This window comes from Cydia amplana, chromosome 20 (assembly GCF_948474715.1).
Source record: "Cydia amplana chromosome 20, ilCydAmpl1.1, whole genome shotgun sequence".
NCBI classification, from domain to species: domain Eukaryota; kingdom Metazoa; phylum Arthropoda; class Insecta; order Lepidoptera; family Tortricidae; genus Cydia; species Cydia amplana.
In genome coordinates this window covers 845302-967197 of record NC_086088.1, presented here as the reverse complement: position 1 = coordinate 967197, position 121896 = coordinate 845302, and the positions used below count along the sequence as shown (strand labels likewise).

The window sequence follows — 121896 nt, the reverse complement described above, 5'->3', positions numbered from 1 at the left end:
TTAGGTAATTCAAAATCACTCTATATTTATATATCGGCGACGGATGGTCCCGATGGCGGTGGGCGCGTGGGGGTAGTACCTAGATGTATTACTTCACAGCCAAAATAGTAGGTATGCTACCTACGCATGAAATAAACATTCGGACTCATTAACCATACTAGTGCCTACTATTATTTGAGTACTAAATAATAAAAATAACTAATCACTATTCCAAAATTATTTGAATCAAAATAAAAGATCACGTGAAACCGTTCAAATCTTTATTTTACAAAAGTAAGCTTCTAATGGCACATAAGAAATCAAAATAACACTTGGAATAAAACACTTAGCTAAACGGTTAAACAACGTGAGAATCTATAAGCTTTCAGAATAATCCTTCAGGTGTAAGCCTTCAGGAACGTAGCGAATTAGGCACGAGCTTGGCTAACGTCCGATCTCTAGCGCGGTCCGATCAAGAAGCAGGAAGCCAGTTCCAGCGGCGGAGCCAACCGCTCCCGCCTCCAATTCAAGTTGGTAAACCTGCCTGACCAGTCTACCAACATAACGACAAAAATGCCTGCTCGTGCCTACGTTCACTCAAGATACCCCTCTTGACGTTCCAAAGCCTTCTACCTGTCATCTTAGTTCATCAATACGCCAATAGATGGTGGCGTTACTCTCTACGCAACTTTATGATTCCGTTACAAGCAAATAATATGTAGCCAAACATTGCTAATGGATTTTATACAGGCGTCTAACTATGAACTGTAATGCTGCAATACGTCTTTCTGGTGTCTCGCTCCGACACGGCCGTCCTGCGTTACACACGTCCTCGTGTGTGGGTGTATGCATTTGATACTGAAACAAAACATACAGCACAGTATCTCATCGCTCGGTCATTCCTGACCAACAATTTGGGTCTCACTCAAATTACTATTAAAATCAAACTTTGTTTTCAATCAAACCAGAAAAAATAATTGTTCTAGATTACTTTAACAATCCTCAATTCTCTAGTCAAAAATAGTCCATCGAGCAACGACTAAATAAAATAATCATCAGTAATTATCGCCGCTATCTAACGGATACACTCCAATAATCATCGCCTCCATCTGGCGGATACTCTCAAATTTATGTGAAAACAGAACAATCCCAAACATCAAATCACAAATCACAACAGCTCTAATTCATTGCTCGACAGTATCACTACTATTGTCGTCAATATCAATTTACGGGGAAATTATCTGGCAAAAAAAAAAAAAAAAAAAAAAAAATTGGTCTTATGTGATCTAAATTTTTGTAAGACATCGTAAAATAAATAACATTCTGAATTGATAGTTCCAATTTTACTCATATGAACACAGTACATAAACGGAAATTCATTTTTAACAAAACGACACCAGTCCTTCGGTGCATTGCCAGTCCTTCGGCAGATACCAGACCCTCGTCAGAAGTAACCATCTCAGCTGCGTAAGTGCTACTCCTCGCAAAGAGCATTCTGCACATAAAAAGCAGACCACGTGCACCTCTTACATGCTCCGGCACTTCTGATGCGGTCACTAAACAATACCCAGTCCATCGGGCATACTTTCAGTCCATCGAAAGCAAAACAGTATTGCCCAGTCCATCAGGCGTGCCTTCAGTCCATCGAAAGCAAAACAGTAGTTCCCAGTCCATCGGGCGTAATTTCAGTCCTACGAAAGTACAAGCTTTCAGTCCGTCGAAAGCAAAACAATGTTAACAGTGAATTCCAAAAAAGAAAATAAGAACAAGTCTTTAAATCATGTTACTCAGAACCATTGGTACTATCAGCGTCAACTGATCAACTGAAACTGAACATTACTGATCAAAATCACTAAAGATAGCTTTCTTCTTTAGCTTTAACAACAGAAACTCGCTCAAGACTTCTATGCAGAAGTAAAACATCTCAAAATAATCCCAACGAAATGGGAACTGCTCACCAGCTTAATAAAGTATGATGCACGCGACCAAGTCAAAGGTGATGGTCGTGAGGTCCAACCCAAGCACGGAGGCTGATCCTTTCCGCTTGCCGTTGCCGTTGCTGCGGCAGATTGCGAGAGACACGATGTGGTTCAACATAGCTGGCTGTTACTGAAATCATCATTTGCACGGTATCAGGTTTATCATGTATGCAGGCTAAACTCAACAGATTTATGAAATGCAAGGTAGCAGACACAAAAAAAAACATGTTTCCAATGTATACGGGACTTCAAAAATCTCAGAATAAAATTTAAACTTCAATGAGTGCGTTTTATTTAATTCCATGAACAAACAAACACGTGTTCCAAAAATAAGTAACACGGTAAAATGGGCCAATACGAAAAGTGACAGCTTATTAGTTACGTTCGACTGTTATGCTTCGCCATTACACTCAAAATAAAATTCACTAATAAACAATTAGAACGAAACCTGTCCTTTTATTTCCAAATCTCCAGCACAGAAGATACTGCACAGCCGCCTCTGTATCACGGGCGCAATGGCGTCCGCAAGCTCGCTCGGCTCCGGCTGCAGGACACTGTAACATTAATTTTCATATGCGTAGCTCATGTTTCCATAGTATACACGATTTGTGATCTATCACGGCATTACGAGCAATAATTTGTCGCAATTTTATTAATTACTAAACATTACAGGGTAAAGATTACATAATGCTTGCATTGGCAAATCAGCAGGATCAATTTCTAACGGTGCATTGTATTTTTATGAAAAAAAATATTTTTTGAGGGTAGATGCACAAGTGAGCGATGAAATTATATCACGTAGTGACAGCCAATATTTGATTTTAATTAACAATATGGTTTTCACATCAAAATAACTTAAGATCACTTAGATTTAAATGGATTTTAAAAATTAATTGTATTTTCATGAAAAATCGATTATTGAGGGTATATTCACAAGTGAGCGATGAAATGATATCACGTCGTGATAGCTAATACTTGGTTTTAATTAACAGTATGGATTTCAAATCAAAATAACTCAAGATCGCTTCAATTTAAATGGATTACAAAAATTAATTATAAAGAAACGTGGCGATACCAGAGATGACGTCACGTTACGACCACTGTTCGACAGCCCCAATCATAATTCACAATGATTCACACCAAATAACATAATGAACTGCACTCACCTTTCAATGAAGGTTAGACACGTGAGCTTACCATTTACCACGTGTCCAGATTATGGAATGTAGGTCACCAGAAATGCACCACGCTCCCAGGTGGCTGTGTAAGCAATACATGAAACTCCGCATCCATCCCACTTGCTGATATCGGCGACAGATGGTCCCGATGGCGGTGGGCGCGTGGGGGTAGTACCTAGATGTATTACTTCACAGCCAAAATAGTAGGTATGCTACCTACGCATGAAATAAACATTCGGACTCATTAACCATACTAGTGCCTACTATTATTTGAGTACTAAGTCAAACTACACCGGCTCCAACCCTACACCTCTGACCCGAGAAGATTTAACCCGGCAACAAACTCGGCGGGACACATCTTTTCAAAACAACACATAGTTTCTTTATTTTACAAAAGTAAGCTTCTAATGGCACATAAGAAATCAAAATAACACTTGGAATAAAACACTTAGCTAAACGGTTAAACAACGTGAGAATCTATAAGCTTTCAGAATAATCCTTCAGGTGTAAGCCTTCAGGAACGTAGCGAATTAGGCACGAGCTTGGCTAACGTCCGATCTCTAGCGCGGTCCGATCAAGAAGCAGGAAGCCAGTTCCAGCGGCGGAGCCAACCGCTCCCGCCTCCAATTCAAGTTGGTAAACCTGCCTGACCAGTCTACCAACATAACGACAAAAATGCCTGCTCGTGCCTACGTTCACTCAAGATACCCCTCTTGACGTTCCAAAGCCTTCTACCTGTCATCTTAGTTCATCAATACGCCAATAGATGGTGGCGTTACTCTCTACGCAACTTTATGATTCCGTTACAAGCAAATAATATGTAGCCAAACATTGCTAATGGATTTTATACAGGCGTCTAACTATGAACTGTAATGCTGCAATACGTCTTTCTGGTGTCTCGCTCCGACATATATATATTTATACTGTTTTTATTGGGTGCATTACATTTTTTATAATTACTTTTTATATATTATAGTTTGATATATCGTTATTTCGAATAACGTAATGAATGGCATACTACCGTAATAGCTAATTAACGGTACACATAATGTTATTATTGGTATAATGGTCATAAGGTATATTTACACTTCGTCTAATATACATTTCCATAATTATTACATACTCTAAAGCATATTATTTGTTATAACAAGTGATATCGCATAATTATTTGTGTGGCATAATAGTTGCATGACATAAATGGGTTAGGTTAGGTTGGAACTGCGACTCCGCACAAACGAATAACTAATAAGTAGGTACCTAGCAAAAGGAGGGTTAGTTTAGGTTAGAACTTTGACCCTTCGTAGAATGAAATACCTAGCAAAAAAGTGGTTTTTAGGTTAGGTTGGAACTGCGACTCGACACAAACGAATAACTATCTAGCAAAAGGAGGGTTAGGTTAGGTTAGAACTTTGACCCTCCGTAGAATGAAATACCTAGCAAAAAAAGTGGTTTAGGTTAGGTTTGAACTGCGGCCCCCGCAGTATCGAAAACCATGAGAAAATTGGTTAGGTTAGGTTAGAACTGCGACCCCCCTAGAATAAAATATGTAGCAAAAGAAGTAATATGTAATTTTTTTATGTTATTGTTATTATTAAATGAAATATGACAAAAAAATTATACAATATATGTATTTATACTTGATAAAATTGTATAAAGTATTACGTTATACAACAATATAATATAACAAATGTCATTATAGCAGATGTGTATATATTATTTAAAAATTATATTACAATAGGCATTATATCAATGACAGGTTAGATGAAATCACAATATAACAAAGGAAATGTATAATAAAAATTACATTATAACATATAATAATATATCAAATGGCGTTATAACAAACGTATGATAGTTTTTTTATAATTATATTAAGCATTACACACCCGTTTTTATTAGTATTTAACTCTAACATAATTTTGGTGGTAACTACTGGGAATTATTTTTACCAGTGGTAAAAGGTGGGAAAAAAATTCCGAGTAGTTACCACTGGTAACAACTTGGTGGTAACTAGTGGGAATAATCCCGCGCGAACTCGTATACGATTTTAGTTACATTGCGGACCATTGAGGTTACATCAATTCAACCGACCGATCAAATGACGCATTGTAATAAAACTGGCATGCGAGTTCTCTCACCGTCTAAATGAGCCCTTATTTAAAATTAAAATTAGAATCTTAACTTACTTTACTTCCTTTCTTGATTGTAACCTTAACTCTACCTATAAACAATTATTAAAAACACACATAATTATATCTACAGTTAAAGTCTCCCCAGAAATTATACAATAGGTTTTGGATTTTGAAACTTACCTCGTTTGTCAACTGTAAATAACAAAAAATAAAATATCATGGTGACTGAAATTGCTTGTGGGCAAACAAAAACATAGGTAATAACAAGTTATATTTTTGTATTCTACAACCGATTTTTGTAAGCCCATATTTATTATATTTATATTGGTTCATTAACTTACCGTCAATATCTTTTATTTTCACTTTATGATTGCGTTCCAAAACTGAAAAATAATAATCCGTAGCAAAAACAGAACTGATTTTGATGAGTCCCATCAAGATACAGGCTCAGCCTAGTTTGGGGCTTAGACTCGTTTTGGACCATAGATGGAAGATTTGGAATACTTTTTAAAGTGGGTATACCAATTAAATTACATTATTACATGCAAATAAACTTAACTAAAGAAAACATATTAATCACATAATCATAATTGCGCGTATTACAAATTCATAATTATTTATTAAAATCTATTCATAATTTTATGTCAAAAAGTCATGCATATATACAATACTTTCTATTCACCAATTACTTACAAGCTAATTTAAAAAGTGTCACCAAGAAATCTTGATGATGATAATATATTATATTGATGGTGACGATATCTTACCTTTGACGACTGGTCTGGCCTGGTGGGTAGTGACCCTGCCTGTGAAGCCGCGGTCCTAGGTTCGAATCCCGGTAAGGGCATTTATTTGTGTGATGAGCACAGATATTTGTTCCTGAGTCATGGTTGTTTTCTATGTATTTAAGTATTTGTATATTATATATATCGTTGTCTGAGTACCCACAACACAAGCTTTCTTGAGCTTACCGTGGGGCTTAGTCAATTCGTGTAAAAAATGTCCTATAATATTTATTTATTTACCATTGATGACAGGTTTGATGTGGTTGAGCATTCCATCCCGTGGGTACTTTGATGACAGGATTCTTATGTATTGTTTTAAGTCTCTCGTCCATTCGGGCACTGAAAATACAAGTCTCGTATAGTCGTTAGCTTTCAAACTGGGCCCGCGCAACTACAGGTACAGTCACCAGCAATAATATTGTCTTCGAATGCCGCAAAAATATGTGACACGATCTTAAGGTTCTACAAATACGTAGATAGATAGATAAACCATTTATTAGCTTGCCACAATACACACATTGACAGAAAGAACAGAAACAATAACAATATCAAACTAAAACTAAAATCAGGAACAAGATGTATCAAGAAATATGCTGTGTGCATTGCAGCAAAACAAAAGGGTTCTGGCTCAGTAATACGCTCCACTCTTACGGGTGAAGCACTGATAATTCTGCTAGAACGTAAGATTGTGTCAGATATTTTTGCGGCCTTCGTTGTGTAATATATTAATGAAGTAAACCTCTACTTTCTTTCTTTGATTGGTTGGTTCTGGGTTGCTTCATGATTAATATTTTTTTTAAATAATAAAAATCTTACCCTTTTTTGATTTAGCGCTGTGCTGCCTCTGGTACTTTTCTGGATTTTCTGTAATTTGTTTAGGTTAAAATATTGATAATTTATTCTTACTTTATTTCAGGAATGTCGGTACATTTTAGAGCAGGTAAGTAGTTTTTTTTTAACACATGTTTCACAGATAAATTTTGACAAGTTTTTAGTTAGGTATGTTCCTTTACTATTTGTTAAAACATGTATACTTAGTATTGTGTGTGTCATTAAATATTAATTAGCTACCATCAGTTGTTCTTTTTTTTATATTTTAACTCACCATCCAAATTATCACCTGAAAAGAAACAGCATTTATAACAAAAAAAAGGATTTCAAAGGCTTATAGCCATTGACATAGATATCTAGGGACTGGCTTTACGGGCAATAATAATGAGGCATGACAGGGGCCAGTACAGCGGTGTGAAATCGCCACAACGCGATTGGTTGATGAGTTCGCATCACGCGCGCGATTGGTTGACGAGTTCGCATTACGCGCGCTATTGGTCGCAACTAGTCGCGTTAGACTGCACGATTGGCTGGAATTCGTGGGTAGCACCGCTGAACTAGTACGATGTTTAGTGCCCCATTAGCCCGTCCTTAGATATATGCTTATATCGTCTATAAAATAACAAGTTAATTTCTCCATTATTACAATAGATGTTTAAAAATGTCTCCATTACCTTCTCGTGCTAGAGAAATGGTTTGTTCTCCTTCTCCACTAGAATCGTCATCTGCAAAAGTAGAACAATAGTTATTTGTTTCACAAGGGCGCAAAGTTGTTGTTTAACCGCTCGTGCTAATATTGATACCCGAGCAAGCGAAAGATTCCAAAATTGAACTACGAGCGTAGCTAGTGGTTCGAAAAATGGAATCTTGAGCGTTGCGAGGGTTTCAAAGCACGAGGGTTAAACAAAATTTGCCCCCGAGTGAAACACAAAATTTTTCATTTTTACCCAATCTGCTTTTTATCGATTTCCCATACAAACTTCCACCCCGCTTTTCACCCCCTTAAAGGGTGATTTCTGGGATAAAAACTACCCTATGTCCTTCCCCGGGACTCAAACTATCTCCATACCAAATTACAACTAAATCGGTTCAGCGGTTTAAGCGTGAAGAGGTAACAGACAGACAGACAGCCTATCCTAATCCATACTAATATTATAAATGCGAAAGTGTGTCTGGCTGTCTGGCTGTCTGTCTGTCTGTTACCTCTTCACGCTTAAACCGCTGAACCGTTTTAGTTGAAATTTGGTATAGAAATATGAGTCCCGGGGAAGGATATAGGGTAGTTTTTATACCAGAAGTCATCCTTTAAGGGGGTGAAAAGGGGGGTGGAAGTTTATACGGGGAATCGATAAAAAGCAGATTGGATCAAAAATAAGCTACCCAGATTACCTACTAACACCACGCGGACGAAGTCGCGGGCAAAAGCTAGTCATAATATATTGACTTAGGTAGTTACCTTTGATGACTCCAGTTTGCAAATAAGTAAGCGCTTCTTCAGTTTCCTGCGATTCTTCAAACAAAATATAAGTTATCTTTATCTTATCTTTAAGGTTAATATTTATTTCATCAATTTTTGAGTTCAAGACAGGAGCGTTAATACACACGTCATATTTTTTAATAAATGATTCCCATTTCAAATGCCATGCAGAGTTGGCATGGTTCGACTCTAGACGGGCCATTTTATTTAAAGTGGTCCCCTACACTTTTTTTTAATTTGTGAATTTCTATGTTATTTCTACTCAGAATCACGAGTTCTTTCTGTCCTAATAGGAGAAAAACGTGTCACAAGGTTTTTTTCCCATTCCGTTACCATTTTTCATAGACTTTAATCTTAATTGTTACTAACCATTATGGGCCATTGTTGTCTTTTAAATAAATAAATTGAATTGTATAGCGGTCACGGAATGGAAAGATCGAAAAATGTATGGAAATTATGGGACACTTTATTTCTCCTATTAGGATCAAAAGAGCTCACATGATTCTGAGTAGAAATAACATAAAAAATCCCAATTTTGAAAAAAAAGTCTAGGGGACAACTTTAAATAAAAAAGCCCAGATACGATATGTGAAAGTTCTTGAAGTTTAACATTAAATAAGTAGGTACACACTTTTTTCTGGCGAACTGTTTGGCATAACAGTACGCATGATCGGAAGTCCGTCATCATCGTCGGATGCTAATAAAAAAAAGAGTATCAAACATCTAGTCAATATTACAATCATCATCACTTATATGTAATTTGTATATGTAAATCTTGAGCGTTGCGAGGGTTCAAAGCACGAGGGTTAAACAAAATTTGCCCCCGAGTGAAACACAAAATTTTTCACCACACCAACCCGAAGCAAATATTAAATGTAAAATATCAAACAAAATCAAACCAAATCAAATCCAAATGAATGTTATTGAATATTTATCATCCAAAATAATCATTTAAAAGTCAATTCTACCTACCAGAAAAATAAGAAAATAACTCAAAATTTGCATTTGATTACTTTGCCTCAAATGTGAATAAAATGCAACTTTGCTATCAGTTTTTGAAGTGCAAAGTAAGCCTTTACGAGCTGGTGTGGTGAAAAATTATTTGATTAGCGAGTGTCACAAAGAACGGGTTTACGGTAAAAAATACTTCAAACGTGATTTTTTTTTGCGTAATGGTACGGAACCCTTTGTGCGCGAGTCCGACTCGCACTTGGTCGGATTTTTTTTAATTTATAAAACTTGGAAATTGACTTACCCTCCGACGAGGATCCTTGCCTTTCGCGCAAATAAGCGGCATCTGAGAAAGCGATCTTAGTAATCTTATAAAATCTAAGTGTAAGGCCTGAGTGGACGCTCGAAGCGGAGCGTTCGGCGGGGCATGCAGCGTGGCGTCGGGCTCACAAGTAATCTGAGCAGCGTGCACTAAGGCCGCTCCTATCACGCTTGCATTTGTTTAACATGCACGCCGCACGCCCCGCCCCGCTGCACGCCCACTCAGGCCTAGTAGTTTATACTTGAAGAAATTTCAGCCTAACAATCTAGTGAGGAAATAGATTGATTTAGTTACAGGTATAGTTTATAGGAAGGTTTATTTTTGGATTCAATTATTTTGGTTTTTACTTAACCTAAAAACACCTACATAAATATAAACACTTACTTTTTACGGGGTTTTCGTTCGCTAAAAATACCAATGGTTTAGGTTTTTAAATGAAGAATTTATTAAAGTCAGACAATTATAACAAAATCAAAATTATGAGTAGGTACATAGGTACAATACCATTAGGTAAGTAAGTACATTTTTTTATATACTTACTTATTTTGACTTGTATGTAGGTACAAAGTTCACTTACTTTTTCGTTTTTCTTTCGGTTGTAGGCGTACATTTATGTCAACATCCATTTCTGTAAAAAATAAGTTTTTTTTTTCAGATAATATAAAGTTTGGCCCAGGACTGTCTCATTTCAAACATGGACTGAGAGAATCATACTGTCTCTATCTTACACCAGTACTAGCACCCAAAAAAAAGGAATGAGTATAATTTTCCTGGTTCTTACTGATTGACAAGAATTTAGGCATTTATATAGCGGTTATGTGGTAAAGTAAACGCATATATAGTAAATTTGGACACAGAATGATCCCTTATTTTATTGTCGGATTACTGGATGTACCGGTCCATAGAAGTGCCTGATGAAGGATGACTCACGCTAGACCAGGCCGGGCCCGGGCCGGGGCTTCCGGCGCTTCGTTTTCTATAGAAAGCACCACGTGATCACCGATCAGCCGTCATAGAAAATGACATATCGGACGCTTCGGCTCGGGCCCGGCCCGGTCTAGCGTGAGTCACAGACAAGACATCCTCTAGACTGAGCATAGTAACGCTACCCCCTCTGCCACTTATACGGTAGTTTTACTCCATCTTCGAGTCAATCCCGTACCGTGATTGGTCCGTGTCTTTGAACGGACCAATCACGACACGGGATTCGCTCACCTCGTCCCCCCGCACCCCCGTATTTTTGGCAGCATCGGTTTCATGAAACAATTGCTCTAAACTGCTCTAGAGGATTCCTAGTCTATGGCGTGAGTCAACCTTTATTGAGATTTCACTGTACCGCTTAACGATCCATATGTACGATTCCGTTTCAAGTATTGCTTACTTTCGAGCAATTCGTCTACTAGCCCTCCACGCAATGCTGTTGGTCGCTCGGCAATGGCAGGGTTGGAATCTGTAAATTAGTTTTTTTTTTTTAATTAAGTACATACCTAGTGGCTTTTTAGGATTCCATGCCCAAAGGGTAAAAACGGAACCCTATTACTAAGACTCCACCATCTGTCTGTCTGTCACCAGGCTGTATCTCATGTTCATGAACCGTGATAGATAGTTGAAATTTTAAATAAATATTTAAGTGGGGCTCCCATTCAACAAACATGATTTTATTTGCCGTTTTTTGCGAAATAGTACGGAACCTTCCGTGCGCGAGTCTGACTCGCATTAGGCCATTTTTTTTATTATTACCTATCAGAGTTAGGAGAATTTGTTGTTCGCTCCTAACATCTCTTAAGTTATCGAAAGTTGTATCTACCTATAGAGACATTAGAGACGGGGTCGTCCACTAACCTCTTACAAATTTTTGGAAAAATGCTTTTTAATTTTCGTAAGAAGAATAAGGTAAAAAAAGTACTGGTGCTCGACGCGGTTCCAGTACATGTCATCTTGAAACTTAAGTCATTGTCAATAGAGACGACAGCAGGGTGTCATCTATTGGGTATTAGCATGTCGAGCACTAGTACGTTTACCTTATTACTCACCCATAATACCTGTTAACTCACTCATCCCCCCTCGCAAAATGGGACGACCATCGGACTTTATATCTGTAAAATAAGTTTTTGGCAAAAATTTCATTTTTGGTACAAGCTTTTATCGCTGATTGTACTTTTCTTACGACGGACAACTAATAGGTACTCATCGAGACAATTCTAATTGTTTTGCTCGACTTGGCGGGGGCACTGCCGTGCCCCCAGAAAAAACCCCTAGCACAATTAGGTTGCGTTGTTTCATCACAGAGTTCCTATGGCCACCTCCTGTCTCCATCATCAGATCAGCTCGATGGTACCATAATATTGCATTGTCACCCGACCTACATGATGTATACCTATGCAAAATTTCAGCTCAATCGGAAACCGGGATGTGGATCAAATTTAACTTGCAAGATTTGATTACAGACAGACAACGGGACATGACAGGTGAAACTAAATAAAAGCTTGTAATAAGTATTTTGCCAGACTATAAATACAAAATACCCGATAACCAACAGTAATAATAATTTCCATTAGTACTTTCGAGCCATTCATCTAGCCCTCTACGCAAAGCTGGGACCTTACCATGATATTCTTATTGCGATTCTGTTTAAGACGTAAACTGTATAGTATAGCTATATATACGAGGGGCGTTCAAAATATTCTCGGTATTGATATCTTACGACCTCTTCTAAAATTTCTTTCGTTACTGACCGCTAAGGTTTATTCATTGACATTAAAAAAAAGTATAATTCGAACCGAGATAGTCTTTTGTTTTTCTGCAATTGCTGAACAAACATGAACATCCTGTGCGAATTGACAATGTTAACTAAATTAGAACATCGATGCGTGATAAAATTCTTGACAAAACAGGGTAAAAATCAAAAAACCATAAAAGAGGAAATGGATTGTGTTTACCGTGAGTCTGCTCCTTCTTTATCTACCATTCAAAAGTGGTCAAGCGAGTTTAAACGCGGAAGGGAGAGTATTGAAGATGACCCTAGACCTGGCCGGCCTGTAGTAGCTACTTCACAAGAAAATATTGATAAAGTGGAAAAACTTATATTGGAAGATGGTCGAGTGAAGGTAAAATCTATAGCACAAGTAACCAATCTCTCTATTGGTACCGTACATGATATTATACATGACCATCTTAATATGTCAAAAGTAAGTGCAAGATGGGTTCCGCGAATGCTGACTCGGCTTCAAAAAGACATGCGTGTAGCTTGTTGTTCCGATTTTATTGACCTGTGCGGTGAAAATCCTGATGAGGTGCTGCAAAGAATAGTTACTGGAGATGAAACCTGGGTTCATCATTATGACCCAGAGAGTAAACAAGAGTCCATGCAGTGGCACATTAAGGGTTCAGCTCATCCCAAGAAGTTGAAGGTCATCCCTTCAGCTGGCAAGGTCATGGCCACGATATTTTGGGATTGTGAAGGAGTATTACTAATCGATTATAAAGAAAAAGGTGTAAATATCACAGGACAGTACTACGCTAACATTCTACGTCAATTAAAGGATGTAATTAAAGAAAAGAGGCGAGGAAAGTTAACCAAAGGTATTCTGTTTCTGCATGACAACGCCCCCGTCCATACTGCTCATATTGCCAAGGCAGCTATTGTTGAACGTGGGTTTAAAACTGTTACTCACCCACCGTATAGTCCGGACTTAGCCCCCAGCGACTTCTTTTTGCTCCCCAATCTTAAAAAGGATCTGCGTGGAAATAAATTTTCTGACGATGAAGCATTGAAGGCGGCAGTGGAGGAGCATTTTTACACGAAAGATAAAAAATATTTTTACGAGGGATTAAAAAAAATAATTGATCGATCTTTTAAGTGTATGAACATAGGGGGGGAGTATATTGAAAAATAAAAATATCAAACTTTTCGTACTTGTTTGTTTTCATTCTCATACCGAGAATATTTTGAATACCCCTCGTACATACGTCATTATCCAGAAACGAAAAATGGGAACTACGTTTGTATGGAGACGGAGTCGGCCACTGTACTCTTAATAATTTTTGTAAAAATGCTTTCGTAACAAGAATATCGAGAAAAGGATGGTACGGCCGTGCCTCTTTGTTTTGCTCGACTTGGCGGGGGCACTGACTCACCCATTATACCTGTTATGTCATTCATCCCCCCTCGCAAAATGGGACGACCTCCGGACTTTTTATCTGTAAAACAAGTATTTTGCCAGACTATAAATACAAAATACCCGATAACCAACACTAATATCATTTCCATTAGTGCTTACTTTTAAGCCATTCATCTAGCCCTCCATGCAAAGCTGGGGGGCTTTACCATTGTCTTATTGCGATTCTGTTTAGGACCTAAACTGAATCGAATTATCAAAAAATCTAAAAAAGTTGATGGGGCATTGGCATAGCTATGGTTAACATACCTACGTCAAATTGTGTAAAAATATTTTCCATAATGTCATTATCCAGAGGGGAAAATGGGGACTACGTTTGTATGGAGAGGGGGTCCTCTTACTAATTTTTGAAAAAAATGCTTTTTAATTTTCGTAACAATCTTTGTCTTACTACTAGCACCCAAAAGAAAAAATGAGTACCTACCTATAGTTTTTTTGTTCCTATTTAATGGCAAATAGGTTTGGCCAACTATACCTGTTAAGTCACTCATCCTCCCTCGCAAAATTGGACGAGCATCGGACTTTATATCTGTAAAATAAGCATTTTGCCAGACTATAAATACAAAATACCCGATAACCAACACTAATAATCATTTCCATTAGTGCTTACTTACTGGGACCTTACCATGATGGACCTAAACTGAATCGCTAAAGGACGGAGCTATGCGAGTTATATAGCTCCGTCCTTTAGCGATTCAGTTTAGGTCCTAAACATAATCGCAATAAGGACATAACATGGTAAGGCCCCTGGTCTGGAATCTGTATTTTTTTATTACATAGCGGTTTTTTGATTATTCATATTATTATCAGAGTTGTTGTTCGCTTCTAACTTTTCTATTAAGTCAAAAAAGTTATCAAAAAATCAAAAAAAGTTGATGGGGTAAGGCATAGGTAATCTAATCTATCTATCTATCTAATACCTTTAAACGAGCAATTCTTGTTTATTTATTTATTTATATATATATTTCGGCGATCTCGGAAACGGCTCTAACGATTTTGATGAAATTTGCTATATGGGGGTTTTCGGGGGCGAAAAATCGATCTAGCTAGGTCTTATCTCTGGGAAAACGCGCATTTTCGAGTTTTTATATGTTTTCCGAGCGAAGCTCGGTCACCCAGATATTATTAATTATACCTACTTACGTCAAATTGTGTAAAAAATATTTTCCATAATGTCATTATCCAGAAAGGAAAATGGGCACTACATTGTATGGGGTCTACCACTATCCTCTTAACAATTTTTAGAAAAATGAATATCAATTTTTGCAAAAAGTATATTACTTACCCATACTACTTATACCTGTTAAGTCACTCATCCCCCCTCGCAAAATGGGACGACCATCGGAATTTATATCTGTAAAAAAATCATTACCTATTTATTTAAAAAAATAATTATCGAGACAAGTTTTTACCACCGACTGTATACCTACTTTAAATTTTAACAGTCATGCACTAATTACTCATTGAGACGATTTTAACAAACCCAAACTTAATGAGGTTGCGTTGTTTTATCACCTACTTCCTATGGCCACCTTCGGTCTCCACCATCAGATCACGTCATCATAATATTTTATCTATGTATAAAGTGATATATGTGTAATTATATATATATATAGCACATTTGTTGAATATCAGAGAAATTTAAACTTTCAGGATATGACCCACACAAAATCAATAATTAACAGTAATACGCAAAGTTTTATAATCTTGTAAAAAGCTTACCTGACCGGAAACTTTCAAAATCGTTTATTCTTCGTAATGCTTTAATTTCAATAAGGATTACGAATATCTGGAAATAATTTAGGTAACTATAAAACAACGAAAATAGTTACATTATAATTGTTCGCGAGCATGACGCCATCTAGCGGGCATCCCAAGAAGAGGCGGAGTTCCAAGCACGGCCGCGCGGGGGCGCGGCGACAGCCTCTACCACTTTTACCATCTTACACGGCAAGGCACACAAGCCGCTCTCGCGATTTTTGCCAATTTTTATATAAAGTCGCCATACATTACAGTTGTAATTCTTTATTTAATTTAATTAAAAAATAAAAACAATTCTGTAAAATCAAAATAAGAAGAAGTCATTGAAGAGCCCCGTCTGCTGTTCCTGAGACCACCTAAAATCGCTAACCTCCCAAACATTGGTCCTTCGAGCCGGATGCTATCAACCAGCGCCAGGATCAGCAAGAAACGGTCAGGTCATCCATTCTTCACCTTCTTCCCTTCAATCGGCATTGTGCTAATACCGTGTCTATTTTGTAACCTTCCAGTGTCGAGCACGTGTCGCATGGTGCGCACGGCCGCCATTACGTGCCAACAACGAGTTTCGGGAATAAACTGTAAGTGCTTTACATTCTCTCACACACACCATGGCTACTCCTAAAACATCAGTGACTCCGATTTCTTTAACTGTTGATTTAAACGATGCGCGTGTCTTGACGCAAAGACGAGGCACACTCAAGGGTAAACTCACGTTGTTCGCTAAATATGTCGCTACGCTTAATAAGGCTAATTTAACGAATATACAAAAAGTCGAGTTACAATTACGCATAAATAATGCCGCGAGTTATTATCAAGATTTCGATGTCGTTCAAACTAGGATCGAGGAGTTAGCAGTGTCGAGTGACCTCCTTAAACATTTAGAATACCGCGAAGAGTTCGAGGGGCAATATTATCAGACAGTGGCCGCAGCGTCCGAATTAGCTGACGTTGGCAACAGTCCCGCTGTTGCTAACGGCAGCGCCGCTGCCCCTGCCAGCGCAGATTCCGTAGGCTATAAGGTTAAATTACCTACAATAGCACTCCCCACCTTCGACGGTTCGTACGAGCATTGGTTAGGTTTTAGGGACACGTATACTTCTCTGATACACGATTCTAAGGACCTGGGTGCCATACAAAAGTTTCATTACCTACGCGCAGCCTTAACCGGCACCGCTTTGCAAGTAATTAAGTCCTTGGAATTTTCAGCAGAGAACTATACGACCGCGTGGGAGCTTCTCGAAAACCGTTTCAACAATCATAGGTTACTAACACACAATTACGTAAAGTCACTTTTCAACACGCAATCAATAAACAAAGAATCGGCTACACAGATTAGAAAGCTGATTGACTCTGTGTTACGTTCCCTTCGTGCCCTGAAGACCCTAGGAGAACCTACGGACTCCTGGGACACGTTAGTCATCTATTTAATAGTCACAAAATTAGACGCGGCTACGGAACGCGAGTGGGAAGAACACAAGGGCTCAGTCAACTCTAATCGGCAGGATTCTACCTCTCGTATTAAGCTAACTGATTTGATTACTTTTTTACAAAACCGTGCAGATATGTTGGAATCTATTGCGGCAAATCATTCCAAAATTACGCACTCAAATTCGCATGACAACAAAAAGTCATCAAATCAGTCGCAATCACACAATGTACACGCAACGCATAGTTATGCTTCTAGCTCCACGGTTTCACAGTCACACACAAACAAATCCAGTTCCAAACGCACTTCGCCTCGCAATTGTCAAATGTGCAACGCTAATCATCCGCTTTATTCGTGTAATAGTTTCCTAGATTTAACTGTACCCGACAGAGTTAAATTGATTGAGGATAAGAAACTATGTCACAATTGTCTTCGCGTTGGTCACACAGTTGACAACTGTTTTTTTGGCCCGTGTAGGATCTGCCAGAAGAAACATAATAGCTTGATTCATAGCCTGAGTAGTGACAGTGACGGTGCATCAGCTTCGGCTGGCAGTGTAAACAACAAGCCACCGGCGAGCGCCGTCCCCGCCACCTCGACTCATCACACTGTTACACTTAATTCGCACACACTCTCACGGCCGTTAACACCGGTTTTGTTATCTACTGTAATAGCAGATGTTGCCGATAGCAACAATAAATTACATAGGGCTAGAGTTTTTCTCGATAATGGCTCAGAACACAGTTATGTCACGCAATCTTTCATAGATAAATTAAATACGCCTTTGGTACAGTCCACTTACAATATTTCAGGGTTAAGTAAACAAGTCACGCAAACCACACACTCGTGTCAGCTTAACATACAGTCTATTAAAGGTGACTACCATGCACGCATCAATTGCATGGTACTCCCAGTCTTAACGGAACCGCTGCCGTCAGCAGCATTAAGCGCGCATTCCATTCGCATTCCAGATAATATTCAACTCTCGGACCCTAACTATTTCAAATCGTCAGATATTGATATATTGTTAGGCGGTGATTATTTCTGGGGCTTGTTAAATAAGGATCGATTTCCTCTCGCAGAAGGGCCTTATTTACAAGATACTAAATTTGGTTGGATCGTCGTGGGTCCGATCAATAATAAACGCATTAAAACAAATAAGACTACTTGTCATTTCACGCAAACTTTAGACACACAATTAAGACAGTTTTGGGAGCTCGAGGAGGTGCCTAAGATAGGAGACGGACTGACTGACGACGAACGCGCCTGTGAACAGCTGTTCGCTTCGACTACGCAACGCGATAAAGATGGTCGTTTTTTAGTACGTTTACCCCTAAAGGAATCAGCTGATGCGCTCGGCGATACCTACGATGTAGCTAGGAGTAGGTTCTTATCATTAGAACGCAAACTCGAGCGGCTCCCGGACTACAAAAAGATGTACTGCGATTTTATGCGTGAGTACATTGAACTAGGGCACATGTCACTTATACACACATACACAAAGCCTTACTGCTTTCTTGTACACCACGCTGTATTAAAGGACAGTCTCACTACACGCTTAAGGGTCGTTTTCAATGGATCAATGCCCACTAGTTCAGGGAAATCCCTGAAGGATTTGCAGTTAGTCGGGCCGACCATACAAAACGATATTTTTTCAATATTGTTACGTTTTCGTGAGCACAGATACGTCGCGTGCGCAGACGTGGCAAAAATGTACAGGCAAGTCCTTATTCAATCCGACCAACGAAACCTTCAACTAATTTTGTGGCGAGAGAACCCTTCGCAGCCGCTAAATGTTTACCAACTTAATACGGTAACTTTCGGTACCTCTTCTGGGGCCTTTTTGGCCATCCGCTGTCTCAATCAGCTGGCAAAGGAATGTGCTGACGAAGAGGTCTCTCGCACCATATTAGAAGACTGTTACGTGGATGACCTAGTTACAGGAAATAATGATAAACACGCTTTAATTGACATCTGTGAAAAGGTCACCGACGTACTGCAGTCAGGTTGTTTCCCACTCCGAAAATGGGTGTTTAACTTTGACGTTTCGCAATTTTCCTCGTCAAAAATCACATCACGCGAATTGTGTTTAGGCGATAATTGTCAAAGTAAAACACTCTGCTTAGGATGGACTAACAACACTGACGAATTTCATTACACGGCAAAAATACAACAGGATAATAATAACGAACCGATAACAAAGCGCAAAATATTATCCGTAATTTCACAAATGTATGACCCTCTCGGGCTACTTTCGCCGGCCATAATTATTGCCAAAATATTACTGCAAAAACTATGGCTTTGCCGCTTAGATTGGGACTCGGAAGTACCTGAGGATGTCGCATCAGCCTGGCGTAGATACATACTCACACATACACAACACATACATAGCCTCCGCATTCCTCGTTATGTAATGAATGCGTCTGCGCATTGCACACAGTTGCACTTTTTTTGTGATGCTAGTCAAGCGGCCTATGGGGCCTGTGCATATGTGCGTACGCTTTCGGGAGATAACAACGAGGTAATTACAGTGCATCTGTTGTGTTCGAAGAGTAAGGTCGCTCCTTTGAAATCCGTCAGTATCGCGAAACTTGAGTTGCTAGGCGCGCTGTTAGCTGCTAGGTTGTACTCAAAAGTAATCAAATCGCTTAAAGTGAAGTTCGATTCTGTGTATTTTTGGTGTGATAGCACAATCGTTCTTGGGTGGGTCCGAATGTCACCCCACACCCTTAAAACCTTTGTTCAAAACAGAGTGTCGGAGATAAACGAGTTAACCGGGAGCGCGCAGTGGTTGCATGTAAGTAGCAAGAATAACGCAGCTGATTTAGTTAGCCGCGGCCTTGAACTTGACGCGCTTATCAATAATTCGTTCTGGTTCAATGGACCGCCCTTCTTGCATGAACCAGAATCTGACTGGTTACCTAGTACTTTATCGCGCACTTCCGAAATAATACCGGCCGATTTACCTGAAATAAAAACAAACACAATTAGTATGACAAGCCAAATTAACACCGATGTATTCGAATTCGACAGGTTTTCGTCTTTTAACCGCTTACGGCGCGCGGGTGCTTATGTTTTACGATTCATAAACAACACACGCATTAAAAACAAGACAAATCGTAAAACTGGCCCGCTGACTGTTGACGAATTGAATGCATCGATGCAACATCTGGCGCGTCTTTCGCAAATGAAATCTTTTCCTGTTGAATATGATAAGATGATAAATAACTTACCTGTTAAACACACGCGCGGGATTAATAAATTAAATGTCTTCCTAGACACAGATAAAATGATAAGGGTCGGTGGTCGTATTAGTAATGCGACTAGTTTTTCATACGACAAAAAACATCCGATTTTGCTTTGTTCGAAACATCGTTTCACACAGCTTTTGTTTCAGAGTGAACACATACGATTACTGCATGCGCCTCCTAGTCTCCTGCTTGCTACTATCAAAGACTGCTGGTGGCCTCTCGGAGGCACTAATTTAGCCAAGCGAGTGGTACGCACCTGTGTAACCTGCATCCGCATGAAGGCGAAAACCTTTGCACCTATTATGGGTAACTTACCTTCACTACGTTTGGAACCCGGGTTCGCCTTTATGAGCTGCGGGGTAGACTACGCGGGGCCAGTATATGTACTTAACCGTAGGGGTAGGGGAGCTAAGCCTCAAAAGGCATACATCTGTCTGATAGTTTGCTTCACGACGCGCGCGGTTTATCTAGATTTGGTCACAAGTCTTAGTACTGAAGGATACCTACTCGCACTTAAACGCTTTATTTCGCGCCGTGGTAAGCCTAACGTCATATATTCGGACAATGGCCGTTGCTTTGTAGGGGCAATGAAAGAACTTTCGTCGTTCCTACAAGATAACGCGAGTAATATCATTGAGTGTGCCGCTAATGATAACATTAATTTGCATTTTAACCCCCCTTACGCTCCACATATGTCAGGTTTGTGTGAGAGAGCTGTACAGTCTTGCAAATATCACTTGAAGCGCGTTGTTGGCAACGCGAATTTAACTTTTGAGGAATTTAGCACGGTTTTGGCACAGTCCGAAGCCCTCCTAAATTCCAGACCCATGCATCCTCTTTCCACAGACCCAAACGACCTTTCCGCATTAACTCCAGCTCATTTCCTTATTGGCCGACCGCTGACAGCGCCGCCCTGCAAGGACTTGACGGCAGAGACGGGCCGGCTCCCACGCTACGAGATGCTGGAGAAAATGCGACAACACTTTTGGCAGCGGTGGTCGAAACAATATATTTCTGAGCTGCAGACCAGAACGAAGTGGCAGACGCACGGCCAGGATATCGTTCACAACTCCTTAGTTCTGGTCAAAGAAGATAATCTACCACCCCTCAGATGGCGTTTGGGACGGGTGGTAGCTCTGTTCACAGGCCACGACGGAGTTTCCCGCGTCGCTGACGTAAAAACAGCGAGCGGGGTCATACGTAGGGCTTTCACCAAGCTTTGCCCTCTCTTGATGCCGGCAGAGAGTGAAGCTGCGCCAGCCCCATCCACATCACCACAACCACATTGAAAGCGGGTGCTTTCAAGGCCGGGGGCATGTTCGCGAGCATGACGCCATCTAGCGGGCATCCCAAGAAGAGGCGGAGTTCCAAGCACGGCCGCGCGGGGGCGCGGCGACAGCCTCTACCACTTTTACCATCTTACACGGCAAGGCACACAAGCCGCTCTCGCGATTTTTGCCAATTTTTATATAAAGTCGCCATACATTACAGTTGTAATTCTTTATTCAATTTAATTAAAAAATAAAAACAATTCTGTAAAATCAAAATAAGAAGAAGTCATTGAAGAGCCCCGTCTGCTGTTCCTGAGACCACCTAAAATCGCTAACCTCCCAAACAATAATAGTTACATTAAATACCTACATTAGGGTGATTTCGTAAACGGAATAAATCAGAAAGCCGTAAATTTCTACTTAACACTAACCACTCCGATCTTTTGCGTCACTTGCCAACACGCCATGTAACTAAATGTCGTTCGCTCCAGTCGCTAGCTGTAGGTGTAGGTATGTGTTATGATCAATTCAAAATATGTACCTATCTCATAACGATTTGTTTATCGAGTGTCTTGGCTCAAATTATATAACTATATTTTTTGCTGCTTTCATAAATTATTCCACGGGTTTGAGATTTCCCTCGTTTATAGAAAAAAGTAATTCAACTTCAAAGGACAAAACATTACCTCTACTTATACTTTCATAAAATTTTAGGGTAAATTGAAGAATAGTTAACTTACTGTAACAAAACACAGGCACACACTCATCATTATAATTATATTTTTTCGACGAATGATTTTACCTAAATTACGATCAAACTGACATGACTACAATCCCTGAATTTAGTGCTCCTAGAGAAACGTTGTTTTAACATTGCTTATCTAAGAAAGTCATAAAAGTTAATTTCTTTACGCTTATTTTAGTTCCAATTATTGTAGTTATAAAATACAAATGTACGAAAGGTATTCAGGATGGTGTGTTCCCATTTGTTCCCGCTCCACGTGACCGCTGCCATACTCGACGGGACAAATGGGAATAATTTACATGAATGCACCTATTCCCATCTGTGCCCGGCGGGGACTAATGGGAATACTGATGTATTCCCATTAGTCCCCGCCGGGCACTAATGGCGCTAATAATAATGGGGCTAATAATAGATGGCGGGTGGACTTAAGCTAATTTAATACCACATTACTCGTACTTGTATTAGTCATATTTGACAACATGTTTCTTGCTTATTTGTTCAGTCACCTGCAATAATATGTTACACAATGAATGCCGCAAAAATATGTGACACGATCTTATTTGTAGAGCCATAAGAGCGTGTCACATATTTTAGCGGCCTTCGAAGAGTAACATATTATTACAGGTGACTGTACCTACCTGTATTTTCTATAATTATAAACAATGGCTAGGTCAGTGGCTAGGTATATTATAATTGTTGTTAAACAAAAAACAAATTATAAGTGACATCTTTTAATCGTAACTCAATACATACTTATAGATACGTAACTAAATTAACAATAAAAAATATGCTTTGCATTATAAAACACTATTTACAACAATACATAAATCAGGCAGAACTAGTGCCTACGCCAATTCTCGGGATTAGTTGCCAAGCGGACGCCAGGCTCCTATGAGCCGTGGCAAAATGCCGGGATAACGCGAGGAAGATGATGATATATAAATCAGGCAGAAAAAATCATGCAGGTGAAAGCAATGGTACATAATACCTAATAATACATATAATTTCATTAAAACTAAATATAGCAGTGAAGTTTAAATGTTGGTTGTGTTCACAGACAATCCAACCTCTAGACATAGCATAGTCGCGCTACCCCCTCTGTCACACATACGGTAGCGTTACTCCATCTTCGAGTCAATCCCGTGCCGTGATTGGTTCGTGTCTTTGAACGGACCAATCACGGCACGGGATTCGCTCACCTCGTCCCCCCGCACCCCCGTATTTTTGGCAGCATCGGTTTCATGAAAGAATTGGCCTAAGCTCAGTCTAGAGGTTGGATTGTCAGTGGTTGTGTTATACCGATTATATACCTAAAGGTAAACAACATAACGGAATTGCTGTATTCTATCTAACCTAATAAACACCTACTTCGTTAAAAGTTAAACATCGGTTTTAGATTCTGGTTTCGGTATATAATTCCTTTCTCTCCGAAACTACTGGGTCTAAAATTTTGAACAATAAACACAAAATTGTTAGGAAAACCTATTAGAAATGTGCAGTCAAGCGTGAATCGGACTTCTTGGAAAGCGAGTCCGACTCGCACTTGACCGTTTTTTAAATTCTAGTTTTTGTTTAACTTTCCATTTTAAATGCAATCATTTTTCAAGCCTAACACATCGTAAAGCTAATGTATAACTATAGTCAGTGTTGTTCGGGAGTGACAGTGAGCGCCAACCGCGCTCTCCCTCTTACGACGTCTACCTTGAGCAGGCCGCTGCTGTTTTCCAAGATGGCGTATACGTCGGTTGCCGTTTGCACGGGCTTACCATTAATATTGGTCACTATATCGCCTGGTTGAAGACCGCCACTGAAAATGAATCACTACATAGTATAAAACAAAGTCGCTACCCGCTGTCTGTCTGTCTGTATGTATGCTTAGATCTTTAAAATTACACAACGTTTTTTTTTAATAGATAGAGGTGATTCAGGAGGAAGTTTTATGTATAATTTGTTAACCCGTGCGAAGCCGGGGCGGGTCGCTAGTTATTTATAAATATCAATTTGTCCATGAGTATATTATTATATAGGATTTTCAAGGAATGGTTTAAAACTTTTAGTCTACGGGGGTAATTGGTACTTACTTGTAAGCAGGCGATCCAATGATGACTTTCCACACCAGGATACCATGGTCTATGTCTGTGGGCATCTGTGAAACATTGTTCAAAATATATACAGTGTACAGTATTGGATATATATATATATATATATATCCAATACGGGCGAATATTTAAACGGTGGTTAGCATAGGACCTAAAAAGTATATTGAGATAGATTTTACTTAGAAATGCATTGAAAATTTCAACCATACAAAATAATTCGGCCCGCAATGTAATACACCACACAAGTTACGGGATACGAGCTTTTTAAAGTAACTGTCAACGCTTGTTGGCAGTTACTATAAAAAGCTCGTATCTAGTAATGTCATGTCATCTTCTGTTTCTTAATGTTTGCAGTACATTGCTGCTCGGTACATGTGGAAAAAATTAATCACGGGGTCATAATTAAGTGTAACTTAAAAAAACATTTTAATTAATGATAAGACGGGTAAATTCTATATCTGGTTTAATTTATTGCCCGTATTAGACTTACACACTGTATACTTCTTTCTGTTATTTTTAATATGTGTTTTTAGGGTTCCGTACCCAAAGGGTAAAAACGGGACCCTATTACTAAGACTCCGCTGTCCGTCCGTCCGTCCGTCTGTCACCAGGCTGTATCTCACGAACCGTGATAGCTAGACAGTTGAAATTTTCACAGATGATGTATTTCTGTTGCCGCTATAACAACAAATACTAAAAACAGAATAAAATAAAGATTTAAGTGGGGCTCCCATACAACAAACGTGATTTTTGACCGAAGTTAAGCAACGTCGGGCGGGGTCAGTAGTTGGATGGGTGACCGTTTTTTTGCTTGTTTTGCTCTATTTTTTGTTGATGGTACGGAACCCTCCGTGCGCGAGTCCGACTCGCACTTGGCCGGTTTTTTTACAATAAAGAGTTTACTACTACTACTACTATTAAAGTGTTGAAAGAGAAGTCCAGGCAACATTTTTTTGACAAATTCACTAGGTACCCAATCATCCTACTTTAGTACTAAACTCATGGACAAATTTACAGGAACTCAAAAAAAAGGTTTGATTACTGGATTACAGCACCTAAAGTAACTTATAAATTAGTAATTAAACTTTTTTTTGCGTTCCTCTAAATTTGTCCATGAAATTATGCCATATTGGTCGTAGACATTGGAAAAAATGAACTGTGATTCTAGTATTTGGGCCATTTTATTTAAATTTGTCCCTTACACTTTTTTTTTTAACTTATGTATTTCTATTTCTACTCAGAATCACGAGCTCTTTCTAGGCTAATAGGAGAAAAAAAAGTCGCAAGGTTTTTATTTCCATTCCGTTACCATTTTTCATGGACTTTGTATGGCGGTCACGGAATGGAAATATCGAAAAATTTACCTATGGAAATTTTGAGACACTTTTTCTCCTATCAGGATCGAAAGAGCTCATGATTCTGAGTAGAAATAACATTTAAAAAAACCGGCCAAGTGCGAGTCGGACTCGCGCACGGAGGGTTCCGCACCATCAACAAAAATTAGAGCAAAACAAGCAAAAAACGGTCACCCATCCAAGTACTGACCCCGCCCGACGTTGCTTAACTTCGGTCAAAAATCACGTTTGTTGTATGGGAGCCCCACTTAAATCTTTATTTTATTCTGTTTTAGTATTTGTTGTTATAGCGGCAACAGAAATACATCATCTGTGAAAATTTCAACTGTCTAGCTATCACGGTTCGTGAGATACAGCCTGGTGACAAACTGACGGACGGACGGACGGACGGACGGACGGCGGAGTCTTAGTAATAGGGTCCCGTTTTTACCCTTTGGGTACGGAACCCTAAAAACGGCCGTTTTAACTTTGGACGCATAGATAAACGATTATTTAGCAGTGGCGCTAGTGTGCACGTTGATGGGCTCTTTAGCAAAGGTGACATGACATACCTCTGGATTCCTCATCCTAAGTTCCATGAGTATGTTGGGTGTTAAAGACAGCATCGTGATACCGAGGTACCGCCGGGACACTTGCGGGGACTTTGTTGTCCCTGAAAAAGGGGAAAATGGAACCTTAACCTGTCGAATCCCACGATATGACGTCACCATAAGCGTTCTGGCTCATATATGAGCCGTGGGAGCTGACAGATTAACGTAAGTTAAGTAACGGCAATCGCTTTCGTAAAAACTAGTGCCTATGCCAATCCCTGGGATTAGTTGCCAAGCGGACCCCAGGCTCCCATGAGCCGTGGCAAAAATGCCGGGACAACGCGAGGAAGACGATGATGGAACCTTAACGTAAGTTTCACAATAGGGGATATTACTGCAATGTTCTGCCGCCAGAGTGCAGCACTAGCACATATTGTAAACCATAGAGTATCTATACATAGGTTTAAGATCATTTATTCTCATAAGAATTTTACAATTCACTTGACGAGATAAATACAGAACAGTATACTAAATTTCGTTTAGAGCGCACACATACATAAATACTTAATTTAACTTAGTACTTTTTGAGAAGTTTTCACTATGACATTGATGGATCAAGGCGGTTCATTTACATAGAGCTATCGCAAAACGCGAAATAGTATTTTATGCAACCGTTGTTTAAAAGAGGTCAAAAAAGGCGAGTGGCGTGAGTAACAATTTGAGGCGAAGCCGAAAATTGTTAATAAAGACGCCACGAGTATTTTTTGACTCAGTTAAACAACGTTGCATACAATACTTTTTGCGTACATACAAAAATTTGTAAATTTAACAAATATTTTTTATTCAACAAAAATAATACTTTAAACAAGTGGAATCATATAGGACATATATGTAGTTAAACAAACCAAAAGTATACAGCTAAGATACGCGACCCGGCCACCGCGCCCCGCGCCCCACGGCCGGTTGGTCAGCGACACCTTCTTGTAACTCATGAGGCCCTGGTACTTGCTCTTAGTTAAATTACAATTTTGGACAGTTTTTTTCTCGATTTTGGCCACAGTAGCCTATGGAGACTAACAAGCAACGCTAATCGGTGTTCGTAGTCTATGGATCTTGCTATATTACGGGTGTCACATGCGCGTTTCTGACTTCTGAAGCAATTTAATTGTTTCTACTATAGAACCTAATGAATATTTTGTAAATTGGCAGCAATGCACTTAGTACTCATCTGTCAGAGATGACAATTAAAATTAGGTTGGCAACAATGTATTTCATACAATATTTTTAAGTGGTGATTACACGAAGTATTGTAAAAGTACCAAAAAGATACTGCGTGTATGCACAAATACGTTTTTGGGGAATAGACTAAAGACGTCTTGACAGCTATAACATAGGGGTTTAAAGGTGTGTGTACGACCTTTTAAATGACAAATAAAGGTACGGGAGTAGAAAAAACAACATTTCGTTATTCTGCTTGTCTATCGCTCGAATATGCAAGAGTGATAGAGAGGCAGATAACGAAATTTCGATTTTTGTGTTTCGCTCAGTATGTGCTAGTTGCGTTCTCTACGCAGGCCGCGTAGCTAACATGCCAATCGCTAACGATCCGTGGCGATCGAAACGCAACTGTCACTGTCGCACTAAATCAATTTTAAACTAGCAGATACGTCTGCGAGCGATATTCCAAATTTTATATTAAAGGAAAAAATGGAAAAAGTTACGCTTCCGGCAGGACTTGAACCCTTGATGTCGCTATACACCACTCCAAAGGCGTGTACGCATAAGGGAAGGAATGGAAAGATTTGCGAGGTCCTGGTAGGCTTCCGTAGCTCAACTGGTTAAGAGCAACACACGGATTGTGGAGGATACGGGTTCAAGTCCTGCCGGAAGCGTAACTTTTTCCATTTTTTCCTTTAATATAAAATTTGGAATATCGCTCGCAGGCGTATCTGCTAGTTAAAAATTGATTTAGTATGGGTTAGCACATTGTTACTGGTGAATTCTCAATACAACTTGAGACTCCAGTGCCGTTTAAAGATGTAGTTGTCTTACGGTAGATGTCGCTATACGCCACCCCAAAGGCGTGTATGCATAAGGGAAGGAATAGAAAGATTTGCGAGGTCCTGGTAGGCTTCCGTAGCTCAATTGGTTAAGAGCAACACACGGATTGTGGAGGATGCGGGTTCAAGTCCTGCCGGAAGCGTAACTGTCGCACTAATATGAAAGAGTGATAGACTAGAGACACAAAGCGTTTCGTTGCCGAAGCGATAGCGATTGTAACTTTGGCTAGGCCGGCAGAGCTTTACGTAATTTGATATTACGTATATTAGTAATATCTGGTAATATCCAATGAAGAGAAATTTTATATGAATTTGATTTGAAATAGATTGTGCTATAAATTAAGGCGGTAATGTTTGTAACTTTTGTATGATAGCTGATTTGGTCATGTAAAAATAGTGGTATTTAAATAAAACTTACGTTTCTGCAGGAACTCTTTTACATAATCAATGGGTATGGCGAACGAGATGCCCGAAGTGACTTTCATACTGTTGATCCCGATCGCCTCTCCGTCTAGGTTTACTAGAGGACCTCCGCTATTGCCAAACGTTATAGGCGCGTCGGTTTGTATGTACACCATGTCTTTGCCTGAAACAATTAAATGTAATGAGAGCAATGATATTATATAACCATAGATAGGTTATACTCATACTTGAGGAGCACAAAAAATACTTCCATATTTATTTCTGTGCCTACAAAGAAATCTGTTATTTTTGATTAATTTTCTCATTCCATCAATCTTTCTCACACTCGTTGTTAAACATAAGGTCGTCTCTTTCTCTTTCGGTGTGCGGGAGCTCGTTAGCACGTGCACATTTCTCGCTTGTCCAGCCACGACTAAAGGCAACTTGTCCAATTTGTCACAAGTTAAGCGCTTCAATTTTGGAACGCCTATAACCTATCTTAAGTTATAAATCATTGAATGAGAGAAATCAAATAGGTAAAAAAATATGGGGTCTCTATTGTTTCCCATAAAGTTTCAAGCCATAATGTATTGTTTGTCCGCATTTTTGTTAGTCATAATTAGGTTTTTCTCAGAAACCCGTAACAGTTCAGAATTGCCATAAAACAAACCTAACCTAACCTATCTATAGAATAACCTTAGGAAATTCCTGAAAAGTTAACGGTTTCAGAATTATGACTAATGATAATCTGACAATCGTTATATTATGACTTTCAATTATTATGTCAAACAATGGAATCCGAAAAATATGTTATGTAATCACTATTCCTCTAACTTAAATGTAATTTTAATACTTAATAAAATGGTACTTTGAATTGGACACCGTTGAAAGTGTGGATATGTCACCGTTCTTCGATAAAAATGCTACTGATAAGTCTTTGAAATGTCCGACGCTGATTGACCAAAGGATCCACAATTATAACTCTTTAAACCTAGAACAGAACTACAAAGACCGGGCGAAGTGGAAAAGACTGAGCAGGAAAGCGGACCCTGGCGCTAGGCCGGGAAAACGCTAGGCTGAATAAGAACCTAGAACAGAATCATTTTCTTTTTGAAGTGAAAACTTCTTTAGCGGCGCTGGGCACTTTTTGAGGTGGGGAAAAAATTATAAACTCGAGACAGCGTAAGGCGATCACGTGACCGTAAGGGGCGTAAGGCGATCACGTGACCGTAAGCCCCGTAAGGTGGCCACTCATAATTTAAATGGCATTTAAATCAATAAAGAAAAACTCAATGTTATTTGACATTTATGTTGCGGACTCCTTTTCAAGACTCTTTACCTATGTTCAAATAATTTGACGTTGTCATGGCAGTATGTAAATAAACATGTCAATGAAAAAGTGTGATCTTATTTGAGAATGATAATAATATATAATAAATAAATAGAATACCTCCGTATGTATCGTGTTACCGGCCGTCGGTAACATAGTGAGGTGAGTTTTCACTTCTATCGGCACTCCCGGAGTGCAACCGTTGTTGCTTGTTACCTAGAACTCGGTACAAGTATCATAATACCAACCTCGTAGGCCAAGCTCCGCGCTCCCTCTCTGGGTAGAGCTGACAACACCAGCAGTCACTGTGTTGCTGAGAGCCAAAGGACTGCCCATTGCCACTACCTGAAACCACAAAAAACTTTAATAGTTGAGCACAAATTATATAATAGTGTTAGAGGCTTAAGTATAAAAGTTATATATAAATAAAGACTGGGAATACATTGAAAAGTGGAAAAATTACTGTCTTGGGTGAGACTTGAAATCACGGCCTCTGGATCGATACTCCGGCGCTCTGCCATCTGAGCCACCAAGATCTCATCCATAGCTAGCAAATCTTTCCACCATATGGGTCAAGGGGACCTAAGTGACATCTACCGTAAGAGCGTTACACTTCTTCAACGGCTACCGAGGTTCCAAGTCATATTGGAAATTCACCAGTTTTTTGCTGGATATGGATGAGGTCTTGGTGGCTCAGATGGCAGAGCGCTGGAGTATCGATCCAGAGGCCGTGAGATCAAGTCTCACCCAAGACAGTAATTTTTCCACTTTTAAATTTATTCTAAGCTTAATAGCATCGTTCGCAGACGTTTCTGCTTGTTAAAATTTAAAATAGTCTGAGAAATTTCATATAACGCCGCGAAAATCGTTGTTGTCTCAACACAACAACGATTTCAACAGATAACATAGGCCACATTTCAACCCTTTTGATAACCATGCCTATTCCATAGAATGGGCCTTTAAAAACCTGTGTGGATTTTAATAGTATTATATAAGAATATGTAGTAGTCAGATAACAATTTTTAAAACATCTCATACATAATGATAGAGTCTGTGCAGAATACAGAGTCACGGAATATATGAGAACATTCTTAGACTCTTTATCTTTCCGCACAGACTACAACTTTTTACGCAATAACAATATTACATCTAAAGTATCTCTACATAGAGCACGCAGTACAAACCCACTCGCCAGGCTTGAGGTCCGAGGAGGTCCCCAGCTTCATTATGGGCAGCCCCCGCACCGGGATCCGGAGTGTGGCCAGGTCCGACTTCAGGTCTACGTCCTCAACTACACCTATGTGGACGGAGCCATCCTGAAAGAGGATACATACCAGTATTCATGGGATTTCAGTAACTTTTAGAAAATAAGAAATATAATAGGAACAATTTTACTAAGTATCAAATTGTCAGGTGACAAGCAAAACTCACTAATGACCACCACAAGTTCATAGCCATAAGTGAACCATATTAGTACTAAAAGAAGGTTGATTTTTATTTAAATATTTTTACTTGTTTAAATATTTTTTGGTAATTAGTGAGTTTTGCTTATCACCTGATGAAATATAGATTTGGTATGTGACAAAATGTGAAAATGATATATAGAAAAAGACTACCTAGATACCACATCATGAAGTGTTAAGATGAGTGCCAAGTCGCCTTAACCTTTAAAAGTTACCTACACCACTTAAATTACATTCTGAATAATTTTATACTGGACCCAACAGAAATATTATGCAGTGACGCTCCCATACTAAATTAGTATGGTAGCATCTATGTGTAATGATTGCAGGCTGTCTTGTAATTGTAGTGAGCTGGTGAGCATTATGAAAAACCTATCAAAAATACATAAAATACTTACATAAAGTTAAGTATGGTATTTGTGAGTTATATTTTTGGTAAGTTCAATTAGTCAATTGAAGCAACTAACAATCTGCTTTCCTACAGTTTGAATAATGCCTATCTAAAGTTGCTCAATTTAGAATGTTTCATACTAGTTGCATCATCAAATCAACGTAAAACAACACTTACCGACAACTTTACTCGCACACTCGCATTCGGCTTATTCACCACCACATGAGCGTTCGTTAATATCAGTCCATCCTCCTTCACTATAAACCCAGAACCATTTGACAACGTTATAGGCTCCCCAGAGAACAAGTCCATACGCCGACTGTCTTTTATCTCTATATAGACCACGGACGGCGCCGAAACAGCCACCACATCAGAAATAAAGTTAAACTTGTCTCTTCTCCCTTGCAAACCGTTACTTGAGACCGTAGCGGCCGAAATTCGCTCCTTTAAAGACACATAACCTACAACGCCCGCTGCTACCGCCAAAACACCACTGAAATACCTATTTCTACTATCATCTTGCTTATTGTATTGTGAGAATTGCATTACGCGACATAAGCATCGATAACTAGCGTTGGTTAGTGGTTTTATTGAAAAATATTTGGAAAACAATCTCCGTGAAATCATTGTTGTGCAGTGAGTTGTCAAACTTGACGTTTGGCGTTTGGTTGCAACTGACGTTTCTAGTGCTTGCGTGAACAAAAAATGGTTATTTATAATACGGCAACGGTTATGAAACGGTTAAATCTAAAGAAACGTGTCGTTATCCTCTTGTCTATAAATATAGAGTCTGTGCGGAAATAGAAGAGTGGATAGATTAAACTAGAGCCTGTTCGGAAAGAGAAGAGTCGTCGAAATAGATAAAACGTTTGTAGGCACGGTAGTGTCTTTCCACTACAAGTTTAAATATTTATGTTTTTACTGTTTGCAATTTATTTTAGATATGAATAGGATAGGTTTGACGCTCATAACACTATGTTATCAGATTTATCGGGTGTTAAGAAATTAATTTAAATAAGTTCTAGGTTAACGCGGTGAATAAATAAGAAATTATGGATAAAATTATTTACTCGTATTAAAATTTCTTCTATTTACATTTTTAATCACTTATTGCTACTAAAACGATTGTATTCTAAAGATATGTTTTAGGAACTATTCTAACTTTTTATATTTATATTTAGGTATACATATTAGGTGTACGTTACAGTTTAGAAATATTTATCAAAATATCCAAACACTACGGCAACTATAACTGATCTATGGATTCATTTTATATGGGTATAAAAATGTATTTATATTTTTTTACAGATTCTTATTCTTAATTCAATCAGATCATATTACATACACGTTAATAACTTTTCTAAAGATCTTAACCAAATTTTAACAAACAAACATGTAGGTAGGTATTTATAACAGGTAAGTTATAAATAAAAAACTAAAAAAACAAGAACAATACTTATTAAATTATTGTCAAGCAATGAAAATGAAGCGGATATTGGTCCGAAAATGTATTTACCTCGATGTAACAACTTTGGACAACTATAATAAATTAAATCTCGTTTGATTAAAAGAGCGTGTGATACTTAAAAGCTATCACTACCCCATGATAACTAAACATGTAATTCATTTTACTCATTGACACACTAAAACACTATAATAGAAGATTGTTTGGAATATATAGAGCTGCTTAGACCCCATTTCATAAAGCTATACATTTTTCATGTCTAAACCTGCAAGGAGCACAGTTGTCCAAGATGTGCATAAAATAATATTTTATTTTTACATCGTCGTTTATATTCTCTTAGCAGTCAGTATTATACAAAGGCTTTTATGTACATACCTTGACAAATATATTACCCTTGCCTCTACTGCAAATATCTCTACACTCTTCACCTGACAGCCACTACGGCAGATATAAAACTAACTCCAATTCATCCAATCCCGACACCCGCAGTTCCCACTAGTCCCATTCATCTTCCCGTTCCCATTCATCTGGTGTTCGGGCGTGTACGTGTAGAAGATCTCACAGAAAGCCGCGTCGTCTCGAGGCAGCTCGTAGTCGAGCTGCTTTGCTGCAAGCCAGGCGGCGCCCATTGCGCTTGAGACGCGGAGTCTGACGAGCTCTAGCTCGGGTTTTACCTGAAAAATTAGGTTAAATGATGATTCGATTTAATGTTTTTTAAGCAACGAAACACATAAAACGAAATACCTCGACAATAAATAATTTGCGGGCAATATCAAAATATCAGATTCAAAAAACACATTTATTTTTGGAGCGTACGTACCCTGATGACCTGGCCATAAGCCGTTATTAAAACCCCCGTTTTAATCACGGCTCGTATTATTACCGCGCGCTGGTATTAATAGTATTATCCTTCACAATTTTTATATATTACAAGGAAACCTTACTAATTCCCATAAGGTCATGATTTTGTAAGAAACATTTTTTCTAACTTCCTTATTGTATTGTTATAATATAACAGAGAAAATTCTTATATCAGTCAGTGATAATAAAACAAATTGGGACTTAAAAACACATACCCTCCTAATATTAAGCTCTTTCAGCGCACCAGGCTTCAACAACTCCCAGCTGTTCCACACAGAGCCAACGCATACGACTCGCACATGCCTCGCATTCGTCTTGGGGGCAAGTGCGGCCACGTGCGCTGCGAGCGCGCTGCCGGCTTCAGCAAACAGGTGCCGGGAGAGAGCGTCGCCGCGGAGGGCGAGATGGGACAGTTTTAAAGTTAGACCTGAAAAATCAGAGGTATTTACGATTTAGCAGAAAATTGTGGCTATAAGAAGCGCGATAAAAAAACAAGGGGAACTTTGCTTTTATGTCATCCGTCCGTCTCACTCTTCCTTGTAACGTCACTTCTTAAAATGCTCAGAGCATCCTGCTATTACATGTTACTGGCGAAACAAAAGAAGTTCTTGTAGAATATACGTACTTTTCTGAGAGAAAATTATCGGAGCCATAATATATGTATTTATTAACTACCTTATCTATTTAATATAATTCACTAGATATTTAATAAAAAGGCGATGCAACAAAGCAAAAATGTATGTTCATAGACCAAAAAAATTTTCAAAAGAAATTATCAGAAATGAAACATGAAAATCGACACAACCTCAGGTAAACTCACCAGCGAACTTGGACTTGTCAAAATCCTTATAAGCATGCGGCAGTAGGTCCACTCTGTTCTCTGTCCCAAAGTGTTCCTTGATGACCTCCCAGACAGCGTGTATGGGATGCGGTGAGGGACGCAATCCGTCATCTTCGTCAAAGATGGTCTTTACAGCACGATGAGCTATCCAGTAAGCTAAGAAACGCGAAAATAAATTAGAATAGTTGCTTAGTTTTATTTAATCTTTAAATAATTAAATAAGTTGCTTAGTAAAGTTACAATAAGGTCAATACGGGTAAGTTTCGCTCCGGGACAAGTATAACTGGCTTTCATACCGGCTACTTGTTACTTGCCTGGCAAATGTATGAACTAAACACCGATCAATGTGTAAACAGGCCCCCTATTGACCTTATTAGAAAGGATGTACATAACTAGAAAGTAAGATTCTGCTTATTTGGCAACCTGGTATTTGTGTATAGAGTCAATTGAACTCTGCATGATATTTGCAATGATAAAGTGTGTCAATGGCATCATTAATGCCAAATTTCTATGAAAATATGACGTTTTTTATGATACTTCCTTATTTTGTTCTGTTCAAATCGTAAAGTTAGCTTAGACGAACTCTACTCGTATTAATTTAAGGTTTCGGCTAAACTTTCAACCTAAATTACCAAAGAATTACCTATTGAGTAGGTATAGTAGAAATAAAAAATTCAAAAAATATTTCAGCTAAAGTAGATGACGCTATTTATTCTACGTCATATATTAACCGCATAATGTACGATATTTTACAACGCCATCTAAATTATCTCTCAAATTAGAAACATGAATTTAGCTTAATCTTTCCACATAATAAATAATATTATACATAAAAGATTCATCACTAAAGGCCATTAATTGTACCTTTTTTGATGTGGAATAAAGTTTAGATAAATAAATTAACCTCCTCCTTCATCTCCTAAGAGAAAACCCCAGCCGCCGCAACCATACTGTTGTTTTCCATTGTACAACAACGCGTTTGATCCCGTGCCTGCAATAGAAAAAATACATTTATATTATGTAGGTACTTTATAATATTAGTCATCGTCAATGCATGTAAAAATTTTATTTTATTTAGAAGACCAACAGCTTTAACAAACTATATAGACTTATAACTAGGATACAATCATGAAGCCAATAACAGGTCTGACGGATTTGCTTAGGTACTAGGTTACAGTAGGTATTACAAAATTGTGTGTGCGTCGACACTGTGTGTGTGTGTGTGTGTGTGTGTGTGTGTGTGTGGGTGTGTGTGTGTGTGTGTGTGTGTGTGTGTGTGTGTATGTGTGTGTGTGTGTATGCGTGCGTGTGTGTGAGTTCACTCCTTCACTTGATTGTTAATATTGTTATTAATTTTTATCGCAATCGCAGCTTTAAACGATTTTTAGGGTTCCGTAGCCAAATGGCAAAAAACGGAACCCTTATAGATTCGTCATGTCTGTCTGTCTGTCCGTCTGTCCGTCTGTCCGTCCGTATGTCACAGCCACTTTTCTCCGAAACTATAAGAACTATACTGTTGAAACTTGGTAAGTAGATGTATTCTGTGAACCGCATTAAGATTTTCACACAAAAATAGAAAAAAAACAATAAATTTTTGGGGTTCCCCATACTTCGAACTGAAACTCAAAAATTTTTTTTTCATCAAACCCATACGTGTGGGGTATCTATGGATAGGTATTCAAAAATGATATTGAGGTTTCTAATATCATTTTTTTCTAAACTGAATAGTTTGCGCGAGAGACACTTCCAAAGTGGTAAAATGTGTGTCCCCCCCCCCTGTAACTTCTAAAATAAGAGAATGATAAAACTAAAAAAAATATATGATGTACATTACCATGTAAACTTCCACCGAAAATTGGTTTGAACGAGATCTAGTAAGTAGTTTTTTTTTATACGTCATAAATCGCCTAAATACGGAACCCTTCATGGGCGAGTCCGACTCGCACTTGGCCGCTTTTATTTATTATTGTGCACAAATGGATCGATATCGCAAAACTGATTGTTGTACGTTTTTGAAATTCTATATAATACTGAATTATCTACGTAACAATAAATATGCCAAACGGTCTTGCACAAACATATCGATAAACATTTTACCTATAGGTACGTAATTTGTTGTCGGGTCAAAACCAGAAACTGAAATGAAAAGTTGCATTTTCAACACTAAAAATTATAATCCGTATTAATAGTAGTTATAGTTTTATTTCATGAGTAACTATCGCGGTAATCGAAGACAATACTAAAAAGTAAAAATAAAAAAGCAGGTGTGTCAGTTAACGCCTCTACCAACTAACTTTAAATTTGTCAGTCAGTAAGGAGTTAAGGACCAGGAAAATTATACTCATCCCTTTCTTTTGGGTGCTAGTACTAGTGTAAGACAAAGATAGTATGATTCTATGTTTGAAATGAGACAGTCCTTTGACAAACTATGTTATTACTCGTACCTACTTTCTATGCGCGAAAACAAAGCATAAATTCACTGATTACGAGATAGCTTTGAAGTCCGTAATGAAAAACCGTCAGATAACAGCTGCAATAAGTGCTAATAATATAGATGGGGTTGTTGACCTATAAACAAGTAGAACGTTGTTTTTACAAGGTTTTTTTACTGAATAAAAAAATGATTTATCATATCAAAACTTGCCAAGATAATTGTAATTTTGATTTGTCAAAATAAAGATTCACGAAGGCAATGGGAGACTTTTAATAGGTATCTTGGTGGTTAGAGTTTAAAATAAAACTTTAAAATGCAGTCATTTTAGTAAAGCATAATTTTTTTTACTAAAGCTTACAGAGAAAATATACCTATGATTGGTGAAAAAAAATATTATGAGATAGGGTAAATGTGTACCTAAATATACATTTAAACATTTTTTTTTAATAAATACCTACTTACATTAGTTTTATATCCTGTAGTGAAAATACCAGTACCTACCACAATCCAGCTTTCATAAATTTACAGTTGTAAATAATAAACTTCTAAAATACTCGTAGTTACTAATGATGTAATGATTTAAAATGTGCTGAAACTGCAACTTTCCTCTAACATCGAAATTCGTTCCCTCTCACACCTATGAAGTGTAAAAGAGACAGCCTCATACACGTCATAACATCCCGCTTATCAGTTGAACCTGCCTCTTGTTACATGATACTTGGCCTACATTGTTGTGTCAGAGGTTATCCAGAGACCTTCGGTTGCCCTAATTTCAGGCTGTTGACCAATATCCTGAATTACGGCGTACTAGAAGAGAAAAGGCGTAACTCCATAAATAAGAACGTTCAAAATTTCATTGAATATTTGAACAAAAAGGCAAATTAAAGTCGTATTGGAATTTAAAAGGTCAACCATATATATTTATTTATTACCTGTATGAGTACCGACCTAAAAAAATATCGGGTTGCACACAGGGAGTGCCGGCAGAAGTGAAAACTCAATCACTATTGCAAAATGTCTGCAGCACTATGTATAATTGAGGTTAACGCCATCTAGCGTTATTTCGTCGCATTACTTGAATCCGCTAAGCACATCACTGTTAGTACTCGATTTATATTAATACCAGTTAGAGTGAAGCTCACTAGATGGCATTTAAATCAATAAAGAAAAGCTCAATGAGATTGAAGTAAGTTTTTCGATCAGGTCACGTGTCCGTCTTACGTCTCACGGTCACGTGACACCTGTTACGAGTTTAACATTTTTTCCCCATTACAAAAAGTGCACAGCGCCGCTAAAGAAGTTTTCACTTCAAAAATTACAAAATAAATCGTTAATTAAACTTCAAACTTCACTTCAAACTTCAAACATTTTATTGCCACAAAAAAAACTTACTAGCTAATACATATGTACTTAATAATTAATCGAGATGGCTAATTAATGTTCTTTATTTCTTTATTTTTGTAATGAGGTCCACACCATGTTATCAGAAGCAAAGTCTGTGTTTTGTTTTTATTTACATAAACAGATAACACAACAAAATAGGCCAATATGGCAAAAATTCACAATTAAGCAACATACTAGAAACCATCATGCATTTTCAAAACAAGGCGGCGAAGTAAACAGTTCTATTTCAATACTGTTTGCTCGCCAAGCCATACATTTGTCGTTGGAGAAATAGGGTTGGTATTCACTGTATTCAGGGTGAATTGACGTCATTATGGTTAAGCTTTAACTTTAGCTCTAGTGTAGGTGAAAACAATCGTAAGTAGGCAGGAAATACGGCGAAACTTATTTGTAATAAGTACGTTTTGATTTGACCGTAAAAGTATTGTAGGTAGTGTTACAGCCAAGTTTTTTGGTTGGTACAGGTAAGAATTATGCGGGTTTTGTTAGGTGCTATTGATTATTATCATACTGTGGATTCGTAAAATTAAAAGGTTTGTACTTTATATATTTCTATAATGTCGTTTTATTCTACTTCTTCGCGCTGAAACTACTGAACTGTTATCATCTTAAAATTTTAAGCCTTCTTTACTTTTTGAAATTATTCCCGTTAGAAGGAGAGAGCGGAAACGACACGAAATTCACATACTTAAATTTCGTGTATAAATACAAATAAAATATTAATATTACTCACCAGCTATAAGCACCATGCCTCCATTAGGAGCGCCAGTGAACAGCGAGCCAGCTGTGTCTGAAGCCACATGGACTCTTCTAGCACATGTTGGGTCTTTCTGTCTCACTCGCTCTGCTAGTTCCTTGTTGCTGCTTTCCTGTTCGCACCCTGAGAGGGTAAGGCCCTGGGGACAAATGTGTCAACATTCAAAATAAGGTCAGGCCTATGCATAGGCCTGACTAACTGGATCCATCATACGATGCAGTTATCTAGAAAATTTTAATAAAATTTTGTATGTAGTTAGGTATATAGGTAGCAACGAGATAAAGCAAGTTCCTGTTTTTGATATCGCTTAACAGAAAGGAAAGAGATGGATGCTTTATTCTACCATTATCGTGTTGATGGATGACTTATCATGTTTTTTTTTCGTAATTATTTACAAACTTTACACTGCTTTCGTGTAATATAATAGTATAATACTAATATTAGGCAAAGTTAAGTCTAAAGTCTATTTATTGAACATTATCTTTTATAGTAAAATTGTATCTACGTATGTTTGTGTAGGTACGTAATTACAACTGTGAAATGTGACAAGTACTGCATAATGATTATAAAGGTTGTCTGGAAGAGATCGCTTTTTAGCGATAAGACTGCCTGTTGTTGACCCTCTTCTTTTCTGTATTCTTTGTATTGCTTTCTGTAATGACGTGTGCAATGAAGAGTATTTGTATTGTATTGTATTATAATAATATTTAAATAAAAAACTAGGTGTGTATTTGCATGGATACAAAAAACAGATGGTATAGCATATCAGAAATTAGAAAATTAATGACCTTGATCCTACGTTACCTAATGTAGATAGAACAATAGTTGTTTTATTATTGCCAATTGTCTTATTACAACATAATTTACAATTATAAATACGTACTTCTATTTACAGTTCTCTTCTACGCATATATTATGTACGAGTATATCCGTAAACAGCTCAGTCAATTGCTATCTATTGGGGTCATTGGGGATAGCCATTGACACCACTAGAGGACACGGGACACTGAAGGTCGGTTTCATTAAAGTTTAAAATCGTCTGACGTCATTTATTGGGTATATGGTGGCTAATTTAGATCATTGAAGACAAGTGGGTTGACAATCTCTGTTTTTGAATAATTTTACGGTTTAGACTCACTTGTTTTAATGTTAGTATGTCTCGCAGTTTAAATTCGAATCTCTGTTTTACTTTGTTAACAGTCTATTATATGTAATTGGATCGTGAGAGCTCCCTTGTATTGCTTAGTGTGCGAATAAGTAACATAATCATAATGTGTAACAAAATCGTTTGCGTTACGTTGATTTAGAGTTTTAACAACAGTAAGTAAGTAAAGTAAGTAAATACACTTTATTGCACCACAAAGAAAAATACAACAACAGATTTACAGTGTAAATAAAGATAGCAACAGGCGGTCTTATCGCTGTAAGCGATCTTTTCCAGACAACCTTGCAACAGTATTGCAAATCATTATATAATACGGGAATTTTAACCTAATGTTGGTCATTTTTCTGTTATTTGATAATACAAAAAAAAAGTTTGTTCACAAATCTAGCTTACAACTAATTACATAAGTACCTATATTCTTTTGCCAAACCACAGAGTAGTTTGTTGGCAGACGAAGGCTCCTGTAAGTTTATGTACTTAAGCTAGTTAGTTTATATGTAACTTAAACTTATCTACAACCCTTTACCACATGCGCAGCCCTATATGGCAGTTACCTATATTATAATGTTCAACTCTATTGATAGCTATTAAAGTTTATACTAATCGATATATGTAGTATTACGGTATCGCTTTCAGTACAAATCAACGAAGGCCAGATAACCTTACAGCTATTGATTTGACCCCTATGTTTGGTTTGGGAGAAACCGTCGATTTCGTGTTCTTCTAAATCATGTAAAACTTTAAAAAACGTGATTATTTGAACTAGTATGAATGTAATTATACTTTCAAATTGGCTAGGGTACCAAAATCTATTACATATTAACCAGATGTCACTAAAGATCTGATTAATAACCATTAGATCAGTTTTCAGTAATATCTATACTATCATATAAAGATAACATGCACGAAACTAAATTTCGATCGAAAAACAAAATCTAATTTAAGACATTGAAAAGGCCATTAACTTTAATTAGCACAGAGTGCAAATGTTTGAGTTATTTAGTGTTAGAGGTTTCATATCTGTAGGATAGTACCCTACTTACTGTAATCCTGGCCGACGGCATATGACATATCAAAATGTGATTGACGTGCTTGTTATCTTTCTATTCTTGTTCTTGTTTTTACTCTTGTGCTGAATATACTCTGCTTACATATTTTATAATAATATGTGTTTAAATTAACCCATACATCAGGTTAATATAGCTTTGTCTGAAGCTGCTAAAGAGGCGGTATACGTCCGTGCGATTCTTGCTGAGTTGACAGGTCGTAGTAATACTGTTACTTTGTATAGTGATAACCAGTCTGCTGCTAAGCTGGCTACTAATCGAGTTTTCCACAAACGATCTAAACATGTGGACGTTAGATATCACTATATTCGTGAGACTATTGAGAATAACGTCATAGAGTTGTCTTATATGCCTACTGAGCAGATGACTGCTGATATACTTACGAAGGCATTGCCATATTGTAAACACGAGTCTTTTGTTCAGGACTTGATGGAAGTCGTCCAAAATTAAGAGGGCGTGTTAGAGGTTTCATATCTGTAGGATAGTAACCTACTTACTGTAATCCTGGCCGACGGCATATGACATATCAAAATGTGATTGACGTGCTTGTTATCTTTCTATTGTTGTTCTTGTTTTTACTCTTGTGCTGAATATACTCTGCTTACATATTTTATAATAATATGTGTTTAAATTAACCCATACATCATTGAGTTCATAGCCTCTTCCCCAATAAACATATACAATTGGTTATTCATACCACGCTCTAAGAAAAAAATTAAACGCGTCGCGTGACTTATCACGTATACAGTTTTACATATACGTAATTTATTAAAACAACGCGCTTTCTCAGCTACCAGAGATTAAGAATAATTAATAAGAATAAGAATAATTTATTGACTATAGAAAAACAATCTTACAAACACATGCACACAGGTGGATCCTAAACTAGGCTATGCCGGTGACTTGGGCTCCTAGAATGTAGTTGACATTAGGAAATATTACGCCGACCTATTTTATTTACATCACTGAGACTTAGTTTATACAGAAAAGTTAAAGTTAAACCTGATTTTAACCTAAGTCGTATTATAACTTAGTTTAACTTACCAAGGAATCTAAAGGTTTGTCCAGCGGGAACCCAGCATCTTCCTTAGCAGCGTGTATCATGTCTATGATCCTTTTGGCACATTCTTCTACACCAAGTTGCCAATGATTCGTACCGGGGCCTTTAGATGTGCCAACTACTTTGCCTGTTTCGTCGCAGATGACCAGGTTCGAATGTGTTGCGCCTCTGAGAAATTGACCAATTATAAATTGTTAATTGTGGTTTTTCGAATTTCAGTAGACAATTTACTTATAAGGGATTTATTATGCTATCATAACAATATAGTGTTTATTTATATGAGCCTAGAGTGTCCCACTGCTGGGCAAAGGCCTCCCTCCTCCCTTTCCACGTATCCCGGTCTTGACCCGTCTCCCACCAGTTCCTGTCAAAGGCATCAAGGTCATCTCGCCATCGCCGTCGAGGTTTGCCGCGGCCCCGGGTTATATAGTGTTTAAGAATTATAATTGAAAGGGACTTCCCTGTTTTGCCAATTATCGCAAGATAAACAATGAATGTATTCGAATAAAATCCAGTTTGAAATTGCAACTGATAATGTTATAATTGAATCGGCTATCATCGTTATCGCTAATGTAATGAAGGGTATTGGTATTAGAGTGCTGAACTAGCATAATATTATGTAAATAATATTTACGTTTCTATTTTTACGAAAGGCTGTCAGACTGATAAGAATTGCAATTTCACTCCAACAAACACGTGCATCAATCAGTACTATCAGTAGGCACTACGCATATTGATTAAGAGATAAGACTACTTTCGATATGATACGAAGAGATCCTGAACTTGGCCTTTTGAAGACGGTTTTATTCGTATGTAGGTATGTTAAATTGACCGAAATAAGTTCAAGCGAAGTTCATAGTCAATTAGTCGTACTTCATAGATACGTGTAGTTTTTCCATACACTAGCATTTTTGGGCATTTAATAGGAGAAAAAAAGGGTCCCAAAATTTCCATACATTTTTCGATCTTTCCATTGCGCGACCGCCATACAAACTCTATGAAAAATGGTGTCGTAAAAACCTTAGGACACTTTTTTTCTCCTATAAGGATAGAAAGAGCTCGTGATTCTGAGTAGAAATAACATAAAAAATCCCAAATTTGAAAAAAAAAAAGTGTAGGGGGCAACAAAAAAACGCCCTTTTATGCAATTTTCGTACTTAAAAATAACTTAAATTATAATTTATTTAGGCCACACTGAAGACCACGTTCATCTGCGTTAATTTTAACAAACGAAAAAAAGGAAAGTGCTTGTAAAGTAGTTATTGGAAATTGTTTCAAATCTTGCTTGCATTGTGAGTTAAAAGAGCTAGTACAACGCATGTTAAACAATGACAAGATATTAAAACGACAAACAGTGCTTCTATTGTATATTATATAACCCAGCAGTTAATCACAGCTTTCGATACGCAATTAGTTACCCATATTTGACTTGGAGCGAAAACAGGTTTACGTACTAAAGCGGTTTATATTAACCAGACCTAGAAAATATCACCAGCACTTGTGGTTGCCTATAACTAGGGTTTGCACGACGGATCCAAAATGTATGGGAAGATCCGCGGATCCGGATCCAGATCCGGATAATTTCATACATTTAGGATCCGGATTGCAAACTCTACCTATAACGGACTAAAGCTAATCAGAGGCTAATCATGATTTAGTTTTGTACCAATCCATCATAGTAGTATGTAGTAGTAAAAACTTTATTGGACAAAAATAAACATAAAACAGGAAAAAACAGATCACTTTGTACAAGGGCGACCTTACCCATACATTATGATGTTTAAATTGTAATTATGTAATACTTTTAGAGTGTGTTCGGAAAGAGAAGAGTCGTGGAATGTATTGTATCCCATACATTCCACGACTCTTCTCTTTCCGCACAGACTCTATTTGTATGTTTTACTGATAATGATAACGATTTTACTACATTAAATTTAATTGTATTTTTGTTTAACTTTGTTTTAATTATTTTAGAACTTGGCTGTTACACTTCGCGTCCTAAGTAATCCCCAAGTTATCATATCAATTGTTTCTGCCAAGTTAGCCACCGTTTTATCGTAAAATTATTCAGTTAAAGCGTCGTAACAGAGTTATCAATCGTAGACAGGTATGTTAAAGGAACTGCAACACTAAGCCTTTAAAATAATAAAAATTCAAGGCAATACTTTCGATGACTACTTAAATTGTTAACATTCCATTCATTTCAACTACGTTTTACATTAGATCTTAAAAGCTTATTTTTAAAGTGCATTTTGCACTGTTCTGAAATTTCAGGCTTGACTACCATGCCGCCTGTATTCTTGACTGTGATTGGTTGATTTATGCATATTTTATATTATTATTGGATTCTCGTTTTGCTGGTTTGTTATGATTATGAAAACAATGTTATGTTAAGGTCGTCAGGTTTTCCCGGAATGATAATATGTAGATAAGTATCTACATACTATTATTAATAAGTAATTTAATTGTTTAAAACACTATTTTTAAGCGACAATTATATAAACATTATAGCTGGTCAAGCAAATATTGTCAGTAAAAAAGGCGCGAAATTCAAATTTTCTATGGGACGATATCCCTTCGCGCCTACATTTTTCAAATTTGCCGCATTTTTCTACTGTCAAGATCTGGTTGACCAAGTATATCTCTCTTAATTCCTTTTAGTCAGTTTTTTTTGCAAGCATTTTTTTTAAAGCGATTAAGAATTCTGTTCGAAAAATATACCAAGCACCAATGTACTTATACTTTGTATTAAATAGAATAACATTGGATGTATGTAATAAAATTACCTTTTCTTAATCTAAATTGGTAAATAAGCCGTAAATATTTATAAACTAATAATCACTGTCATTCACATTTAGACGACATTCGTTATAGAAAATATCAATCTATAATTTAACCATATTATACCATAATTTAATGTTTGCTAAGTACGACATTAAACGTTTCGAAACACTAGGCATTCCAAGGAGAACCTTTCTACTTTCAACAATACTGCTAATAAATATCGTCTAAAACAACGTTAAATAGATCGTCGCTTACCCTTCGACACCGCCGAAGTACATTTTGTTAACCATGCTTATTTCAAAGTACACTATAACAAAAGTTCCGGTGTGAAATCAAAATAAACACGATTGGTCGATAATTCCGAATAAAGACACACTCTCGCCACGAATACGGCGACTTGACTGATCGAATGATCTGTCAGTCAGAGCGCTGTCAGCGTACGTCACGGCTGCTAGTGGTGCCCGTTTTTTAAATGATCGTTATTTCGTTTAGTGAAGTAACGGTATCGTTAAAACCAGAGATAACGATACCTTTATAGATAACGATACCGTTTTATAAATTGAATGTTTTAGTTGTTGAATCTGTGGCTAGGCTATTTCTGTTGGGTTTAGGGCGCCATCTAGTTATGTGTATTAGGAACTTGGTTATTTGCTCAAGTTCATTCCGTAAATGAAAGATGGCGTTATAATAATGCATTCTTTTACAGACGCGTTTTTCTTGAGCAAAAATGGATATAAAACTTATATTATTTTCATGATAAAGGATCTTATACTTATCATGCAGGTGTAATGAAAAACAAAGACATCATATTGTTCCCGAGGGAGTTATGAATTGTGAAAAAAAGCTAACACACCCGATATAGTTATTTTCGATACAAGTGCGAAAAAGAGGAAATTCGAAACGAGTGCAACGCATTATTTCAGTGTCGAACCGCAATATTTGTAAGATTTCACGGTGATGGTTTGTAGCGGAAAAACGCTGCCGCTTCTACCTTGATACTTAGCCACATACCATGACCACATATTCTTGAACACTAAATTACAAACTTTGGGTCTGTAATGCGACACCGATTCTTACCCTTCGTGGAACAAGGATCTTGTAGCATATATATACTTGGTCAACCAGATCTTGACAGTAGAAATAGGCGGCAAATTTGAAAAATGTAGGCGAAGGGATATCGTCCCATAGAAAATTTGAATTTCGCGCCTTTTTTTACTGACAAGATTTGGTTGACCTACGTTTGGGTGAGGCTAAAATGTCCACGGATAAAAAAAACCTTTACAGTACATATGGGGCTACTTTTCCGCACTAGTGCGTAAAATAGCACTTTTTGTGCGTTTGTCGAAACTTTAAAGTGCCATATGTATTGTAAAACGTTGTTCGATACACGTGCGAATAGGAAATTCGCAACTCGTGTCGATTTAAAACACTCCCTTCGGTCGTGTTTTAATTTATCGCCACTCGTTTCGAATTTCCTCTTTTTCGCACTTGTATCGAAAATAACTATTTTTTTTATTACTTACGTATCTATGTCACTAATTCATACGAACCAAGTAGCTATAAATAACTTTAATTTCAAAATACTGACGTTTACGACGACTAAAATAAGACATTTATACTTGGTCAACCAGATCTTGACAGTAGAAAAAGGCGGCAAATTTGAAAAATGTAGGCGCGAAGGGATATCGTAGCATAGAAAATTTGAATTTCGCGCCTTTTTTACTGTCAAGATTTGGTTGACCAGCTATATGTATTAATTTATTAGAAGTTTAAAATATTTTTACACCACTAAGTATAAAATATTTAAAGGTAGGTAAATAAAAAATGCACAAACATCTCATATATTGTATTTACATAATGTTACAAATACAATCACGTACAGGTACACTCTAACCGAGGAGACATTACACCGAATTACGAGGAACATCGAGATCTTTGACTAGTTTACGGGGAGCGGCATCCATTTTGAATTATCAACCCACAGACAATCCAACCTCTAGACATAGCATAGTCGCGCTACCCCCTCTGTCACACATACGGTAGCGTTACTCCATCTTCGAGTCGATCCCGTGCCGTGATTGGTCCGTGTCTTTGAACGGACCAATCACGGCACGGGATTCGCTGACCTCGTCCCCCCGCACCCCCGTATTTTTGGCAGCACCGGTTTCATGAAAAAATTGGCCTAAGCTCAGTCTAGAGGTTGGATTGTCAGTGTATCGACCAGATTCTATTATTGGCTATGTGCATAGAGAAATACAATAAGTAAAGTAAGAGTAAGTAGCAGTGGTAATTCCATACATCACTTTTTTTTACCAAAACGCGAGTTTTTACCGTAAATATTTTAATTGAAATTATGTTTTAGAATCACATTGCAGCGGCAGAATGAGGACGTGTCACCATAAACGACAAACTTATTTAAAAAATATGACACTCCCCATTTTATAGCACTCTTTGACACTTTACAAGCCGGCGCGGAGCTACCTAGCGCCTATAAACTTCACTGCAATACATTGGGGCATTTGAATGATCAATTGAGCCACCAATTAGGTAGATACCTAAAATCGCATGCAATTTGTTGCATGGTCTACAGAAACTTTAAGACGGCCACCAGCCGAACGATTTAGTCATGTGGTTTTCTTTTTTTTATTAGTATTTCTTTGTGTATCCGGTACAGGCCGCGTATCCAACATGCAAATCGCTTACGCTTCGTAGCGATCGCAATGCAACTGTCACTGTCGCACTCTCGCACTAATATGGAAGAGTGATAGAGAGACACAAAGCGATTCGATAGCGAAGCGCAAGTGATCGTCACCTTGGCTAGGTCGCCAGGTACTTTCAATATGGATGCCACTTGTCTTTCATTAAAATCTAACACGCCAATTAGTCCCTCCAACAAACACACAATACATATTTACATTAAGTATATATTTTAATAGCTATAACAGTCTTTAGTACAATACACATAAGAGTCCATCACCTTCAATAATATTCATTTTTGTAAATTAAGGCCATTTTAGAAGAATTAGATAAGCTCTTTAGCATCTCTCTCTTTCTTTTTGTCCCTGTCAATTCAGAGCCTAAATCCAACTCAACTTTGTCTCCTCTATTCTACTCTGCAAGATCTCTCGAGTTTTCTATAAAACATCTGTGTATCTTGTGTTAAGCTACTAAAATTGATATCTATGGCTTCTTCGAAATGGTTTTTTTCTGTCTTCTTGGGACAATTTTCTGGAGCTTCAAATCAGAAATAGAGTGAGTTTATAAGGTCTCGGAATTCTTTTTTTGGTTCATTATGATACTTGGGCGTGTACAGGTTTTTATCTAAAATAACCACTAACACAACTTAAACTTTATGTTTTCAGCATTCACCTTTGGGAATGGGCACTTGTAAATTTTTTGCTGATTCCAAGTATTTCTACAGCCAAGTTCATAGTTCATTCGGACTCCAAGTTTTTCACACGGCTCAGTTTTATTGACACCTCCAGCATTTCTGCGATTTGGAGTTCTAAGTTTATTCTTTATACATATGATTTTCGGTGGTTTTGATTCGGTATTTTAGTAATTCATAACTTTTATTACTTTTTTTTGTAATAGAATCTTGAAATCAAAGAATGTTCGCAGCTTAAGTCAATTAATTATTGCTTTTTTTGCCATTTCAGGCTAGGTTCTTGAAGGTACCTAGCTTTTAGTAGGCCGTTCGATTGGAATGATGATGGAAGCTAGCGGAGGAAGGTGACGGCTCGCTGTCCCTGCTAAACACACGCGACGGTAGCCTGGAATTGGGGGTTTTGCCGTCGCGGGGTTTGACGTCACCTGAAAATAAACAAATTGCAGTCAGTAAAGCAGGAACAATGTCCAGACTTTGTTCTGGCCCTTGGAGCAAAATAATTTTTGAATAGCGATCGTGAATCGGGTAGATGAAGCTAATGAAGACCTCAAACAAGGTTTAGTTGATAGAGGATGATTTGGTTAAGATCACAGATAAAGATAACCATTAAATGGGGGCAGATCCTTGTGGAAAGCAGTGATCATCTCTTTGTAGACTATATGAAACTGTCCGACAATATGTAATTTTAGTTCTGAGAGGGCTCTCTGCAAGTTTGGTGGTAGATGGATTTATTTTAACGAAGTATCTCCTTGGAGGTAGGTACTGACTGACAAAGGCCCACAAGCGGCAATTTCTAATGTAAATATGTTCTGCTAAGTATTTAGTACTCGTAAATTGTTGATGTATTTTTTTTGCTTGTAGTTAAATTTAATGTTGACTTGTAAAAGTACCCTTGTAGCCTATTTGCTGAATAAATGTTGAAGTTTGAACATAGATGGTAGGATCCTAATAGATGTGATATACGCGTGCGTCCGTCAGGGCGAAACATACTTAGGCAATGCGACACTATTATTGGTCGAATTTATTTGTTGCCCACCATAATCCATACTAATTGTTGGTGGGGAATAAAATTCGCTGCTACTCCTACTGAAAGATACATAGGACTATAACGTTCGGTCATTTCCCCCACCCCTTATGCCTGCCGGGCAAGCACATGATAGGCGAGACAGTATCTCGCGGCGAGATAGACTACCCTTCCCTCTTTCATTAACATAGAAAAATACGGGTTTACTATCTCGCCGCGAGATACTGTCGCGCCAATCATGTGCTAGGGCTGCTGATACAGTTAAAATACTAGATTCATGAGTTTGTTCAGTACCTGTCATTGCTCGCGCTATTAGAGGTATCCTGCTCTTCTAGCGAAGTCTCGTGAGGTTTGGGCTCCGTGCGTCGCGCGGAGCCGTCAGACTGCCGCCGCGGGCCCGCGCGTCCGCAGAAGCACTTGCAGATTATACGCTTGAACGCGAACCTGAAAATACAAGAAAAATGTATTAAGTGTGCATAAAAATTACACAAAGTAATACAGTTCACAAATTTAAGATCCAGCGCATTTAATTAATAGCTGTTTTGACACGCAACTAAACGACAAAGGGAATAAGAAGTCAATGGAACAAATTTTAGAAGTAACTGATGCTAAAATGTTCCTCTCTATAATATTATCTTTACCTATTTGCAATTTCATTCATTCACTATTATTTCCATATCAATCTTTCTAAATGATTAATAGGACTAATCGTTAAGTGGACCTTTTTATTTAAAGTTGTATACTATACTTATTTTGGATTTGTGAATTTGTATGTTATTTATACTGAGAATTTTATTTAAATGACCTAAGTAGTTGTTGCAGACATGTGGGATTTAAGGATGACTCACGCTAGACCGGGCCTGGGCCAAGCCGGAGCTTTGTTTTCTATGGAAAGCACCACGTGATCACCATCAGCCGTCATAGAAAATGACATGTCGGACGCCTGGGCTCGGGCACGTCCCGGTCTAGCGTGAGTCATCCTTTATTCTAGTGAACAATGTAATTAAACAAATCTTACCTAAAGTCCTTAGAAAACAGTGCATAAATAAGCGGATTAATAGCCGAGTTGCAGTAACCCAGCCAGAACAGCACGGAGAAGATGATGGAAGGCACGCAGTCCCCACAGAAGGCCCTCACGACGTACACGCTGAAGAACGGGAGCCAGCAGAAGACGAAACCTCCGACTATGATGCCGAGGGTCTTGGCTGCTTTGGTCTCCATTTTGAAGCGTTTTACCTGAAAATAGAGGGATAATAAATAATAATAATTTGAGCCTATATATATATACGTCCCACTGCTGGGCACAGGCCTCCTCTCATGCGGAGAGGGCTTGGGCTATAGCTTCCACGCTAGCCCAATGCGGATTGGGGACTTCACTGTATGTGTCCACTCGGCCACCACCGCTTGTGCTTCAAATAGAGGGATGCTGTTGGTATAAACATAATAAATTAAATATTCAGGAATTACCTATCGATATTCAGGCTATCTCTGGTGATAGTGGTGATCATTTCAAATGGATGAATCGTCGGAGTATATAAATATAACCTTAGCGATGTAATAGAAAAGCAGAGTAGAAATATGGTGGAGTAAAGGACAAAATGCCCATAAATTGAACAGATGTGGTACCAGGTCCGTACTACTAAAGTTGATATTAAACTTTCGTGAGACATATTTTAAACTGTTTATACGACAACGGTTTCACTCACTTGAATTTTTAGTCGCTATTTTTTTAGTACTAAAGTCTTTAAGTTTAGATAGATGGATAGATTATTGGGATCAGTGGTGAAAGGAGTCACTTACACTACAGTAAACAATGTCCTTCAGATTTTACTCGTTTATGAAGTTACGCCGTAGAAGGAGAAACATAGCAACATCTGAACAACTTACTTGAGCTTTTATATTCCGTTTTCCCATTCTTCTCGTGGCCCTGGGCTTGTCATCGAACTCATCGTACAGCGGCCCCGGGGCCAAATGATGAGGCGGTCTGACTCTCAGTCTGCTTTCAGTCAATTCTCTGTGAAGGTTTCAATTGGAACTTATTCAAGTGATTAGTATTACAATTATTGAATAATATTACCTTCTAATAATTTAACAAGTTACATTATCTATCTAATACCTCTAAACGAGCAATTCTTGTTTATTTATTTATATATATATATTATATTTCGGGGATCTCGGAAACGGCTCTAACGATTTCGATGAAATTTGCTATACGGGGGTTTTCGGGGGCGAAAAATCGATCTGTCTTATCTCTGGGAAAACGCGCATTTTCGAGTTTTTATATGTTTCCGAGCGAAGCTCGGTCACCCAGATATTATTATTAGTGTCAGCTATTTCTAAATGTTGAAAGTATGAAAGTTTATGGATGTTTTTTAAATATTAGTTACAGGGTAAATTACATAATGTGTGTGCTAAGGAAAGAATTAACTTTATACCACAAAAGAGTAGGTATTACTCTAAAAAAATCAATAAAATAAAGTGATTATGGTAAAATTACAAACTACTAGTGAAGCAACACCAGAAAAAGAAATAAAAAATGCTAATGATAAAGTGTCAAATCAAAAGGCAAAAGTAACGTAAATGAAAAATTAAAAGATGAAAATGATTACAATGCTGAAGATTCAGATGTAGATGACGAAGACGATGAACATGATGTTGAAGTCGATGAAGATGATCGGTCTCGAACCTGCCGTCGCGCTCGTAGTGAACAGCGTACAGCGAGGGGCTTGGGGATCTACTGGGAGACCGGGAGTTCTCGTGCGTATGACAGATCTGTTCTGACGACGGGTAGGAGACAGAGATTTTGACTTTTTCATGCGCACGACGGGCACTGGAATGTCTGGAAAAAACGACGAAATAGGTCAATGACTAGGTGTCTAATAAACTAAGCAGGGGGTTTTACTTAGAGATTTTTATTTTAAAATTTGGAATAGAAGGTGAACAGAAGTGGTTGAGCTTACTGTAGGACTTATTAGTAATCTGCACGTGTCGGAACGTCCTATAAATTTCTTCATTTATCACACATCACAATCAAATTTTCAAGCAAACATTATTTTGTACGTCCTGATGTTCTCATCAGGGTTATACTTGAAAAGGTTGCATTTCTAAACAGATTTCCGTGAAACTTTGTAGGTAAGCAGGTCAGAATAATATGTCATAAGTCATAATAAATATTTTTTTGTTGATTCAGTTTTTAGAAAATTTTCAAAATGGCGTAGTCATGGAAGTTCGCGAGTTCTACAGCTCACAGAGCTAATAGTTTATAACTATAACTAGATAACACTTTTAAATATCAAAAACATATTTATAACACGCATAGAGAACAAATCCAAAATGAAGTCGGTTAAAAACGCAATAAAACAAATATATTTAGAAAATATGTCAACAAAAACACCAACGAATACAAAATTGTCAGTGAATGAACTGCATTTACTCAATATGTACAGTGAGAATGTCTGGATGTCTCGCACATCTAATGCACATTGCTTTACATCTTCGTTGTGGAGATTTTGGGGGTTCCTTTATAAAGCATCAAACTTTTAAATTTAATTAGGTTTAATCAGGTACCTTCTAAGTCTCTCAGGGCTGGCGCTGAGCGATGTACTAGTAGAGTGATTAGAGGCCGTCGATAGAGGAGACCCGTGAGGCCTACTGGACCCCCGCCCTCTGTGGATCCGTAGCGTCAGTCTGTTGTCGTCGAATCTGCTGCCCAAGCCTTTACCTGGAATTTTTGTAGATGGCCTTTAAAGTTTCTATACATTATAAGCAAAAAACATTTGGAACTGTCCCATTGTATCAGAATAATTACAATTTGTAAATCAGTATTAGGTACATTTAAATATTCGAATGACGCACATAATATATCAGACCTAGAGTTTTATTTGCTTGGTGTCTCTTATCTGATATGGTTGGCTCTTCTCTTCAAAAGTTCATCGACACTTTTTCTACCGTTTTAAAAAATGTCAATAAAGTAGCGTCAAATAATGAAGTGACACTGCTGCAATACCATTATATTGCACTATTACTTGTCATTATAAAGATAAGATAAAACTTGGAAGGCAAAAGATCGGCCAGCATGAAAAAAACAACAACATAGGACTTATGATGGTACCTTTCGTAGTCCTGAACCCCTGGTTAATCGCCTTAGTAGTCCTTACAGCGGCCTTATAAATCCTCCAATAGAAGAAGAGCATGACGAACATGGGGATATAGAAGGAGCCGAGGGCGGAATAGACGACGTAGCCAGCGTCGTTGGTCAGCTCACAGGTCCAGGGGCAGTGGGGGTTGGGGGACCAGCCGTCTTTCAGCTCGGCTTCTTCGGGCTGTGGATGGAAAAGATTTTTCATTTCTCATGCTCTGAAAGAGGGTCATTGTTGTTCTAAAAGGTGTGCAGAAAATGATACGTTTCTGCACTAGAGATTTTAGGTTCCAAGTACGATTTTGTTAATTTTTTTTCGATAAGCAATTGAAATTTGTGTTGAAATGGATTTGTAATACAATTTCCATTCTGATATTTGACTCCCATAAATAACGATACTTTTACCTAAATTGTTCATTGAAAGTACCCTCAAAAAATACTAAAATGTATATTTAGTCATGTTTAAAAAAAATACACGCTGTTTGTCTTCGAAAGGGCCCGAAACATGTCGCCAATAGCGACTAAAAATTCAAGTGAGTGAAACCGTTGTCGTATAAACAGTTTAAAATATGTTTCACGAAAGTTTAATATCGAAAATACACGCTGTTTACTTTCTTCGTATTCGAAATGAAAAGTAGAGTGTTTAACTCGGATGAAAGCCATCATTTCAGCCTCGAACTCTGACAAACTACCTTGGCAGAAATGAGTGCCTTTCATCCCTTGGTTAACAATATAAGTACTAAAGATTTATAGTAAGAAATAATTTATTCTTAAACACAATGCTAAAGATGAAGTTCTAAAAATTTAAGCACAAAGTAGCGCTTTGATTTAGTTCCAGGAAAACGACACCCTATTTGATTTGTTAGGATTTTGCATTTTGTGGTAAAAGTTTATTTTTTCATTTTTGCTTAAATCTTTTTGTGAAAATCACGAATAAATGACTTTATTCTTATTCTCACAAAAGCACTTAAATTCAAGTTTGTCGCTCAATCTCAGCTTATTCATCTACTTCTGAAACAGTCAAACTTTTCCAACGCGACCCACATCAAAAGTATATTTAGAGCAAACAAATTCAGGAAACAAATAAGTGCCAGGATCTAAAGTACCTTAATATCTGCCAACCTAAAAGGGTCACCCACGTGAGGGTTAATTTTACATTGCAGACATATTTAAATAGACCACCCAAACGGACCTACTATGCGTAGTATGCGTACCTGCATTTATATTCAACTGGATTTTAAAGAAGTTAAATAATGTTTTGATTATGAACAAAAATACAGTTTATGTTTATTCATCTATACACAGATTGTGATATATCTTCTCATTAATTAGGACTATCAGAATTGATAAATATATTTCAAGAAAAGTTATGGTTGATAGCTGCATATATTTTGTCCCTGATTAAATAGAAACCTAGGTTTCTCTCTGCCATCAGGTGATGGCATCACTACGTCATCGACGAAAAGCTAAACAAGTTTGGTTTTTATATAAATCACAGACAAGACATTCTTTAGAGTCTCTAGACTGAGCATAGTAACGCTACCCCCTCTGTCACTTATACGGTAGGTTTACTCCATCTTCGAGTCAATCTCGTGCCGTGATTGGTCCGTGTCTTTGAACGGACCAATCACGGCAGGGGATTCGTTCACCTCGTCCCCCCGCACCCACGTATTTTTGGCAGCATCGGTTTCATGAAATAATTGCTCTAAACTCCGTTTAGAAGATTCCTAGTCTATGATATAAATTCACGTACAATACACATCTACGCGACATCTATCTAAACAACTATCTATACAAACAGCGACACTCTTAACTGTCCATCAGTGGACCTTATGCCTTTTGTAATAAGGTTTACGAATTGCCCGTTAACATTGGTATTACTTTACTGATACTTCGATCAAACACGAATAGTAGCTCGAAGCATTTGCTACGGAGCACTTGCAAAACCAAAAGGCACCTTCACAAACTCGAATAGGCCTCTATTATAAATGGCATAAGGTTCTTTTTCAATTGAACAGTTTGCCTTATTACTTATTAACCGTTGACATTCGGTCTGGCACCTGTCTAATCTTACTTATTTACACCTACTACGATTTAAAAGCTTACGACATTGACTTAGGTTCTATTTTTGTTTGCATTATTGTCTTTTCCAAGTGGTTCCCAAATCTAAGGCAGCAGGCCTTAGATTTGGGAACTTATTTTAATACGTACGTATTGATTTCTTGCCTGATAGCGTTTGAAGGTTCGAGTAATACATCAATGGAAGCCTTAATTATGCATGTAGACGTCAGTTGGCTAATTTCGTAACTGACAGTGACGTCAGTTTGATTCTAATTGACGTGGGAAGTGGTTTGATTGAAATTTTACTTACATTCTTCAAATAGTCACGCACTTTCATTGTTAAAGTAATGTCTTTATTAACAAGCTTTTATTAGGTCGACCTGTATGTAACTATGTAATGGAATCTAAGGTAACTAATTTAACCATCTTCCAAGGATCGTAGCGTCATGAAAATTGGCAGCTGTATGTAGTTCTGATGACAATACAATAATATGGTACTGTCGAACTGATCTGATGATGGAGACAGGAGGTGGCCATAGGACTCTGTCATGAAACAACGCAACCTAATTGTGTTAGGGGTTTTAAGAATTGTCTCGATGAGTATTAGTTGTCTGTCGTAAGAAAAAGTACAGCCAGCGATAAAAGTTTATACCAAAAATGAAAATTTTGCCAAAAACTTATCTTACATAAGTTGACATTGTAAAATTTGACTGTATATTCTTAATGACTGTGACTTTGTTTTATTTATTTTAGCTGTGATTGTATTATTTATTTATTTATTTCAATCTGTATATATTTTAATTTGCATGCCACTAAAATGGTGAATTGTGCTGAGCCATGTTATTTTAAGTCAATCACATCATACCTGACCATGATTCTCGAAAATAAAAAAAAACTTTGAACTTTTACAATGGATTTTCAAAAGGTATCTAGGTAAATATATTATGTAGAAAAGTTCATAACTGTTGCTGATAACATTGAGTTGTAATTACTATAGATAGAGAAACCATACCAAACAATGAAATCGTTACAATCGCAACCTGTGCCACGCGACCAAAACGTCGTAAGCGCCGTATAGTTCATGGCGCTTACGCGTTTAGGTCGCGAGATTCCCGCTCCGCTTCTATGGTTTGTTGTCAAAACAACAACAACTCATGGCGCAAAATACTGGTTCTCTGTGCCGGGTCTATGTAGTAATAATAGTTCAATTAATAAGAAGCCAATATAATATGTATTTTGTTGGTTTGAATCATGATGATTGATTGAAATTGAACCGACAGATAAAATTTGCTACGTTCTTTTTTCCGCATGAGTAAATAAAAGAATTGAGTTAGAAATCAACCACCTGACATAATTTATATTAGGATGAATATGTTTTTTCAATAAAGTTTTTTGTCTATCAAAATTCGACGTCATAGTTTTCTAGCTTAAAATAAATATGGATTTTCTGAATTAAATTATTAATTTAATGTTGAATTTGACTTTAAATTGCTTTTCAAAACATTTTATTTATTTTATAAATAGAAGAAGAACGTTTACGTTTTATAAATACATGCATTAATTCAACTATTCTGCACTGATATCAAGTTTCTATTTGACCGAAATAGTTGAATGGTAGAAAATACATTTATTTATTTATTTGAAAAATGTTTACATGACCTTACAGACAGATCCAATGCGCCATGAAACATAACATTAACATATATACCAAGCAGGTACATATAACTATTACGAATAACAATCAGGTACAAACAAACAATTACAAATAACACGATTACAAATCACTATAGTCCCTTATCACATCCACAATGATACATATGATGATGATGATGATGATGAATGATACATACCTATATGTATCAGATCCGCGATTCATACAAGTTTATAGCGTGCAATAAAGTTTAAATAAACAAATTAATTACCAAGCTCGTTTTCGCAATATATTGCCAAGGTAAACAATTATTTAGAGAGCAACACTTACAGGATGAGACATCTGGCGTAGTAATTGACACATAAGTCCCTACTTGAGCCATAATTTTGCGAATATGGCTAAAAGGGGCCTCTCTAATGTATATTTAGAGAGTGGGCCTAAAGTGGAGCGGGAAAGTGCAGTTTTAAGGTAGGGATTTTCGTGGAATGGGATCAGTGTAAAAGCCGTAACACACTACCGCACCGCACCAAGGACGCGGTGCGGTGCGGTAGTGTGTTAGGACTTTAAGAGTATGCTTCAGGGTAAGTCGGTTAACTTTGAAGCCGTTTCTTTTTAACTCAAGCGGCTTACAAATATGACAGATGGGAAATTAGGGCAAAATCAATCAAAGTTATGTGACAAGAAATAGTCAAATGAAGCCTTTTAGGTTTGAGTGAAATATGAATGGAAGATAATACCAGGACTTAAAGTTTCATTCTATGGAACTTGCTAACTATGTAAACAAACCGCCATATTTGAATCATCATTCAGAGACTATTTCAATATGGCGATTTGTTTGTTTGTTTACATAGTTTGCAAGTTCCATAGAATGACACTTTATAGGAGTATTCCATTAATCATCACCAACTATGTCATTGTACCCTCAAGAAACAGATGGTATATTATGCATATCTATCTTTTTCTCTATTTCTATAAACCTAAGTAGCATGTTAATTGTGCTGTAGTACACCCAGCCGAAAAATTGCAAGGCCACTGTATAAATGAATTCATTCATATAACGTGTCCATGTTTAGTTGATTTCTGTTCCTAAGATTTTGATAAACTGACCTTCTTATCCTTCCACCCGACTAGCGGCGGGAAACAGATGACAAACGACAACACCCACAGCCCAGCTATGAGCGCTTTAGCCCTCTTCCTACTCATGATACTAGGGTAGCTGACGGGGCGGGTGACGGCCACGTAGCGGTCCAGAGAGATGGCACACAGGTTCAGTATGGAGGCTGTGCACATCCACACGTCTACGGCCAGCCAGACGGAACACCAGACGCCGCCGAATATCCATATCTGGAAAGATAGAAAGAAAAATGTTTATTAATAGGACACTCTTTTCCTATACATAAGAAATAATAAGGGTCCCATAATGGAACCCTGCGGAACGCCATATATGGATCGGAAATTACTTTTTAGCTAGCGTCTTTGACAACTTGAGTGTATTGCTGTTTCAGTTACACTCGTTTCAGTTGATAAGTTTCTGGAGAAGTAGAAGTACAAGTAGAAGTAAGTAAGGTACCGTAAAATGCGGTGAGTAGGGTTGGCGGGGAGAGTTGGGTTTTGAATGGGGAGAGAAGGGATGAAAGGGGGGTGAGATGGGATTTTAAGACTACTGCTACAAAAATAATGTATTCCAATTTAAAATGGAGCTATAGTAATACTCATAATTAAAAACAATCAATCCAACAATCTTCCAAAATCACCTTTGTATGAAATTCCATCTCACCCCAATTACGAGGGACTACGGGGTGAGGTGGGATTTCCTGTTTATCGTCAAAGTTATGAAATGGAACTACCCAAAATAAAATAAAAACTAAAATACAAACGTCCGGAACACTTATTATATACACCATTCAGTTTGCATATGTAATAAAATAAATTAATTAAAAATTAAAAAACACGACTGCAGTTTAAAAGCGAACTGAAAAGCTAGAAATAATTTTTAGTTAAGTTAGGTACTCAACTTAATGAATGTAAAATAGAATATATAAGTGTTCAGTCAGGGTCGTAAACAGCAAACGGAAAAGTTTAGGCTCATTTAGGATCGTGACTGTACTTTGTATATTTTATTTCGATTGCAGTCGGGGACCTTGATATATTGAAATTTTCCCATTCACAGGTCCCCGACTGCATCGAAATAAAATATACAGGTACAGTCACGATCCTAAATGAGCCTAAACTTTTCCGTTTGCTGTTTACGACCCTGACTGAACACTTATATATTCTATTTTACATTCATTAAGTTGAGTACCTAACTTAACTAAAAATTATTTCTAGCTTTTCAGTTCGCTTTTAAACTGCAGTCGTGTTTTTTAATTTTTAATTAATTTATTTTATTTTATACATTTTAGTGACCATACAAACCAACCACATTTTTTATATGATTTAAGGCACTTAAGTTGCTTCAAAGAGCTTTCATCATATTGATATTTGATATGCTAGCATAAAACGTGCTTAAAAATCTAAATAGGTCGGACCCAAAAACCAGGCGTATTGAAAAGTGCTTTAATATCTCTGCAACTACATAATTATTTCCCATTAGTTGGCTTTCGGCCTTCGCAATTAAGATACATGAGGAAGCTGCAGAAAGCGTGCACCTTTCTTACGTTCCGGGCCTTCGGCCCTACACGAAGCTCGGCCTTCGGCCTTTGCAATTAAGAATCTTGGGGAAGCTAAAGAAAGCGTGCACCTTTCTTACGCTCTGGGCCTTCGGCCGTACGCGAAGGTCGGCCTTCGGCCTTCGCAATTAAGAAACTTGGAAAAGCTGCAGAAAGCGTGCACCTGTCTTACGTTCCGGGCCTTCGGCCCTACACGAAGCTCGGCCTTCGGCCTTTGCAATTAAGAATCTTGGGGAAGCTAAAGAAAGCGTGCACCTTTCTTACGCTCTGGGCCTTCGGCCGTACGCGAAGGTCGGCCTTCGGCCTTCGCAATTAAGAAACTTGGAAAAGCTGCAGAAAGCGTGCACCTTTCTTACGCTTCGGGCCTTCGGCCCTACGCGAAGCTCGGCCTTCGGCCTAAGTAATTAAGATACTTCGAGCTGCAAGAAACCGTGCACCTTTCTTACGCTCCGGGCCTTCGGCCCTACGCGAAGCTCGGCCTTCGGCCTTCGCAATTAAGATTCTTGGGGAAGCTGCAGAAAGCATGCATCTCTCTTACGCTCCGGGCCTTCGGCCCTACGCGAAGCTCCGCCTTCGGTATTTACAATTAAGAAACTTGGGGAAACTGCAAAAGCGTGCACCTTTCTTACGCTCCGGGCCTTCGGCCCTACGCGGAGCTCGGCCTTCGGCCTTCGCAATTAAGATACTTGGGGAATTTACAGGAAGCACGCACCTGCCTTAGGCTTCGGAGCGTCGACCCTATGCGGAGTTCAGCCTTCGGCTTTCGTTATTAAAATACTCGGGGAAATTGCAGGAAGAGCCTATCTGTCTTAAGCTACCAGTCTTTGCTTCTCGTAAAATATTGTTTCACAACAGTAGCACGTGTGCTCCGGGATTTGCAAAATTTGTCGTGCAAAATTAAAATCATCATCAAAGACATGCCTTCTACAGTCATGGTAATATTAGTGTCGCATACCTGAGAGACTTTCTTCACGAGAAGAATTAAGGTATCTCTTGTGCACGTGCTGACGCCGAGTACTCGCGACTTTGCGTCAACCTAGTGTCACGTGCAGTGGGAGACTCTATATAGCTCCCGGACAAGTCATGCGTGTTCACGCATCTGAGTAAGTCTTGCCTCGCGTGGAGCAGGAGACTCTATCTCCCTCATCATTGAAGCATACTCTCGCTTCTGTGCCAAACGCTTATCACGAGATTTGGGAGACTCATGCTCACGCATTAATGAAGCGTGTAGGCTCATCTGAGTCAGCCTTGTAGAACGCGCAGACAAGGATTCCTCTTGTCGTCTTTGTGACATTTGTGAGCGATTTGTAGCTAAACATGCTTCTTTTTGGTTGTCTGTTTCACGCCTTACTACCTATTTTGGGCAGATTTTTTGGAAATACTCTGCTTTGGTTCGTTAGACAGTTGAGAATAATGTTTAGACATGCTTTCTCTCACGCTGTCTAGCCTATTTTTGCGAGAACGCGGCGATTCATTCATACGTGTATCGAAAGCTTTACGTGCCCTATGTTTTTTTCAAAAGAGCCATTTTCCATAGAAAACTGTTACATTCTATTCAAAGTCTCAAGTTAAATCTTATAATAAACAACACAATATGTTTATTCAGAGTATGTATCTAGTCAATCGTTCAAAGCGTTCCTTTCGTATTTGACACTTTCGCAATTGAAAATAACGTAAGCGCCACGTATGACGTTGTCGTATATAGCTGCAAAGAGAAATGTCATTAGCGCGATGTAGAACATTTCGTATTTTCTCTCCAACGATACAATTAAATATATAACTTATATATATCCGTATGATCGCCTTAAAAAATCCTTTCTTTTAATATCCCATTCAATAGATTTAGACAATTCATTTATCACTGCGTTATACTTATATTTTGTAAAATCTTGTTCTACCAAATGAATAGTTTAAACCATATTTTGTGTACAGTTTTAGAATCGTCTTTCAAAATCCTTTATTTTAATACCCAACTCGATAGGTTTATAAGTTTTATCTTTGTTTCGGTTGCACAATTTGCAGTGCATAATCCGCCATATTGGTTTTGTGATGACGTCACATAGCCTATGTTACTCGGGATGACGTAAGGATTCCAATGATATCTCAAACACCTAAATCGGTTCAGGCACTTAGCTGTTACGGTGTAACAAAGAAACTTACATACCCACATACAAACATGAACCCTGAAAACAATACACTCTTTTTTTGGGGCAGTCGTGTAAAAATAAAATGTTATCGAGGTTTGAATGTCAGTTTTATCCCTACTCACCCCATTTTACGGTACGTCGAATTTTAATTTCTGATACTAAACGATCGACTGTTGCCTAGTTTGTTGTTAGATTTTGGGCTACAGCCGTACCTATTTGTTGTTCATAAAAAAATTATGTATGCCTATAGAGATTTTAATTAATAACAAGCAGAAATGTCTGCGAACGATGCTATTAAGCTTAGAATAAATTTAAAAGTGGAAAAATTACTGTCTTGGGTGAGACTTGAACTCACGGCCTCTGGATCGATACTCCAGCGCTCTGCCATCTGAGCCACCAAGACCTCATCCATAGCCAGCAAATCTTTCCACCATATTATGGGTCAAGGGGACCGTAGCGACATCTACCGTAAGAGTGTTACACTTCTTAAACGGCTACCGGAGTTCCAAGTCATATTGGAAATTCACCAGTTACGATGTGCTACCCATACTAATTTTAATTTTTAACAAGCAGAAGCCGGTAGCCGTTTAAGAAGTGTAACACTCTTACGGTAGATGTCGCTACGGTCCCCTTGACCCATAATATGGTGGAAAGATTTGCTGGCTATGGATGAGGTCTTGGTGGCTCAAATGGCAGAGCGCTGGAGTATCGATCCAGAGGCCGTGAGTTCAAGTCTCACCCAAGACAGTAATTTTTCCACTTTTAAATTTACACTATAGAGATGTCACATTCTCGAAGATTTCAGATACATATTAATATCATGAGGTCTTACTACAGATGGCTTATTACACTATTGACGAATATTTCCATAATATTCATTGACCCACTACTACAAAAACAAATCGCAAACTAATGTACCGAACATTTTTTTTGATATTGTACCTACTTGTATTATTTCCTGTACCTATAAATTTGTATGAATGTATACTTGTTGTGACATATCTTGTAAATATTTATAACCCCATTTCTGACATGTAAATGATATTGCTTTTATCAATAAATCTTCTGATTCTGATTCTGAGGAGATGCGAAATTTGTGTATACCTACGGTAGGTATTATTAGGTTAGGATCGCGTTTCGCTTGCTTTGTGAATAAGGTTAAACTTAAACAATTTTAGGAAGATAATATATTTAGAAATGATCTATTATTTTTATATTTATATCTAAGTACCTATTACCAATTAATACAATTCAAAATCAAATACGATAAGGCGCTGTATTGTACCATTCATTGCAGTGTAGTTAACTTGATTTATAGATAGGCTAAATCCATAAATCAAGTTAACTACTTACGCTGCAAATACTTGGTGAGTCACTATTCTTTTCTACAAGCGTTTGATAAAGATCCACCTATTTGCATAGAATTCCCATATTAACTTTATTGTTATCAGTAATTAATTATTTGCTATATTTCTGTGAAGGTTAAGGTCTGTGGCGTCTTCTCTGTCACTAACAAATATCAACGTCATACCACAATCGCCTCACAGATGGCATTAGCACGTTCTACATCGCGCTTACGAAGTTCAGATTGCCAATTACTTTTATAGTAATTGGCAATCGGAATAACTCCTAACTAACTCTCAGTAGACTTTAGTCCCCAAGCCTACTGTCTCTATTGATCCTCTACTATCCACAGCCTCAATTGACTTTCAAGTGGTACTCGTAAAGGACTAAAAATAATGATTGGGACGTTGTGCTAAACACAACGTTGTATTTAGGCGCTCCCTTCTAAAATATTGAAATTGGTTACCTATAAGACCCCTCTCTCCGCCCCTCTAGTTGTATAATAAATCAAGTACAATTAGCACAATTTATACAACCACTAAAGTATATAACGATGACGTAAACACACCCACGCCACGTGTTGGTAATTTGAGTGGCTTACCCACTCTTTCACTAAAACCGTAGTTTCAAGTATCTACCCACTTTATATGGAAAGTAGCAGCAAATTGTGACCTTAAAAAGCGGCCAAGTGCGAGTCGGACTCGCCCATGAAGGGTTCCGTATTTAGGCGATTTATGACGTATAAAAAAAAACTACTTACTAGATCTCGCTCAAACCAATTTTCGGTGGAAGTTTACATGATCATCTACATCATATATTTTTTTTAGTTTTATCATTCTCTTATTTTAGAAGTTACAGGGGGGGGGACACACATTTTACCACTTTGGAAGTGTCTCTCGCGCAAACTATTCAGTTTAGAAAAAAATGATATTAGAAACCTCAATATCATTTTTGAAGACCTATCCATAGATACCCCACACGTATGGGTTTGATGAAAAAAAAATTTTTGAGTTTCAGTTCGAAGTATGGGGAACCCCAAAAATTTATTGTTTTTTTTCTATTTTTGTGTGAAAATCTTAATGCGGTTCACAGAATACATCTACTTACCAAGTTTCAACAGTATAGTTCTTATAGTTTCGGAGAAAAGTGGCTGTGACATACGGACGGACAGACAGACGGACAGACGGACAGACGGACAGACAGACAGACAGACAGACATGACGAATCTATAAGGGTTCCGTTTTTTGCCATTTGGCTACGGAACCCTAAAAAGTAGTGTGGGCGCCAATAAACTAGGTATACTTAAAAGCTCATTGCATGGTTTTATTAAAGGCATTTATGTAACCCACATTAATATTCAATTTTGTTATTTTGTTATGTGTCACTAACGAAATTGATCCTTTGATGGTCTTAAATAAATTTAATTTAATTTAATTTAGTCATCATGGTTGAGGTTTTGTAAGAAAACCCCCGTAGGGGTTAGTTACGCATTATTATTTAAATGTAAGTAAGTATGTAAAGTAGCGGATCAGACTACGAGCCAAAAATATCTACCATTCGTGTAAATGCCTTACCAAAAAGATATACAATGGAATCCGTTTATTATGACCAGAGATCGGACAGATTGGCGTCATTGCTCGCAATAATGTGGACATGACTCCAAATTTGATTAAATAATTAATCATTTAATTATTTTTTTACCTGAGATTTAATTTTGTTCCCTAGACAATAAATAGCACTTAAATATATTTTTGATATAAAAAAATAAGTACCTACAGAAAATTTGGAGAACATACTGATTATTTTTTTAAATAAATTTACATTATAAGAACTCTTTGTGTTTATTTATTGATTAGGAATCAAAATTAAACCTCAGGTAAGAAATTAATTAAATGATTAATTATTTAATCAATTTTGGAGTCATGTCCACATTATTGCGAGCAATGTCGCAAATTTGTCCGATCTCTGATTATGACTCCGCCTATACTGACCAACCGCTTACAATGACGTAATTACTGTGCGAAGTTTGGTTTTCATATAAAATTCTTAGTGACAAAGTCAGATAAGATGACTTCGCTTATAGTGACAAACCGCTTACTATGACCTAAAAATCCTATTTCCATGAAATTATGTCCGGTTATACTGACACTACGCTGGTTTTCGTGGCCGTCCCCAATCTTTCCCTGCGAGGACGTTTAGTGCGGGTGTGGCGTTTAAGTTGTTTTAGTTTTGACTCTCGGTGACAAGTTGATAATTGGTTCCAGGTTATTAAAACTCATTTCTTACAAAGGAATTCGAGATTAATTCGGAAAAATTAACAATTATAAGAAATTAATCCACTATGCTTTATATGACATCCGCTTAGTATGACGTGTTTGTCACTTCCCTTCGATGTCATTATAAGCGGATTCTACTGTATATCTCTCAATTTAGAACAATAAATTAGACCGTATTATATACTTTTGAACGTGAAGTGGGCGTGTAACAAACGTTAACGCTCCGTAGCGTGTGGTAGTCATCTCTCAGTGTGATGGTGACAGTTGCGTTTCGTTCGCTACGGAGCATTAACGATTGCACGTTGGCTACTTACCCTGTAAAGATTTATATTTATTTTGATAAGTTATCCAGGCTGGCAGAGAGAAGCGCTGGTGGCCTAGCGGTAAGAGCATGCGACTTGCAATCCGGAGGTCGCGGGTTCGAACCCCGGCTCGTACCAATGAGTTTTTCGGAATTTATGTACGAAATATCATTTGATATTTACCAGTCGCTTTTCGGTGAAGGAAAACATCGTGAGGAAACCGGACTAATCCCAATACGGGCCTAGTTTACCCTCTGGGTTGGAAGGTCAGGTGGCAGTCGCTTTCGTAAAAACTAGTGCCCACGCCAATTACTGGGATTAGTTGCCAAGCGGACCCCAGGCTCCCATGAGCCGTGGCAAAAATGCCGGGACAACGCGAGGACGATGATGATCCAGGGTGGCAGATAATTTTGCCCCCTTGCGTTGTTTTATCCGCTACAATTGATGCTGACTTAACATAAAAGAAATGACGGAGAAGTAGAAAAAGGGTCGCGGTCGCTTAAAAAAATATGTAGCTACATGACAAACCTATTTTGCGCCCACACATACCTCTCTACTCTCAGGTCCGAACCGGACCTGTGAATTGTGAATGTGTGCATTCTGTGCATGTCATATAAACGCGAAAAAATGGGCATATTATAAAATCACAGTTTATACTCTTAGTGACGCGCCTCTACCTAAAATCAACTCCGTGAGGTACAAGGGGCATAATCATAATCAACAAATCTATTTCAGGGGCCCGTTTCTCAAAACCTTGTAACTTGTAATACAAGCGGATGTCACTTTTTGACAGCTTTTGTTAGAAATGGACTTCCAACGTGTATTACAAGTAACAAGCTTTTGAGAAACGGGTCCCAGATATTGAAACCTAACGCCTTTGTAGACTGTATCGTAGCCTAATACGTAGGCATTTAAACGGGAGCGACAATTTAACTATAAATCAGTAGAGCCGAGCATGTAGGTAGCAGGGAAAGGGTTAATGGGAACAGTACAGTCAGTGGGTGGCAACGGAGCGTTTATTCCGGAAAGATATGCAAATGTTGCTCCTACTACGGGAATATATGGCTTTATTTGGATTAAGTAATCAAATATTTACAAGATACGTACAGAACATGGTTAAATTTAAAAGAAAAGTGCAATTTGAATTGAAAGTTAAGGTCTTGGCTTTTAGCCAAAATGTATTCTTCACAGTTAACGCGTGTCAGATTGCAAATCACATGGTCCTATTGAAGTGTCTTTGATTATTTATGCTTAGGTATATATAAGCAATCTGAAGTGATATCTACTTACTTTTTATTTTATTTTTTGGGGCATAGTAAAGACGTTTGCCTATTATGCCTACCTATGATTATCTTATGACCCCCTTATGAAAGATCCTACCTATGCTTACTCTGTATTCTGATATGGCATGCTGATTTGGGGAAAAGAACAGTACAGATAGTAAGATCATATTAAAATCTGCTTAATCGTCAGGTGACAACCAAAACTCACTAATTAATTAATTTATTTATTTATTTATCTTATCAAATTACATAATTAAAACACAAAGTCAAAAATTATACAATTGATAATAAATAAATACCTAAAAACTAAAAACTAAATAAGCAACAAATTCTAAAAGAATAACTAATTAATTACTACCACAAGTTACATATTAACACTAAGGTTAATTTTTGTTTAATTATTATTCAGTAATTAGTGAGTTTTGGTGGTCACCTGACGGTATATATATCCTACATAGGTTATCATAATACTAGGGCGTAGAGTCTGTGCGGAAAGAGAAGAGTCGTAGAATGTATTGGATCCCATACATTTCACGACTCTTCTCTTTTCGCACAGACTCTTCATTGTAACTCTAAAATGTATTATTAGAGGCATCGAAAAACGAAAAATCTAGATCTCGCCCATTCGACTTCCAATAGTACTGGCTCGTACAGGGCTACAGTATGTTGGCGAGATTAAATTAAATTAAATTAATATTGTCACACGGCTCCTTGGATAATCTGTGCCGTGTCAGTTCAGGGTGCTTTATGTTTTAAAACGGGTACAATTGATGCTATAAATATGTATACAATTCTAAACCTTAATCGATTGAAATAAGGTATACATTGTATATACATATGTCATGCTTTTAATAGTAAAGTAGGTGTTGTTATTAAGCAGGGAATGCCATTTGTCTTCGTTCTTTGGCAGCGGGGTTTGATATGCGTACTAAGGTGTTGGGATTATTGTAAATAAAAGTGTAGACTCCGGAAAAATAATTACTCTATTTAACACTACTCAAAAACTAAACTAACAGAAATTAAAATATTTAACTAGTATGTAGTAGTAAGGGAGCGATATAAAATCAAACTCGACCTGTGATAATAAAGGTACGAGACAACTCGACGAGTTGACGTCTAACTCAGAACTATCATCTTGACTCCCCGCGATTCCGATGACCATAACTTTGCAGGTAAGCATCAGGCTCATCGGGATAGCGGTACAGGACCGATAACGGTTTGCATATGCACGCTGGCTACAAATTAGTTTATTACTTAAGTTAACAATAATTATTCGGACACCGACAAAGAAATAAAACAAAGATGGACAAAGAGTCAGTGCCGACAAGAAAAAGGAAATGCATTTTACAATACTTTTACAAGCTTATTCCTAACAGCAATAAATAAACAAAGTTACGAATTCTATCAATCAATCAATACAACTTTTTTTTTTTTTTTTTTCACAAGTCAAAAACAAAGCAGTTAGCAATTAGTCAAAAATCCCACCCCGCGTCATCCCAGGCGCAAAGGTGCCCAAAACGCTCGCCGCATTACCGCGCTGAATCGCGATGGACAACCTCTGCACCAGGAATGACCCGGAGCGGGGATCCAGGCCTCTTTCTCGCAACCGGTTCCCAACCTCCTTAAAAAACTCTCTAGCCTCTAAGCACCAACAGCCAGCCGTTTCGACCGCCAGAGGCACAAACAAATAGCCGTCCAATTCCGCATACTTCTCCCGTTTTCTCAGCGCCGCCACCTCAGCAGCTGCCCCTGCTGCCCTCACGGTGCGGCCAATGTGCGATGCAGCAAAAGTGCTGACGCATGTAGCGTCCCAAAGCAAGCACTTTCCTCTCTGCCAAGGCACCAGTGTCAAACCGTCAGGCCTCTTACCATCCGACCGGCTAAGGCCTGGGGGCTCAAGCATGCATGGGACATTCGCGGAAACAAGCGCTCTCCGGATCAGATCGTTTAGAGCGTGATGGCGTGGGAATCTCCCTGCACATCGACCACAACTCAAAGCGTGGTGGCCGTTGCTCTCCACCATAGTACCGCAGATGCATAAGTGAGGAACACACACATCGCAGCCCAGGCGAAGAGCCACCGCCACCCGCATCGAATCGTTGTCAAGGAGGGTGCCCAAATGCGGAGATGGAAGCGCATGCAACCACGCCCCCGATTCTGATGCGGACCCCGCCAGCAGCCTCGCCCTATCCGCCCCCACTGCGTTCTCTACCAGCCCCTCGACAATCCTCTTGACTCCAACATCGTCCCATAGCCGTTGTACATCCGGCTTCTCGGGTCGGGGCGCGTTCGGATTGAGAGCCATCCAAGCCGCCAAAGCATCAGCAGCGTAAGGTATGGATACCCTGTTACCATTAGGAGATAAAATTCGAGTAACAAGATCCACGACCCCACTCGCCGATGCCAAGAATGCCGGTAGACTCACATCCCGCACGCGCCGCACCCCCAGACCACCACTCCGAATGGGCAAGGACGCCAGGTCCCATTGTTCTGGATTTAGAGCCACATTAAGCAAGGACTCAACAGACTCCCTCAAAGCACAGTCAAAGGAGTCCATTTGAACAGGGTGAAGCCAAGTTGGTACTGTGCGCAAAAAGTACATGAGCTTGGGAACAGCAAAGCAGACCCGCAACAGCACGAGAGCAACATGCGCTGACAGTTTCTCTAATCTCTCCCTTGCCAACAAGAGAAGCTGTCTCCTAACCTCAAAGGCCTCCGGGATCGCTTCTGCAAAAATAGGGGAGCCCAAAAGGTTAAAATTTTGACCGGACACCTCCTTAAGACCGGGAAGGATATCATAAAAGGAGGGAAAGGAAGAACGGGCCCCGGTGCTACAGGGGAAGAACTCGCACTTGGTAGAGTTAACCTCTAGCCCCAATTCTCGAAGGCGAGGAAGAAGCGTGAGCAGATCCCGTTCCACCTCATCTGGTTTACCTCCTATGGTGCCATCATCCAGATACCAGATGTTTAACGGGGACTGAATTTCGGAAATCGCCTTTTGTATCCCGAGACTGAATACCAGAGGACCAAGCGGATCACCCTGCTGCGCGCCGACTTGAGACAAAATCTGGGAACCGCTGTAAAAGAGGAAAGATGGAAGCGAGTATACCTGGAAGAGAAACGGATAAAGGGAAGGCACCTTATCTCTGACTTCAGCTAGAAGTATATCGCGTTCGATGGAATTAAAGGCATTTTTCAGGTCGATTTTTATTATAACACAATCCGCGTTGTTGGGGTCGACTGAAAAAGACCGTGTGGCGTGAATAGCGGCCTCGCACCCCAATTTAGTGCCAAAACCTAACTGTGAAGGTTGAAGGTACGAAGCCATCTCCTCGCGCACAGCACGACACCCAAGTTTAGCCGCCAACCGTCTAAAAGTGCTACCAATAGCAATGGGCCGTATACCCCCGTCCTTCTTAGAAAGTACTTTTATTGATAAAATAAGTTGTTCGCAGAAATCGCGAAGCGTCTGGTTGACGTAACTGGTGACCGAAGAGCTGGCGGCTACCTCGCACAACGTATCAGCATTGCGATACAGCGAGGAAATGTCGCCAGCATCCTTGGTACAATGCCTCAAGGGCCTATTTTAGATTTAAGCTAGTTTTTAATTTCTTTTAGTAATACACTGTATATATCTTGTTTTGTAAATAAATGATTATGCAAAATAGAAGTATTTTACATGCACATTTCGTATAACGGGAAAAGCTAAAATTTAATTTATTTAATTATTTATTTAATATCATCTAAGCTTGGGCGAGTGTAGGACGCAGTCCCTATAGTTCTAAAAGTGATGGTTATGTTTGTGGTATCTATGTGGATTAGGACTGGTAATTAAAACCTTTTGATTACCAGTTTAAAAACTTTCACCTTGCTTCAATATTTCATTTGGACATAAGTACTTAGGTAGCTTTTGATAAATTATGTAATATTTTAATAAATTATAAGCGTTAAAAAAATAAAGAATGTGTAATTTGGATATTAAATAATAAACATAACGGGTCAATTTTACATTGACCCAGTCATACAGCAACTAATAAGGCTTGTATTATAGAAAATATCCGTAACTCAGGAAAACATTTCCGATAAATACTTACACAAATATCCCTTCCCGGGATTTGAACCCTCGTATAACTCGTATAACTCATGACGCATATACGTACCCGTCTCGCAGTTTGGTAAAACTGGATGCAAAAGATGACAAAAAATAAAATACATGTAGATATTCGTGACGATAACAAAAATGTCGAAACACGTACATACAACTAAAGCAAAAAACAGTGCAATTATTTAATTGCACTGTTTTTTGCTTTAGTTGTATGTACGTGTTTCGACATTTTTAAGTGTATATATCATGAAGTGGACCAAAATTAGTAGGTAGATATAATAATGAATGAAACTATGAAATCAGCGCTAGCTGTCCGTAGGGCATATTCGGTGATGCCACGACAGATAACTCGTAAACAATTTCCCATTTGAGAATTTCTATTCAGTCCGTATCCGTACACATCCGCACGCAAACATTCCTAAAAATAGAGTTCCAATAGTCCGCTAAATGCACTCGGCGAGGGCGAAGTTGGGAGTGAGTGGGGTGAGAGGACCACTGGAGATAGTCTGTATTTGAACTATTTTTGGAGTTTTTAAACTAACATGGTCTTAAATTTAAACAATTAGTAGAGTTAGACCAAGATAAGTCTGCAATAATTTTGATAGCACACGCTTAGTGCCAAGGCTCGAAACCGGTTTTTTCTTCATACTTTTTTTATTTAATCGTATGGCATATTGTCAGTCGTTTATAGGCTTATGGTTAAACCCTGCATCCATTGGATAACGTCGCGTCAAGGGTGAACACCGCACAGCACCGCACTCACACCTCGGAGACTCCACCCAGCCGCATTTGTGCAGGAACGCTCGTGAGCGTCCACAACCGGTTCTTAGTCTATTCAGCTGACACCATTATTTTCTAGGCATTAGAAAGCCAGGTGGTTTCACTGTAGGGTTGATAATAGCGCCCAGGCTTTCGGGAGGCTTGTCTCTCCACTCCTTTTCCCACATTGTAGATGTGTTGAATTGACAGTTGATCAGAGTTCGTGCAGTATCGTATGAAGGGTGCCGAGATTTTAAACGGTTTGGGGGAGGGTTTTGGAAATCAGCGTGCGCAGGCAAGTCTGGGCAGGCCAAGATCTTCCTCGCTTCACGGATAAGCGCTTGTTGCCTTCTTAGATGAGGAGGAGCAATATCACTGAGCATCGGGAGCCATTGTACGGGGGTGCTCTTGATAGTTCCAGAAATACACCTCATGGTTTGATTCAGCTGGACATCCACTCGCTTCACGTGCGCACTATCTCTTCATACTAAAATACCAGTATTGTTACGTTCTTTTTCGTTCTTTGTTTTATTATTTAAATTTTAATGGGACATTCTAATAATACGAAGTTGTTATCTAGATACATGATTCAGTCCTACGTAAAGAGCATTAAATAATTAAAAATATTGGGCTATTTTGGGGTTTTGAAAAAAACCGGTTCCGAGCCTTGCTTAGTGCAAGTGTTATTAAATATAAAACTACCTACGTCATAATGGCGCATTGGATCTGTCTGTAAGATCATGTAAACATTCTGTTCAAATAAATAAATAATTTCATAGAAGTTTGACGTTTGAAATAACACTTGCATGCCCTTGCTTGCTTGTTACGTGTGCTATCAAAATCGTTGCAGACTTATCTTGGTCTAACTGTAAGGTGTTTAGTGTGGCTCCCACCGTATGTATTTACTCATCCTATTCGTAAGTATACTTACTTACTTACATAGTAACAGTTCGTCTTCAACCTCGACATCTCAAACTAAATTAAATCTCGCCAGAAACTTCGCCAATTTGTAGCGTAATCTTGTTACAAATATTACAATACTCCCAGTTACTACAAAGTAAATAATGTCAGTACAGTTAATAAAATTAGCTTCGTGAGTTTGAAAGGCTGGTTCTGTTAAACATTTCATATGAATTTTTTTAAAGCCCGTCTCTCACTTTCACTGAGCGTAAGCGTGAGCGAGATGGATGTGCTTGTACGTGCTCGGGACCACGGATAATTGTTTTAAACTTTAATGTGTTGTATGTAAGTGTAAGAGTAAGTCCTGAGTGGACGCACGAGTTGGGCGTGCAGCGGGGCGGGGCGTGCGGCGTGCATGTTAAACAAATGCAAGCGTACGAATTACTTGTGAGCCCGACGCCACGCTGCACGCCCCGCCGAACGCTCCGCTTCGAGCGTCCACTCAGGCCTTACACTAAGGCCTGAGTGGACGCTTATACGGACGATAAAATTGCGCATTTTTAGCAGAAATTTTCATTAATTTAGCTTTTGTGCATAAATTGTTACAAAATTTTAAGATATAATATTATTATGTCCGTAATCACAGGAGCGCGGGCGGCGAAGCACTATTATAAAACACTAGCGACCCGCCCCGGCTTCGTACGGGTGACAAATTATACATAAACCTTCCTCTTGAATCACTCTATCTATTAAAAAAACCGCATCTAAATCCGTTGCGTAGTTATAAAGATCTAAGCATACATAGCAGACAGACAGCGGGAAGCGACTTTGTTTTATACGATGTATGTAATGAAGGCATTTCATAAGTGTAGTTATATAACAATCCATTAATCATCTAGTAGATGAGTAGACAACCAGACATAACTGTGGTATTATTAAGCACTAGAACGTCTAGAACTAGAGCATTGACGTCATTATGACGCTTGTGGTGTAGGCTGAGAGTCAACAATGGAACAACTAGTAGGTTAAGAGACTTTAATTTGTTTTTGATGACAATGATGGCACGGCAGTGCCCCCGCCAAGTCGAGCGCGAAGCAAACACTGCCGTGCCATCCTTTACTGGAACCATTTCGCCGCATTTTCAGGCCCCTATTTGAGAACCTCTGGATAAGACCAGAACGCAGAAATTTTCGTCATCCAGTAAGCTATAATCACACACTTAAAATCCAAAATTTCAAGTCTGTAGGTCATTTAGTTCCGAAGTTAAGCGAAAGCAAAGTTTCGCATTTATGACACTCACTCACTCACTCATGATCATCAGAATAGAACTAGTACTTCCCATAAATTCAGAGAGCTGAAATTTGGTACAGAGTTAGGGTTTAATGGCCACGTAAAGGGAAAACCTAAAAATATTGCAATATCAGTCACGTTTTAAAGATCTAAGAACTGCATAGGTAAGTTTGTAATCCCATATAAATATGTGATATTACAAAGTTACTGTTGCAGTTCCTACAAATAGTAGGTAAAGTAAAGGTACACTACGATGTACGATGTGAGTATGAATGAAGATATGTTTAGTTATTATATGTGTATACATAATATGGGTATGAGTACCCGAAAAGAAGGACTGCCTACAAAAAGAGATGAGATCCCATCAAAAACATATGTGCAAGTCTCGCAACGCTTTTACTACAAAAAAAGTTTTGAGATGTAATGTGAAACCAAGTCGGTTATTTTAATCAGTGCCAGGGGGGTGTTAAAAACGTATCAATAAGATATCTTTAATTTGTAATACATATAATGACTTGGCAATCGCACATGATGTTTTACTCGTACCGTACTCGTAAATATGTGTAATGCTCAAACTGCAATTAACGCTAGGGTTATGTTCAATCAGAATTATTTTTAATAGGTGACGATGATCCTTTTGTCATTATGCAGCCGTGCGATGGCAAAGTCATTATACGTATTACAAATTAAAGATGAACGATGTGATCAACTGATTAAGTTAGCAGCCGTTTATGAATAACGCCATACGTATATTATATCTTTGAAATTCTTCGCAGGTGTATGTAGGTTTCCTCACGATGTTTTCCATACAAAAGTTCCGAAAAACTCATTGGCCAGGTTTGTGACATCTGTCAGTGTCAAAAGTGACGTTTTTGTGAAGAAATGTCACTTATGACACTGAAAGATCAGTATCATATCGGAAACAGATCGAATAACTAAAACTCGAATTGGCCTGTAAGTTGTATTACCTATAGGTATTATGCAATTCATAGAACATGATATATTAGTACGGGATTTGATTGTTATTTGCCGACTTGTATGTGGAATTATGTCTGGTTTATTTGATACATACCTATATAACTATGATAAAGTACTATCCTATTGTGTTACAATGTATAAATTTGGATGTTTAGAGATATTTATTAGATACTCAATGTAAAGAGAGCTGAATGTAGGTATTTTGATAGATACATAATCCGTCTATTTGTTTGCCATAATACACACAGAAAATAGAAATAATAAAATGTAAAAAAAAACAGATAATACAAATTCAAACAAGATAAACACAGACGAGTACGGTTCGCTGGCAGTGAATAGGTTAATAAATGAGGCCTAAATTTATTCGAATAAAACTACGTTACCCTGTCCATGTGATTAAAAAAAATCATAAATGTTATGTGTTTCAAATAAATAATACCTACAATATAACAGATATTTAGTCTCTATGTTTAATATTAATAGGTCCATTAAATTTGGAGATGTAAAAGATCCCCAATATCAGCGTACTAATAGTAATAAGATTTGGATGTCTAAAGTCGCTCCAAGCGTCAAAATGAAGTTCTATTAAATACAGAATACATAACTAAGTACTTATGTAACCAATAAGTCAAGTATATTTTCTTACGCGCGGCAGCAAGATTGAACAAACTTGGTCCATAAAATGTTTATCATGAATAACAAGCCTTAATTTGAAATTCAGAAACAATATTTAACTGTTTACCCTATTTTATCCATAAACCCCAATAAACAGCAGCGCAAAATGTAAATCATAGGACAATAGAGCGAGATCTATTTGAAACGTTTAAAGACATATAGCCACAGTTAAGGAGGCGTTCGGATGGCAATTGCAGCAGCATTGCGCGCTTTAAGGTATATGTAATATGGCCTTGATGCCTGATTTAAATTTTAAAATATAAAATTACTGTTACAACGTTAAGCTGCACTTCCACCAGAGATAGGGCGCGTAGCGAGAGATGCGTTCGTTAAAGAACCAATAGGACTTGCTAGCGCTGCGCTGAGCGAGGATAGGTAAATGAAGTGATTCTATAGGTTCATAACAAACACACCCCTCGTTACACATCCTCGCACATCTCTGCTGGTATTAACGCAGCCTTATTGTTACAGCATGCTGGCAAAGTAACAATAAATTTCCTTGAAAAATTGCGTTGATGTCGTTGCCGCATTACTGCCACGATCAAAACGTTTAAACCGTCACTCATTATCAAGGAGATTGACAGTAAGTGTAAGGCCTTAGTGGACGCTCGAGTTGGGCGTGCAGCGGGGCGGGGCGTGCGGCGTGCATGTTAAACAAATGCAAGCGTATAGTTGCGGCCTTAGTGCACGCTGCTCAAATCACTTGTGAGCCCGACGCCACGCTGCACGCCCCGCCGAACGCTCCGCTTCGAACGTCCACTCAGGCCTTACCATCACCAGTTCACATCCGAATGATTTTTTCTGTAGCAACGTTGCTACAGCGGCGTTCGGGAGCGCAACCATAATACGGCCGCAGCAAAGGCAAATGGTCACGCTTATCGTGACAATAGTTCTGTTTGAATCTCGTATGACGAAGGTGATTTTTTTTTTCCAAACTCATGTAGGTATTATAATATACTTAAGTCTTACCAATTCAATTAAAATAAGATCTTTGACGACATCACAAGACTGCCTTAGTAAGGTCGAATTTCAATGCAAATTTCGATACATATTCATAGTTAAACGATGTTATTTATTAGGGTAGGATTTAAGGTCGAAAAAGCAGGTAATTTAGGTACATTGTTTCAAGCTAGCCAGATTTTAAACTGAATTTCATTTGCATAGTCAATTGGCAACCATTTTATAGTAGGGAAATTTTGCTAGAATTTTTAAATGTCCGGACTGATCCATAATTATAATTTTTGGAATGTGCGTTCTCTTTACTAGAGATGTATTCAGTCCCTAATTCCACAAAAAAAGCTGTAATAAAAAAATATAATTATACAAACACCAGAAAAACACTAAAATTCTTTACAGATGAATATGTCTCTAAGTGTCAGAGATAATATTAAGATAATAGAACAAAACGATCATCAAATTATTCTTAGAGATATAAACGGTCTCCAAGACTTGAATTCTTATATAAGTAATTAAAAAATAAGAAATTAAATCAGAAAAAAAACGGACAAAAACAGAATGAAGTGTCTCACGTTAATGCCACTCACAAGTAAAGTTACATAGGTACTACATATATCATGTAGCCAGTGTACGCTTAAGAGGGACCCTCAGAGTGGGCAAATAGGTAAAGGCATTATGTAGGGACCTTTTTGCACACGTCAGTAGGTTCATGACTGAACCCTGCCCAGCATAGCTTATAACAGCGACGATACTTGATAAATAACCGCAGATTAATAGGACGTAATCGAATTTAAACAGTCGTGAGTCATACTAATAAAACGGTTTATGAATTAATTAATTTATTTATTTTTACAGACAACATTAGGTCCACATATTGTTAGTATTGAACTTAATCTACATGTTGGTTACTAATAATAAATATGTAAAGTTTAGCTTTTTAGTGTTTAGCTTTTTAGTCGATCGCGGAACATGTTCCGGAGTATTAGGAACGTGAATTAAACTGTTTTATTAGCTTAAATATTAGGACGTAGTTTAGCTAAAACGATCCACCCTCAACAAAATATCATTTAGATATTAAGTGACTTCTTTTTGACAGAATGCTCAAGTATTATTTTAATTTTTTGTGTTAGAACCTTTTTCCTAAATTACGTCCAATATAGACTAGGTATGTTAGATCATGTTGATGATTAGTTGAGGACTAAGCTTTGCTCAGTAAAGCTTATAACAGCTTGAGCACTTTATAAATCTACTATTTTCTTACAATTTTTTTGTTAGTTTTAATATGTCTTGTTGTACAATAAAGAGTTTACTACTACTCGTACTACTATAAATATATTTTAATTATGAATATAAATTTATGTAGTTATGTATGAATACGTGAGGTTATAAACCTCTAGTTAAATTATTTGAGGAATCACAGTATTGAAAAAAACTGATAATGACATCAAGTACATCAATTTTTATAATCCATGCCATGAAATAAAAAAAATTAAAAAATTAACTGTTCCATTTTCGTTACATTATTCTTGTGGCAATTAAATAATAATATCTAAACTAGGAGTATAAACCATTTTAGTAATCTTTATATCGTAAAATGGGCTTATTTTCCCCTAAACACTTCCTATAATATTTATGTTAATATTCTGTGGAGGACTATTAAATGATTCATCATTTTATATAACCATAAAATGTTAATAACTAAACATCAACATTAATTATGTAAAAGGACGGCAGGACACCTTAACACTCCATCAAAGTCATATTTAATTTACTCGTATAACCGTTATGGAATAAAATTACATAAAATTTGTCTCTCTGAATTTGACGTCGGCATGTTCGAATAATTTTAGTCAAAGTTTTGTTTAAAAGTAAATGCATAATTTACCAAATATTGTGTAATTATAACCTATGATTTTATCTTTTGCGATATTTTTCTTTAGTTGTAAAATAGAAACCTATTCAATACATATGTACCTACTTTATTACGCTGTCACAGTCAATTATATTATATTTTCCTTTATTAAAATTGGATACCATTTCGATTGGTAATCGAGTTATAAAAAGGGCGGTTTTTAGGGTTCCGTAGCCAAATGGCAAAAAACGGAACCCTTATAGATTCGTCATGTCTGTCTGTCTGTCTGTCTGTCTGTCTGTCTGTCCGTCTGTCCGTCTGTCCGTCTGTCCGACGTCTGTCCGTCCGTATGTCACAGCCACTTTTCTCCGAAACTATAAGAACTATACTGTTGAAACTTGGTAAGTAGATGTATTCTGTGAACCGCATTAAGATTTTCACACAAAAATAGAAAAAAAAAACAATAAATTTTTGGGGTTCCCCATACTTCGAACTGAAACTCAAAAATTTTTTTTTCATCAAACCCATACGTGTGGCATATCTATGGATGTCTTCAAAAATGATATTGAGGTTTCTAATATCATTTTTTTCTAAACTGAATAGTTTGCGCGAGAGACACTTCCAAAGTGGTAAAATGTATGTGGGGGACCCCTGTAACTTCTAAAATAAGAAAATCATAAAACTAAAAAAAATATATGGTGTACATTACCATGTAAACTTCCACCAAAAATTGGTTTGAACGAGATCTAGTAAGTAGTTTTTTTTATACGTCATAAATCGCTTAAATACGGAACCCTTCATGGGCGAGTCCGACTCGCACTTGGCCGCTTTTTTGGACTATAGCGGTAAGCGTTTTTGTAAAATGTGACCACGCTGTGATTTAATCTTTGCCTAACGTCCGCACCTGACTAGAATGAGCTTTCACCAATGCGCCCAGCTTTGTGGACTCCGTCAATACCTGCTAATGACGAGCTTTGGCTGTAACCAACGCGATACAATAGGGACAGAGCTTTAAGCTCTTTCTATTGTATCGGTCACTAGCGACCCGCCCCGGCTTCGCACGGGTTAACAAATTATACATAAACCTTCCTGTTGAATCACTATCTATTAAATCATCGCATCGCATCGAAATCCGTTGCGTAGTCTTAAAGATCTAAGCATACATAGGGACAGACAGACAGCGGGAAGCGACTTTGTTTTATACTATGTAGTGATGTAGCGGTATTTGGACATTACATTTGATCTTGATTTGACATCACTTTCATCAATATTCTAATTTCCTAAGTACTTACAGTGGTATTTAGGTTTTACATTTTGTTACGGCAAAGAGTTATTTATTGCAATAAAAAGCAATCCGTACAGCGCTATCTCGTTTAGCTGTCATAACTTACTCCATAATTAGATACCAAATGTTGAACCGTCGAAGTATTTTACACATGGCGCCAACATAGTAATACTTGTCAATTCTACGAATAGTGTAAAAAAAGTTTTTGGCAAAAATTTCATTTTTGGTACAAGCTTTTATCGCTGACTGTACTTTTCTTACGACAGACAACTAATACTCATCAAGAAAATTATAAAAACCCCTAACACAATTAGGTTGCGTCGTTTCATCACAGAGTTCCTATGGCCACCTCCTGTCTCCATCATCATATCAGCTCGATGGTACCATAATATTGCAATGTCACCCGAATTACATGTGTATGCAAAATTTCAGCTCAATCACAAACCGGGAAGTAGATCAAATTTAACTTGCAAGATTTGATTAGGTACAGACAGACAACGGGACAGGTAAAACTAAATAAAAGCTTGTAAAAAAATGGCCCTCTAAGCCAAATCTAATAAGAAATCTAGAGACAGGTTAAACCTGCGCGGGCGCCATCTATACAAAACTTTGTAGGTCGCCAACCCCATTGAGTTTTACCACATTCCAACGATTTTGGCTGAACCAGGCCAACATTACAACAAGGCACGTATGTGAAGTGAATCGAAATAATGGCGTGACCGCGGCGCGGCAATCACGGACAAGTGTCAAGTAGAAAGGAACCGATGATAGAGATAATTTTAGATGCGTCACTGTACATTTATACACGGGATAAGTGGCGTTATCGAAGAGAGGCCTATGCTCAGCAGTGCGCGATAAAAGGCTGATATGATGATGATGACATTTATACAAGTACGGTGGTACTTCCGCTTGGCCCAAATACATTTCGCCAAATTTCACTTCCCAACAAACTTATCGCAATAGTTTCATTTCCCAAATGAATCTATACCAAATTTACACTTTGCATTTAACTTGTTTAGTCAATTTATCATTTGGCATCATTTTACTTTGTCAAATTTTAATAAGACGAAAACTTATTTAGCAAACGTTTTTTTTTTATTGGCTAATATTATATCCCAAAAATATGTTTGATCAAAACTGTAACTTCGCAAATTTGACAAAAAAGCATCTCTATTTAATTTCGAGAGTTCGAGTCCTCGCTCAAGACTGTGGGTTTTCCACTTTTTCCTTTATTACTAAATACAAATACTCTTGCTATCAAACATCCACATCATTCATTTTTAATTTCACAAACGTTTGTGAAATTAAATATGTTTACAAAACGCGAGAGTTTAATAGTAGTTTATGTGACTGCTACATAATGAGAGGCATTAAACTACGAGTATGGGTTTAAGAAACGAACGTTAGTGAGTTTCTTAAAAGGATTACACGAGTGTTTTAATGCCTAATTATGTACAGTTACATACACTACTTTATCTAAACACATACTTAAAACCTAAAAGATAAACTGTACGTCAAATGGCGGTGAATGAAAACTTTTTTCACGCATGTCACACACCCGTAGTTTTTTTTAAATTCCTAGACAAAAGAATGAAGTCCCTATTCTCATATCACTCGAGATCAAATATCGTGCGGTTTATATTTAAAAAACATACTAATTTGAAGTTTCGTATCGATAACTGTTTTAATATCTATGGATACTAGAATAGAGACCCCACTTGAGTTTTGACTGCTGTTCCAAATTTAAACTCATAACCTTACAAAAATCTATAACGTTATGTACATTAAAATACAAATTTTCCTACTACCACAGATAAGAAAGTTCTCATAGTAAAATTGGTTGTAATAAAGCTTGTCATTTTCTACGGTTTCTGAACGCATTATAGAACACTAATGACATGTGTGTAGATAAAGTGTTATATCCACATCATTCTCAAATCCCGCGTCTAATCTCACATTACATCAAAACTGCGTATATTTTTAACAACCTCCAACAATTTCCGGCACGCAGGGTGCTATTTTTACGGGCCCCTAAAATAATTAGTTGATTACAGCGAGACGAGGGTTCCATAATGAAATTACTAGTTTAATACGGAGTTTGGGTCGACAAGGTGGTAAGTGGATTGGGTTTCGAGTGAGATGGGACTTTTTTATAGTAGTTACGTTTGGTTTGTGCTTATTTTAGCATTTCTTACGCTATGATGCATTATTGATAGACTACCCGTCCCTTTTTGAAGTGAACACTTCTTTAGCGGCGCTGTGGACTTTTTGAGGTGGGGAAAAAATGTTAAACTCGTAACAGGTGTCACGTGACCTGATCGAAAAACTGTTACAATGCATTGTAATGTCATTGAGTTTTTCTTTATTGATTTAAATGCCATCTAGTGAGTTTCCCTCTAACTGGTATTAATATAACTCGAGTACTAACAGTGATGTGCTTAGGGGTTTCAAGTAATGCGACGAAATAACGCTAGATGGCGTTAACCTCAATTATACATAGTGCTGCAAACATTTTGCACTAGTCATTGAGTTTTCACTTCTGCAGGCACTCCCGGAGTGCAACCCGTTGTTTTATTAATAGGTACAGTTAGAAAAAGACGGGTAGTCTATCTCGCGGCGACATACTGTCGCGCCAATCATGTGCTAGGACTACCAGTAGGTATTTGTCTAAACTTTTTATTACACTTTCAACATCCGATGTAAATCAGGCATTCCAGTTTATTTGAGTGAACAGACGTGGAATAATCCTTGCCTATAAGAAATTTTGAAATCTCAACTTGATTTTTTTTACAAGCTTTTATTTAACTTTTTTGTAGGTTATGTTCGGGTCAAACCTTGCAAGCTAAATTAGACCTATTTCCCATTATTCCATTAAGCTGAAAATTCATATACATACACTACACAATAGGTTATTTGTCAATTTTTAGGGTTCCGTACCCAAAGGGTAAAAACGGGACCCTATTACTAAGACTCCGCTGTCCGTCCGTCCGTCCGTCTGTCACCAGGCTGTATCTCACGAACCGTGATAGCTAGACAGTTGAAATTTTCACAGATGATGTATTTCTGTTGCCGCTATAACAACAAATACTAAAAACAGAATAAAATAAAGATTTAAGTGGGGCTCCCATACAACAAACGTGATTTTTGACCGAAGTTAAGCAACGTCGGGCGGGGTCAGTACTTGGATGGGTGACCGTTTTTTGCTTGTTTTTTTGCTTGTTTTGCTCTATTTTTTGTTGATGGTGCGGAACCCTCCGTGCGCGAGTCCGATTCGCACTTGGCCGGTTTTTATGAATGGTATCAGTCGATCAGGTTTGTTTTGAGGATCAAATGTCTGTATGAGACCCATTGTCTTAAAGCAATACAAAAGTCACAAATGACGGTACCCGCACTTTACTGACGTCACCATGTAACGTTAGAAGCCGTTTCGATGTATGAAAAAACAAGGAAATTGCGATTTTGTCGGTGAAATATTGCGTTTATTAGAATAGAATAGAATAGAATAGAATATAATAGAATAGAAACACTTTATTGACAAACTGTGTACAGAAGATGACATTCATATAATAAGAACATTGTCCCAACAGTTACCCGACATGGGCATGCAATGTTTACTTACATCTACTTGATACCTATATTTACATACATGCAATTTATGTCTTAAACTAATTAGTTAGGTACTACCTAGAACTAATAGTTAGATTTATGATTTAAAAGCTAGGTGTTATACAATATTATCTCGTTGACGTTGACAGCTGCCACGCAAAATTTTTTTCACATATTTAAAATACATTTTAATTTGTAAATATTGAATAATTACAACAAATCAAGTCTCAGGAAACAGTTTTTACGAAAATCATCTGTGTTAAATAGTATATCTTTGTGAAAATATTCTTTTAAAATGGAAATACGCTCCGTTCTATAAATTTGGCTTGTGACACTCAAACGAACAATGCAGGATTTCTGCACTACGGTTTTGAATTGTATCACGAGTTCACGATCATATCGAAGTCACTGTTTCCCGATGTCCCCGAAGCTCCTGTAAAGAACTAAGCCTGCCCTTTGTGCCGGTTTCCGCCTTTTCATCTGCCCTAAGACCAAGACCCCTTTCGACGCCCCGTCTCTGCCCAGCGCTCCGGCTGATCGTGACGGTACACCGTGCACCACACATCGAAAGATTATCAGACTCATCAGTATCGTGCAAGTCTTTAATTGTGAAATTGTTTAGTTTTATATACTGTGGTTTTTTGTTTGTTAATTTATATACCTAAGTATCTGATTTACTATGTTGTTAGTTAGCGATGAGTTCTCTGTCTGAGTCGACGTGCCCCCACTGTCCTGACTCGTCGCGAGTGTTCACGTCCCGAGGTCTTAAGTCCCATATTACTCGTAAACACAAAGATGTCCCCCGCCTTATACTTCCGCAACCCACCGACGATACCTCTGTTGGCTTTAATGTCTCTCCACCAGCTCCAACTTCACAAACATATAGCTATAGCCTGGAACAACTTGCCTCTTTTAAAGGTTCGGTGCGAGTTCTTCGCCACATTCCAAAAGGGGCGAGGAGTATCGCCGCTAGTAAGTTATGTAGTATAATTGACAATTGCATTTCAATTAATGGTGTAAACGAATGGTTCGCCCTCCTTTCTTTTTCCTACAGAGCTCTACGAACTCCTGAATCGGAAAAAGCAGGATCCCTTACCGCTAAAGTTAAGGCCAATATAGATGCTTTCTCTTACTTAGCATCCGCTGAATGTACGGCGGCTCACCGGTCGCTCTCACTAACTAAGTTGATTGAAGCCAAGGTCCATGAGGGCGATTTGAGAGGAGCTGTCCGAATACTTATGAGTGAAGACACAATCGCTCCTCAAGGACCTGACACTCTTACAGCTCTGCAATCGAAACATCCGACTCCATCTCGTCCTCTCTCTTTCCCAGCGGAGCCAGATATGAACTGTCAAACCCTGTCAGTTAAAGTGGACGATGTGACTTGGGCTATAAACTCCTTCCACAGTGGATCAGCAGCAGGCTTGGATGGCATCCGGCCAGACCTGTTGAAGGAGCTGACATCTGGCTCGGCCGGAGACAGCGGTGTACGTCTGATGGAGTCCTTAACCAAACTTTGTAATTTTTTACTTAGCGGAAAGTTACATGCCGAAGTTTGTCCTTATTTGTATGGGGCAACTCTTTGCGCGTTAAAGAAGAAGGAGGGAGGGGTGCGTCCAATAGCAGTAGGGAGTACTTTTCGCCGACTCGTCGCTAAACTTGGGTGCCGCGCGGTAAGAGAGCAGATGGCTTCCTACCTTCAGCCAGTTCAGGTAGGTTTCGGGACACCGTTGGGTTGCGAAGCGGCGATACATGCAGTGCGTAGTTTTGCTTTAGATTCAGAAAATGCAGGTAGTGTGATAGTCAAACTGGACTTAAAAAACGCCTTCAACTCGGTTGAAAGGGACGCCTTATTAAACGAGGTAAGGGAGAATATTCCAATTCTCTACCCCTTCCTCTATCAAGTCTATCACCTTCCTTCCAACCTCTTCTATGGTTCCAGTCGCATTATGTCTCAAGTGGGTGCTCAACAAGGAGATCCGTTGGGCCCCCTCACGTTTAGCCTCTCAATACAAAAAGCAATCGCTGAACTTAAGTCCCCACTCAATATCTGGTACCTCGATGATGGGACCATTGGAGGTAAACCAGAAGAGGTAAAGCGAGACTTGCTTATTTTGCTTTCGCGCCTTAATGATTTGGGTTTAGAAGTTAATGCGTCCAAATGCGAGTTTTTCGCTTGCGGGTTGGAGTCATCTTCTTTCCTTCCCTCCTTCTCATCGATATTGCCTGGGCTTACGGAACTTAACTCCAACTCTTTCACCTTACTCGGAGCCCCTATATTTCCATCTGCAGTTCCCGAGGCTCTACTATCGCGCAAAGAGCTCCTCCTGCTTGCCGGCGAACGCCTCAAGGATATTAATCCGCATGTAGCTTTGGTCCTTTTACAAAAATGTTTCGCCGTGCCTAAAGTAACCTATCTTATGCGTACGGCCCCGGTTTGGTTATTTCCCGACGACATCGGTTGCTTCGATGCCACTATAAAGTTAACAATTGAGTCCATCGTAAACATCTCGATGAACGAAAACCAGTGGACACAAGCAGCTCTTCCAGTCCGTCACGGTGGCCTTGGTGTGCGTCGTATTCAAGATGTGAGTCTACCGGCCTTTTTGGCGTCGGCCCATGGGGTGGCAGACCTCGTTGCTCGTATTTTACCTAAAAATGGCGACAGGGTGTGCATTCCCTTTGTGGCTGACGCCTTAAGGGAATGGTTGTGCATCAACCAGGGAGCGACTGTGCCAGAGAATCCCAAAATACAGCGTGCGTGGGACGACACCCGCTCTAAAGCCTCGATTGACAACCTTATTGAGAGTGCCGCGGGTGTAGACCGTGCGAGGCTTCTGGCAGTATCACAACCAGAATCAGGGGCATGGCTCCACGCATTGCCTTCGCCCCAATTGGGTACCTTACTCGACGGCAACTCGTTGCGCGTGGCCGTTGCTCTCCGCCTGGGCTGCGATGTATGCCAACCACATTTATGCATCTGCGGTTCCATGGCGGGTGCTGACGGTCATCACGCACTGAGTTGTCGCCGATGTGCAGGTAGGCATCCGCGCCACCATGCCCTAAACGATACGATCCAGCGGGCCCTTAGATCAGCTGGTGTGCCATCGGTACTTGAGCCACCAGGTCTTAGTCGTACCGACGGTAAACGGCCTGATGGCCTGACTTTGGTACCTTGGGAAAGGGGGCGGTGTTTGGTATGGGACGCTACGTGCGTCAGCACCTTCGCCGCCTCCCATGTCAGCCGTACCTCACGCGTGGCCGGAGCGGCAGCGGAAACACAAGCGGATGTGAAGCGTCGTAAATATGATCCCCTCTCCCCTGCCTACATAATCGTCCCTTTCGCAGTTGAAACGGCGGGTTGCTGGGGAGCCGACGCGAAACGCTTCACACGCGACTTAGGACGTCGACTCAGACAGAAAGGGGAAGGCCCCCGCTCCGAGTCGTTCCTCGTGCAAAGGCTGTCCCTGGTGATCCAGCGTGGCAATGCTGCGAGCATCATGGGCACCTTTGCGCCGGGAACGACTTGAAGCGTTGTCTTTTTTTTTTAATTTATAATTTTAATTTGTAATTTTAGATATAAATATTAAATTGTATAATTAATTTAGGCTTAGTTTTTAATTTTAGTTATAATTTTTATTTTAAGGGTTTTTGTTGTATATTATCTCTATTATATTCAAAATATTCCTTAATGTTGTAAAATGCTCTCTGTATTGTTGCTATTTTTTTTTTTTTTTAATGTATACAGGATACAGGAGATTGGTGGAGGTTGGGATGTGGTTGGTTAACTCCGTGATAAAATAATTAAGTGTTTTAGAATAGCTATAGACTAGTCTCGATAAGTATTATGTATGTAGTTGCCTGTTGAAAATAAAAAAGCGGCCAAGTGCGAGTCATGAAGGGTTCCGTAGCAGCAAGTAACATAATATAAAAGTTCTTGTAGTTCGTTGTAACTTTGATTATGAAATTAAATGTTTTTTTTTTATATTTGAGTTGATTGAATGAAAGGTAAATTGTGGTTTACGAATTATGACGTATTAAAAAAAACTACTTACTAGATCTCGTTCAAACCAATTTTCGGTGGAAGTTTGCATGGTAATGTACATCATATATTTTTTTTAGTTTTATCATTCTCTTATTTCAGAAGTTACAGGTTAATATTTTTGACGTCGAATAGTCATATCGGTAAAACGATTGAGTTTAGGCTCGCCGCGCATAGTAATTTGAACGTAAACGACTTCGTCATTAGGTAACAGACTGTAGCTAACGATAGCTAGCTGTCTCTTTCTCGAGTTTGTCAAGTTATAGCTATCTCTCTCTGTAGTATTACTTAGTATTAAGTGAGGGCAGCCGTTAAAAAAATCATATTATGTGGCTCTTCAAAAAAAGAAGTTTTATAATTGGGCCGCAACTCGCATGTGACATTCATGGAGTTGCAAGCGTCCATAGGCTACAATTATTGTAAATCTTAGACATTCAGGGTAATTCGAGCGTAGGTACACTGATATTTGAATGATGTTATTTATTTACCGTCACCATTACTCACCATGTAACGTTAGAAGATACCGTTTCGTTGTATGGAAAACAAGGAAATTGCGATTTTGTCGGTGAAATATTGCGTTTATGAATATTATTATATATTATGCAATACAATATTTTTTAAATAAGTAAATGTAAGGAATAGTATGATACCATTATTTTTTTCCTATTTGGAAGTTAAAAAATTAGTTTTTTTAAACTTTAAGGTCTTTTTTTTAATTAATCCCATATATTTTTTAAGTTTCCAATGTATTGTGATAAATTGTTATTTTATATCTATTTAACTAGATTGAATTATAAAATTCAACATGTGTCAACAACCCTATTCGAAAATACACTGACATCAGAATGATATTTTAATCATGTTATATAGTTATCGTGCGTCTCGCTCGCGCCAACACACGCACGAACAAGTACGAGCGAAATGCCCGATAACTACTTAAATGATATCAGTTACATGTCATATATCAGGGTACGCTCGAATTGGCCTGGAATGCTCATAAAAAGGTTACAAAGGATCTCACAAAAGCTTTATAAATCCCGAGCGCACGAAAATCTATAATCTAGTAATAAGATGAAATACTGTTATAGGCTTAGGTTAGTGCCTGCTGGCTAGGCATTGAGACGCGAAAAATGGGGTTAGGTCTCTATAATATCATATAAAGCTTGCACCTTTTTTAGGGTTCCGTACCCAAAGGGAAAAAACGGGACCCTATTACTAAGACTCCGCTGTCCGTCCGTCCGTCCGTCCGTCTGTCACCAGGCTGTATCTCTCGAACCGTGATAGCTAGACAGTTGAAATATTCACAGATGATGTATTTCTGTTGCCGCTATGACAACAAATACTAAAAACAGAATAAAATAAAGATTTAAGTGGGGCTCCCATACAAACAAACGTGATTTTTGACCGAAGTTAAGCAATATCGGGCGGGGTCAGTACTTGGATGGGTGACCGTTTTTTGCTTGTTTTTTTGCTTGTTTTGCTCTATTTTTTGTTGATGGTGCGGAACCCTCCGTGCGCGAGTCCGACTCACTTGGCCGGTTTTTTTCGTTTATTGATAGGAGTTTAGAGAGTTTCTCGATCATATCCATGTGAGGGTGATGACGCTTGCACCACACATACGTTAATCGTCTGTGATTTATGTGTGGTGAAGAATATTATAATATTCTTTTTATAGAATAAAAAACAAATTACCTAACGATATATGCATTATACTTTTAGTTGCCTCCATGACTGGCGCGACAGTGCGAGTATCCTTGCGGCAAGATAGAAAATACTCGTCCCTCTGTTATAAACATAGTTGGAAAAAGACGGGTAGTCTATCTCACCGCGAGATACTGTCGCGCAAATCATGTGCTAGGCCTACTGTTGATAGAAAAAGCGATAAAAGTTTGTCGTTATCAAAACTAAAAAAAAAATCACAAAACTTTCTCATATTCACATGAAAATCATTAGCCAGTAGGTACCTGCCCTAAGCGAAAACCGTTAAAACAAGGAGATAAACTATCTGTATCAATTTAGACCCGTATTCTGTTGTGTCAGGTCACACGATACTTTCCGGGATCTACTTGTATTGTAGTGTAAGTGACAAGATGTAAGCGATTGTAAAGTTAAAGTTGCCGTATTAATTTAGAGCCATAATGGCTCCTCTTCACGATAGGCCAACGCCGGCCACTCCAAGGGACGCATTTATGCGTTAGAGGGAGCAAGTGATATTGCTATCTCATTCTACCGCATGGCTGCGTCCCTTGGAGTGGCCGGCGTTGGCCCATCGTGTAGAGGAGCCATAAACGTTCCAATTGGCCTCAGTCTCCCTTGGTGTAAATCACAAGATTTAAGCGAAGAGTCAAGCTCACCGTATCAATTCAGAGCCATTTTCTGTTATGTCAGGACGCACACAATGTTTTCCGGGATCTACAGAAGTTCTAGCGTAAGCCACAAGGTTGGTGAGTAGCTACGTTATGACCCACTTGTACCAGAAAGACATAAATACTCGACTTGTTGTCTATAATTACCTAACTGTTACCTAATGATGCGATGAATACAATTAAGTAACTAGAACTTGAAGTCCTACTATACGTATATTAGTAATATTAGCCTGTTTGTCATGCGTGAGTCTCGCAGTTAATAACTGAATACACTTATTATGTCTTAGGCTCGTTGCATATAAAACGTTTTATACAAGTTAAAAAGATTTGTTGATTCAAAGATTTTAAGAGACTCTTTACCTATAAGACCACCTGTTTTGTGAGTAAAATTAGGAGTCTACTTTTAGTCTTGTACTTTCTCCGTTGTCGCTTATATCTTGGGCACTTAATTTTTCATGAGACTACGTAGTCCTGTGTCGGAATTTCTTTGCATTTTTTCCGCTGTCGCTTGTACCTTAAACGCCTCTAAGTTTCCAATAAAACCTCGGCGGCTCAAGGAAATGTGCGCGCGTAAGAGAATCGCTCCTGAATCAATGTAGCGTTCTATCAGCCGCGCCCGGTTGGCTCTACTATACGGCGCGTAGAGCATGTAGAGCGTTTAAGGGAGTCTCTATAAAAGCGTCTTAACAATTGGGTACTTTCCTCTACTTAAAATAAATTATTTCACACCGTGCACGAAATAAAGCACCAGATAATAATTAGAAAAATATAGATAGAGCAGTTATTTTTAAATACCTACTATTTCTATTTATTAAATTGGATTGAAACATAAAAAGTAGGTGAGTTGACCGTGACGTCACTACACACGTTTTCATATAAATTCCATATTAGAAAGTCGTTTTGACAGTTTTTTTTTTTTTTATTTTTTATTTATCCAAAACTCTTAAAAACTAATATAACAATAAAAACAGCGAGCGAAAACCGCGTACGGTTTATCTGCCGCCATTGTCGCTCGTTTACATTCCGGTTTGGTAGTTATTTATCTAGATAATAAGGAAAGGATGGTAAGTACATATAAATAATCATTTTAGCTAACCTGAGTTGCTGTTAAACAACTCGGGCGCGCACCTGTGCTTGATAACAACATATTTTTTATTATTGTTTTGGTCTTATGTGTATTATTAAGTATATTTTGATTTACATCGTTAGGCCATGAGTTTAATGTATGAGGTAACATAAATTGCCAGACTCTTTTTCCGTAGGTATTATTGTAAGTAGGTAGGACATACATAGGTATATTGATATTTCTTAATTTTTGTGACCTAGATCTATTTTTAAGGTTGGGTAAGTTAGCGATTTCATCACATACTAGCATCATTTTAAACTTTCATAGACATTAATTATTTTACAGTAATCAAATAGCTTTGTTTCGTCATTTCTATACATTTTCCTTATCGAGTTAGGTACAATTGTTTTTATAAGGCTTAGCTGTAGTTTATATATATTATCTAAGTAAGTTTTATAAGTTCTGCCGTAGCTACTTAAGCTATAACTAATGATAGATTCGGCTAATGACATGTATAACATTCTACGGGTACTAAAGGGTATTTTATATTTCAAAAGGGATAAATTGGACAATATGGATCTCAGTTTATTACAGACATAATTAATGTGTGGGCCCCAGTTAAATGTATTGTCTATCTTAAGGCCAAGGTATGTGTGTGTATCTACTTGCTCCAGGGGTTCGCAATCGCATGTAATCGTTGTAACGCGGTGTAGGCACTGGTGTTTGTGTGCTATGATCCTAGGTTTTATTTTGCATTTTTTGTAAGCGGAGTGGATATACATAACTTTTGTTTTTTCGTAGTTAATGACTAATCCCACATCGTGGGCCCATGCACATAATAGGTTGAAATTTTTTTGTAGGATATTTTCTGCTATTTTTATGTCGGAGTGGGCGGCCATGAGGCAAGTGTCGTCTGCGAATTGGTACACAGAACCGTCAGCAAATATATTGCACATATCATTTACGTACAGTAGGTATTCAGTTGTTGAGAAAATCGACCCCTGTGCGGTGCCTCTCTCTGTGGGAATTAAGTTACTATAAGTATTGTCGACTTTTACTGCCGTGAAACGATTAGTATGATAGTTTTTTATTAGTTCTAAAAAAGGGCCCTGTATACCACTTCGCAGAAGCTTGTTATAAAGTGTGTTGAACCTCAAAGTATCAAAGGCCTTGCTGAAATCAATAAATAGGACAAGTACATGTTTTTTGTCATTTAGGTAGGTATTGACTTCGTTTGTGAAGTTACATAATAGTTGAGAAGTATTTTTTCCCTTCTGAAAGCCGTATTGTTTGTGATTAATAATGTTATTTTCATGTAAAAAGTCCTGTATTTGGTTTCCAAAAAATCTTTCAATTATTTTATCAACACAAGATAATATCGTTATAGGTCGGTAGTTATTAGTGTCGCAATAGCTCCCTTTTTTATGAATCGGTCTAATGGTGCCTATTTTTAGTTTGTCGGGGTAAATTGAGGTATTGCTGCAAGTATTTATTAAGTGGGTAATAATTGGGGTGATTTCCGTGTTTATGTTTTGAATATCCGCCGCTCGTATCCCATCTATGCCTGGACTTTTTTTTAAATTGAGTTGGTTTATGATTAGTGAGACAGTTTTTTTGGTGGCTTTTTTTACATTTAGCGAAATAGTTGGGTTCTGGGCGTACGAGCTTTCTGTTAAAATTGGCTTATCACAGGCCGAACATATTTTGTTTACGTTATCTCTGAAATCGTTAGCAAATTTATTGACTATGGCGTGAATGTCGTACTTTTTGAAATTTTTTATTACAATTTCGTCGATCGATCTTGTGATCTTACCACATAATTTGTTAACGATTTCCCAGACTTTTTTTTGATTTTTAAAATTTTCACGTATGTCATTTTTTATTTTCTTATTTTTTAAATTATTTATATATTTATTTGTTTTATTTCTGTAAATATTATATAAGAGTCTTTTTTCCGCATTACTTTGATCTTGATGCCATATTTTGTACAATTCGTCCCTTTTTTTACACATTTTTATTACATTGTCGTTTATCCAATTAACATTTTTCCTTTTACTCATATGGGTTTTAGTTTTATATTTACATTTATCATAGGCTATTTTAAATTTATCTATTATGAAGTTAAGTACATCGTTTGGGTCATCATATTTTAGACCAAGGCTCCAGTCAGCAGCACGCAGTTCCATTGTCACCTTTTTGTTATCTATTTTAAGTGCGTATTTTGGTTGCATTGGCGCGGGCAAGTTATCTACTAATGCGAAACCTGTTATGAGGTGGTCGGCGAGCGCATTGTTGATTACTGTGGTTCTTATCTGGCTGGTATTGTTACTACGGCCGGCCGGCGGTTGGTAACGGATGAATACATGATCGATACACGACTTAGTAATACGGTTGCCTCTTGGTTCTATACGTGTGTACTGGCTGATGCCTTGTTCCAGACCTTTTTCGCTTAATTTATTTAGGTAATATGATACTGTGGGATTGGATTGCTTCAAGTCGATGTTTATGTCACCTATGATTACATAATTATTATTGTTACTAAGTGGGGGGGATATAATTTTTGATAGTTCTTGCACAAATAGGGTTTTATTTAAATTCGGAGGTCTATATATAGCACATAGATGTATGTTAAAGTTGGAATTCGTTGTTATCTTACCTAGGATACATTCAAAGTTATTTGTTGGTATCACGTGCCTGTCAAAGCGAATACTTTTATGTACGTAGACGATTACTCCGCCGCCCCTTCTATCGGTCCGTAGCTCGGTAAAGTGTTCGTAATTGTCTAGTGTGAACAGTCTTACACATTCGTGCGAGATGTTTGCTTCGGTCACCACTATAACATGCACCGTTTTTAAACTACTAGTTATCATGTATTCTAGTTGCGTGAAGTTTTTAACCATGGATCTAATGTTCACGTGTAAGGTTATGATAGAATTCTGTTGAGGAGGAATATTGTCGACGAACTCGTTCCAGGTGTTGTGGTTTTCTTCTATAATGCTTGAGAAGTGTGTGTCGTCCATTTTGATTCCTAATATTTAACGTAGGCAGTTTCATTACGTTTGGCTATTCATTCTGTGTTTGTTTCCTCATTGTCTCCTGCAAGACGGCTTATGTCTTTTGTTGAGCGAATTATGTGCGGTTTGCCTTTGTCGTCCTTTCGTGCATATACCAGTCCATTTTTGCACCATACGTATTTGAAGAGGCCTGATTCCTGTAGAGATGTTTTGGCTTTCCACCTCAAGAATGCGGTGAAGGGTGTTAGTGACTCGCGCAGTATTATTTTTGAGTCCTTTTCCGTTCGCAGGACATCTTTGGCACTCATGTTAGTTGTTTTGGCAGCGCCTAGCCATGCGCCACGGCAACCTTCTCGGAGCTTGACAACAATCGGCTCTTGTGCTCGCCTGGCCGCTGTGCCCGCAGATGATGTGTTAGCAGCGTCTTCGGAAACACTATTGTTGTTCTTGGCACTGTGTTTCGGTTCTTTCCGGTACACGTTGACAATGTCTTGGATATTTTGGTTGAGCTTGGTACATATTGTTTTGGTAATAGACAGGACGTCTTCTTGCTCCTGTTTTTCGATGCCAACGATTTCTAATTGGTTGTTGATGAGGTTTTGTTCTAACGCGTTAACCCTTTGTTCTAACACTTCATTTTTTAGGAGAAGGTTCTTGCAGTTGTTTTTTAGGCCTAAGTATTGTTTTTCAAAATCGTTTATCTTTATTTCATAGTCGTCGATCTTATCTGAGTAGAATTGTAGTGATTTTTTCATTTCCGTATGGATGAGTTCACGTATTTCGCGCTTGAGATCGCTTAGCATTGTTTCCAGGTTGATGGGGGTAGGTGTTGGCACGCATTCCATATCGGTGTTCTCGTCTTCCTCGACGTCGGGCATTATGAACGAAATCCTTTTTGCCTTGGTACTCCCAACGCAATTTCGGCATTTCCAATCTGCAGCTTCCATCGTAAATAATATATTTAGCTGTTCTGGAGACAGGTCGGCACACTTGCCGTGTATCCACTTGTTGCATTTGCTGCATTGGAGGCCTGGCTGTTTTTTAGTTAGCACTTTGGTGCATTTGGAGCACTTATAGTTCACCATGACTGTTAATTTCGGTTGTGACACTTAGTTTCGTACTGCACCTATGCGCGTAATTATTCGCGGCGCGCGCGTGGTTTCCTTATCGCTGCGAGCGAGCGACTGAGTTCTAAAAAGAAGCTGATTTTACTAGTAGGAAAGTAGCCAATTCCTTGTTGCCGATGTCGACTTATAATTTAACGAATTCACTGCCAGGAACATAATAGGTGAAACCAAAGAGCATCGTCTTCGTTGGCTTGGCCACCTCGAAAGGATGGGTGAAGATCGGTCAGCCAAAAGGGTCTACTTGGGTCGACCAACGGGACGCCGTGCTGTTGGTCATCCTAAATATCGTTGGGCGGACAGAGTGGAGGCAGATCTCCGTGAGCTCGGCGTTGGCGAAAGCTGGCGTGATACCGCTCTGGACCGAGCCAAGTGGCTTGTGTTGGAGGCCAAGACTCATTTTGGGTCATCGTGCCAGCCAAGTAAGTAAAGATAAGGAACCTCCCTTATCAGGAACCCCCCAGGCGCAGGCGGGCGCTCGGTCCGTAGTCGCTTTTCGCTACACTACGCGCTGGCACTGTATGTGTTAAGACAGTTACTAGATTCATTAGTAGTTACTCGATTTTAGTCTATTATAGTCATTTATGGTTTAAGTACTAACTACAGTCAGCGACAATTAACAATACTTGTGTCTATTTTCATATCCACTATTACCTAACTTAATTTTGTTAGTTTTGGTGAACGTTGTAAATAACTAAAAATATTCTAGAGCAAAGTCAAACGAACTGCTACATAAATTAAACCAACAAACTTGTTTAATGCGCCTCCGACGTAATATAGTATACTTACCAATATTGGTTATTCCTAATAATTAACTAGAATGCTGTTAAGTAATTTACTTTTTGATTAGACTTATTAATTTGAAATAGGATTCTGAAGTTACATGAGCAATTTGAAATTTAATCCTTAATCAAAGTCGTACTATTTAATGGGAAATTATTAATAACTATATATAATTCATACACAGATTCGTTCAAAGAGATGAAATTAGTTAACATACTATTAAACTCATTTTAATGAATGAATGAACGAATGAATTTATTTACTGCATACAACATTAGGTCCTCATATTGTTAATTTTGAACTTAATCTACAATATGTTGGTTGTAGTATGTATAATGCTGCCAGTAAACACTTGTTTGTAATTTTATTATGTGTACAATTTAATTATAGAACCTATCAAAATGAATACCTATGTAATTGTTCATTGAAATGAACAGTTTATCATTTACTGGCGACCCGCCCCGGCTTCGCACGGGTTAACAAATTATACATAAACCTTCCTTTTGAATCACTATCTATTAAAAAACCGGGTCAAGATCCGTTGCGTAGTTTTAAAGATCTAAGCGTCCATAGGGACAGACAGACAGCGGGAAGCGACTTTGTTTTATACTATGTAGTGAACATACAATTTCCTTCACAAACTGCAGAGATATAACTCTATAAAGCTTGTTGTTACATAAGCTATTATTGATGCTGACTGTCCAGGGGTTCTAGCCAAATTGGACATTCCATAGCGTATGTATGGAACAACCAATTTAGCTAAGACCCTGAGGGCCCGATTCGGATTTTGAAATAGACATCTGTTAGATATCCTTTAGACATCGCCAAGATACGATAACCTGTCAAATTTGACATTTGCGCGATTCTGGAGATACTCTTGAACGATTTACACAAGATAAGGCTTAGAGATCCAATTCACATCTAATAGATATCTAACGTAAAAGTGACATTGGTTGCTCGAATTGCGCTGCAAAAGTGAACTAGTTGAAATCTAATCTATAACGTATCTAGAATGGATCTAGTATGTGTCGTCTCTTCTTGAAGTTCGAATATGGCAGTGAATGGCTTAACAATCCCGTGTGCTGACTGTACAAATAATGCTCGTTCCTCGTGTCAAATCTGAGGACCAGCGAGATGTCACAAAAATAAACCTGTCATAACGTCTACCCTGATTCATCCAAAAATCACCCGAACCATTTTTCCACGCTATCTTCAGCAATGCCAATTCTGTTTTAGGAATATGATAAGGTTATGATTTTATTTTTAATATCAAACATCTAATTTCCGGGCTTTAACATTGATTTTGACATTTGTGACAGCGATGCAGTCGACGGCAATATCGCGCTGCAATACTCCAGCTGTAATGCTGCCTATATCATTTTATTAGACATCTCGCTCGCACTTATTACTGGGCGTTTTTTTTTGTTGTCCCCTACACTTATTTTTCAAATTTGGGATTTTTTATGTTATTTCTACTCAGAATCACGAGCTCTTTCTATCCTAATAGGAGAAAAAAAGTGTCCCAAAATTTCCATACATTTTTCGATCTTTCCATTTCGCGACCGCCATACAAAGTCTATGAAAAATGGTGACGGAATGGAAATAAAAACCTTAGGACACTTTTTTTCTCCTATTAGGATACAAAGAGCTCGTGATTCTGAGTAGAAATAACATAAGAAATCCCAAATTTGAAAAAAAAAAAGTGTAGGGGACAACAAAAAAAAAACGCCCTACTGCGCATGAGATGCTGTGCGAGTCGTGTCAAAGGGCCTGCCTGCCGCGAAAGAAAATCGAAATTTCGTTACTGCCTCTCTATCGCTCTTGCGAGAGATGCAGAGAGCCAGACAAAGAAATTACGATCTTCTTTTTCTCGGTAGTCGTGTCGTAAGATCAAAACCATATCAAATGATTACAACAGAATCCCAACTCAATATCTCCTTGGCTACGCCGCTTCGAAATAAGGCCCGAAGGATTCTATTGGATTACGGACATTACGGCCCAGCCATTGATATAAATAATTGACCCACTTTCCAGCTGTGTAAAGACTTTGCCAAGGTGGGCTATTCTTCGGAATTACTACTTTTATACAACTAGCTGACTGCAGGTTGTTTTGCAATCCTGAACGCAGCGGAAACGTAAATTGGTTTTCAATTGGATTATCTTAAATGGGAAGAAGTGGAAAGATTCGCACGCGTCTGGTGAGTTTCGGTAGCTCAGCTGGTTAAAAGTGAACGGACTGGAGTTCCGAAAGGTTGCAAGTTCGAGTCTTGCCCGAAGAGGTTAATATTTTTATTCATCTTGAAAAAAAAATCAATCGATAGTTACTATGTATCTATCTATTCGTCCGTCGATATACCGTTGTATCACTACAAAGTATAAAACAAAGTCGCTTTCCGCTGTCTGCCCCTATGTATGCTTAGATCTTTAAAACTACGCAACGGATTGTGATGCGCTGATGCGATTTGATAGAGTGATTCAATAGGAAGGTTTATGTATAATTTGTTAACCCGTGCGAAGCCGGGGCGGGTAGCTAGTTAAATATATAAAATAAATATTAGAATACACCAGGTAAAGATAAAGGTGGAAAGTGATTCGTCTCTTAAAGCAATAGCGTATCTAATCCTACAATTTAATTATTTCCGGTTGTTTTAAATGCACTCGTAAATACAGATGTCAATAGCAAAGTAACACTGTGTTGGATCCATTGAAATAGATATCTAGGGACTGGCTTTACGGGCAATAATAATGAGGCATGACAGGGGCCAGTACAGCGGTGTGAAATTTCTACAACGCGATTGGTTCATGAGTTCGCATCACGCGCGCGATTGGTTGACGAGTTCGCATTACGCGCGCTATTGGTCGAAACTAGTCGCGTTAGACTGCACGATTGGCTCGAATTCGTGGGTAGCACCGCTGAACTAGTACGATGTTTAGTGCCCCATTAGCCCGTCCTTAGATATTATACGTCAATGGTTGGATCCCTTTATCTATTTAAAATAACCGATTTAGACGAAATTGGACGTCTGCTCAAAATCGCCTTTTCATACAAACGTAGTCCTCATTTTCCTGTCTAGATATTAACATTACTTATTAAAAAAAAGCAACAACGGTTGCACTCCGGGAGTGCCGATAGAAGTGAAAACTCACCTCACTATGTTACCGACGCCCGGTAACACGATACATACGTTTAGCGGAGGCATTCTATTTATTTCTTATATATTATTATCATTCTCAAATAAGATCACACTTTTTCATAGACATGCTTATTTACATACTGCCATGACAACGTCAAATTATTTGAACATAGGTAAAGAGTCTTGAAAAGGAGTCCGCAACATTAATGTCAAATAACATTGAGTTTTTCTTTATTGATTTAAATGCCATTTAAATTGAGTAGCATCCTTACGGGGCTTACGGTCACGTGATCGCCTTACGCCCCTTACGGTCACGTGATTGCCTTACGCTGTGTCGAGTTTATCATTTTTTCCCCACCTCAAAAAGTGCCCAGCGCCGCTAAAGAGGTTTTCACTTCAATATTTTAACACCATTAGATGTATATCAACCCCAGCTAGAGTTAGACCAAGCTAAGTTTGCAGCGATTTTGATAGCCAATACGGTGCAAGTGTTATTTTAAACGTCAAACTCCTAGGTATGAAATTATGCCGTTTACTTAATATTTGCACCGTCTGGGCTATCAAAATCTCTGCCAACTAAGCTTGGTCTAACTCTATTCGCTAACCTTGGTCTAACTCTTCGTTAGATATATTTTTTAATGTTCAATTATTATTATGTAGGGTAAAGAGCATTTACAAAATTGTATGAAAATTGTATTCGCTCCTAATTCTCATAATAATAAATAAATCGACTGATGTCAAACGAAGGGGCATAGATTATACGCATTGTACGCTGATTGGTGCATGCGAAATGATAGGTATCATCCCACCCAGTAAACCCAGTTCGAAACTATAGCAAATTGTTAAATCAGAATCAACCCTCTGGAGGCCAATCCGAATCTACTGCCGTATTCGAACTTCAACATATTCACAAGAGACGACACGTACTAGATCCATTCTAGATACGTTAGGTATAGTTTGGATTTCAACTAGTTCTCTTTTGCAGCACAATTCGGGCAACCAATGTCACTTTTACGATAGATAGTGTTAGATATCTATTAGACGTGAATTAGATCTCTAAGTAATATCTTGTGGAAATCGTTCCAGAGTATCTCCAGAATCGCGGAAATGTCCTTGACAGGTTAGATCTTAAACATATCGTTATCGTATCTTGGCGATGTCTAAAAGATATCTAATAGATGTCTATTACAAAATCTGAATCGGGCCCCTATTATTTGATGTCAAATTGATCTCTATATGGTGTCATTTTAGTACTTGTTCATGTTCATACATGTAGGTATAGCTGGAGCGAGCGAGACGCGCGGACGAATAATACCAAAATAGCATCATTTACATCAAAATGCATGTTAGAATTGGCCTCCTGGTTTCCAACGATTGCACAGATAACTTCGGGCTCGAATGCGGGTCGTAGTACGTTATACGAAGGTACAGTCAGCAGCAGAAGTAAGTGAATGGTGCTGACTGTACGATATTCGAATAGAAGAGACGTCAAGCTCACAAACAGGCCCTCTCACTCTCTAAGGTTTCTTTACCAAAAAAATGTTTTGACCAGAAAAGATTGATAAAGCTAAACTCAAAATATAACTTCTTTTTAACTTCCTCTTTCGTTATAAAAAATAAAAATGTCGCCTTGGCCACCCCTGCTGCAAAAGTGTATTGATTGCCACTTTTTATTAAAACCGAGGTAGTTTTGACCATGTATACCTACTATTACTAGGTACCTAAAGTCCGTCAACCAAATCTTGTCAGTAGTAAAAGGCGGCAAATTTGAAAAATCGCGGGTTAGCAACACTGTGTTCAAATAATTCCAAAACGCGTGTCATCTGTGTTTTATCTGTGGAATGTGGATCGTGAACGACAGCCGTCACCTTATTTGTTTTCATTTGGTTTTCATTCTGAATCGTTTCTGTTTCAAGAGATATTTCTGCTGTCACCATTAAATACCAATACATTAAATAAGAATAAGCAAAGCTAAGGGGCCTACAATGTACAATCATGCTCGTTGATGGTAAACATTACTAAAAATTGAGGTTATGACAAGTACATACTGGAAGAACTCTTTCGAACTTTTAAGATTATGTTCAGTTTTTTTGTTTTAGGGTTAAAAGGCATAAATAAAATTAAAACGTATGCCTAAATCTATCCAACAAGACCATAAATTGTGTCCTGGAAACCGTCCATAGGCCCACATGTCTAATATTTTCAGCAATCAGTTGTGACTATTTACAAAGGTAAACCTTTTAAACAGTATTAAGAGCCTTGATTATATCGCCGTTCTTTCGCAATATCTACCTAATCCATACATGTTTGTTGCAGGATTAAATCTTGCCCAATATAAGGCGTTCGTAGTAGGTAGTATCTTTTCAGACAATACTTACCTATGGCGGTTTATGTACGTGTACAACGCAACCAAGTCGAAAAGTGACCCTTATCTTATTTACCTTTAAATTAAATAAACACCCAAATATCAGTTGTTTTATTTTTAATATGTATATTGTACAATATATACCAATCAAAAAAATTACACAGGTATGTCATATTCATCCAGAACAGTACACTAATTTACATTAACAAGTGGCATATTATATTGTAAATAACAAATATATGCACTATCTAATTATCTGCATTTTGATATGATTTTATTTTAGTAAACTTAGAAGACATAGATAGGGAACAAAGAGAATATAAGCAGTTGTTTTTGATATCTTCAAATTTGTTCATCATTTTGATTAACATTGTTTTAACATCGCTTTTAAATTGTCCGTCCATGTTTCAATTTTTTTCAATAAACCGCGAGTGACAATTTGAATTGACGTACGCAGGGCGCGCTCAGCGGAAAAAAAAATCTGTTGGTTCGATGTACATTGCTGCTTTTCTTAGCGCAATACTGCTCTTTGAGTGTTGCCCTACTTTAGTTTGCTTTACATTGCTACTGACAAGATTTGGTTGACGGACTATATATAAAGCCTGACCAGGAATATATGATCACGCGCCATGTTGCGGAATTTCACTGGAACTATTTCATACTATACTGTACTGTCACCATAATTCTACATGACAATGTTCATAACATAGTCAGGCTTTACCTATAGTTATGTATATTTCTACCTACTTAAAATATACTTAACATACATAGACTGCTAAAAACATAATCAAAAATTCAAAACCCTGTTTTTGGCTCCGTCGTAGCAGAATAACATGCATATTTTAAACAGACTGACAAATCCATTACCTTTTACAAGTAAAGTGTAAAATGAACATGAAAATAAATAAAAAAGACAAAAAAGTACACCGTTCCGCTCCGACGTCACCTGTCATTTACTGTCACCGAGAACAGTCTTGCCAACTGTCAGTAACACTAGTTTTCCCCTATTTTGCAAATGAACCTTATTCGGTAGCCAATAAGGTTTAATTTCTAATAAAAGAAAGCTGTTTGAAATTGTAGCTCGGTACTGGCTGGATATATTTTTATTGACAGGTGCGATGACGGTGAAGGGTAATGGAGGCTGTATGAAATATTATACAGTTTTGGGTGAGTTTCATGCAATTGGGATTTGGAAATAAATAGGGTCACTGTGCTAGTTTTCGTCCACTTGACGATATTTTAATATAAACCTACATTGCTGCCCAAAGGACTTACTGCAATCCTTAATGTTTAAACAATAATTTTCTATTTAGATTTAGATGGTCAAGCAAATCTTGTCAGTAGAAAAAGGCGCGAAATTCAAATTTTCTATGGGACGATATCCCTTCGCGCCTACATTTTTCAAATTTGCCGCCTTTTTCTACTGACTTTATCTATACATAAAAATTATATTTCGCAAGTACAAATTAAAAATACCTACCTCCTAAGTATACCTGTACCTAAGTACCTGAGTACCTAAGTATTATTTGCTAATCCGTCAAATGGACGAAAACTAGAGCAATGACTAACATTTTCATGTAAAATGTGGCCAAGACGAGACCGTATGGCTCGAACTGTCAAAAAATTATCAGATCTCACGTAGAGCCAAGCTTCTAACTCTACACGCCCTAACTCTACAAGCCCTAACTCTACAAGCCCTAACTTCACAAACTCTAGTCTACACTGTAAAGGAGGTAGGTACCTACCTTCAGCATGAACTCGCAACTAGATGACAACATAAGGTAAATGAATATGAATGAATGAATCACAAGGTTGCCGACTAAAACAAACCTGAATACCCCAGTTATGAATTCCATAACTATTTAAACTGCATTATATAAGGGGCCATAACAATAAGCCATCATATTTTCGTAATTAGACACTTCGCCTGGCCTGAATTTCTCGTCAAAATAACCTTTGCCTTACTATCCAATATAAATTGATCTAGACATTTTAGAAAACTATTCGAAATGAGGGATCAGCTTATATTGGTTAAGGCTTATGCTAACTTAGCAATGGAAATAGCGGCTGCTAGCAACAGATGTGTCTAGCGAAGGGATAAATTTGAATTCACCTGCCATTCAAAACACGACTTTAAACTACGCTATTTAAGTCTAAAATCAATTGACATCTTTCACGATTTTAGTACACGATAAAAACAAGCTAATATCGACGCTTCGCAGCGAAGCTACGTTCGAAATTCGAATGGTCTTGATAGTTGGATGCAGAGATTCGACAAACGATTTTGAATTCTAAGTAGACAAGGTTGGATTTTGATTGGAGCACGTTAAGTCGCTAGATATGAGTGTCTCTTTATGGAGGTTATTAGAACTTGGAATATTATAAAAGCTTACTGAATGCAGTCAATTTGAGCGCTTTAATTGAACCAGTATACGTGAGGTTTAACCCCCGACGCAAAAAGGGGGTGTTATATGTTTGACGCCAATGCTTGTTTGTCTGTGGCATCGTAGCTCTCTAACGGATGGAGCGATTTCGATGCGGTTTTTTGACGAGATAGCGCGACTACGCGATTAAGTGTGTTAAAATCGTGAAAGTTTAAATCAGTGAGATAGTGCGTTTTCTTGCGGTAGTTCTGAGCTATGTTTCATATAAATCGATCCAGCAGTTTGAAGAGTACCAGCTCTTTTCCAAAATGATGTTAAAATAAAATAGATTTTTTAGTTGTGTTTACCAGTTTTTGTTTTGAATCTAGAGGTAAGTTATATTGGTTAGAGAAACCTGGATTCTCGAGTACTAGGTAAGAAACTGGAATATAGTCGGGTCGCATTGAATCAGTTATTTACGGAGTATCTTTTGTCCGTCGCCCGTTGGATTTTAAAAAGTAAACACGGCTTTGTCGCTTGTGTAACCTGAATAGCCGAAACTTTAAAGGGTTTTAGTAGAATTTTCTTTTTTTTAATGATGTAGGAGGCAAACGAGCAGACTAATCGCCTGATGGTAGGTAAGCGATTACCGTTGCCCATGGACACCCGAAACACCAACGGGGTTATATGTGCGTTGCCGGCATTTAAGATGACGCTATTTTCTTGAAGGTCAGTTTATATGACACAGGTAAAATTCTAAATTGTAGTATTTTTGAAGTGAAAACTTCTTTAGCGGCGCTGTGCACTTGATGGCGAAAAAATTTTAAACTCGTTAACAGGTGTCACGTGACCGTAAGACGGACACGTGACCTGATCGAAAAACTATTACTTAAATGCTGTGATTTAAATGCCATCTAGTGAGTTTCGCTCTAACTGGTATTAATATAACTCGAGTACTAACAGTGATGTGCTTTAACTAAAACTAGTGCCCACGCCAATTACTGGGATTATTTGCCAAGCGGACCCCAGGCTCCCATGAGCCGTGGCAAAAATGCCGGGACAACGCGAGGAAGAAGACTAACAGTGATGTGCGTAGGGGTTTCAAGTAATGCGACGAAATAACGCTAGATGGCGTTAACCTCAATTATACATAGTGCAGACATTTTGCAATAGTGATTGAGTTTTCTCTTCTGCCGGCACTCCCTGAGTGCAATCCGTTGTTTTTAGGGTTCCGTAGCCAAATGGCAAAAAACGGAACCCTTATAGATTCGTCATGTCTGTCTGTCTGTCCGTCTGTCAGTCTGTCTGTCCGTCCGTATGTCACAGCCACTTTTCTCCGAAACTATAAGAACTATACTGTTGAAACTTGGTAAGTAGATGTATTCTGTGAACCGCATTAAGATTTTCATACAAAAATAGAAAAAAAACAATAAATGTTTGGGGTTCCCCATACTTCGAACTGAAACTCAAAAAATTTTTTTTCATCAAACCCATACGTGTGGGGTATCTATGGATAGGTCTTCAAAAATGATATTGAGGTTTCTAATATCATTTTTTTCTAAACTGAATAGTTTGCGCGAGAGACACTTCCAAAGTGGTAAAATGTGTGTCCCCCCCCCTGTAACTTCTAAAATAAGAGAATGATAAAACTAAAAAAAATATATGATGTACATTACCATGTAAACTTCCACCGAAAATTGGTTTGAACGAGATCTAGTAAGTAGTTTTTTTTTTATACGTCATAAATCGCCTAAATACGGAACCCTTCATGGGCGAGTCCGACTCGCACTTGGCCCGTAGCCAAATGGCAAAAAACGGAACCCTTATAAATTCGTCATGTCTGTCTGTCTGTCCGTCTGTCTGTCCGTCCGTATGTCACAGCCACTTTTCTCCGAAACTATAAGAACTATACTGTTGAAACTTGGTAAGTAGATGTATTCTGTGAACCGCATTAAGATTTTCATACAAAAATAGAAAAAAAACAATAAATTTTTGGGGTTCCCCATACTTCGAACTGAAACTCAAAAAAAATTTTTTCATCAAACCCATACGTGTGGGGTATCTATGGATAGGTCTTCAAAAATGATATTGAGGTTTCTAATATCATTTTTTTCTAAACTGAATAGTTTGCGCGAGAGACACTTCCAAAGTGGTAAAATGTGTGTCCCCCCCCCTGTAACTTCTAAAATAAGAGAATGATAAAACTAAAAAAAATATATGATGTACATTACCATGTAAACTTCCACCGAAAATTGGTTTGAACGAGATCTAGTAAGTAGTTTTTTTTTATACGTCATAAATCGCCTAAATACGGAACCCTTCATGGGCGAGTCCGACTCGCACTTGGCCGCTTTTTTAGCTATTAATTTGGTTACATTACTGCTGCAGCGTTTATGCAGTTGATGTCATGGTAAATGTTTTTTATTCAGTTTTTGGAAATTATTCTAAATGGCGGAGCCATACATTTATTCAGTTTTTACGAGGTCTAGCTAAGAGAGTAACTAGATTGTACGTAGTTACCTTGTAAATTCGTGTTTCACGCTTGCCTAATTCCCTAACTAAAGCAAATAACATATTACAGTCCGTATTAGCAAAGTAAACATATCATACATATTCCATGACATATCATATGCCAACGCAATGTAAATAAACCACGAGACTTGAACAAGTAACTTGCATGCAAGTTATGTCATATAACTTTGGCCGAGTAATTGAATTGTATACAGGTTGCAAATAGAAGTCCGATTCATATTTGTGCTGCGTTTAGACCCGACGTATTTTTTTTTCTAAATAAATATAAGTAGATTATTTATAAATTGGGTGATTTTGAGGTCGGGATCCTTGATTTCAAAAATGTGTTAGATACTAAGCAAACTTCCCCATAGAACTTACAACAAAATCACGAAGAAATCTAACCCAAAGAGGGCCCAAAGTAGACGAAACGTATGGGCCGAGTAATATAATATATTTTACAGTACATATGAGGCTACTTTTCCGCACTAGTGCGTAAAATAGCACTTTTCGTGCGTATGTCGAAACTTTAAAGTGCCATATGTACTGTAAAACGTTGTTCGATACACGTGCGAATAGGTAATTCGCAACTCGTGTCGATTTAAAACACTCCCTTCGGTTGTGTTTTAATTTATCGCCACTCGTTTCGAATTTCCTCTTTTTTGCACTTGTATCGAAAATAACTATTTCCTGATTTACTTATTGAACCCATTAGGTTACAGAGGTTCCCCAAACAAGTACCACTAGCCTCGACAGTACCTACTCGCACCAGTGATTCCAAACGCAGCACAATACTAGACATGTTTGAACAAGTCAAGTCGAGGACGTAGCCATTTTGAGGGCCCTTCCATTGCAGTAATGAGATGCATATGCAAGTCTAACCTTTACAAAGTAAACTGCAATATGGTAAAAAGGTCACGTTACGCTACGTTAATGAAATTTTGCAAGAACGTAGTTAGGTGACTAGTTTATATAAGTAAGATTTTATTTAAGTTCGAATATGAGGAGTTTGAGCCTAGAAACTGAGAAGTAATACGCTTAAATTACATAACTTTTTAGCGCGTTGTAGAAACTCTTACAAAATATCAGCGCCATCTATTGGCTTACCTCGAAAAATTCCTTAGCAGCGGAAAGCGTCGACACAGCTACCCCCACTAACTGAGCACATATTCAGATATAATGTACTTACAGTACAACACTCAGTATTACACTCATAACTTCAATGGTTTCTTATTTTTCTTCAACAAGAAAATAATTAAAGTGCGTTTTAGAAATTTCTTATAGCGCCATCTATTGACTCACCTCGAACACTTCCCTAGTGGCAGAGAACGGCAACACAGCCACTCCGACCAGTAGATCGGCGACGGCCAACGACACGATGAACAAGTTGGTGACACTGCGCAGCTTCGATGAGCACAGGACAGCGGCGATCACCAGACAGTTGCCTGAAACAATACAATACAAATATTTAATTTAGTTAATTTTTGACATTTAACATACACATATCAGTGAAAGAATAAGGATTAAAGTCAAATGGCGTTCTAACAGTTTTAATTTTCTGACAAAAGATGGCAGTAAATGTACTGTGGCTACATAATTTAGCATGACAGTAACACTCTAAGATAGGTATACTCTATTCTCTTAGCTTTAAACGCAATTAATCCACTTAAACACACTTTAAAAATTCTACGTGCCATTTAACATAAGGAAAATACCCCCAGTCCTAAAGAATTTAGAATTCACAATTCACACAAAATCAAGTCGAATCGGAGAAAATAAAACTGAGAAAGAAAATAATTTATCCCGAAGGCGAGAGACTATTATAAAATTTTCTGCGCGTATAAATTCATTATGCAGGGAATTGGGAAATATTGTCGCCAATCCGCTTTCTAGGAATAGGGAGGGAAAAACAGTTAGTGAAGAAAATAAGGATGAACTGTTAGCTTTAAAAAAAATTACCTACTATTTTTTACAATTCAGATTCAGATTATTATTTCATTTCACAGTGGTCCACCCTTGCTAAGCGAATGAATTTAGGATATGACGTAGATAATACGTTACATAGTACATATTTAAAAGAAATAGTGTATGTGCCAAGACTGGAAGTCATTATACAGGTTGTTACACATTTAGCTTTAATTATTTCCATTAATGGCCTTTAGTTCCAATAATATTTAAGCAAAATTGGGGATTCGTCCATCTCATAGATTTGAAGGAAAAAATTATATAGCTTTGGGGTTTATCGGGTATTGTGGACCCCCAGGGGGTCAGAGGGGGTTGAAATATTGTGCAGAGTATTATCCTCTTAAAAGGCATCGTTTGGTTATAGTTTCAAATCAAACGCTCTAGGGGCAATTTTTCAAAGGCTATCCTGCTTCAACCTTTATCACATTTTCTCCACCACAACCAGGCCCCTATTTCACTACGGTGACAGGTCGACATCACTGTTACTGACGTCACAGACCTCCATAGACTACGGTAACCGCTTACCGTCGGACGGGCGGTGTGCTTGTTTGCCACCACCATATTAATTAAAAAAAACTCCATTATATCGCCAATAAATAAGTACTTACTTATTTTGCGAAGCTAATGACAATTGTCACAAGAAACACGACAATTGTCACGAAATTCCGACACAGAACTCATTTTCTGTCAAGATTCTATTAAATCGTGTGACAATTGTCATCATCATCATCATAAACTTCGAAAGAGTTTACCTGTTTTTTTCCGATATAATAAATTTTTTTTTAAATCTGTAATACAATGATGGTGGCAAACAGGAATACGGCCCGCCCGATGGTAAGCGGTAACCGTAGCCCATGGATGCCTGTGACGTCAGCAACAGTGACATTTGTCGAATTGTCGCACCTGTCGCCGTGGTTGAAATAGGGGCCAGTAACCCACTCTATAATAAATCACAAATTGCGGATGTGAATTTTCCGGCATCCCTAGTAGAAAGAGGGTGGATTTCCGCGCTGACGCGTGGCGGGATGCCAGCCTAACTGACAGGCCAACGGTGATGAGGCTTAAGGGCTTATAATATTTCACAGTTAAATATACATCTATTCAGAATAACAAATTAGCAGGAAACTCAAGACAGTAATTTTTCCACGTTTAAATTTATTCTAAGCTTAATAGCGTCGTTTGCAGACGTTTCTGCTTGTTATAAATTAAAATTAGGAAATATCACTAAAATGTCGCTCGCGAACGCTGTTTTGTTTACTGTTGCGTAATATGTATTATGAATAATAAATAGGTACTAAATTCATAGAAAAAAATAATTTAAAGAGAGTAGCGTTCATAAGCAAGTCTTTTGATATGAACTAGCAGTAGATCAATTAAATAAAACATAGTGAGGTTTCGACATACAATAATATCAAAACTATAACAAAATGTTAAAATCAGAATACTTCTCCTGTTAAAACTTATCTTTATCTGTCCGAACTTTTCAATATGTGCTGTCATCATTATTCAAACTCGCGTAAACTTCGATCTGATAAGCTCACGTACACTCGAAACTCGAAGTTCTAAAACGTCATCAATAAAAGGAATTTCCCTACAAATACATATTCTGCATGAACAGAGTTCTTATTCTCATTGCTATTCGGCTCATTTTAAACAAAATAAGTTGATCTCCAGGGGACCTAGCCAAGATGATAATTATTGATAGAAAACGGAATTCCATCCACATATAAAACGACAGAAATTACTGATTGAATAACTTTAAAGTTTAAACTTTTGCATTGTAAAGTGTCATTCTATGGAACTTGCTAACTATGTTGTAAACAAAAGTCACTAGTAAATTGACATTCAGAGACAATTTTAATATGGCGGTTTGTTTACAATAGTTAGCAATAAGTTCCATAAAATGACACTTTAAAAGAAGATATTATTTATATTATTTCGATCCAGCCGAAAATCACTTGATGAAGTAGGTACTTGATCTGGGAACCTAGCCGAGATGTCAATCGGATAGTCACGCCATTTAGGTTTCTAACTAAATTGGATGTTCTATAGCGTATGTATGGAACAACCAATTTAGCTAGGACCCCAAATGGCGTTACAATCCCGTGTGTACGTACATCGACAAACGCCAAATGAAAATAAAAATGATTGGGATGACAGATGCTACAAAAAGTAACGGAACACGTACTGGGGGGCTACCGCGAAAACCGCGAGAATCTTTATCTTTTACTCCAATAAAAGCGTAATTAGAGTGACAGAGACAGATGCCCGCAACTTGCGAACTTCGATTTTCGCGGTTATAACCCTGTATACAGTAGTCCTATCACATGATTGGCGCGACAGTATCTCGCGGCGAGATAAACCCATCTTTTTCTAACAATGTTAATCAAAGAGAGGTACGGGTCTATCTCGCCGCGAGATACTGTCGCGCCAATCATGTGCTAGCCCGGCAGGTTTTCTTGTAAACGAATTTTCGGTAAGTAATCGAAATAACAGCAATATCGCCTCCGCACAAGTTTTTATTGAGTTACGGCAGAAGCGAAGCCACGGAGTTGTTTGAGAATGGTAATTCTTTATGTACCACCTGACTGAGAGGTTGTTAGGCTGACGATCCAATGGAGAAATAATGGAAAAATAATAAATAATACAGATGTTTAATGTTTTGACAAGAGATTAAATAACACCGCAGTAAGGATCTATAATAATAAAACTATAATTCCAGGATCTAATAAAAACATTTGAATGAAAACTTAGACAAAAATAAATTTTATTACTACCTAGTTCTATTATTCCATCAAAGAATACTTTGCTAGAGCTTTAGATTAAATTAATAGGCATTCGATATTTATATAGGTAATGCACTCTGTTTGTGTGTATTTCTGCTGTTTATACTTATTTTCTAGTACTTATTTTCATTCCAAATCTCTGATTAACTGACATTTAAATACGTATAATTTATTTTGCTACAACTTGCCCTACGTATTTTAGACTTTCTGATTCCGTGTAACTACAACACAATACAATAGTCACCTCACATTATTGCACACTTCACACAGTTTACAGTACATTTGGCTGGTCTACATAATAAAATGAATGCTGAGTGTAAACGCACCTTTACTTCATTTCACCAAACCGTTCCTCGCAGATGTCGGCCACAGGCGACGTCGAAATATTGAAAAACTTTTGAATAAATAAGAAGTTTCCAAGTTTTGAGTCTGACAAGTGGCGATGTCAGGTGGCGCTGACTGATCTGTGATTTGGGCGTTTCTTTTTTTAAGTTGTCCCCAACACTTTTTTTTTCAAATTTGGGATTTGTTATGTTATTTCTACTCAGAATCACGAGCTCTTTCTATCCTAATAGGAGAAAAAAAGTGTCCCAAAATTTCCATACATTTTTCGATCTTTCCATTCCGTGACCGCCATACAAAGTCTATGAAAAATGGTGACGGAATGGAAATAAAAACAGGACACTTTTTTTCTCCTATTAGGATAGAAAGAGCTCGTGATTCTGAGTAGAAATAACATAAAAAATCCCAAATTTGAAAAAAAAAAGTGTTGGGGACAACTTAAAAAAAACGCCCATTTATTTACATTCGTTTTATTCAAACATCAAATACTTATTCAGCAAATAGGCCACAGGGGCACTTTCACATGACAAATTTTTACAAGCAAAAAAAATAACCAAAATTACAAAAAAAAAACGATTGAAGAAAATAATAGGCCAGTCCGAGTTGTAGTTATTCGATCTGTTTCCAATTGATACTGATCTGCCAATGTCAAAGAAACATTACTTTAATTTTGAAATGATTCAAAACTGCATTCAAAGATTTCTTTGAATTGAATTTGACTTTAAATGCAGTTTTCTTTCTTTACTTAAAAAAATAAAAGAATGTTTGCAAAATGAGCTAACTTAAGGTTTTAAAGCACTTTCCCTTCAGGGCCCATTAATTTTTTCCACACTTTATTACATTTTACAAGCTTTTATTTAACTTGCAATGTACCTATGTGTGTATTTTTGTACCTACGGGTCAAATCTTGCAAGTTAAATTTGACTCACTTCCCGACTTCCAATGAAGCTGAGAATTTGCATGATACACATGTAGTCGGGTGACAATGCAATATTATGGTACCATCGAGCTGATCTGATGATGGAGACAGAAGGTGGCCAAGGTGGAACTCTATGATGAATCAACGCAACCTAATTGTGTTAGGGGTTTTTAGAATTGTCTCGATGAGTATTAGTTGTCTGTCTTAAGAAAAGTACAGTCAGCGATAAAAGCTAGTACCAAAAATGAAATTTTTGTCAAAAATTTATTACATTTTATATTATTATAAATCTACTAACCTTAGTTATAAATAAAACATAAAATATATGTAAGTACCTAACTAACAAAATACTGTGGATCCTGGTAATCTCAATAAAGAACTTTATTATTAAGTATTTGTATCTCCTTGGATTGCACGGGCCTATTATCCCGGTCTTTTGATAGGCTTGCGTGGGGATATAAATTCAACACGTAGAGTCCGTTTGGAGAGCTTGATGTTATAATTATTACCTATTGAACTTACGGACCACCAAGTATCGGATTATAATTGGATTTTCTTTCCTAGAGACGAAACTGCTTATTTTCCTAGAAATGTTTTTAACCTGATCCAATAGCTCTTGAATAATGTATCAGATGTTTAAACCAGCAGAGTCTTAAGGCTTTGAAGTCAAACATCTAGAGTATTACTGAAGCTTACAGAACTTTCAACTCATGATAACCAATTGAGTAGTACAACGTTACAGAGAAAAAACATTATATTATTTAAATCACTAACCGTCACTGATACCGCACAGTAATTTTTGTAGTGATCGGACAATGAAAAGAAATTAACGAGTTAATTAAAGGTAATTTTTAGGGCTCCGTTCAAATACAGAAACAGTTGGAGAAATATCATATTTAAGAGAGAAAAAATGATATAACGGACCTCAATATTGAGGAATACAACGCAAGGAAGAGGAGAAGTCATATTGGCTAGAGGCAATTGCTCTGTTCGCAGTAGCAATAGCAACAACCCTAGTCTCCAATTACGTTAAGCGAAACAACTTTAGACATAAGTATCTCTCTGAGAAAGTACTTGACTATATATTAAGTTAGGTAACTGTTTTAGTGATGTTTATAAAGTAAATAAATAATATCTGAGTGACCGAGCTTCGCTCGGAAAACATATAAAAACTCGAAAGTGCGCGTTTTCCCAGAGATAAGACCTAGCTAGATCAATTTCTCGCCCCCGAAAACCCCCATATAGTAAATTTCATCGAAATCGTTAGAGCCGTGACCCCGAAATATATAAATAAATAAATAAATAAATAAATAAACAAGAATTGTTCGTTTAAAGGTATAAGATAGGGTATTGTCGTCAGGGTTTCTTGTTTAAAAACGGTTTTCTTTTATTTGATATTATTTTTAAACTACACGTTTTGGACTGGTTTTACACGACAATGGTACAAAGTTAACAAAAAAATATTTTGACTTAAGTTGTTATTAAGTATTACATATAGTGGGTTGGTTATGTGATTAGTAGGATGATAGTTTTTTCGATTAAATGGCCGGTAGGCCTAGCACATGATTGGTGCGACAGTATCTCGCCGCGAGATATAGACTACCCGTATTTTTCTAAGTGTAAGGCCTGAAGGCTCGAAGCGGAGCGTTCGGCGGGGCGTGCAGCGTGGCGTCGAGCTCCCAAGGGATTTGAGCAGCGTGCACTAAGGCCGCTCCTATACGCTTGCATTTGTTTAACATGCACGCCCCGCTCCCCGCCCCGCTGCACGCCCAACTCAAGCGTCCACTCAGGCCTTACACTAACACTTAAGCCTGAGTGGACGCTGCACACATCACTTGTGAGCCCGACGCCACGCTGCACGCCCCGCCGAACGCTCCGCTCCGAGCGTCCACTCAGGCCTTACACTAACTGTATTAATTAAAGGGGGACGGGTATCTAGCCGCGACATACTGTCACGCGAATCATGTGCTAGCCAGGCTGGTTGGGAGTCGTACCTGCAATGACGAGCACGTCGATGAGCGCGAGCACGGCAAGAGAGACGAGGCTGGCAGGCTCGTCCCAGCGCACGTCTTCCAGCAGCGCCGCGCATGCTGTCTCGTTCAGCGAGCGCATAGCGCATGGTCAGCGCAAGGGGGGGTGTGTCAGGTCGCCATTGGTTCTGAGGATAAAGAAATTTTATGATATTTTATAAGGCCTAAAGTAAACGTACTAGTGCTCGACCTGCTAATGCCCAATAGATGACACCCTGCTGTCACCTCTATTGACAATGACTTAAGTTTCAAGATGACATGTACCGCGTCGAGCACCAGTACATGTATCTCTATATTTTTTGTATATTTACCTAAAGACATCGTAAAGATACTCAATAAAAAAACGTTTTTTTGACGAAATAGTCCCACAGTGACGATGTGACGAGCATAGTTACGATGTTGAAATATAAGACCGAGTTCCATATTCAAATTTAAAAACTTGTAACGATTTTACATACTATCTATGCCCCTTTAAATTTTTGACATAGCCATGGAAAGTGCTTATTTACGCACTAATGCGGGAAAGTAAAACCATACATATTGTAATAGTTATTTTCGATACAAGTGCGAAAAAGAGGAAATTCGAAACGAGTGGCGATAAATTAAAACACGACCGTAGGGAGTGTTTTAAATCGACACGAGTTGCGAATTTCCTATTCGCACGTGTATCGAACAACGTTTTACAATACATATGGCACTTTAAAGTTTCGACAAACGCACAAAAAGTGCTATTTTACGCACTAGTGCGGAAAAGTAGCCCCATATGTACTGTAAAGGTTTTTTTTATCCGTGGACATTTTAGCCTCACCCAAACGTAGGTCAACCAAATCTTGTCAGTAAAAAAAGGCGCGAAATTCAAATTTTCTATGGGACGATATCCCTTCGCCTACATTTTTCAAATTTGCCGCCTATTTCTACTGTCAAGATCTGGTTGACCAAGTATATATATGCTACAAGATCCTTGTTCCACGAAGGGTAAGAATCGGTGTCGCATTACAGACCCAAAGTTTGTAATTTAGTGTTCAAGAATATGTGGTCATGGTATGTGGCTAAGTATCAAGGTAGAAGCGGCAGCGTTTTTCCGCTACAAACCATCACCGTGAAATCTTACAAATATTGCGGTTCGACACTGAAATAATGCGTAAAATTGTGTGTTGACTATAAACCAAACTACCCAACTGTAGACCAATACTACGACTATGGTTCACAAGATCAATACGTAGGTCAGTTCATCTCGAATTCACAGATTTCATTGAGGTAGCTGCCATACAAGGAAAAAGTGTTACGTAAGCGACATTCTCGTAGAATGCCCAGCCAGGTGATCCTTTAGTGCCACTTGCACCATCTTACTAACCCGGGGTTAACCGGTTAAACCGTTAACCCAGTGTCAAATTTTACTGGTAACAACGGTAACTCCGGGTTTTACCGGTTAACCCCGGGTTAGCGGGATACCAGCAAGTGGCCCTTAGTTGGCATAAAAAGCGAGTGTAGCGGTAATACGCTTCCTCGCTTCACTCGGGCCGCAAAACTCGTCCCTAATTAACCGTCTAGCCCCGGGCCTTTTGTTTAGCTTTGTAATTACTTCACAGAACTCTATTTTCGGTCACGTGACAGTTGGTTGAATTAGTTTAGGCTTTAATTGTGCTGCGATCTGCCCTGCTCATAGATTAGCCCGTATAGACTCGACAATAATCCAACCACTCTACTCATAGATTTTTTTCCTTGGCTTTTACACCCTGTAAAGCACAGGGGTGAATTTTCCAATGTTACGAGTAGTATTGACTTTCACACGTGAGGAGAATGTTCGGTGTATGATGATGATGATGATGATGATGATGATGATGATGATGATGATGATGATGATGACCGATGTATACTCATAGACTTAAGCCTCCACTAGGTGACATTGGAATGGCAACAGCAGCTCCATTACTGTAGCACCATTACTGCTGCTGCCGCCTTGACACGGGCGCAGTCACTTAATTTCCGTGATAAAATCAATGATGGATTAAACGTTCTGAGCGAGGTAGTAATGCGGTTGCGAACGTCATGCATCCTCGGCGCAGTAGTAATACAGCTGCATTTGCCATTCAAATGTCACCTCAAGTATCATCAGATATGCAGATGAGGCAGAGCTGCCCTCATTCAACAGGTCCCTGCAATCATAACCAAGAGGCTATGCTTGTAATAATAGGTTATGCCTTCTGGATGTTTTATGAATATGATCTTGTATTGTCTATTACTTGGTAAGTAAGTAATCTGTGGGTAAAGGCCTAGCTTTTAGTTGAGCTAGGCATTCAAGTTATTTAAAGTGGAGATCATTATTGGTTGGGTTGATAGTTTGAAGTGTTATAATCCTGTGGCAAAATTACATAGTATTTTAACAACAGTTTGTAACTAATATGATAGCTACAATTAATATACATATTGCCATTTTTATAAAGTGATAATGAAAATTAATGTCAATATCATAATATCGTGGAAAAGACAGATTACTTTGATTTTTGGGGTTACTTTGATGAAATCTTAACTTCATGGTTCAACATAAATGATACCCGAATTTAAACTGTTGTGTGACATACTAACATTGAATCATCATTGATCATTCATCATCATTGAATTGAGACCTCCCCCAACCGGCTTTCCCGGCGCGCGCGCAGCGTGCGACGCGGCGTGCCGCAGTACGCGATACACCGCCGTCGTGAACGCTGCTCGCACTGTTAGTGCTTGAGAAAGGAGACCTAGGCTCTCCGAAACATGTCGCGCGAGTGACTTAAAACAAGTGAGTCTAAACCGTAAAATTATTCAATAAATGATACCCTTTAATGTATGCATTAAGTATATGTTATGTTATTCTTTGTATCAATCAATAGACTATTTTTAATCGTTATTAGTGTGCTGGCGGCTGTGCAAAACAGGCATCGGTCCGCCTGATGGTAAGGGTGTTACATGTGCATTGCCGACTCTTTAAAACACCTTGTATGTACACTCTTTTGATTTTTTTAGCCAAATAACTGATAGGTAATTAAATTTTTTTTAAATTACCTATCCACCTGGGGAACAAATCAAACTATTATTATATGAAATATTTATTGATTTTTCTTTCTTTCGTGTATGATATCTATTTCAATTAAAATATCCTCTGCCTTACTGTATCTGTTATTCCAGTCTGCTACTTGTTGCACTTCTGTTATCCGTAAATGTAATTACTTCGTCCTTTAAACACAAAATGAACTGTTTTCCATTCGGCTCCGCTTCGCACTCGACTAATTATATTAGTGCTGGGATAACACTGTCTCTAGGCGAGATAACGACTCCATAGAACGACTGGTCGTACAAGGAAGAGTGGAGGGAACCAGATCGCGGGGCAGATCACTAAAGCCCTTGCTACACGGTCGCCGACAAGCCCCCAGACCGCGTGGCCTTGGTCCGTCCCGGACCGTGCAGACAGTTGTTTCCAACAAAATTAGACCAAAACTGACCAAGGGCAGACCAAGGTCAGACGGTTAGAAGGCTTGTTGGCGACCGTGTAGCAAGGGCTTTATGCGCTGAACTGACCAAATAAGATCCGCAGTGGGAGACCGCGTATTTGACTGTGCCAGACAGTCTGCCAACAGGGAGAGATGGCGGGAGATCGTGCGAAGAGCAATGCCGGCCTCTACTACCGATGCGGACGTTTCAACGTGACCACGATCGCTCTGTCCAGAGCGATACGACAGAGAAGAAGAAGAAGAAGAAGAGGGAAACAACGGGGACCTTTAAGGCTCGCTACATTAACCCTGTAGGGCGTAAACTGTTCATAAAAGCACTGAATTGTCCTTAATTCATGAATGTACTAGCTGGCGCAGCGTACCGCCAGTGAAGCTTAAGGCCGCACTGACAGGGTCGCCATGTGACGCGGAGAGCAGGTAAACGACTGGTTAATTTGGAATGAAATTAGCTTAAGATATTATAATTATATGTAATATAGCTACTATTCATAAGTGCTTGTTGCTAGGCCTACATGAATAAAGTATATTTGATTGATTGATTAATTGAATATAAATGTATATCTGACATAATATGACAAAGGTGTGAAGTGTCTAAGCTAAGGAAACACAGGCTATAGGTGCGTAGTGAGAGTGTGTTGTATGTAGACCACACTAGAGGGGGTTGCGGACATATCATACTGAAGGATAATAACTAAATAAGACAAAGATTTCTCTAGCATTTTTGAATAAGTAAATATAGGTAAATAAAAGTCTTGAACTAGCAGTTCATTCTTAAATATTCAAAGCTTACTTTTGACTTTAACAATATTGTAAACTTTTTCAGACAGAAAGTAGACTCTAATCGAAACCTTAAAATAAAAAAGTTGGCTAAATATAAAATAAATTAAGAAAACTGACTTATTTTTAATTGTACCTATATCGTTACCCTGCATATCGTAGCAGTATACTTTTAGTATAAAAAAGCTAGCTATGATATATAGTCGAAGGATCTGAGGAGCTAAATTTTAAACAGAAATTTTCAGAGTACCTACCTAACTGACATAAAAGGTAAAAATCCGCGCGTTGGCGATATCTTCCGTTATAATCTTTTGTCCTAGGTATCTTAGGACTTAGTATCTGAGGTCTTAAAGCCCAATGTTACTTACAACCCTCATCTACTTCCTCGCGTTGTCCCGGCATTTTGCCACGACTCACGGGAGCCTGGGGTCGCTTGGCAACTAATCCCAGGAATTGGCGTAGGCACTAGTTTTTACGAAAGCGACTGCCATCTTACCTTCCAACCCAGAGGGTAAACTAGGCCCTTATTGGGATTAGTCGGGTTTCCTCACGATGTTTTCCTTCACCGAAAAGCGACTGGTAAATATCAAAAATGATATTTCGTACATAAGTTCCGAAAAACTCATTGGTACGAGCCGGGGTTTGAACCCGCGACCTCCGGATTGCAAGTCGCACGCTCTTACCGCTAGACCACCAGCGCTTTACTCACAACACTACTTAAATAAAATAGACACAAGACACAAAACGACTCAATGAGAAGCAGTGAATTAACATGGAAATTGCCTAAACAAAAGATAAATAAGTTCTTATCGTCCCAGAATGTAATTAAAGAGTTAGGTTACCTGTTCTAGATTGTAGGTTTTTATTTTTAGCGCTTACGTAATGCTAACGATTTTACTCAAAAAGGGTCAGACACGTTATTTTGTGTAAAAAGCAGAAGTTGAATTAAAATTCTCGAAAAAATGAAATCGTTTTTTTTCCGTATTTTTCAGTTTTTTTGGGAAAGAAATGAAACTTTTATACTAATTATTATATTTATTAATCACTGTCACTGTCATCATTAGAACGATCGCCAGCATTTAGATAACAAAACACGATAAACTATGGATTAAATATCAATGGAAAAATTCACAAGTTCTTTTCAAAGTGCGTTTTTTCGTTTATTCTGATTTTTTTTTCGGAACAATATTATTTGTCTTTTCCTAATAAAACTTTAAAAAACATGGCTTTTAGAAAAAAACGGGATTTTTTCCGGATTTTTTCAACCCTAATACAATGTATTAAAATGACATGCAAGGCAGGCAGAAATACACGCCATTTCCTCAAAACGAGATCCCATAAACCTATAAAATTGAACAGATTCGGACATAAATATTTTAACCATTTGATTCAACAACATCGAATACATTCAATGGCGACCAGCAGAGCGCTACTGATAAAATACCTACAGCTGACTCAAATTAGCTTTTATATGTTCGTTTTAAGGTTCATTTTAGCTTGGTTATGGTGGAAGGTTTTTTCGCTGGGTCGCACCTCCATTAAGGCTAGAGTTAATTGGAAACGCAATGGCAGAGAAACGTGGTTACATTTTACTGGTCCGTGTTGTGATCTTATTGACACCTTCTATTTTACCGAATTACATTTGATTGTAGGTATTTTGGTAATTAAGGGCTCATTTAGACGGCGTGCGAACTTGAATACGATTTTAGTTACATTGCGGACCACTGAGGTTACATCAATTCAGCCGACCGATCAAATGACGCAATGTAATGAAACTCGCATGTGAGTTCTCGCACTGTCTAATTGAGTCCTAACTTAAAAAGATTTGACTGTAGACATCTATATTGGTGAACGTTTTAAGCCCCGAGGTCAAATCGAATTTTGAACCATAATGGAATGAAATAAGGTATGAAATTCTAAAAACTGCCAAAATAAATTTGAGGAGGAGGTTGAACTTTCGCGTTTTGTACATAATTAAACATAAAATTAATTGAATCAAAACTTGAGTTTAAACTTCGTAAGAAAGGTAAACAAAATAAATTGTCTTGGTTTATTATAAAATTATTTAATAACAATTTTAGTAAATTATTATTATACGTACAGTATACTTAGGATTTGTTATGTGTGTATGACTAACCATATTCTGCAAACTATATGGTTATGTAGGGCATACATACACAAAAAAATAGGTTTTGTAAAATATTTGGTTTTCAGAATATTGAGATACATATTTAACTTAAGCTGATGTTATGTTATTATGTTTTTTTTTGTTGTCGTCGTTTTATGTGTTATTATGTTGTCCCAGAAAGTAAATATTTAGCTTAAACTAAATATCGCTCGGAATTTTAAAAATACATATAACCAAAAAATAATGCATTTTTTGGAGACATTTTA

At 38.1% G+C, this 121896-nt stretch overlaps 3 protein-coding genes and 2 long non-coding RNA genes across 5 annotated transcripts; 1 reads left to right on the top strand and 4 right to left on the bottom strand.

The window, feature by feature from the left end:
- Positions 1–5445: 5445 nt before the first annotated feature.
- On the bottom strand, positions 5446–6392 carry LOC134657649 (uncharacterized). Its single transcript, XR_010097643.1, has 3 exons — positions 6294–6392; positions 5610–5651; positions 5446–5460 (listed from the first exon to the last, which is right to left on the bottom strand). It is a non-coding gene; the product is annotated as an uncharacterized LOC134657649 (long non-coding RNA).
- Positions 6393–15109: 8717 nt separating this feature from the next.
- Positions 15110–22378, bottom strand: LOC134657637 (uncharacterized). Its single transcript, XR_010097639.1, has 3 exons — positions 22262–22378; positions 15535–15601; positions 15110–15166 (listed from the first exon to the last, which is right to left on the bottom strand). It is a non-coding gene; the product is annotated as an uncharacterized LOC134657637 (long non-coding RNA).
- LOC134657643 (uncharacterized) lies at positions 19530–21656 on the top strand. The gene is made up of 2 exons (XM_063513205.1): positions 19530–20556; positions 21097–21656. Exons 1-2 carry the CDS (start codon positions 19713–19715, stop codon positions 21537–21539), a joined length of 1287 nt encoding a protein of 428 aa, XP_063369275.1. The 5' UTR covers positions 19530–19712; the 3' UTR covers positions 21540–21656.
- A 1520-nt stretch (positions 22379–23898) lies between the features above and the next one.
- On the bottom strand, positions 23899–46139 carry LOC134657552 (serine protease HTRA2, mitochondrial-like). Its single transcript, XM_063513128.1, has 14 exons — positions 45990–46139; positions 42935–43118; positions 39635–39797; positions 35968–36054; positions 35043–35219; positions 34438–34649; positions 33843–34035; positions 32074–32372; positions 31227–31358; positions 30291–30387; positions 28729–28896; positions 26272–26372; positions 24348–24412; positions 23899–24073 (listed from the first exon to the last, which is right to left on the bottom strand). Exons 1-14 carry the CDS (start codon positions 46022–46024, stop codon positions 23908–23910), a joined length of 2079 nt encoding a protein of 692 aa, XP_063369198.1. The 5' UTR covers positions 46025–46139; the 3' UTR covers positions 23899–23907.
- A 3283-nt stretch (positions 46140–49422) lies between these two features.
- On the bottom strand, positions 49423–115372 carry LOC134657458 (octopamine receptor Oamb). The gene is made up of 10 exons (XM_063513019.1): positions 115199–115372; positions 108495–108637; positions 59104–59340; positions 54258–54468; positions 53714–53867; positions 52833–52985; positions 52034–52160; positions 51165–51382; positions 50441–50590; positions 49423–49547 (listed from the first exon to the last, which is right to left on the bottom strand). The coding sequence occupies exons 1-10, from the start codon at positions 115314–115316 to the stop codon at positions 49544–49546; spliced, it is 1515 nt and encodes a 504-aa protein (XP_063369089.1). The 5' UTR covers positions 115317–115372; the 3' UTR covers positions 49423–49543.
- Between the last annotated feature and the right edge of the window lie 6524 nt (positions 115373–121896).

Coding starts and splice junctions, on each gene's coding strand:
- LOC134657643 (XM_063513205.1), top strand. CDS start 19,713: ATGTCACCCCACACCCTTAAAACCTTTGTTCAAAACAGAGTGTCGGAG. Junction 20,557..21,096: donor AACCTTTGCACCTATTATGG/GTAACTTACCTT, acceptor CTCTTTCCACAG/ACCCAAACGACCTTTCCGCA.
- LOC134657552 (XM_063513128.1), bottom strand. CDS start 46,024: ATGGTTAACAAAATGTACTTCGGCGGTGTCGAAGG. Junction 34,036..34,437: donor AAGAGCTTAATATTAGGAGG/GTATGTGTTTTT, acceptor CTAATTTTTCAG/GTAAAACCCGAGCTAGAGCT. Junction 24,413..26,271: donor TTAGGATGAGGAATCCAGAG/GTATGTCATGTC, acceptor AATGTTTCACAG/ATGCCCACAGACATAGACCA.
- LOC134657458 (XM_063513019.1), bottom strand. CDS start 115,316: ATGCGCTCGCTGAACGAGACAGCATGCGCGGCGCTGCTGGAAGACGTG. Junction 53,868..54,257: donor GGGGTTCAGGACTACGAAAG/GTACCATCATAA, acceptor CAAAAATTCCAG/GTAAAGGCTTGGGCAGCAGA. Junction 50,591..51,164: donor CTGTTTTCTAAGGACTTTAG/GTAAGATTTGTT, acceptor TTGTATTTTCAG/GTTCGCGTTCAAGCGTATAA.